The sequence below is a fragment of the Caretta caretta genome, chromosome 8, assembly GCF_965140235.1.
Source record: "Caretta caretta isolate rCarCar2 chromosome 8, rCarCar1.hap1, whole genome shotgun sequence".
In the NCBI taxonomy this organism is placed as follows: Eukaryota; Metazoa; Chordata; order Testudines; family Cheloniidae; genus Caretta; species Caretta caretta.
In genome coordinates this window covers 25,620,698-25,764,876 of record NC_134213.1, presented here as the reverse complement: position 1 = coordinate 25,764,876, position 144,179 = coordinate 25,620,698, and the positions used below count along the sequence as shown (strand labels likewise).

General features: G+C 41.0%; 1 long non-coding RNA gene across 1 annotated transcript; it reads left to right on the top strand.

Moving 5' to 3' along the window:
• Nucleotides 1-53,242: 53,242 nt before the first annotated feature.
• Nucleotides 53,243-117,070, top strand: LOC125641834 (uncharacterized). The gene is made up of 4 exons (XR_007358172.2): nt 53,243-53,344; nt 98,476-98,583; nt 114,893-114,961; nt 116,352-117,070. It is a non-coding gene; the product is annotated as an uncharacterized LOC125641834 (long non-coding RNA).
• Nucleotides 117,071-144,179: the final 27,109 nt, after the last annotated feature.

The following is a 144,179-nucleotide window of genomic DNA, read 5'->3' as shown; positions in this document are numbered from 1 at the left end:
TCTGCTGTAGATGTTTCTTAGTCTGAAGCTGTTCTAATTGCTATAAATAATTAGCCTTTGGTGCAGGGTTTTGAAGTTGGATCTCCCACATCCTGAGTGCATGCCCTAACCACCAGGCTATACAATCATTCTTGTCCCCTGTTCCAATGACTCATAATTGCCATTATAAAATGCCACTATGAATGGGTCAACTAAAACTGCAGTTTTCAGCAAATAAACTATTTGTCCAAATTTTTTTTGCCTTGCTCTACTTTTAGCAAAGATCTGAAAATGAGAATTTGCCGGTGAACAAATTTAATCTGTTTGATTTTTTTCCAGCAGGGAGAATATTCATACAGATCCTACTTTCTGATAGCTGTATCTTACATGCAGCAATTCAGTTTCACGCTTCTCTGAGCCCTTTGAGATATTTACAGTGACTGATAGATAATAGTTTTTCACCTGAAGGGTTTCATTTTTCAGAGGTTCTGGTCACTTGTAACTCCAGCTGAAATCAATGCAGATGTTCAACACCTCTGAAAATTAAGCCCCAGAGCCCAATTCAACTCCTGCTGAAATCAATGGAAAATATTCTTTAACTTCAATGGGGAGTTGGATTGGGTGCTACAAAAATAAGAGGCTTTTATGAAATTGAGATTTGGAGAATGAAAGAGAGGAAATAGCAGGAAGTGTGGGGTTAACCCACGGAGCTCCAAAATGAACTAGCACCTCATTCGATAGAGATATTGGAGACTATATGGCACATTTATCCCTCTTGGTGGATTTATTTCTTTGCTTTATAATCACCTCAGGATTTTCAAATGCGACTTTTGTGTCCCTATGACATTAAATAGTGTGCCTGGAGCAGTTACATTTGTCCCTGTGTCTTTTGATGCTATTGCATGAAAAAAATGAAATCTTTAAACAGAAGACTGCTCAGTCTGCTGGTTAAGTATGGTTCCTAGATTTCATCAGATCTCATGATGAAGGAGTAGAAGGCTCCCTGCTGCATTGTTAGTGAGTTATTTCCCTGGGCTATGATTGCTAATGATCAGCCTCTGTTTCTCATCAATGTGTGCACACAAGTTTTAGGCCCAGGGCAGTGGAGAAAATGATCTGGAACCATGGAGAGATCAGGGGTGTTTAATCATTCTCTGTCACACTTCCTCTTGCTGTTTATTCCAGGCTCCCCCATTCCTCCTTTGCAAACTCCATGTGAACTAGACCTTGTAATTACTTTTTTGAGAATTGTAACTACAGGAGGTTTGACAGGCTTCCCTTCCTTAATGCTCTTGGACAGGTTACAGAGTGTATGAACCTTCTTGAGCCTTTTTAAAAGAGGCAGAAGCTCAGTGTGTTTCTTTACACTTTCCTCCAGACTGCAGTGCTGATCCCTATCCAACCTGGGAATTCATTTAAAACAAAACCCCCCACCCTTTTTCTTTTCTGTTTAGTCAATGTAACTCCCTGGTTGTTGTTCTGTTTTGTTTTGTTAAACATTGACCAGTGCAGTGTACATTCTCCATTAAACATCCTGTATGCCAAGCTGTATCTGACATTTTTCTTACATTTCACTGTAGGTTAGTGTGATAGGGTGGAAGAACCCTGCACCATTTCTGGCAGCCTGGGGATTAAAACACTACTTCAGACACCAGGTGGCTAGCTGTTTCTCCAGCCATTGGTGAGACTGCAGCATGGAGCAGTCCAGTACATAATCTAACTGGACAACAGGGGTTCCTGGAGGGAAATGTTAATGAGCCCAATTGGCAACACATATAGGATTCTCCAATGGTTTGAGGTCTAAACTGGCACCAGAAGAGGAGCAAGAGGAAAGAGAACTGAAGGCTCAGAGAGGCCAGATGGACATGTTCTCTAGCAGATGGGCTTGCTCCCTGGTTGGCTGAGACACAGGCTTAATTTATCCTCAGAGCTGTTAGTTGAATGTCTTGGAAAAAATTCTAAATGGGGAGTGGTTCAGACTGGCTATCTGAAGGTTCCCCTTCAGTCCTGAGAACTTTGGGGTTCAGCAAAGCTGGGTGTTTTAGATTGACAGAGCTTGGATTTTACAATTTTAAATATTGATAAACCAGTGGGAGTAGCACTCAGCCTAAAGGGGGGAAACCCATTGTGGCCATTCCATTCCTAGAGCACAGGGCCTGGTCCATAATGGCTCAAGTTGTGTGTTTGCAGTTTAAGGCACAGGACCATTGTATAGCATTGCTTAACACTGCCAGAGTTGTTTAGTGTGTTAAATTTGTAAATTAGTTTTAATTCCCTCTGTTGTAGCCCTATGCTGCCCCCTGCTCCTCATTGTTCACAATATACTGATTTTTATATAGAATCTCCCCACATGAATCAGAGGTCATTGAAAAAGTAAATACTAAAGAGGAGCTAGTATCAGTGATTTAGAAGCTGGAAAGGCCACTTCCAGACATGTTTGCTTGAGTTGGGTTACACCTTATTGGAATTTTCTGCACACCAAAAAAAAAGCATGTTAAAATGATCATACTCTTCCTAGCACTTACCATAATGCTTTGGAATTGATAAATACCTGTTGCAACAAACAGAATAACAAATGGACAGCTCTTATTACAAGAAAGGCAATGGTGTCCTTCATTCTCTCAACAGTAGGAGCAATAATTGAGGTGAGGTGAGAGTCCCCCAGAACGAGATCATGTGTCTAACAGACCTTCTTAATAAACACACAGTTGCAATTCCTTGTTAAGTCACGAGGCACTGAGTAACAAGGCATGCCTCTGTTCTGTTACTTTCTGTGTTGGGCTTGTCCATAGTAGGTGACTTTTGAGTTCTTCAACAAAAAAACTTCAAAAACAGACTCTTCTGCAGTTTCTCATTACTGGAATTAATTGTCAAACTGGACACCATCAAATTAGGCATGAATAAAGACTGGGAGTGGATGGGTCACTACAAAAACTAATTTCCCCCTGCTGATACTCACATCTTCTTGTCAACTGTTTGAAATGGGCCACCTTGATTATATTGGCCTCATTTGCACTAGTAAAGTGATTTTTTCCCCCTCCCTTGGTATTCACCCCTTCTTGTCAACTGTTAAGAGTAGCACACTTCCACCTTAATTGAATTGGCTCGCTAGCATTGACCCCCACACTTGGTAAGGTAACTCCCATCTTTTCATGCACTGTGTATTTATACCTGTCTCTGTATTTTCTACTCCATGCATCTGATGAAGTGGGTTTTAGCCCATGAAAGCTTATGCCCAAATAAACTTGTTAGTTTCTAAGGTGCCACAAGGACTCCCCATTGTTTTTGCTGTATGTTAGACTCATTAAGTTCTCTCACAAACATTGTTTCTTGTGAACTGACACCTAAGAGGGACACCTAAAGACACCTTTAATTCTCCAAATCTCAGGAGGTTTTTGATTTCTCTCTCTTCTCCTCCTCCCCCCCCAGTCCAAAACCGCAAAGCTGGTGGTTCTAATTTACTTGCTTCTTGGGAGTTTCCTCAGTTCCTTTCACAGATCATGCACTCTGTGTTTAGAATCCTCTAATCCTAGATTGCTCCCTCTGCTCCAACCCAGCTACACATGTATAACTTCTGGCTGCAAAATCAGATGATTCAGATTGGCTGTTAAGTAGTCCCCCTCAGCTTGATCCACTCATCTTGCTGAATTTCCAGTTTTCCATCTGCTAATTGCACAGAAAAGAAATGCTGCCTAACTACCATATTTTACATCATATAAGCAGGAACTGTCACATGAGTTTTCACCCTGTAATAATATTGCCATACCACGATGAAGAGCTCTGTTAATGTTAAATATCTCTTTAATTGCCTAAGACAGTCCTGCTCCATTTAAAGAAAGTTTGTTTGTTATAGTAGTGATTTTGAATTTAAGAAACCAAGTGCAATTGTTGCCAATACCTCTCTATCTCTCCTTTACCAGCTTGGAGTTATTGTATCGGAGCATTGGGAATTCTAGGGTAAACCTAAAGATCAGTGATCATGGCCCAAGCTTCTGTCTGAGACAGGCTACTGGACTAGGAGATCTGCTCAGTTCCAGTAGGGCAGTTATAGGAAAAAAATACTATAAAAAAAGTCATTCACTTCTTTATAAGTGAGAATGTTTTAAGCATCCCTGTGATTCCAGATGGACTTATCTTCTCATTTTCTTTTCCCCCCTAAATGCAACTGTTTTTTAATTTCATAAAGAGTTTGCTTTCAGTTGTAGGTGAAAATTCAGCTGGTTCAAAATTCTGAACTGGTTCACCTATCCCGGGCAGGGTGTTTTAAAAAAAACAAAACAAACCAACAAAACAAACCAACCCACTGTCCGCCAGAGTAAGGTGCACACATATATCCATATAACAAAAAATAAGCTGCTCTTGAAGTGAGAATTCTACTGCATGAAATTTATACATCCACTATTTCTGTTAATGCATCTACATACTCACTTTTCAAAAATAAAATCAGTGGTTATCTGAAACATAATATAAATGCATTTACCCTGTAATAGTTATGGACAAATTTAACTTAACTTCTTAAACTTTGGGTAAGATTAACTGAGTTCTAGCAGGTATCAGGGTTTACTCTGCCTCTATTTCACCAGTGTTTGGTTTGCTCTAGTTATTAGAGCAATCTAGTTTGCTCTAGTTCCACGTTCTGTTCAGTGCTTTCCCACTAATGTGTTCTCATGTATTCAGTTTGTGCACCATCCAGTAACTTGAATGCTGTCATTGCATTTGTAAGTAGTTTCTCCTGTGCCGAATATTCTGCACTATATTACCTGTCTTTGGGGACCTGGAAACTGGTAGAGGGCTGTGTGTGTATATACTCCACAAGCAATCGAATTCATTGGGCACTGTATGGGGGTAATGATCTATTCCTGAGGAACTCTTGGAAGGATCAGGTTTCTGGCTTATATTTCTCCTTTTTTATTATTTATTATTCTTGTTTCAGATGAGCATGAATGAGGTATATTTCTTATGTGTTTCATGGTAGTTTTGCTTCAGTAGCCATCTGACTTTTGTACTGTACACAAACAAGGTCACCTATACTTAATTTGGAAAACTTGAGTAGTACTTTCCATAATGCCCCTTTTTTCTCAATTTGTATTTGACTTTTTTCATACTATCAGAAGTTTCACTGGATCCAGAGTCACGTGTTCTTAGTTTTAAAACATATTTCCACAGTATGGTGCATAACTTTGCCATTGACTTCAGAGGGAGCAGAATCTGTCCTTGCTTTGTTCTTGTCTGCATAGCACATTCCCTGGATTTTCATTAGTATCTAGATTCTTATTACTTATGACTCTCTTAATTTCTATCCTGAATTAATCCATCAACAATACCAAGTGCTTTTTTTGGAGACAAGCCTAAGATCTTAGGTCTCGATCCTGCCAAGATTTGTGTACTGTAAGTAGTCCCATTGATTTCAATGGCTACTCTCGTAGGTAAAATAAGTGCCTATTTAAGTCTTTGTAGGATCAGGGTCTTATATACTAATGGGCATGATAAAGAACCCTCAGCTAGATGTGTTACAAACTGATCAAAGGTTTCACTTGCTTTGTTTTGCAGTTAAATTCCTGGCACTCAGATGTGCTATTTTCCTCAGGAATGCAATACTCTGTATGTAATTTGATCAAAATATTGATTTTTATCCACTTCATGGTCTTTGGTTATGAATGTGTAGGAAATATGGTAAGAAACAAATACAGTTTTGAAGCATTAATTCTCACTGGGCTCCTCCATAGCTGCTGCGGTGTCCTCAGTTCAGAACAAGGGAGCCCAGAGGGTAGTCTCTCCTTGAGAATGCTTCTGCATCAAAGATCAAAAGAAAGAGGAGTTGTTAGTAGTAGTGTTCAAGCAGGGGGTTGGGATTTAGACCTCCCAGATTCTATTCCTGTGTGACCTTGGGCATGCCACTTAGGGACACCATGACACGAAGTTATCTATAAAATAAATGCTCTTTTTTTTTTTTCTCACTGGGGTGTGTTGGGGCTTCATTGCTGAGTACTTTACAAACATTAATCTCCTATGAAATCTGCCTACCATAGCCAGTGACTTCCTATGTCAAGGGGGTTAAAAAAAAATCTCAATAGCTGTGTGTAAAGTCTTAGGGATGCAGATAATTTAAGACTGAAGGTGCAAACGCTTTTTGTTCTGCCGTATTTTAAATACTGGTACCTAGCTTATGGAATAAATATCTATTTAATACTGATGTGAACTAGAGAGTAAGGCACTTTGAAATACTGGCTTGATTTCTCCAAGAAGCAATGTCATTAATAAATAAGAACTCTGTTTTACAAACCATGGGACACAAGAAAAAATTCTGAGCCTTCCAGCAGCTTCTGCTTAAAGACGGCGTGTGATACCAAGTGGCATTCTGTGTTATATGCTGCCAGATATCCTTTTTTGCCTCATAGAATTTGGATCCACTCAAGTGGTGTAAAAGAAAAATTAAAAAATCAGCCTACCGCTGTTACTTACAAGCTTTCAAGTGTACTCAGAAGGTGGAGATCAACAGGAAACCTTTATGGAAATAACAAATTAAAAATGAGGATTATCTCCCTAATTTAAAAACTGAAGTGAGAAGCTGTCTGGAGTGTGAGTCTGTGTTCCCAAACAGACTTGAAAAGGTCGCTTCAGACTGTTTGGTCAGTGTCATTTTAAAAAAAAAAAATCTGCACTTATAGCCTACTCCCGGCTGATTTTGGGAAAGTCATGCAAGTTCTTTTAAATAATGGTGAAATTGCTTTCATAAGACCCATGTCTTTCCGGTCCTTTATACTATAGTCTCTCTATAGTTTTCTTTGGGATCCTAGCAGTGGTATTTCTATTTATTTTATTTCATTTACAGACTAATGCTGGATTTGGAGTGAGCTAGTACCTGTCAGTAGGGTGGATTAACACTATTCCACTCTACATTCAGGGAAAGAAGCAAAGTGAAATTGATACTCTCTAGTGGATAGTACTTTGGAGGTATTATGAAATTCACTATGCTACTCTGTTTGCTTTTGGAGTAAACTAGTGGGAGTGAAGTGCTGAGGCTTTGGGTTTGGTGAGTGGGGAATTCTACGATTATGCACTTTGTAACTGAGGTCTGAAAGAGTACAGACATCTTTACCCAGATAACCCTTGGAGTTATGTCCCAATGAAACCATTTTGATGGAGATGAATGCAGTTGACTTACATTACTTTTAACATATTCCATTATTTGTGAAAACTAATATAATGCAGAATCATCTTTTTTAACTGAAAAAAGGCCCTTAAATATTAATGCTACAAGTTATAAACCAACAAACTGCATTGGGCTCATGGTCCTCTAGATGATTTTTAAACTTTTAGTATCTGATACCAGGTAAGTAGACTCTAAGTTTGTTCTTCCAGAATACCATGAACATACAAAGATTCAACTATAGAAAATCAGCTTGACTTTCTAAAAGTATAGGATGGATTATTCCTAATCTAAATGTTTGGAATAACTATAATTTTTAACCAGCACCAATCTCATTACAAATCAATTTGGTTAAAACAGAGCCCCATCTTGAAGTCCTTACTCAGGCAAAATGACCACTGAACCTTAGTGTGATGTTTCTGTAGAATCACAGAATATTAGACTAGATGACCTCCCAAGGTCTCTTCCAAGTCCAATCCCCTGCTCAAAGCAGGACCAACACCAACTAAATCATCCCAGCCAGGGATTTGTCAAGCCAGGCCTTAAACCTCTAAGGATGGAGACTCTCTACCACCTCCCTAAGTAACCCATTCCAGCGCTTCAACACCCTCCTAGTGAAATAGTATTTCCTAATATTCAACCTAGACCTCCCACACTGCAACTTGAGATTGCTTCTTGTTCTGTCATCTGCCCCCACTGAGAACAGCCTAGCTCCATCCTCTTTGGAAACCCCCCTTCAGGTAGTTGAAGGCTGCTATCAAATCCCCTCTCACTCTTTTCTCTTCTGCAGACTAAATAAACCCAGTTCCCCTAGCCTCTCCTCATAAGTCATGTGCCCCAGCTCCCTAATCATTTTTGTTTCCCTCCGCTGGACTCTTTCCAATTTGTCCACATCCCTTCTGTAGTGGGGGGAACCAAAACTGGATGCAGTATTCCAGGTGTGGCCTCACCAGTGCAAAACAGAGGGGAATAATTTCCCTCGATCTGCTGCCAATGCTCCTACTAATACAGCCCAATATGCCGTTGGCCTTCTTGGCAACCAGGGTACACTGCTGAGTCATCCAGCTTCTCATCCACTGTAATCCGCAGGTCCTTTTCTGCAGAACTGCTGCTTAGCCAGTCAGTCCCCAGCCTGTAGCAGTGCATGGGATTCTTCTGTCCTAAGTGCAGGACCTTGCACTTGTCCTTGTTGAACCTCATCAGATTTCTTTTGGCCCAATCCTCCAGTTTGTCTAGGTCACCCTGGACCCTATTCCTACCCTCCAGGGTATCTACCTGTTAGTGTCATCAAGCGACCGACCCCTGGGGGGTCTAGACTGCCAACTAGACATTGGGCTGTTGATCACTACCCACTGAGCCTGACAATCTAGCCAGAATTCTATCCACCTTATAGTCCATTCATCCAATCCATACTTCAACTTGCTGGCAAGAATACTGTAGGAGACCGTATCAAAAGCTTTGCTAAAGTCAAGATATATCACATCCACCGCTTTCCCCATATCCACAGAGCCAGTTTCTCTTCATAGAAGGCAGTCAGGTTGGTTAGGCATGACTTGCCGTTGGTGAATCCATGTTGACTGTTCCTGATCACCTTTCTCTCCTCCAAGTGCTTCAAAATGGATTCCTTGAGGACCTGCTCCATGATTTTGCTGGGGACTGAAGTGAGGCTGACTTGTCTGTAGTTCCCCGGGTTCTTTTTCTTCCATTTTTAAAAGTATGGGCACTATATTTGCCTTTTTCCAATCGTCCAGGACCTCCCCTGATCGCCACGAATTTTCAAAGATAATGGACAATGGCTGATGTGATTGCAAAGCCAACTCCCTCATCACCCTTGTATGCATTAGATTTGGACCCATGGACTTGTGCATGTCCAGCTTTTCTAAATAGTCCTTAACCTGTTCTTTCATGACTGAGGGCTGCTCACCTCCTCCCCATACTGTGTTGCCCAGTGCAGTAGTCTGGGAGCTGACCTTGTCTGCCAAGACGGAGGCAAAAAAGCATTGAGTATTTCAGCTTTTTCCACATCATCTGTCCCTAAGTTGCCTCCCCCATTCAGTAAGGGTCCCACACTTTCTCCGACCTCCTTGTTGCTAACATACCTGTAGAAACCCTTCTTGTTACCCTTCACATCCCTTGCTAGCTGCAACTCCAATTGTGCCTTGGCCTTCCTGATTACACCCCTGCATGCCTAGCAATATTTTTATACTCCTCCCTAGTCATCTATGCAAATTTCCACTTCCTGTAAGCTTCCCTTTTGAGTTTAAGATCACCAAAGATTTCATTGTTAAGCCAAGCTGGTCACCTGCCATATTTGCTATTCTTTCTGCACATCAGGATGGTTTGTTCCTGTGCCCTCAATATGGCTTCATTAAAAGCCAGCTCTCCTGGACTCCTTTCCCTTTATATGTATAGCTCAGATTGTTTGTTTCCCAATGTGCATTACTTCACATTATCAACATTTGAATTTCATCTGCCATTTTGTTGCCCAGTCACCCAGTTTTGAGATCCTTTTGTAGCTCTTCGCCATCTGCCTGGGACTTAAATATCTTGAGTAGTTTTGTATTATCGGCAAATTTTGCCACCTCATTGTTTACCCCTTTTTATGAATATGTTGAAAAGCACTGGTCCCAGTACAGACCTCTGGGGGACACCATTATTTACCTCTCTCCATTCTGAAAACTGACCACTTATTCCTACCCTTTGTTTCCTATCTTTTTACCAGTTACCAATCCATGAGAGGACCTTCCCTCTTATCCCATGATGGCTTTCCTCATCTCATCTTCCCTACTTAGCTTAAGAGCTTTTGGTGAGGGATCTTGTCAAAGGCTTTCTGAAAATCTAAATACATTATATTCACTGGATCCCCTTTATCCACATGCTTTTTGACCCCCTCAAAGAATTCTAGCAGATTGGTAAGGCATGATTTCCCTTTACAAAAGCCGACTCTTCCCGAACAAATTATGTTCATCTGTGTTTCTGATAATTCTGCTCTTTACTACAGTGTATAAATACCTACACAGATGAAATATTGAATAATGGGCTCTTCAGCCTAGCATAGACAGGTTTAACAAGATACAATGGCTGGAAGTTAAAGATCAAGAAATTCGGACTGGAAATAAAGCATAGCTTTTTAACAGTGAGAATAATTAACTGTTGGAACAATTTACAAAGGGTTGGGGTGGATTCTCCATCACTCACAACTTTTAAATCAAGCTTGGATATTTTTCTAAAAGAGAAGCTCTAGAAATTATTTTGGGGAGGTTCACTGGCCTATGTTTATGCAGATGACCAGATTAGATGATCACAGTGGTCCCTTCTGGCCTGGGAATCTATGAACTTGTGGAGTAAGGTGCTACACTGGGAGTAAAGGTGTCAGACTTTGGCATGTATACACCACCTACTTCCTTTCATAACAAACTACATGATAATGTGTACCTCTGCCTACGTATCAATTAAAGGAAGAGTGCATATTTTCAAGGAAAAAGATTGAAGCATTACTGGTAAGTGTAATTGCTATTATCTGCATATAAAAAGAAGGATAAACTTTGGGGATAGATTTCTTTTTTCTGGCAAAGAAGTAGGAATACAGTTTTCTTTGTTTCCAGAAAAGGCAAATAGAGTATTTTCAGCAGATTTTTTTTTGAGTGCATTGAAGTTGTGCTGCAGATATTTTGAGTTGACATTGAATAAACAAAATTCACGACACATCACATTTTGCTGCAACTAAGAACTTATTTCAAAGTTTTGGACAGATAAAGTATATATAAAACGGCCTCATATGCATATTAGTAGCCACTGAATGCTTATTAATGCACATTCCTAAAATGGATCTTCTTTATTAATGGCTTTCCCCACCTCATTCTGAAAAGTATAATGGCAAACTAAGCTTTTGTTTTTTTGTTTTTGTCCTCGAGAGGGGATTCTTAAAATTACAATGTACAACTGAGGGAAGGTATAGAAAAGATTCTGAGTTATGAACTTCTAAGATCACTGAAAATCTACTAATGTCTCTGAAGAATGAAATGCTCGTTGGATTCTAATTACATGACTTTCTCTTGACTCATGTGACGTACCATTAAAAAAAACACCCTAGTTTAAACACATACAGAAGAGTTTGCCCCAAAATGATGGTTCAGTAAATAAGTTGACATCTGCTAGAGAGTGTGGAGGCTTCCAGCCACTGGAATTCCATGGGTGTGGAACTATTGAATTCCACTCTGACCCTGAAAGCTTCTTTTTTATGCAATCCTTTTTGGAGTTAGCATAGTACCCCACTCCTTAAAGCACACTGCTTAGGCTTCTGGATATCTATGCTGATATCATTTGTGATTTGGAAGGCTGTGTGGGCTTTTCACCAGTGTGAATTTCAACCACACTGCATAGGAATCAGAGTAGCAGCTGTGTTAGTCTGTATTTGCAAAAAGAACAGGAGTACTTGTGGCACCTTAGAGACTAACAAATTTATTTGAGCATAAGCTTTTGTGAGCTACAGCTTACGGTAGCTCACGAAAGCTTATGCTCAAATTTGTTAGTCTCTAAGGTGCCACAAGTACTCCTGTTCTTACTGCATAGGAAGACATCTATTGACTGCAGAACCTAAATGAGTTTTACAAGGAGAATGTCTCACAATGGGTTGAAGTACTGTGTGATATTAAAATTATGAATTGTACAGCTTTTTAGTGACAGCAATTAACACGCATACTGATAACATCCCATGATATAGCACATCAGTGCAGGAGCATGATCAAAGACTGAAACATATACCAAGTAAACCTGAAACTTAATAAGAGCAAGTGAAAAATAGAAAACATGCCTCTTTGAACTATGGTATGGTCATTCTTCTAGGGCCTGAACCAAAGCTCTTTGACTTCAGTGAGGCACATAATGCCCAAGGATATTTGTCATATTGACCAGCTGATTTCTAGACACACACATTTCCAGGTATACTGTGACCTGCTCTTATGTTTACAAGCTTTGCCTGACTTCTACACTACTCAGAATTATTGTCTTTTTTTGTCTTTTTCTTACTAAAGACAGATTTACATAATTAGGAATGTCAATTGTTTTTTAAAGTTGCCATTAATACCCCTTTTATTAGTGGACTCCCTATCACCTTGTTTTCCCCAATAACCTCACCAAATACAAACACCCACTTGTCCTCCAGTCTATACAGAATGGGAAAGGAGAGAACAAGATCTTCTTGTGCCCACTTTCATTGCACAGATACCATGATGATGGACCTAGTATAGGAACCTAGATAGACAGTTGGCTTGTATTTAATTTCAGATCTTTGAACAGTCATTTGTGAAACTTTATCTCCATCTGGGTATTGTATAATTGAAGGTTTTGTCTGTTTTGTATTCTTTGGAATACAAAATTCTTCTTTCTTGAAGCTCTCCATATGGTCGGCGTTTTCCTTCCTTTTTTTTTTTTGGCAGTGACTTGGTAAATTTTGATCTTCGGGTCCTGAAAGAAAGATACTCATTCTGGTGAATAGCTGAAATTGCCAAAAATATTCAAGGTGTGTTAGTATAATTACATATTGTATGTCTCTGGATTTGCGAGTGCATTTGAATGTTTGCTTTTAAGGACTAAAGTTTACTCCACTTAATACTTAAGTAAACATTGAAACATGGGATTTCCCATACCGGATAAGACAACCGGTATCAAGTCTGGTATCCTGCATCCCATCAGTAATGCATCAAACCAGTTGCATGATGTGTATCTGTATATTATGTGTCTATTTCCTTTCTGACCTATAAATACAGAATATTGCTTCTACTATCACACAGCATTTAACTTTACCCCAAAGGTCCTAGTTTGTGAAATGCTAAGCAGCTTCTGTAAAGGATGAGTGTCTACCATTCCCCCTGAAATTGAGGCCACTCAGCTATTGGGAGATACTCAGTACCACACTGGGTCAGGCCCAACCGTGAAGCTCAACGGTTCAAGCTCTGTCCCTAATTTTGGACCTATGACATTCAAATTTCCATATCTATGGAAATGGCTGCTGTAAATTCTTTCATAATAAAGTCAGTGGCTGAAGTAAGGACTACAAGCCAGATTTTTAAAGGTATCTAGGTGCCTGAAGATGTAGATAAGAGAGTATAGGATAGGGATTTTCAAAAGTACCTAAGGAAGTTTGGTGTCAACTCCAATTGATTTCGGGAGTAAGGCACCTAGGTGCTTTTGAAAATCCCACTAGGTATCTAGCTGCCTCTTTAGGCATCGAAATACTATAAACATCCAGCCCTACATCACCAACTGTATTGTTTTTGATATTGCTGCTCTTTCTAAGTTCTGTAGCGTTGTAAAAAAAATATTAAGAGAACCACACTCTACTCCCAGTACAGCATCTGAATAACAATTGGCATTGCTTGGAGTCAATAGTCCTTTTTCTACCTCATTTCCATAGAACTAGCTACAATCTGCCACTGAGAAATCTCACCCAGGCACCTTTTTGAATAGTTCCCCCTCAAATGCTAGGACAATTGATTATGGTTTGTTTATAGGGAGACTTGCTGGTGGTTGAAGACTGCAGATAAAGATATTCCCCTTCATTTATTTTGGATCGTGTAGCTGCTCTCCTCATTTTGTAATATGTGTCTGATCGGTGCTGTGGTCGTTTTTCTTTTTTTAAATGTAACCCCCCACCCCCATGTGACACACTAACTTTGGATTGCATTGTAAACCAAAATTGTGAGATAACATTAGGTGAAATGGTATATGGGAAATAAGGATGTATGAAAGATCATGCAGTAACTTTAACTGCAGTAACATGCAGATACTTTAAACAAATGGGGTAGCTGCTCTGGGCAGACCTCTGAAGTTTTATGGATTATTACCCAAGTGCCTATTAAATCTGCTCTTCCAGTAACTTGATATTCACACATCTCAGCTTCTCCCCCACTTTCTAATAACACTCCTCACATGATACAGGACCTGATAAATAAAGTGCAGTGATTTTATTTATGTGGATGTAGGGAATGTTTTTTAACTGAGGAGAATATACAATCTTTTGCAATGCACTACTACTGTATAGACAGGAGGAGCTCCATTATTCACCCAGAGACATAAATCACAAAGGGCAATACTTTGATGGAAGGGATCCAGCCTCAAACACAGATGGCATTTATTTATTATAAAACAAAACATAGCAAAGCTTTGAGCTGCTCTGGTCATTGTTCTCCTAGCTTAGGATGTGGAACACAGGTGTAAGAGAGTAAATACAGAATATTGGAGCAAAGTGCCATCATTAATGAATAAACTCCGAATATTGGCATCTCATTTGCATTTTTCAGAGAAGGCAGCAACATTTTGAAAGGAAAAGGATACTTCATTCAAACACTTGCTAGGATGGAAGATCCCATGCTTATCATTCAGCTATGAGCTCTTTTCCTATCAGCTGTATAAAAAGTGCAAATGTGCCCCAATGTGACACAATTTTTATTCAAAGGAGAGCTTAGTAACACACAGAGCTAGTCAGAAATTTTTTGATGAAATGTTTTGTCATTGAAAAATGACAGCTTGTTGCAACCTAAGGGTATGGAATGGCTGCCCTTGGGGTATGGAATGGCTGCCATATGAGGAGAAATTAATAAAACTGGAATTTTTCAGCTTGGAAAAGAGACTACTAAGGGGAGATATGATTGAGGTCTATAAAATCATGACTGGTGTGGAGAAAGTAAATAAGGAAGTGTTAGTTACTCCTCATAACACAAGAATGAGGGGTCACCAAATGAAATTAATAGGCAGCAGATTTAAAACAAACAAAAGGAAGTATTTTTTCACACAGTGCACAGTCAACCTGTGGAACTTCTTGCCAGAGGACGTTGTGAAGGCCAAGACTATAACGGGTCAAAAAAGAACTAGATACATTCATGGAGGATAGGTGCATCAATGGCTATTAGCCAGGATAGACAGGGATGGTGTCCCTACCCTCTGTTTGCCAGAAGTTGGGAATGGGAGACAGGAGATGGATCACTTGAGGATTACCTGTTCCATTCATTCCCTCTGGGGCACCTGGTATTGGCCACTGACAGAAGACTGGATATTGGGCTAAATGGACCTTTAGTCTGACCCAATATGCCCATTCTTAGTTCTAACCTAAGCTGTCACAAAACGGAAGTGATTCAGATTTGATCTGATGAATCTCCTGATTTGAAAACCTTGAACAAAATAGTTTTCAAACAGTAGAAATATTTAGTTTTTGCAAATTTTAAATGAAGAATTCCAGTTTGAACTATATGGACTCTATACTTGGATTTGTCCAGGGTTTTTTCCCCCCCCATCTCAACCAAGATTTAAGCTATAGCAGGTTTGTCCCATGTGATCAACAGGAACATACTTTGAGATTTTCATAGGAGTAGCTACATACTAAAACAAATGATAAAATGGAAATGGGATGATACATAATAAAAAGCAATGAATGATATCCAATGATCACTGAACAGAGAACTCAAAGTTTGTGGTATAAGTCAAACAGATGTGGGATCAGTAGATGCCTCACAAACAGGACTGGAAGCAATTCTTTTGAAGAAAAAATGCGCAGAAAAAAAACATGCTTGCTTTTTGTATTGAACTATCCATTTTCTCAATTCACAGATAACAAATATACCCTTGGAAAACCAACCAGAAGCCCCCAGAACTCAGATTCATAGAACCTCAAGAGATCTTTTAGTCCAGTCCCCTGCACCCTAGGCAGGACTAAATATTATCTAGGCCATCTCTGACAGGTGTTTGTCTAACCTGCTCTTAAAAATCTCCAATGACAGAGGTTCCACAACCTCCATAGGCAATTTGAGTGCTTAACCACCCTGACAATTAGGAAGTTTTTCCTAATGCCTGGTCTAAACTACCCTTGCTGCAACTTAAATCCATTGGTTTTTGTCCTATCCTCAAAGTTAGAGAACTATTTTCTTCCTCCTTCTTGTAACAACATTTTATGTACTTGAAAACTGTAATGTTCTCACTGAGTCTTCTCTTCTCCAGACTAACCAAATTCACTTTTTCAATCTTCCCTTCTAGGTCATGTTTTCTAGACCTTCTAATCATTTTTGTTGCTCTTCCCTGGACTTTCTCTAATTTGTCCACATCTTTCCTGACATGTGGCACTCAGAACTGGACACAATATTCCAGTTGAGGCCTAATCAGAAAGGAACAATTACTTCTCATATCTTGCTTACAACATTTCTGCTAATACATCCCAGAATGATTTTTGCTTTTTTTGCAACAGTATAATGCTAACTCATATTTAGCTTGTGATCCACTCTGACCCCCAGATCCCTTTTCTGCAATACTCCTTCCTAGGCAGTCATTTCCCATTTTGTTTGTATGCAACTGATTGTTCCTTCCTAAATGGAGTACTTTGCATTTGTTCTTATTGAATTTCATCCTATTTACTTAAGACCATTTCTCCACTTTGTCCAGATCATTTTGAATTTTAATCCTATTCTCGAAAGCGCTTGCAACTCCTCCCAGCTTGATATCATCTGCAAACTTTATAAATGTACTCTCTATGCCAATCTAAATAATTTAGATATTCAACAGAACTGATCCCTGCGGGACACCGCTCATTATGCCCTTCCAGCATGACTGTGAACCAGCGATAACTACTCTCTTGGCACAGTTTTTCAGCCAGTTATGCACCCACCTTATACTAGCTCCATCTAGGTTGTATTTCCTTAGTTTGTCTGAGAAGGTCAAGTAAGACAGTATCAGAAGTCCTTACTAAGGTCAAGATATACCACATCTACTGCCCCCCCACCCATCCCTTAGGCTTGTTACCCTGCCAAAGAAAGCTATTCTGTTGGTTTGACATGATTTTCTTCTTGACAAATCCATGCTGATGGTTACTTATCACTTTATTCTCATCTAGGCCCTGGTCTACACTATGGGGTTAGGTCAAATTTAGCCACGTTAGGTCACTTTAAAAATGACTGTGTCTACCTAACCAACCCTGTTCCGTCAACCTAAATGGCTCCTAAAATCTACTTCTGTACTCCTCCCCACTGAGGGGAGTAGCGCTAAAATTGACCTTGCTGGGTCAAATTAGGGTTAGTGTGGAAGCAAATTGATGATATTGGCCTCTGGGAGCTATCCCAGAGTGCTCCATTGTGACCGCTCTGGACAGCACTTTGAATCCGATGCACGAGCCAGGTACCCAGGAAAAGCCCCAGGAACTTTTGAATTTCATTTCCTGTTTGGTCAGTGTGGCGAGCTCAGCAGCACTCAGCAACACAGGTGCCCATGCAGTCCCTGCAGAATGGTAGAGCATTGAATGTTTCTATGCTCCCTGTATCATCTCCGTCCCTGACGTTATCGCAGATTAGAAGGTGAAAAAACCCACACTCGCGATGACATGTTTGCTGAGCTCATGCAGTCTTCCCTCACTGATAGGACACAGCTTAATGCACAGAGGCAGTCCATGGTAGAGGCCAGGAAAGAATTAAGTGAGCGCAAAGAGCAGAGGCAGGATGTGATGCTGAGGCTAAGGGGGGAGCAAACGGACATGATGAAGTAGCTGTTAGAGCTGCAGGAACACCAACAAGAGCACAGATCCCCGCTGCATCCCCTGTATAACCGCCTACCCTCCTCCCTATGTTCCATAGCCGCCTCACCCAGATGCCCAAGAACGTGGGGGGTGGTGGGGCGGGAGGCTCCGGGCATCCAGTCACTCCACGCCAGAGGATGGCCTAAGCAACAGAAGGCTGTCTTTCAAACAGTTTGATTTTTACGGTGGCTACAATAAGCAATGTGGCCATGTCCTTCCCTCCTCCCCCACCTCACCTGGGCTACCTTGTCCATTATCTTTTTTTTTTTTTTAATTAATAAAGAGAATGCATGGTTTCAAAATAATAGTTACTTTATTTTGAAGTGGGGAGGGTGGTTGGCTTAAAGGGAATTGAAATCAACAAAGGGGGTGGGTTTGCATCAAGAAGAAATGCACACAACTGTCACACCAAAGCCTGGTCAGTCATGAAAATGGGTTTCAAAGCCTCTCTGATGCACAGTGTGCCTTGCTGTGCTCTTCTAATAGCCCTGGCATCCGGCTGCTCAAAATCGGTTTGCCCCAACCTCCCACCCCTCCATAAACGTCTCCCCCTTACTCTCACAGATATTATGGAGCACACAGCAAGCAGCAATAACAATGGGAATGTTGGTTGCGCTGAGGTCTGACCTCGTCAGCAAACAGCGCCAGTGAGCTTTTAAACGTCCAAAGGCAATTCTACCACCATTCTTAACCTGTTCAGCCTATAGTTGAACTGCTCCTTACTACTGTCCAGGTTTCATGAGCCATGGGAGCAAGGGATAGGTTGGGGTATGTGTGACCGTGCGGTGCTGCTCGCTGGGATAGCAACCTGAGGCAGAAGCCTCCAGCTTGCATGCTATTCCAGGCAGGACTGAATCTCCATGAGATGAAACTTAAAGAAGAGAATGATCTTGGGTCACTCCTGTTTGGCTCTCTAAGAGGAGGATAGCCATGTCTGTCCAGGCACCCCTGATCGACCTCACTGAGGACTGCCAGGAGCACCCAGGAGAAGTACGACGGCTATCAGTCCTACTGCATGGTCTGCTGTGAAGACAAGGAGCTGCTGCTGTGTAGCAATGCTGTACCGCGTCTGCCAGTAGCACCTAGGAAACGTACGGTGACAGTGAGCTGAGCGGGCTCCATGCTTGCCTTGGTATGTCATCTGCACAGGTAACCCAGGATAAAAGACACGAAACGATTGTCTGCCGTTGCTTTCATGGAGGGAGGGGGGCCTGATGACATGTACCCAAAACCACCCGTGACAATGTTTTTGCCCATCCGGCACTGGGAGCTTAACTCACAATTCCAATGGGCAGCAGAGACTGCGGGAACTGTGGGATAGCTATCCACAGTGCACCACTCTGTAAGTTGATGCTAGCCACGGTAGTGAGGACGCACTCTGCCAACCTACTGCGCTTAGTGGGGACACACACAATTGACTGTATAAAATTAATTTCTAAAAATTGACTTCTATAAAACGACCTAATTTTGTAGCGTAGACATACCCTAGGTGTTTGCAAGTTGATTGCTTAATTATTTGCTCCATTATCTTTCTGGGTACTGAAATTAAGCTGACTGGTCTGTAATTACCCAGATTTTCCTTATTCCCCTGTTTATAGTCTCACTATATTTGCCCTTTTCCAGTCCTCTGGAATCTCACCTGTCTTCCCTGACTTTTTCAAAGATAATTTCTAATGGCTCAGATAGCTCCTCAGTCAGCTCCTTGAGTATTATAGGATGTATTTCATCAGGCCCTGAGGACTTGAAGACATCTAACTTGTCCAAGTAATTTTTAAAGTGTTCTTTCCCTATTTTAGCCTCTGATCCTTCCTCATTTTCACTGGCATTGATTGTTAGATGTCCAATTGCTACTAACCTTTTTGGTGAAAATTGAAACAAAAATGTCATTTAGCACTTCTGTCATTTCCACATTTTCTGTTATTGTTTTCCCCCCTCATTGAGTCATGGGCCTACCCTGTTCTTCATCTTCATCTTGCTTCTAATGTAATTGTAGAATGATTTCTTGTTACTCTTTATGTCTCTAGCTAGTTTAATCTCGTTTTATACCTGGGCCTTTCTAATCGTGTCCCTACATACTTCTGTTATTTTTTTATATTCATCCTGACCTAGTTTCTACTTTTGTAGTGTTCTTTTTTGAGTTTCAGATCACTGAAGATCTCCTGGTTAAGTCAGGGTGGTCTCTTGCCATACGTCCTATCTTTCCTACGCAGTGGGATAGTTTGCTCTTGTTCTCTTAATAATGTCTCTTTCAAAAACTGCCAAGTCTCTTGAATTGTTTTTCCCGTTAGACTTGCTTCCCAAGGAATCTTACCTACCAACTCCCTGAGTTTGTTAAAGTCTGTCTTCTTAAAATCCATTTCTTTATTGTGCTGTTTTCCCTCCTACCATCCCTTAGAATCAAGAACTCATCATTTCATGATCACTTTCACCCAAGCTGCCTTCCACTTTCAAATACTGCCCCAGTTGTTTCCTATTTGTCAAAATCAAATCTAGAACAGCCTTTCCCCTAGTGACTTTCTCCATCTTCTGAAATAAAAAATTGTCTCCAGTACATTCAGTAAACTCCTAGCTTATACCATACTGAAGATTCAATGGTCTCTTCTTAAACTACAGCCAGCTGGCTTTTAAATCATAAGAGAGATGTATGTTGTATAAACTCTCCACATACAGGAAGTGGAATGAAGAAGTGTGGAGGAAGATAGTAGGATATAATCTGCAAAGTCAGAGGAAATCAAAGTAGTGGAACTTGCAAACTATGAAGAATCTGATTTGAGGAGTGTGGCAGAGATAACCACTAAGATTTTTGGAGCAACAGAGATGAATTTAATGAGGTGGATGGCCCTGATATCAAAAAAGGAAAGGGAATGGTGATGCCAAAACTATTCGGGCCTTCCATGAGAGCTCACTTTCACGTAAGAGATGTGGGCCAGGACATGGGCATACTACAACTTCAGCCATTGGAGTTGGTAGATGTTTGACACTTACCATGTGATGAGTAGAACACTCTGTAATCCTGACTCCATGCCATCTGACAGGAACTTGGAAATAAAGTGCAGCTTCTTATCAGCAATCCTATATGTCGCACTCTTATTACTTGCAGGGCAAAGGAGGTCGTTCTTTAACTAGAAATTGCATGCAACAGAAGAGCTGATAAGGAGATGTGACATTTGCCAGAGGCACAGGAACTCCCTGGAGAAAGAGATGTTGCTATTTTAGATATTAGAGAGACTAATTATGCCATGGAATCTTTGAGGAGACCACCTGTTTCAATGGGAAGAGCAGAAATATTTGCTAGAGATGTACAGATTCTCACAATACTTGGAAACTTCACAACTAAAGACCCAAAAATCAGAGTGGCCAAGGGGGGAGGTGCTTGATGGGTGCCATGACATCTAGCATCGCATAAAAAATAAATGCAGACAATGGCTTACCGTTTGCTTATGAGAAGTTCTGTAGATTCTGCTGTTTGTGGGGATAAAGCCCAATAGTGTCTTCATGATTCCTTCTAGCAGGTGGGCAGCAGAAAAAGGACACAGGTAAAGGTTGATTCAAAAAAATGATTGAGGAAGCAGGGAAGACCATAGCTTTTTTGCACTACCAGAACAAACACACACAGGAATGTCAGAGTCCCCCGATGAAATGTTACTGATTATGAGACAGAGCAATGCCATTGTGCAGAGACTTCAACTTCTTTTTCATAATTAATCCCCAGGAGAAACCATTCAGAGTGTTGCAAAGGATTTGGTCCAAATTAGATGCCAAAACTATTTTTTTTTCTTGTTTTCTTGTCTATGACCCTTAGATACCAAGGTTATGGGAACATTCAAAATCAGAGTGAATCCCCCAGTTGCCTCTAAATTATCATCTCCTCCACCTTCTCCAAAGTTATGGAGAAGAGTATCAAGGTAGGGAAATAAGGGACAGACGCACCTGCCTTTTTTGAGCCAGTATTAGAAAACAGAATCCACATGATAAAGAATGGAGGAGCGTACTGAACGGTGCTCAGTGTAGAAATATATCTAGATTTGATGTAAATCTCACTAGAAATAAACATTTAAGCTACATGTTATGGTGTAAAATGTAAAGTTATTTTGAAGAGGCATATACTTATGTCTGTTTACTCTGAAATTATTTATTCTGCTCTCCTGAACATTCAGATACATAGGAATATTACATATTCAAATAGTTATTCATTAAAAGCTTTCAGTTATAACATTTGCAGTGCATGGTTTATTGGGCATGCACCTGTTTTCATACTGATTCTTCAGTTGCTTCCATAACATTTTTAAATGTGTTTTTCTTCTGGACTAATATGCCGATTTCATGTATGTCTGTCACATCTATTCCCAAAAGAAACCTATTGTATGATGAGTGATGCATCAAGAATACTTAGATTAAATGTCAATAGAAACCAAGCACTTTTCCAGAAGAATCCTAATGATTAAATTTTCAGCAGAGTCCCAGTTGCTACTAAAATCCCACATACTGCAGTGTAAAGTGTTTTCATATTCTATTACTTTGTTTTTATGGACTGTGGGGTTTTTTGTAGTTTTGAGTTGCTTTTGGAAAATATTTTACTTTTAATAAGAATAACCCATCAAGCAAGAAAGCCACAAGACTTCTTATCATTCCCTCTATACAGGAGTGTATCTTTTTGCCGCCACCACTGAATTCCACACCATTTGACTCTGGAACTTGGATTGTTTTTAATGTGCGACTTTGAGTGACAAAGGCAGAGAGGGGACCAGCGGTCTGTCACAAAAATTATAGTATTAGAGCCAACTGAATGAAGACGCATAATGGCTTAAAGAGCTTTTGGGAACTGTGCACTGAGCATTGACACCTCTGATCTGCATTAACATTCTCTGCCTGCTGCAGAGACTCTTTAAAATGCAATTTGCATTGATGATTGTATAATTGACATTTCTCCTGAAGGAACCCTGACTATTGTGGGAAGCTGAAATCTCAGGAAAAGTCATGTGTTCTTGGGGTTCTCTTATAGTCTCAGGTCTTGTTGGGACCTGGACTTGCATTATTGTATGCTACTATTCAAATAAATAAGGAAGAGGCAGCAAGTCTGACTGACTTTGTACAATTTCCCAGCAGCATTTAGTTTAAATCTATTTGGACATTAACTGGCATTAGCATTTAATGCTTCATTTTACTGAGTGATTGACTGCATAGTTTTATGTTTTGAATGGCTCTTCCTAAAGATGGGGTCAATTTTTACAATGAAATTATTAAATAAATGTTTCAGTTTTATTTCAGCACTAAAATCATAGTGATATGCAGTATCGTATCCATCTTTGCATTATAGAGCCCTGAAGACTAGATGTTGAAGGATGCCTACAAATCAATGCTTGTTAATTATAGTATTGAAATAATTTTAAAATGTAACAAGGGATTCAGGGAATAATTGTGGATATCTGAGGCACATAATATAAAGAAGGTAGTTAAACACATAACGTGTAGGTCACATTGCTTTTACATTACAGTCCGGTAACTCCATGCTATGGATTTTCCTTACTTGGTTAGAACTGTATGTGTTCTCGTTGGTTGTTTCAGTTTTTTCCCCCCTCTGTCACATGTACACATGCAGAAAAAGATCAATTATCCTTTCGTGGTCCAGTATAACCTAAATCCATTGACCTTCAGGGCACATTCCAGGGCACATCTTTCTAGCAGGACTGATAAAAAAGGAAATATTGTTAGAAATGATGTATAGGAAATTACACTTATTTTTGTGCTGCATGGGCTCATCATATATAGTAGTACATTTAGTAATATGCTTATATTTTAAAGTGTTTTGTCAGAGACTCCTACAGTTTTCAGATAGGACCCTCTTGACATTTTATACATTTAAATAAATGTATATTATGCTTTTCAGATTACATTAGCATAAATTAAATTGCATGCCAGGACTTATGAAACAATGTAGTTTTTGTTGGTTAACTAGCCCACATAAGAGCTGGTCAAATTTTGTTTATTAAGTGTTTTTCTGTTTTAAAAAAAAATGCAGGTTTTTTTTTTGTCAAAATCTAAATGTTTCACAAGAGCATGTCTAGTTTGACAAATTTTGATGGGGGAGTGTCAAACAAATCATTTAGACTTTCTTGCTTCATTTTGATAGTGACAAAATGTTCTGTTTTTACCTAGAAGAATACAATTTATTATACTATATTAATATTGTATTTTATGTTGTGTTGTGTTTTTTGACATTAAATAATCAAAATGTTTATCATGATTCAGAATAGAACTACATTTTGAAATGTAAGAATTTCCCATGGCACAGAAATTCCATTTTCTGACCAGCCCTCGGCCCCAGGATATACAGTTAGTCCAAACAGCAAAACATTACTTTCTTGTCACATGTAGAAACACCAGTCATAAAGTACATTTCATTATGGTTCATCTGTGTTTTATACCAGATTAAATTGCTTGTTACTTTAGAGAATTCAAATTTCCAAACCTGCACATTTGAAAACAATAACCAGTGGCATGAGCTATTTTTATTAATTTTCATGACACTAACCTCAGAGGCATGCACGTTTTGCCTGTGTTTAATAACCCCAAAACAGTCTTCTATTTTTGATCCCTAAACTCAGCTTTTACAGCTGAGCCCCAATATTTCCCTTGAGACCATGCACTCTAATGTAAAAGCTCTTTTTTATTTTTAAATGGTATATATAAGGTCTATTTTAAAGCCATAGACCTAGTTGTTTCAGTTCACTGTTCATTGCCATCTTCTCCAGCACTGAAAATTAATATGAAAATGTGTAATATACAGAAGATTCTTCCATTTTTGGAAGATCTTTAAATGCATTAATCTTTGCTTACAATGGTGGAAAATAGATGCTTTTAAACCAATAAAAAATCAAGTTGTATTTCAAAGCTTGTATTCATTGTGCCACGTCAAAAGGAATTTTTCTCTTGTAAAATCACAGTTAAAATGGCTGATGAAGTACGAATATGAAGAAGCCATTAAAGGAATTATTTTAACATTTTTCTTAGATGTGAAACAGTGGATTTACTGTACAGTGAGGAGCTGGCCTGATATTAAAACAACTTTCACAAAGCACAACCTGCTGTACTTAATGACTTGCTCAATTGTATATTCCCCTCAGGTTTTGATCTATATAGGTTCTTATATCATATTCATTGCTGTAGTATCTCAACACTCTCCATTAGTGTATTAAGCAATGTGACCTACACATCTGTCATGTCGTGTTTTTAACTTGAGTGGTGTTTTTATTTGTTACCTAGTATCTGAAGAATTACAAATCTTACTTTGAAAATAAAGGTGAAATGAACATTAACTTGAGTCAGATCCTGTATAGATCTGTGAAACTCAGCCCTTCAGTTTAGAGCGAGAGTTAGCTTGTCTTAAACCAGGCTTTGTTGGAATCTAAGAACTGGTAGAAAACAAGAATTGTACCCATTTCTTTTCAGTAAATAACTTTGTTAAAGAGGAATCCCAGATGTGCTCTCTTCTCACTGAAACCAACTGATCTCTGCTCCAAAAAACTCAGAATGTATAAGTTTATCCACTTATTTCCTATTGCAATGTAAGCAGAGATGGAGCTTCTGCTCTGCTAAAACAGGACATACATACTCCATAGTCCAAACTCACCTCTTTCCCCAGGTTTGATTTAATTTGTAACTAAAACACCATGAATAAAAACAATTCTCAGCCTAAGCTTTCTCCCCAAACCTGCCTGAGCCTATTCATGGATTTCCAAGTAGAACTTATGTCTTGGCCTCTAGTTACTTTTCATCCAAATGCTCTTATATAGTGGTTAGTGTGTTTGCTGGCAGTAATTACTGTACATCTTTTATGCAGGGCTCTCACACTTTAAAAGGGAGGGGCATAGGAGTTCTGTATTCCTTCTGTTTATAGGGGCCTAGAAACTGCCTTGCTTTTATTCACAGGCAAAGGATAGGGAGAGGAATGAAAACTCTCAAGTCTTTGGAAATGATCCTAGGCTTGGCAAGGCCCATTTGAATGCATAATGTCTTGTTTCACACAGCTGTAATCAGGATCTATCTCTCCTGGATGAGTCTGGGGGTTACCAAATTTATGGTCATGACTAGAATATGTCATATGACCAAACTAAGTCATACACTGTAAGTGCTTCTGTATTTTAAAAGAGCAGAGCAATGGGGGCCCAACAAAGAGATGACTAAATCCCACTGTTCTAGACTGGAGTAAAGGCCCTCTTTAGCCTTTATACAGGGTAGCAATGTCCTCGTTCCATCCTTTCCACATTCCATCCCTCCCTCTTCCCTGAGTGGTTGTAGGGTGATAGGATTATGGCAATGGGTGGGGAGGGAGCAGGTTGTAAGGTGTCTCCTCCAGGGGCTGAGTAGTTGAGGTAAGAGTATGAACTTTCCAATGCTTATCCATTCTGAAATCAGACTTGGAACCAAACTCTAAGCGCACATATAGCAGCCTCTGGGAGAAGACATGAGGCAGAGGAGAGATGTGGGGGGAGCAGAGTTTCTCTTGGTTGACGCAATATGCATAGGTGTCCCTTTACTTCAACTCGCAGGGCTCCTTACTTTGACTTTGTTCAAATGGCAGAACTTTACTCAAACTCTGCCAATGATCCTGGAGTAACTGGTTGTTTCTGCTAACATGATAAGCTGTGAAACCATTTACAAAGTGGACTTTGGTCATTGTTAGGCTTCAAACTCAAAATACCATTCAGGTAATTGGGCCCACTGCACAGTCAAGTTTCAATAATCTAGCTATGAAGGGGCTGGGTTAAAGGAATCCCTCCTTTATGCCTAACCCCATTGCCTTGATCTCTTCACTGCCCTTACAGTAGAGCATGGAGTTTAGTAATAGCAGTGGCTATGTGCACCCCGATGCAAGAAGTTAGCCTGTACTGGTAATCTACTCCTTTGTACTACCCCCACTGGTAACAGGGTAATAATCTCCACTGTATGACCTGCTTCCTTTGCAGTGATATACCATTATGATTGTGCAGTGATTAGGATCTCCTTTTCCCCTGGAATGAAGCTCAGAATTTTGCCCTCAGAGCTATTGTTTAATTTATCTGTGTGCAGACTCAATGCTCCATTAGGTCATAGTTGGGAAAAAATCTTCACAATCATAAGGGTTAGAAGTTTAATTTAAAAAGCAAAGTTAAAATTCAGCAGAAACTGATGGAGGACCAAAGAATTGCTGATCCAGCAAGTGCTGTGAACTGGCAGAGTCCAACTACATCTCTGAATAAGATATTCTTGTCCTGCAATGCTATTGAGGGGTTTGCTCAAATAAAAGTTATTAATGTCACCCAGTATGTTTTAAAAAATTACAGCTCTTGACTGTTACATGACTTTTAATCAAAAACACCTAATCATGGCCCAGGCAGGGAAGTAGTTTTGTTGGTTACCTAGGAGCTGACTAGGAGTGATTATTAAATTTCTCAATTAAAAGATGATTGTCATAATGAATATTATATGTGGCAGCATGGGAGGAAAATCTGCCTTAGAAAAATTCTTGCAATAACTTAGGAATGACTATATATATATATTTGAAAACTAGCTTTCATTTAACTAAAAGATAGTGTACCAAATTTTGATCTTTTATATAGGTGCTAATTGGAAATAACTTCACGCCAGAACTAACTGAATTTACACCTGTATAACAGAGATCAAACTCTAACTTAATAGAGCCAATATTGCATTAATGTTTGTATTGAATACTTCTCTAAAATCAGTGGGTCCAATTTGTTGTTTTTGCTTAAATCCAGATGAACTCCACTGTTCTGAAAGGAATTACTGTTCAATCATGTGTATCTTAGAGCAAAAGTTGATCTCACTGAAAGCTTTGGGTCTATAAGGAAAACAACGTCCCAAGCTTTATATTCTCTGCAGAGATTTCCACTAACTCTTGAGCTATGAAATAGTTTTAAGGCCTTTGTAGAGAAAATAAACAGGATTCATTAAGTACAGTTGCCAATGATGTTTAAATGGCTTAAGTGCATTTAAAATAATAAAATGGTGATAGACAGATTTGGATTTGAAAGTAAAAAAATAAGGCAGTTTTCAAATGAGTTTCTTTGACATAAGCTACTGCTTGTGTTTTAGATTCTTTCATTCCAAGAATTTTGTGCTAACACTAACAGAAGTTAGTGGACTTTGTAAAATAGGTAGCAAGAACAAACGTTTGACAGTAAGAGATGCCATGTTCTGAAAGCATAGATGTGAGAGCTAGGGAGAAAGTCCTGGAAAAAAGGGAAAACAGCTCAGATAAAATTAGACAGATTGATATTAAGTGGGACATTTTCAAAGGTACAAAGGACAATTAGTTATCTAAGTCCTGTTGACTTGGGCTTCCAACTTCCCTTTGTGTCTTTGATAATTTCCCCGCTACATAAACAAACATATAAAGTGCCCATCAAAGTAATTGAAGTGCCATAGAAAATTCACAGCAGAAAACGTTGAAGCAAACATAAGCAAAGTTAAGGAGTACTTGTGGCACCTTAGAGACTAACCAATTTATTTGAGCATAAGCTGCTCAAATAAATTGGTTAGTCTCTAAGGTGCCATAAGTACTCCTTTTCTTTTTGCGAATACAGACTAACACGGCTGTTACTCTGAAACCTGTCATAAACAAAGTTAACACTCCATATATGCAATCAAGAGGACAATAAAGCATCAGGCAATCCATCTATTAATAAAAAGGATAAATTTCCTTCTAATACAATGAATGGGGGGCGGGAAGGACTGGCAGAAACAAAAAGCAAGACATTATGCAAAAAAAAAAAAAAAGTCAAGAACAAAGCAACCATAATTAAATGACTTTGCTGCATGTCTACATGCATGCAGGGCTCTGGCAGGGAAATGAGTTCCACAGCTGAGGGCCCTCAAATATAAAAAGTCTTACCTCAAGCCAGGTGCTAAACAAATTTAGAGACTGTAATTGTCAGGTGGTGGCAAAGGGGGAAGAAGTAATCCTTAAGATCAGTACATGACCTTTTCTTTGTCATTTTAGATTTGTGAAGGGAAACCTGCTGCTGGAGTCTTTGGAATGTGGCACAGAAGAAAAGGGCTGTTGTTGCAAAGATTGTGTAGTATCAACCCATGGTAAGTGGAAACTGGAAACCATTGATTTTGTTGATAACACCTACATTTATTTTAGAGGTTAGAGACAAAGGTTTCTTGTAAACAATTAGCATTTTATTTACAGCAGTGATATTAAATCTAACCACATTCCCAGATACAGTAGATTTCTTGTGTTAATTTACTGCTTTGTGAAGAACTTCGAAAAGATCTCACAAAACTAAGTGATTGGGCAACAAAATGGCAAATAAAATTTAATGTGGATAAATGTAAAGTAATGCATTGGAAAAAATAACCCCAATTAAACATACAATACGATGGGGGCTAATTTGGCTACAACTAATCAGGAGAAAGATCTTGAAGTCATCATGGATAATTCTCTGAAGAAGTCCACGCAGTGTGCAGTGGCAGTCCAAAAAGCAAACAGGATTTTAGGAATCATTAAAAAAGGGATAGAGAATAAGATGGAGAATATCTTATTGCCCTTATATAAATCCATGGTACGTCCACATCTTGAATACTGCGTACAGATGTGGTCCCTTCATTTCAAAAAAGATATACTGGCATTAGAAAAGGTTCAGAAAAGGGCAACTAAAATGATTAGGGGTTTGGAATGGGTCCCATATGAGGAGAGATTACAGAGGCTAGGACTTTTCAGCTCGGAAAAGAGGAGACTAAGGGGGGATATGATAGAGGGATATAAAATCATGAGTAGCGTGGAGAAAGTGATTAAGGAAAAGTTATTTACTTGTTTCCATAATATAAGAACTAGGGGCCACCAAATGAAATTAATGGGTAGCAGGTTGAAAACAAATAAAAGGAAATTCTTCTTCACTCAGCACACAGTCAACCTGTGGAACTCCTTGCCTGAGGAGGTTGTGAAGGCTAGGACTATAACAGAGTTTAAAAGAGAACTGGATAAATCCATGGAGGTTAAGTACATTAATGGCTATTAGTCAGGATGGGTAAGGAATGGTGTCCCTAGCCTCTTTTTTTCAGAGGGTGGAGATGGAAGGCAGGAGAGAGATCACTTGATCATTACCCGTCAGGTTCACTCCCTCTGGGGCAGCTGGCATTGGCCACTGTTTGTCAGGGGGTGGAGATGGATAGCAGGAGAGAGATCACTTGATCATTACGTGTTAGATTCACTCCCTCTGGGGCACCTGGCATTGGTAGACAGGATACTGGGCTGGATGGACCTTTGGTCTGACCCAGTATGGCCATTCTTATGTTCTTATGTTTGTGTTCAGCACTTGAGTGGAAAATCTTCCAGGAAAACCTAGAAGACTGCAGGAAACAATGTTTCCTCTAAGCAGTTATTGAACCAATATGCTCGTGTAGTTTAGAAGGTGTTGCTCAGAAGAGGTGTGCAGTCTAGGTCCTGAGTGCTTGTTGTCATTTAGATTTATAAAGGAGTAAAAAAGGATATCTCTTTCTGTACTCTAGGCACCCTTGACACTTAAAAAAGATATCTAAAGAGCAGTAATTTAAGATAATCCACCACAAATTCCCTCTCCAACTCAAACATTTCTCAACCATTACAATTACAGTTTCCCTCCTTTCCTTCACTGTGTACTTTCAGATTCCTGGAGGAAGATGACCATTGCAACATTATTAACCACCTCATGGAACATTTACTGTAAAGATCGATATGCCTTAATTGTATTCCAATCCTGGTAATTACATTCTCCCTACCTGACGTCCCCCTGCAATTTCATTAGAGTGATATTGTTCACGTCCTGTTCTTCGGCCATTAGTGGTTGAACAGCTGCTAAGTTCCATGCCTGGTAGAGAATGCATTTCAGTGGTAGGTTAATTAGTTCATGATTTTTTTTTTTTTGCGCTTCCATGGTAATATGAAAACTTGGAACAAGTTGGAACAAGGACTTTTCAGGAAAATGGATAAATGTTAAATAAATTTTAATTACTATAAATAATTATTGTCCTAATCCAGCTAATATGTATCTTAGCTTTAGCCATAGTAGATGGAAATTCCCTACCTTGTTGTCAATACATATGCAACCAAAAAATGTCTATTGCTTTATATCCCAGAAAAGTTTCCCACATTATTTAACATCATCTTCAACATTCCTTTCTGATAAAATGGAAGGGACAATACATTCTTTCCTTAAATGTAGCTACTTTGGTGAGCCAGGTCCTAGAGTTGCCTTTTAGGGCCTGTTGCTTGTAAGTGGTCCTTAATCCCTGACAGTGCTGCTGAGTGGGCACTTGTCTAAATAATAATTAATGTCTATTAAATTCTTATTTGTTAAAAACAGGGTTCTGTTCAGCTCCAGGTATTCTCTGTGGATGTTGGGCTAGACAATAAGCTACACAGGGTTAATTGGCTACATAGGTATGATAATAATACATGGCTCTTTTTATCAATCGATCTCAAAGTGCTTTACAATGGACTTCGGTATCTTTATCCCCATTTTAACAGTGAGGAAACTAAGGCCCAGAGAGGTGAACCACAGAGGCAGTACTCTATTTGGTGTGAGTGCCTTTCCTTTGTTTGTGTGATGCCAACATTTTGTGGTTATTAAATCTTCCATGTTTCCCAAAGGTGGAGGCTTACACCCTCTCCAGCTCAACACATGGGTGGGGGCTCATGGGCCTTCATGAGTCTGTCTGAATTGCAGTTGGGAGTGTTTCTCCCAGCCTGGATAGACAGATTTGTGCTAGCTCCACTCAAACTAGCCTGATAAACATAGCGGTGTGGACACTGTAGCACAGGTGGAGGTTTGGGCAAGTCCCCCAAATCCAAGTCCTCCTGAGCCCATAGGCCCAATCTTGGGTGGCTAGCCAGAGCTGCCGCCTGTGTCAGACTGTCCAGACCTCCATTTTTTGCATGCTAGCTTGAGCAGAACTAGCGTGAGTCTGTCAGTCTGGGAGAGGAGGAACACTCCCTGCTGTGGTGTAGACACACCCCATGACACCGAATTGGAAAGCTGTCTCTATTTGCCAGGGAATAATTTAAAAGGTTTTGTGTGCCCTGAAAAAGAAATATCCCAAGAAACAAGCTAAAATTCCCCTCGAAGTAAATCCTTATCGAGTGTGGGGAGAATGTTTGAGGAAACTCCCCAGAGTTGATTGAAAAGCTTTTATGTGATGACGCTTCCACCTTCAGTATTTGGGGGGAAGAAGCCCATCGAAGCCAACTGGTGTATTGAAAGGCCACAGATTACTTGAGCCTTTTACCATTACCAAAGGAAATTTTGTATATTATAGAACAATGTCTTACTGAAATTTTCAGTCAAACTAACCTTTCATAGATAAAGCTAGAACATTAATCTGTGAATATTCACTCTTGCTGCCATAAGGAAATGAAAAGTGTAAACCTGTTTAAAAAGAGGATTTAAAACATTCAGATGAAGAGGCATAGAATATTTTAAAAATAGAAACAATACAAGTATCTATAATTGTATTGTTTCTATTTTTAAAATATCCTAATAGGAGAGAATGTAAACTTTCCAAAAATCTTAAATTTTCATTTATTATTTATTATAGATGAAAGAAATTTTGTCTCATTGTACTTGAAACAGTAAGAAAAATCTCCAGTTCATCCTAGTAAAGTTCAGACAATCTTGGTCTTATATGAGCTGTTTATGGATGCATTGTAGCGGGGGTAACTTAAAAACTGTGAGAAACAGCAAGAGAAAATAGATATTTTATTTCTGTCCTGTTTCTGCTGTCACTCAGCTACCAGGAGCCAAGTAGAAAAGAAAAGAAACAAAAATAAGACCCCCACCCCCAAATAAACAAACACCCTAAAAGCAAAGAGTCATTTTCTGGTTTAATTCTTAGAGAAGCTGCCTCTGCTTCTATTTGCAAATCAAATTTTTTATTGATGCTATTACCTTTTTGTTAACTCTACCTGTATCAGACTAGTAGTAAAAACTAATTTGGATCCAGAATTAACAAAATGCGTTTGAATCTGATCTCATTTATACCAGTAAAAATTCAGAGTAACTTACCCCTTGTCCCTGCTTGCTGGTAGCTGACAAAAAAAGAAGAAGCAACAAGCTGCAACGAGCTACAAGCCCAACAACCTACAAGCCAAAACTAGCCAACAAGCAACTGAAGCCAATTAAGCCAAAAATAAGCCCAATTTCTGTGGTTTTTTTCACGTTTTGGCATGTCTGATATTTGGTATTTTTGGTGCCTACCTTGAGACACCCTGAGTCTGGTTTCAGAGGTGACTTCAATGAAAGCTCTGGGCTCTTCAAAATCTCAGAGAATCAGGGCCTATGTACATCAGTCTGGACATCCCAAAACCGTAGTACACAAAACCAATGGCTGCTTCAGAAAAGAATTGCTCTTTAACCTTTCCGTATGTGGGTTTTACCATTTGTAAAATGGGGCTAATACCTACCTGCCTACTGCATAAAAGTGCAGAGCGGATGAATTACCTCAAGATAATTGACTTTTTATAGTAATGCATTTGTACATCAAAGGTACATTGCTGCCACTACTATGTACCATGAAATGGAACATATGGTGGACTAAAATATTGCACAAAAATACTGCCAATAACTGTCATTCAAGCTTACCAAATATATGCATTAAGCACTTACATTTATGTATGTATTTGCATGGGCTTGGTGATGAGTAAGAAAATCAGTTATTTTTCAGGGAACAACAAAGGCTAGATTCACATTGGGATTTAAACACCCAAATCCAAAATTTAGGTCCTCAAAACCTCCACTCAGCTGTCACCTCGTCCTGTAAGCACCTACATTTCTACTGGAAAAGTCCCCTAGGCACCTACATTTGTGCCTGTGGGCATGTATAAAGCAGTCAAAGCTGTCTCCTGCCTAGCTTGCCAGAGGTGGCAACCTACTAGATTGTGCCTGGCACAATATGCAGTGGCAGCCGTGGTGAGCCCCTTTTACCCAGTAGCTCAGTGGTTAGAGCACTCACCCAGGCTGTTGAGACATGCATTCACATCACCACTCTGCCTGATGTGGAGCAGGAACTTGAATCTAGATGTCCTGCCCCCCGGAAGAGTGCCCTAGCCACTGGATATTCTGGGACATGTGTCTCTCCATCTCTCCTGTTGCAGCTGTTCCATTTTGTATAAAATACCTGAACTAGTCACTGAAGCAGAGATTGGAGCCAGCGTCTCCCAGGTGAGTATGCTAACTATAGAGTTACTCTCTCTCTCTTGCTCTCTGTTTTAAATGATTCCAATGATTATTTAAGTATTTTATACAAAATAAATTTGTTCTAAACCATTGACAGATGCATCATTGAAACAATATTGAGCTCAGATGATCCCACCAAACGTCCCTTCTTCCCTTTAGGCCGCAAGAGTAGAAATTAGCTGAGTAGAAATATTCCATGCACAAATGTGCAGATGTCTCAACATTGGAGTACATGTCAATCCAGGGAGAGAATGTCCTTTATTGCTGAATTGCTAATTATTCACAAAAAGACTAAAGCTGAGTGTCTGCTTCCCAGATGATGCCTTATTATGCTCAGAATTAAAAATACATTAAATGGAAAGCTGCTGATGTGGCAAGAGGGAGTCTCTGTGCCAATGTAAGGCTGCAAAATTCAGCCACATGATATAGTAGTGAGAGAGAGAGAAAAGCTAGGAAAACAAAGTAAAAGGATGGCAAACAAAAGACCTACTGCAGCAGCTCAGACAGTCTCACCCTTATCACCCCCTTTGCTTCCTTCAGTACTAGATTATCTATAACCAGCCTATTTATTCTTTCCTTAAAGGCAATTGCAGTCTGATTTCAGATATACTACAGTAACACATTCAGAGAGAGTGAGTTATTCTGGAATTTCAGCAGTGTAACTGAGATTGCTTTGGCTGAAGTTTAGCTAATGTAATTTGGATTTCATAGGCTTTAAGGCCAGAAAGGGACCATCATTATCTACCCTGACCTCTTGTGTAACACAGGAAATAGAATTTCACTTAGAATTTCACTTTCACTTCATCAAGCCCAAAATTTTGGTTGAACATTAGAAAGACCTCCAATCTGGATTTTAGGACTTAAAGTGAGAGTGTAGATTCTCTATCATCTGCTAAGCAGTTCTGATGATTGATTATCTTTTCTGTTTTTAAAGTGCTTTATTTCCTCTTAAAATTTTCTAACTTTCAGCTATTTGATTTTGTTATGGCTTATTATGCAGATCATCTGGAAAGAGCTGGTATAAAAGACTCTGCCGTGGATCAGTTTCTTTTGAAACTGTCAAATAACTCAGTACAAACTATCTATATCTATATCTATATCTATATCTATATATATTAAGAAATGTTAGTGTAATTTCACGTATTTCCAGGTAAATGTTTGCTGTCAAACAAAGAAGGAAAACAGCATTGTCTTCATGTTGCTGAAGAACAAATGCTATATGGATACTCTTTAATAACAACACTTTGCCCTTCCATTGCATGTGACATGGTTTCAAGGCAAAATACACTTTGGGGCCCTGTCCCTTTTAAGAGTCGGGAGGCCTGGGGACAGCCAGTTATGTTCAGTTAGTCCCACCGCCTATACATGTTTGGACAAAGGAGGAGAAAAGCCCAGCAGTTGGGGGCTAGTGGTGGAGGAAAGCAAATAGGTTGCTTGTATGTGCTCAAGCTAGGCAAGTCACAGCTTGCCAAAACCCTTGGTAGGAGGGTAGAGCTGGCCTGGATTGTTGGGTTGATTGGAGTCCGGGCGCTGGCAATGAGACAGACAGGCCATTGTAGCTGCGGCCTGAGGAAGGGGGCTGAAGGCTGAGTCCAACAGGGTTCAAGTTTCTCTTGCTTTGGCGCTGTTTTCAGACTTGGGCTAAGGGACTCCATTATCCTGGAAGGGGTAAGAACACAAATGTAACCTGGCAAGAGAGCCTTTCACTAGTCCAGACAACAGAGGTCCCAAGGAAGAAAGAGAGGTGGATAGACTTGCAATGCCAGGTTTCTCCATGGAGCTACACCAGAATGACGAGTCTTATACAGGTCCCCTTCAGTCCCTCTTCAGTGCACTCCCTAGGTAGTGGGCCTGGCTTCTTGCCCCTCACTGCAGGTGGAATCACCCAGTACAACCACTCTTAGACAGGATCTCTGGGCTGCAGGGTCTGACTGTTTACACAACAGGCCCAACTCAGTTTGGCACCTGTAAGCCCTTTCGCTCTTAGGATGTGTGAGCAGTGAGATGGTTAAAACAAAGGTCTACTTGCATATTTCCCTGTACCTAATCCAGTGATACTCAGACCTCAGTGATTCAGGAGCCAAATTAGCAATCAACATTACCCGAAAAGGCCACAGTAGTGTGAATTCATTTTTTCATTTACTATAGTACAATATATTTATACAGTATAATAGGGGAAATATTTAGTTTATGTATAAATTAAAATAAAGTATATATTCTCACAGCAAAATGAGTGACCAAGTATTCTTATTTTATCAATTACAATTGGGTAATAACAGTAAAAGCATTCTGATTGGTCAATAGCTTAGATTAGTTTGAATATGTGCTGCAAAAAGCCACAGAAAACATCTTAAAAGTTCCACTTGCAGCTTGCGAGCCTCTGTCTGAGTATCACTGACCTAATCCTTATTTTTTCCTTGCAAGCTTTGCTATGTTTCAGCGAGCAGTTACCCCCATCTGTGGGTTGTGAGAAGCAGATGCCTCTGCCTCACTCTCACACTCCATCTTCTTGCCAGCCTTTCAGCTCTCACTGACTGGTCTTGGAATCCTCTAATGTTTAATATCCTCCTTTTGATCCTGGGCTTTAGCACTGGGAAGAGTAAACAGTTGTTAGCCTGACTTGAGTGTGGTAAGGGGTATTCCCCAGTAAACAGCTTCCCCATTCTTTCCTCAAGGACACTTTCTGTGTCATCGTTTTACCTTTCCTGCTTGAGTCCTCCTCTTGATCTGACTCCATAGCAAGTCATTGACTTCTGTTTTCAAGCCTTATCCTATCAACTGGGGTCAGGTTGTTGTGCAAGCATCTGCCATCTTTGTCTGTCAGAGGCAGCACTAAGGTCTACCTGCTTACCATCTTCTCTTGACACAATCCATCCTTTACTTCCTTGGCTTTCCTCAAGGTCTTTTCTTCCTGCCAACCTCTTCTGCCATGCTGTCTTTGTTAGGGGGCTTATTCCTTCACCCACTTACTTCCCTGGTCCTTCTCGCATGAACAGAGAGCAACAATACCTGAAGTCCAAAGATGCAAACAATTCAATGTTTATTGGGGTGAACTTCCAGCAAGCATGATTCCAGTTTCCTTCCTTAGTGGCCCCCTTCCCAGCTCTGACACCACAGAGCCATACCTGCGTCCCTGTTCCCATTTCCCCCCCTTAGCAAAACATGATTCCAATTTCCCCACTCCCATTCCCCCCCTTAGCAATACATGATTCCAATTCCCCACCCCCATTCTCTGTTCCCATTTCCCCCCCTTACTTCCTGATTGACTGCAGACTATATAGTAAAACTTGAGTTCTGCTTAGCTATACCTTAACCAATCATTTTCCTGAAATTTAACTAACCAATCCTAACATATTATAACATGATTATTTAACCAATTATATCCCACCACCTTAATTAGTTTACACCCAGCAAAATTAATTATACAGCAGACGGGAACAATCACAGAACCAGACAGAGATTATACAGACAAACAATAGGGAAATGGGGACTACAGTGATAGAACAAACACAGAAATGAGGATTTCACATCCCAGCTATTGATAAGTGAGTTCTTGCCAGACAGGATGCTATCAAACTAAGTTTCCTTTTAAATTTTCTTGGCACTTCCCTTTCTCTGGAGGTGATAGGAATACAATCCTGTCCTGATAGTGCCTAACAGCCCAATAGCACCTTATTTCAATGTGACTAGTTTGGAACGTAAGGATGTGACCATTCACTTCCCAGCTTATGGCTGTCTCTGCTGCTTAGCCAGAGGCCTTAGCCTAAGCACAGGGCCTCAGACTGTCACAGTGAGAAAAGGCCTTATACAGTCAGACAGTGATTTTGATTCTCTCTTTTATACCTCTAGAACTAGCTAAGTGATAAGAATACACCTAAATTCTTAGAGTTTGGCCTTTACAGACAGGCCTGAATATCTCTATCCTAACAGTCTTCACCAGGTCCTCTTCATTCATCCTCTGAATTGTTCAAACCAGCAAAGTCACACTACCTGGATTTTGTCAGCCATATCATAGAATTTGACTTCCATCCTAATACTTTTCATTTAGAAATCTGTCTCTTTGTGTAACTTCTGTTATGGCAGGTGACCCCTCTCATCTCAAACACCTGTAGGTGTTGAACCTGCTGTCTCTTTATTGCCCATGCTTCTGCACCGTACACCATTGTTCTATATTACATTTGGGCTTTTCATTTCAATGGCGTATGCTTGTCATACACAACTCCTGAGATATTATTCCACACTCTTCCAGCACTCCCCAGTTTAGACTGTATCTCCTATTCAAGGTTGCTGTCTTCTGTGACCCAGCCTCCAAAGTACTTGAACTGATCAGTCTGGATTAGTCTCACGCTCCATTATCTTCTACATTCAATTTCCCTGTAGCAATTTCCTTCTCCTGACCCATGTGAACTCTGACTTAGTCAGGTTCATTTTCATCCCATGTCAGCTTAGCTGGTCATACCATTGGTTTATTAATTCCACCAGGTCTTCTTTTGAGGATAACCTTATTGCTATGTTGTCTGCATATAGAAGCTTCTCACCTTTTCCCATTGGGACCTTCCTGCAGAGATAGTTCATCAATATTGTAAACAACAGCAAACTTAGAGCTGATCCCGGTGCAGTCTGTCTTTCTGCAAAAGGACTTGTCATTCAAAAACTTGTTCTGATCACTGTTTTAGATGATCTGTATAGAGACTAACTCCATAGCTAGTAACCATGATAAACACAGAGACACACAGTAAAGTAAAAATAAGTAAAGTTCACTTATTCATGACTGAATACTAGTGACATAATAGTAGAATTTTCTGAAGCCTTTTCGATAGATCGCTAACTTTACACACTCAGTAGCTGACCTCTCAATGACTGCTGCACACTGCCTATCATCCTCTACTATGATGATCTACCACCGTTCATTCTGTGATAGCTTTCTTGAGGTTTTCTTCATCTCCACACTTGATGTGACCAAAGTACATAAATTTGCACCTGTTGATTTCTGAGAGTAGAGTCTGCTTCTTTCCAATAATATTTCCAACATAAATATTCATTGTCTTTTCCATATGGGAGATACACAAGAGTCTTTTCCAGTACCAATTTTCAAAGCCTCCAATTTTCCTCTTGTCAGTAGCACTAGTTTCCCAGGATTCATAGTCATAAATTGCTATGGAAAAAATTAAGCTTTTCACTAGTCAAGCATTCGTGCGTTTTAAGATACCACAGTTTTTCCATACTTCTGTAAGGGAGGCAATGGTAGAATAAGCCATCTGTAGTTTATCTAATTTCTTTGGAGCAGCCTTCTTGATTGAATATGTATGATCCTAGAAAATTAATTTAATCTATTGCCTCTACATCTTGACCGTTGATCATGCTATCTACTTGCATCCTGTTACTGTTGATTGTGTCAATGTACATGCATTTTGTTTTTGTTATGTTCAAGGATAGTTCATATTCCTCCCTGCCTGTTTTTACAGACAACAACTTTCATTGCATTGTGTTGCTGGTTGCAGCAAAGAGCATCGTATCATCAGTGTATCCACCAATGGTAATCCCAGCTCCTTCCACTTTATCAAAACTTTCCAGGCCTAGTCTCCTAATAAATTCTGTGTATATGTTGAAAATATTGGGGACAGAATGCACCGTTTTCTCAAATCCTGCCTAGTGGAAAATCATTTGCTGTTGCCTGCTGCTATTTGCACCAGGATCTGTTGTTGATAGTAAAGACTTGCTATGAGTTTAATGAGATGCTTTGGGATTCCCATATCTGTGGCTACCCTCCAAAGATGGTCATGCTGGATGGTTTTCAAATGCTTCAGAATAGTCAATGAAACACATAATCTATGGGTGATTATACTCCCTGCATTTTTCAGTGCTCAGATGGATATTCACAATTTGATCACGTGTGCCTCATCCCTCTCTGAAACCAGCATGTTGTGCTGGTAGTCCTGCTTCTATCCTTTGCTTCGTGTGATCCTGAATTCTGCAGTGCAGCACTTAACTCATATGCAATATCATGGAGATGGTACAATAATTGCTGCAATCTGTTATATCCCCTTTCTTTGCTAAGGGCAGAAAGACTTCCATCGTCTAGCCAATTTCTAGTCATCCATACATTGTTGCAAATTTTCCATGAGATCAACACCAATCACTTTTAGGAATTCCGCTGTTTTGTTATATACCCATGGTGCTCTCCCATGCTTCATAATAGAATACAGCACTTCCTTTCACAGGATTGATGGTTCCAGCTCTGTATTCTTTTCTGTTCTATATTGTAAGTGGCTCTGACAAAGTATACAGATTGGTACAGAGTAGTCTATCCACTTGTGTTTTGAAATCACTACCTCCAGTGAGGACTGGAGGTGATCTTTTATTATGCTCAGTCTTGGGGAAACCTTGATAAGTCTGACCACTGTGAATATACCTTCTGTATTATTACTTTTCTTTGTAATTCTCAAATTCCTTATGTTTCCCCCAGATGTACTTTCTCTTGTTTCATCTAGTCTGCCTTTTTCTTTAAATCTGTCCATTCAATTCCTTATATTATCTCCGATATTCTTTAGTCTCCAAGTCACTCTTTCACTCTGCGTTATTTTTTACTAGCGCACACGCTTTCTCTGTTAACCGTGATGCAGCCCGACACTGACTTTTCAGAATGTGCACTTTGGCAGCTTTGAGCATGATAGTTTACATTTTATTCCAAAGTTAGTTCAGGTGGTTCTGCTGTTTCACCTTGGCAATGCCTCAGACCAATTCTGGACAGAAGTCATGCAGTTTTTGTTGATTCTGGATCAGTCCAGATGCAGTGGACTTGCCAAATGTCATGTCCCATAGTCATAAAAAATAATACAGGTATATGTCATTTATCACAGTGTCTTTCACACAGCTCTAACTAGGAGTCACATGTGAGATTCTTAGGTTAAACATTTACATGAACATCCAACCTGTTCAAACAAATGGGGTCTGAAGCTTCAATATAGCCACAGAACAAATGTGGAGAATGGAACCCTAATATGCTAAGGGCCTGCTCACCCACCTGGAAGAAGCAGAGAGTGGCTGAGACAGAGAGAGAAAGGGTCACTGGGGCATGATCCAAACCCCACTGCAGTGGGAGAGAACAGGGTTCCTCATAAAGAGGGAGGTGAGGACTCCCCTTGGAGGTTGAAGGTCATAATTTGTGAACCAAACTCCAGGATTCAATTTATGAAATCTCTTGTCAGTGGAACCCAGTAGGGCTTCCACTTCTCTGAAAAAGAAGAAAAAGACACTTCTCTGAAAAAGACCCATTAACTGGAGCACACTGATAATTCCGTATGTTTTATTTGGTAACTATCATAGAACTGTCTACTGTAGCAATTCTATCCCTGCAGATTACTTGCAATTTCAATTCTTGGGTAGGTAGAGATTTAGAAAGAAAAGGGAAAATAGAAACAAGCAGAGATGTTTATTTTTTAAAAAAACCTGACTTGGAGTAATTGGGTTGTGCACATTATTGGACTATTTAGCTGCAAAATTTTATTACCGTTGCACTCATCCTCCTTTCCAGCTTCCCTTCTCTGGTTTGTAACACTAATGTATTGCATCTTGTAAACTTCTTAAGGTGGGAAGCATGTCTTCCTACATGTTTGATCTACAGCCTAGCAAAATGGAGCCCTAAACCTAACAACGTGCTTCAGTAATGTTAACAATAAGCAATATGCAAGCCACACTCCTTCATGAACTATATAGCATTCACAAAGTAAATACAACGAGGAGTCCTTGTGGCACCTTAGAGCCTAACAAATTTATTTGGGCATAAGCTTTCGTGGGCTAAAACCCACTTCATCAGATACATGGAGGGGAAAACACAGTAGCAGGTATATATACACAGTACATGAAAAGATGGAAGTTGTGTACCTGCTACTGTATTTTCCACTCTATGCATCTAATGAAGTGGGTTTTAGCCCATGAAAGCTTATGCCCAAATAAACAGGACTCCTCATTGTTTTTGTTGATACAGACTAACACAGCTTCCACTCTGAAACAAAGTAAATATTCCTCCAGTTTATGGTGTCTGCTATGTCAGGGGAAAACTCAAGTCACTGTGTTGGTAAAGAGCATTTGTTCACTGTACTCTTCCAGTTACAATATAACTACATTATTAATGTTAACTAGAGACAGCGGTTGAAGAGCCTTGTTATGTACAATCCATCAATAAAGAGACCAGAAAAAAACATGCAATCCTGCTCCTTTGCAGAGAAAGCTTTTACCTTTTTAATGTGAGTAATCACATACAGTTCTGCTAGAGACAATAGCCTGATTCCTGAAGCCTTTGCCATGTATTGATCAAATCAGTTCATCTATCACAGAAGTTACAATTGTCCCTTTTTCCTGAACATTCTTCATTATCGCCTCCCCAGGCAGAAACAATCTCAGAAATAACCTGCATTTTAGGCGAAGATGCACTGTACTAAAAGGTGTTGCAAAGTATGTAGCCCAAGGCATGTGTGTGGGAAATTACCGAGAAGTGAACAAAGATTTAATTAGAAAGCCAGTAGTTTTGTGATGGAGTAACATCATCAAGGCTGTCCTTTCAGCTCACACTCCTTGAAATATGCCCTTCCTTCCCCCTTTGTTTATCCTTGGACAGGCACTCAGATACCATGGTGATGGATGCACAGTGTAAGAACCTGAATACAATAGAATCCTTCCCAATTTTGTTTTAAGTTGTTCTTCAATATTTTGGAGCTCTTATTGTTTCTGGCAATGCCAGTGTTCTAGGTGCAGAGAGAGGGACAGTCCCTGTCCCATGGAACTCACAACCCAAAGACGGAAGCGAACAGAAGCATAGCTTGTTCCGATCCTAGGAAAGGGGCATGTCACTTTTAGCTAAAATCATGGATAGGTATTTTATGGTTGCTGAATGCTGTTGTTATAATTATTATGCTAGAGTCTAGCTAGTTGAAATACTGTAACAACTAAGGAAGTATTCTACCATTACCTACTGTATTTTCTCTTTTATGTTAATTTTAAGCACCAATTCTTGCTCAGACTCATGCAATTAGTTACTATTTCTGGGGCAAAACTCTCCTTCCTGGTCTGCGTTGAGAACTTGACTTCAATCTTTTCCTGCGATGGAAGTCCATCTGTAAATGAGAAGAATGTTGCCATTAAGGTTGTCGTATAACCAGAGAGTTGTGTTCTCATTGTAGAAGTGCTAGTCACAAATCATATTTGGCCAATGTCCTCCAGTTACAGATGGAGTCAGAATCTCAATCTATATAATTTTTCATTAGTTCACACATCTGAAACTACTCTGCCTCTCCCCACCCCAAGTTATTGGTGCAGATAACTTTTTCATTGTAGAGGACTTGTTTTTTTTACCACTAGCAAACCTTATTGAAAACTTCTATCTGTCCATTTTACTTTGTCCGGGAGGATGGATACTTTTTTGATTGATGCATAGGAATTGGAGTTGGCATATCTTGGTTGTGTTCCCAGCTCTGCCAAAGGCTGCCTAAATTTGACCTTTGACAAGTCACTTAATCCCACTGTGCCTCAGTTTCCCTGCCTGTAAAATGGGGGTGATAATTCCCTACTTTAGCAGAATGTTGTGAGGCTTTGTTTGATCTCCCTTGTATTTTGCTTACTCGGAAAGACTCCATGCTATCACTGGTTTGTTCCATCTGCTGTCACATCTGTGGGATGAATATTTTGCCGACCACTTCTTCATTCTGATTCCTTATGTGTCTCCAAGTTTTCACTGGCTCCTCTCCCAGTCATCTATTTTGTGATCTCTGTTTGTAATTACTAGCATCAGTCACTCTATACTTTTCCTCCCCACCTTGCCTTCTGCTGGTACATTTGATTAGTACCCATGTTTTCTGCTCCATGCTGCGTGTCATAGCTGGGGGAAGAACAACAAATAGGTTAGAATCCGCCTTAATCCAGAAAAATGGCTAAAAATAATTCTGAGCTCACCTAGGGTACTTTTATTGCAATCAGTTTTGGCTTTGATGCTAATCTCTCTCTATTGCTATTGCTCAGTTCATGATTATTCCCTACATGGGCTTTATAAAGGCAGCCATTCACTCAATGAGACTCCTGTCATTTCCTTAGGGATAGATCATGTCTGAATTGTTGTCTGGATGTTTTGGACTGTGATACTGTGGGAAGCTCAGTATTTGCATCTCCCGTTCACTTAAAAAGGGATTACAGGTGTCTTCAGCACCTCATAGGATCAGACCCATTTCTGCTATCATTTACTCTAGCACTTTTATGGGTTTTAATGAGACCATTTTAATATTTTGCTATTTGTACTTCACACAGGGTGAAATTCACTCCATCTCCATTCAGCACCATCTTCTTGTAATGGCCACAGGCAGGTCTGTGGACCTAGTTGTTGTCCATACTAGCAAAATGTACCAGTTTAATTAAATAAATGTAGAAGTCTATCTAGGTACACCGGTGCAATTCCAAATACAGGGAGATGCACTTGAACAGATTTCACCCTTGCTGAAAGCAGTTTAGTGTAAGTCTGTAGCTTATTGAAGTAAGCTCACCTGCTTTAAACAAAAGCAAAACTGGTTTAAGTGCACCTGTATTGGGGATTTGGGTCAGTTTAATTAAATCACTTTCTAAAGTCTAGTATGGACAAGACACTAGATTGACCACTGGTCTGATCCAGCATGGAATTTTTGGTGTTCTGATTGAGCCAAGCAGGTCCCTATTGGGCTGTTTAATTTGCAAGAATCAGTCAATGAAGAAATGGAGACCAAATTTGAAAACTTTTTTGTCATTTCCTCGGATCTTCATGTGGAACGCCAATTAGTATCAGTGGAAGTTTCATGCAAATCAGATGAAAATAAGTCCCTTGGTGACTAAAAGTGAAATTTTCTAGGTGACTGGTCCATGAAGTGGATTAAGCTTTGTTGCTTTCTGGAAGCTGAGAATTAAATCTTTTTCATAGGGTGGTTTATATGCCTATAAAGCCCAGATAGCACAAGCTGTGGATCAATACACTATGAAATATTCATTTGACCAACAGAGTTGAATAACTACTTCAATGCCATTTTTGTCTATAAGGAACACGAGCTTTTTTAAAACCAAAATAAACTCTCCATCCTTCCTCCTGCTAAATATACACTTAACCCAATAAGTGGAAAAGCTGCAAAGGAAGAAATGTCCCCCAAGACTCTTACAATAAGAGGAACCTATTTCTCTACTACCTTTCATCTTACGCAATTGGAATAAAAAATCACTGAAAATCCTCCTCCTGTAAGTGAATCAAGAATTCAGATTTGATGTGATGTTCCATTGGCACAAGTCTAAATGTTGACACTAGGCAGTGGAGAATCAGGTTCTGCATTTTTAACTTTAAAGGAACTATGTTCAAATAGTGCTAAAATTGTGACCAGTGGCAGACAAGAAATGTTAAATTAAAGGCTGATAATTAATCTGTAATGCACACTTTTCTGTCCTTTTTTGGAGAGTCCTCTGAATCCCACAATATTTTTTTTTATTCCCCTGTAAATGCCTTGGGAGAAATATTGTTTCCTCTAGATTCGATCAGTGCTACATCAGTGTCAATCTGGGGGGGAGGAAAAGTAAAGTGGAGGTACTTTCCCAAGGTCTTCCTAATCTGTTTAAATTAGATGACATGCACAATAGATTGCACAGACCTTTCTCATGTGAGCATTCCTTTTCTTTCCTGTGTGATTTGATCATCAGTGAAATAGATAACAATGTTGGTTCAAGCTGACTGAAAAATGGTGAAAATTTGTTGCAAAAAATTGATATTTTTTTGGTGAGAAAAATGTCAAAAATAAAAAATAAAAAACCCCTCATCAAACTTATTAACAAGCTGAAAAAGTTCAACTTTAATATTTAAATTATCACAATTAGACTACATGTTTACCATCCCATTGAAAGAAGTGAGAACAATTAGTACTTCAGGTTTAGAAATGAATGAAACCTTAGATTAGGGTGGGCAATATTTTTGGCCTGAGGACCACATCTGGGAATAGAAATTGTATGGCGGGCCATGAATGCTCACAAAATTGGGGTTGGGGTGCGGGAGGGGATGAGGGCTCTGGTTGGGGGTGTGGGCTCTGGGGTGGGGCTGGGAATGAGGAGTTTGGGGTATAGGTGGGTGCTCTGGGCTGGGACCAAAGGGTTCGGAGGACAGGAGGGGGATCAGGGCTGGGGCAGGGGTGCGGGAAGGGTGCAGATTCTGGCTGGGGGTGTGGGCTCTGGGTTGGGGTTGGGGCTGGGGCTGAGTGGTTTGGGTGTAGGAAGGTGCTCCAGGCTGGGATCGAGGGGTTTGGAGAACAGGAGGGGGATCAGGGTTGGGGCAGGGTGTTGGGGCATGGAGAGAGGCTCTGGGGTGCAGGTTTTGAGGGGTGCTTACGTCAAGCGGCTCCTGGAAGCAGTGGCATGTCCCGTCTCCGGCTCCTATGCAGATGCGCGGCCAGGCGGCTCTGCACGCTGCCCCGTCTGCAGGCACCGCCCCTGCAGCTCCCATTGGAGGATGGGAGGGAGCCATTGGAGTGCATAGGAGCTGGAGTGGGTCCATGCCATTCCAGGAGCTGCGTGGAGTGGCCCCCGACCCTATGCCCCAGCTGGAGCACCGGAGCAGGGCTGAGTCGTGTGGTGCGGCCCCAAACCCAGCGTCCTGGATGGAGTGGGGCAAACCTCAAACCCTGCTGCCCTGTGGGAGCTCGTGGGCTGGCTTAAAACGGCTTGCAGGCCATAGTTTGACCACCTCCCTCCCCTGTCTTAGATTCTGGAGCACAAATTACAGCTACTAGGAAAAAATATCAGTTCACAGGGCCAGCATGCCACTACTTGACCTTTCTTAAGCATGAAACAGGGTTTCCTCCTTTTCTATAGAATTCTATAGAATGCTTCTGAGACAGATCTGGCAATTTCATGCAATATATCCTAGACATACTTGACTGAATTACTTTTAAGTATCTTAGAAGTTCCTTGTATTAAAAATGTAAATCTTTATAAATTATTATGGGAGTGTATTTAACATCTCTGGCGGGGACCTGACTAATGTAAACCCTGAGAAGTGTTATGAACTTCAAAGGACGCTTTTAAACAATGGGTCAGACAAAAAGGAACATCTGGGATAAACAAAATTGAGTGGGTTTCCTAGGAAATAGTCAGGGGAGATGCAAATTTCAAGCTCTGGATTTACACTTTTGAAGCTACACTCTGAGGAGAAATCCATTGTCTATGAATTAACTATTCCCAGATCAAAGACACAAGCTCTGTAAAGAAATGGCTCACAGATTCATGGGTATTATGAACTTGGAATCACAGAAAAATCCTTGTGTGAGGTGTGAAGGACTGTTCACCTACCAGCGCCCTTGTTGGAGTTGGGATTGTGACAGGTTCCCCTGGGATGCCATCTGGAACTGGGGTACTACTGAGCCCCTCCGATCCACCAGCCTGGGCTTCCACTCACCCTGTAATGCTGTGACAAGCTGCAGACATGCTCCAGGTCTCACTCTTTCACCAACACACAGGTAGGGATATGCCCAGCTGTGGTAACATGTAGACAGGCTTTCTAACCAGCCCCTGCATGGGAAGGCTATACTGCTAGGGCACTTACTAGCTTCTGAGGTGCATATTCCCTCTGGAGGGTAAACCCAAAATTATACCATCTTGCAGTGCACAGAGAACTGTACAGCGTAAGCTCATAAAATTCGCCCTCTCCCTCAATGTGGAGAGAGAGATGCAACAGTTTTCTGCCCCAAGTTATGATTTCCACACACTGGTTTTAGACAAGACAAAAAAAATTATTAACTATGAAAGACTGATTTTAAGTGATTATAAGGGATAGCAAACAGATCAAGCAGATTACCTAGCAACTTTAAAACCCCAGATATTCCTCTCGGAAGCTAGGAACCCCTCTTGACTGGGTCTAACACTTTTCCCCTCTTCAGTCTTTATTCCTCAGGTCTTTCCAAGAGTCTCATTTGGGTGGGGAGTCAGTGAAGAACCACAATGATGCCACTCCTCTGCCTTAAACAGCTTTTGCATAGGGCGGGAACCCTTTGTCTCCAAGCTTGGTTTCCATGCCTTTCAGTAGAAAAACATTGGTATTCCAAGATGGAGTCCAGTACCAGGTGACTTGGTCACATGTCCCAGTAGTGTCACAGCAGCCATGACTCGGAGGTTGTTTGCAGTGTCCTCAGGAAGGCTCCCTGGTGGGAGATTAGCTTCTTCTAGGACCTATTGTTCTCCCTAATAGCCCTTCCCAGACAGCCATCTAGACCAGTGGTTTTCAAACTAGGGCCGCTGTTTGTTCAGGGAAAGCCCCTGGAGGGCCGGGCTGGTTTGTTTACCTGCAGTGTCTGCAGGTTTGGCCGATCGCGACTCCCACTGGCCAATGGGGGTTGCTGGAAGCGGCGTGGGCCAAGGGATGTGCTGGCCACCCTTCCTGCAACCCCCATTGGCCAATATTCCTAACTTCTGATACCAAAATGCTACATGCATACAAATAGGATAATCCTATTCAGTGAATCATAACCTTTTCAGTGATCTCTTACATGACCTATCTTGCATAAAACACATCATAGTTATGCCATAATTATATCCTAATATTATTATGAAGAATATGGGGCATAATGCCATAGGGATGACCACTGATAAGCTTATTATAGTTTGTATGGGTTTTTATTATTTTAATATGTTTTCTCTGTAATGCTTTTAACTTAAGAATAAATTGCTTGTTTACAAAGACCTGTAACTTAACTGTGGGCAATTATGCTATTATAGCTTCTGAGGAGAAGGGAAAGCAGTCCGACTTGCTGGGGAATTCATAGTGTAGTCAGAGAACTATGCAGCCTGGATATGCACCAATCAGGAGGGAGAGAGAGACATGTCTCCTCCTAAGAAAAGTGATGGCTGGGGAGCCAGAATCCTAAGAGTGATGCCCTTGCCCTTGGTGAACCATGGAATTGTCCTGAACTGTGACATCATCTACAATTCAAGAGTTGAACTCAGATCCTTTACAAAGCAATGATTGCCACTTAATCACCAGCTGCATCTTTATGCATTCCTACTGTGGTCGAAGAGAAGGCTGAAGCCGTAAACAGTTTGGAATTGCTTGGCTTTTATAAGCTTGTTTATATGTAATTAATGGGCCTAGTGCAGTTAAACCAAGGATGAATTTGGTCTGTTTGTAGTATGAATCTAAGGAATTTTTCCCGCTTTACCATCATGGACTGATTTTCTTCACTATGTGCATTATTTTTTCTTAAAGTAATCATTGCATTTGCTAAATGAGGGTTTTAATTGCCTCAGCAACAAACTGTACACACATTAAGAAATCGAGAGAGATGTACAGTAATTGAATTCCACTATTGACTATTGCATTAAGCTTTCTCAGCTATTTTGAAGTCTACCTGTTAGATATCCCAGGGAAAAATAAAATCAACAGGAGCAGTAACTAAAATCTTTTAGCTGGTTCTGGGAGAACATAGGGGATAATCCATTTTATGAGCAAGCACTTTTAAAACACAAATAGCTTGCCCAGTTTCAGGTTCTGAAAGTTTGAAGTCGATGGAGAATTGTAAAGTGAGAAAAATTTAAGGAGAAACACACACACTACATTGCAATAAGAAATATCAGCAGTATCTTCCATTTATACCGTGTAGTACTTTTTCATCTGATAGTGTTACAAGTCATGTGTCTTGTATGCAGGAATGTCATTTATTTGAAGGCTTTGCTGTGCTGTACATCACTAGTATCTGAGCATTCCCCAGCCATTAATGAATTTATCTTCTCTGCACCCCTGAGGGGAGGGTAAGCGTTCAGTCCTCATTTTACAGAAGAGAAACTGAGGCACAGAGAGGTTGAGGTCAAGACTCTCAAAAATTTGTGTGTGTGCAAATAGTCAATTTGGGTGCCCATTGACAGGCCCAAGTGGGAGCTGGATTCTCAGGTGATTTTGCATAGCTGGTATATGGCTGCTGCTATGTGCTGTTATGGTCTATTCTGCAGTCTGTGCACCTTGAAAATGAACAGCATAGTGCAGGGTAAAGCCCCTGCTGGCAAATACACACATCTGAGATGGTGACAGGATTGTAGTGTTCGTATAGAGGAGCAGAGGCACAGGGATTAAGCTTTGGGCTAGATGAGGTGAGGGAGAGCGGAGTGAACGAGGGGATACAGACTGGGGCTGGGATGAAAAGGGAATTTAACAATGCCAGGATGGAGAGCTGCTGTTCACAATCTGACCATATTGGGTCTGTACGTCATGAAGTGACTCAAGGAAATGAAGCAGTGGGCAAGGGATGATAGATGCTCTTGTTCACAGAAGGAGGCACCCTTGCCCTCTTAATCAATCTTTAAACACTGGAGGAATTTCTTCAATCATCACCTCTTGCTGAAATGCATCTACTTCTGGGAGAGAATGCACACACATTGTGCAACAACTCTGCACAGTGATGTAGAACTCGAGCAAAGAGTACCATATCTATATCCTATTGCAGGGGACATTTTAGTGATTGAGGAATGTCATTCCTCAATGTGTAATATACCCAAGACACCTGGTGCTGATGAATTTTTCTTGCTAAAATTGTCAGGGAGGTGAAGATCTTTAAATGACCACAAGTTGTCTGTCACTGGCTCAGAAGAAGAAAAGCATCACTATAATGCCCCCAGATATATGAGAAACCTAGGCAGGGTGCTTTATAACCTTAATTACAAAACAATTTCAAAGTATAGGGTTAAAGCAATTTTTTACTTGGTTTAAATATTTGCAGGGTAAGTTTGGGTGGCCAAATTGTGGTTAAACCAAGTTAACAGGTTTGATTAACTCTGTTCCTGGCTCACTATTTACTGGATCTAAATATTTTATTGTTGAATGATCCCAGCTACTTTTTAGAAAGACAGACATTCAATGGAGGTTGTCATTACTGCAGAGCTACCAAGCAGTGGTAAGTCACTCCGTATGCTATATATCTGTTACCGGAGGATTTTGAGAGTTGGTGGACTACCTCCCACTGTAGACTTCACGTCGTCTGTGCCAACCTCTGCACATGGGGAGCCTCCAGGGAAGTACAGAAGGCTGAAAGAAGCAGTGTAGGCAATAGGAGTCAGGGGTTTTGGATTAGGTATTTAGCTAGAGTTTTGTGGCTTTATCACCTCCACTTGCTAGTGGGGAAATATATTGGAAAAAAAAATCTGCCCTTAAAAATCTGTTTAATCTGAACCTGCAAACACTAAAATAGCTGACCATCATTGTATGATTATTATCAGGGGTCACTAAAAGTTTCAGTGAAGGTTGTTTGGGTTCCTTGGCTGAGCATATCCACACCTTAACATGACTGTATTTATTTTAAGTTTAACATCACAAATCCAGGAATTTCAGTGAATGGTTGGTTTGGGGATAATTACAACATCTCTGCAATGTTTTTTACCTTGAAATTATGGCTATGTACTCCCACCTTTTGACTCTTAGTGTAGTTTGTCTTGGAGTTAGAAGGAAATTATTGTTGTCAAGGCTTTCCCTTCACCTCATGTGGTCCCTGTAGTAGAAACCTTTTAGACCTTTTAATGGTTATGTAAGATAAATGGAGAAATGATTACGTTCACGCCTACCTTCAAAAAGTTGTACGTAAGCAATCACCTGGCCAATTTCCTCTCTCTAGTGGTTTAGCAAGAGTATAATGGTAGAAAGATTTTTCCAATATATTTCAATTTGGGGTGAGCATACTGCCCCTGAAGCATATATTTAGTGCTTGGGATACATGGGTAGATTTGTCTCTAAAGAGAAATATTTTTGCAAAACTCATTTCAGTGTGTGCCTATCAAGATAAAAAAAACTCTTTACCCCTGAAAACTAGTGTGGATCCAGTCAATTCTATGATAATCTCATCTGCTATTTATGAAAAAAACCCTGTTGGATATGCTCTGAACCTCTGCTTTATTACCAAAATATGAAGTAAAACTGTAAGAAATTTAGAATGCAGGACAATATCCTAATCTCCTAGAGCTATGAAGAAAATAAGAACTAGAGCGTGACTATGTAGAGGAATTCACTGAAAATGTAATCATTTTTATCATGTCTATTTAATCTCAATGTATCACATCACATAGCCCTTAACTTTACTTTACCTGCAGACAGTAGATTAATGTTCTGAGTCATAGTATTTAAAAATTAAAGGAGGATATGGGTTGAATGTTTATGGGAAATACAATATATTTCATGCCTGTTTTTCTTAGATTTCAGACAGCCGTGTCTGAGTAAAATCTTTCTGGCATCGGAGGCCTGTAGATGGCACACATGTGCTGCAGTTAAGAGCAGTTCCTAATGAGCTCCTCAGTTGGGATTGGGGGATGGGAGAGAGAAACAGGGGGTTAGAGAAAGAAAAAGAGACTGAGAGGGAATTAAAAGAAAAGCCTTTCTTTTGGATTTTAAAGCTTGCTTCCCACAGAAGATTCCTTCACAACCTTTTAACCGCTGGACTTCAGTGCAACAGTTGTCTCAGCGGGGGAAGAGAGGTAGCGGTGAAAGCAATGTTTCACTAAAGGAGCTTGGAAAGCAAAGCTTGAAGCAGTGAATCAGTGTTACCAGCAGAGTGCAGGGTTCCCCACCACACTGGGTTTCGAGATGCTTAATGGGAGCTGGGGAGGAAAGGCTGTTCTTTGGTCTCAGTGTGCCCCAAAGTGCACAAAGCTTGGAAATCGAACAAAATACGGCATGTTACACGTAGCTGAGTCTAGAAGTGGGTGACAGGACTGTAGGAAGAGAGTGTCTGAGAGTAGATTGGAAGTGTAGTGGGGCTACCATTGTTCACAGCATTGGGGTTCCCCTGCAGTGTTCCATCCTCAGCACTCATCGAAGGTAGTTTGAATAGCAAAGATCTGCAGTTTAGAGCAGTTTTTGGAGAGCTTTGTAAGTTTTCAGGATGATATTTAAAAATAATATAAAATTTGCAGTGGCCACTTTGAGGTTAATGGAGGCTGGGGAGGAGGGAGAGAGCAGAGACCCATTGGATGTATTACATGTACAAATTATTTCCTGTTTACACTACACAATGGTAAAAAGTTACCAGCTTTTCTGATGGTATGATCAGAAAGGATGTGCAAGTAATTTCCCTTTTAAATGTTAAGGAGTTGCGTGAGTAATAGAATTCCAGCCTCTGTATCTGACTCTAAAAGACTTAAAACCTATCATCCATGGATAATTAGTCTCCCCCAATTGCTTTTCAAAAAATGCTATTTATTTAAATCAGTGCTCAAACCACAGTGCCTGCCTCATGCTCCGGTGGGTCTCAGCAGCACACAAGAATACACCTAAGGCAAAGAGACAAAGAGCCAGAATCTGTGGTACAGTAATTCAATTGAATTCAGTGGAGTTACTCCCCGTTTTCACCAGTGTAGGGGAAGTCAGAGACTGCTCTGATGTGTTTCAGATTATGCCTTGCCTTTATAAGAAAAATGATTTCACAGCTCAAGGTAAGAAAATATTCCTCTCTCCACCCAAATTATGTGCTAAAATATCCATATTTTGATTATCCATATTACCTTTTTAAGAATGTAAGAAACTAGATGTTATGAGCATGATTCTAATCTCAAATGGAGAAAAGCAGGTCTAACTCCATTGCAACCAATGGCATGAGACCAGTATTGAATCTATCAGTGGCTGGAAAATGAAGCCCTGTATATCTTCAATTAGACTGTGTTCAGCAAGAGGAATCTGTTTTGCTCACACATTTTCAGTGTGGTAAAGGACAACACAAATGATAAGAAAAAGTTACTTTGTATCAAGTGAAAAAAATTAGAGATGCATTTTTGTCCTAAATTTAGTTGAAAAGATAAGTTTAAAATTATCTAGTTCTATGGGGATGTTCAAGAACCAGTGTAATTATGAACAAGCTCTGCAGTGCTCTGCAATGTGCTGGGTGCACCAGTTCAGAGAGAGAACTCCACCAGAGACTCAGGGAAGGCTAGCAGTATGATGCAGAATGGTTTTCAATTTAGTATTTCCCTCAGGATGGCATCATTCATCCCTGGTTCCTCTTGACTAGCTACTGCCACAGGATCAACTCTGGCCCTAATCTTCATTTTAGTGAAAGTTAGAGAGTTTCTCTCTGCGTTAGGAGAAATCTGACCCAATTTTAAAGCTCCATGGGAGATAGAGGTAGGAGGCTTTTCTTACCCTGAGGCAGGTAGAAGGGCCGCTGACTGAAAGCTTTTTCAGATGCCAAGCAAAAAAATTATCCCAATCCACAGCTCAGTTGAGGGGAAAAAGATCTAACAACTGTAACTGGGTGATGTTTCATTAAAGTGCTAGTAAAGTCTGACATTCTTAATCCCACGGTTACTTCCACCACAGAACCACTGCTCTTGGCATAAACTCTCATACGTGGGAAGGCTCAGAGGACAGGCCCAAATCAATTATTAGAACATTTGCTTTTCTAGAGGCCAAAATTCATGGCTGACTTTGAATGAAGGAGGCTTTTCCTCTCTTTGGGAATATGTGATAGAAAATATTTATTGAGACCCATGCAGCATTGTGCTCTGCCTCATGTTTGTGGGGAAGAAGATCCCACATTAATTCTGTGAGAAATTTGCAGTAGGATAAGAAAAAATATAATTTAAAACTTTTTCCCCCCAACACATTTTTCTTGGGTGGATTACTAAATACTGCATGTTTTCTCACAAAAAGTTAAAATGAATGCTAAACTAGTGCAACATGTCTTAATCAGGCCACACTGTTGTTTTTTAACTCTTTTTCCTGTCTTTTCAACACATGGAATTTCCAGGATAGACAAAACTGTCTAAACATACAAGGAAAAGAGGTTTATCTCTATCTAGGCACTTCTAGAACCCCCACCATTCTAGTGTCTGAACTTCAAACTAGGGGCAAAATGCAGCTTCCCATATTTATGCTTGTAAATCCCATTGCGATTATGTTGGACTGTGACATACTCTTTACACCAAAATGGTTTGGGATCTTCCAGGATCTAGTCTGATTTCCTGTATAACATAGGACATTCCTGAATTAATTCCTGTTTGAACTAGAGCACATCTTTTAGAAACAATCCAATCTTGATTTTAAAATGTCCAGTGATGGAGAATCCACCACAGCCCCTCAGAAAATTGTTTGGATGGTTAATGACCCTTGCTGTTAAAAATGTGCATCCTATTTCAGCTTCCAGTAACTGGATCTTGTTATACCTTTGTTGATAGATTGGCAAGCCTTTAGATAGGGAACAAAATTTTGTGATATACTGATAACCTATGACAAAGTCACCCCTTAGCCTTCTTTTGGTTAAATTGAATAGATTGAGCTCCTGGAGTCTATCCCTTTAAGGCAGGTTTTCCAGTCATTCTTGTGGCTCTTCTCTGAACCCTGTCCAATTTATCATCTCTTTCTTGTATTGTGGACACCAGAGCTGGGCACAGTGTTCTGGTAGCAGTCACACTAGTGCCAAATACAGAGGTAATAGACTCTCCCTACTCTTACTTAAGATTTCCCTGTTAATACATTCAAAGTTCACATTAGCTGTTTTGGCCACAGCATGGCACTGGGAGCTCATGTTCAGTTGATTATCCACTGTTACCACCAAGTCCTTTTCAGGGTCACTGCTTCCCATGAAGGAGTCCCCCATTCTGAAAGCATGGCCTGCATTTTTTGTTCCTATATGTTTACCTTCACATTTGGCTGTATCAAAACACATGTTTGCTTGCACCCAGTTTACCCAATGAACCGGGTTGCTCTGTATCAGTGACCTGTCCTTTTTATTATTTACCACTCCTCCAATCTTTGTCATCTGCAAACTTAATAAGCAATACGTTCATTTTTTCCAAGTCATTAATAAAAATATTAGATAATATAGGACCAAGAACCAATCCCTGTGGGATTCTACTAGCAACACTCCCACTTGGTGGTGATTCTCTGTTTACAATTGCATTTTGAGTTTTGTCAGCCAGCTTTTAATCCATTTAATGTGTGCCATGTTAATCTTGTATTTTTCTAGTTCATTAATCCAAATGTCGTGCAGTACCAAGTCAAATGCCTTACAGAATTCTAAGTATATTACATCAACACAATTAACTTTATCAATCAAACTTGTAATCTTATTTTTTAAAAGATACCAAGTTGGTTTGACAAGAACTGTTTTCCACATATAAACGTTGAATGGCATTAATTAGTACCTTTCTTTAATTCCTTATTAATGGAGTGCTATATCAGCCATTCAGTTATTTTGTCTGGGATCCATGTCAGGCTGACAAGCCTATAATTACCTAGGTCATCGCATTTACTCTTTTAAAATATAGGCATAATATTAGCTTACTTCCAGTTCTTTGGAACTTCCCCAGTTTTTCAAGACATATTAAAAATTGACATTAATGGCCCAGGGTTCCTTGACCAGCTTTTTAAAAACTCTTGGATGCGAGTTATCCAGACCTGCTGATTTTAAAATGTCTAACATTAGTATTTGCTGTTTAACATCCTCCTGAGTGACTGTTGGAATGGAAAATATCATCATTAGATGACATGACTGATAGAGATCAGCAAAATTTTTCGTGAAAGCTTATGCTCAAATAAATTGGTTAGTCTCTAAGGTGCCACAAGTACTCCTTTTCTTTTTGCGAATACAGACTAACACAGCTGTTACTCTGAAACCTGTCAAAATTTTTCAGACAAAGAATTTATTTGCCAAAAAATGCAGTTTTGGATGGACCCGCACAGTAGGAAATTTGGTAAATGGCAAAAAAAAAAAAAAAAAAAAAGTTTCCAAGCTAGAGTCACAAGGAGATTTACATGTCATTCACAAAACCACCAGAGGAAAAGCTGCTGCGGCTGCCCTTATATACAATAGTCCAGTAGTTAGTGCAGTTACCTGGTATGTAGGAAACCCAGGTTCAGATCCCAGATCTGAAACAAGGGCTTGTATTCAGGTCTCCCCACTCAGAGGAGGGCTCTAACTACAAGGCTATATAGGGTAGTTGGTGGTGTTTTTTTTTCAATTTCTCCTGTTAAAGCTATTGCACTTTGAGTAAATAATTAGTCATTGGCACAGAGACTAGATCCTAGGTGTCCCTGCCAACATCCCAGGTCAATGCCCTAACCATCAGGCTATAAAGTAATTTTCTCACTTGGTTGCTCTCCCTCACCCATTGAATAATCTAGTATTTTATACAAAATAGGACAGCTGCAAAAGGAAAGAGTGAGACCAACCCATCCTGGAATAGCTAAAATTCCAGTGGTTAGGGCACTATCCTGGGTGGGGTGAAACCTGCATTCAAATCCCCTCTGTGACAGGTTCCTCCCAGGGTGCCACCTGGAACTGGGGTACCACTGAGCCCACCTGACCCACCAGCCTGGGCTCCCTTTACACTGAGCTGCTGTAACAGGCCCTCAAGCCCCCTCCAGCACAAATACAGGTAGGGACACACCCAGCTACAGCGACATATAGATGCTGAGATCAGCTCTGCATGGGAAGGCTTCAGCAAAGGAACTGCCTGGCGCCCGCTTCCCCCCACCCCCCCTGGAGGGTAAACCCAAAATTATACCGTCTTGCGCTGAACAGGGAACTGTACAGTGTAAGCTCCTGAAATTTGCCCTCCTCCCTCAATGTGGAGAGGAATATACACAGTTTTCTGCCCCAAGTTATGACTCCCACACACTGGTTTTAGATGAAGCAAAATAAATGTATTAACTACAAAAGATAGATTTTAAGTAATTATAAGGGATAGCAAACAGATCAAAGCAGGTTACCTAGAAAATAAAAAAAATGCAATCTAAGCTTAATATACTAGAGAGATTGGATATGAGTAGCAAATTCTCACCCTAAATGATGATTTAAGACGGCGGCAGGCTCTTAAGGGGCAAGCTGCACCTGCTTGCAGCTTAAAAACCCCAGGTCTTCCTTTTACAGCCTAGAAATCCCTCTAGCCTGGGTCCAGCACTGTCTTCCCCCCCGCAGTCCAGTCCTTGTTCCTCAGGTGTTTCCAAGAGTCTCCTTTGGTGCAATTCCAGATATTGGTGACCATCATTCAAGCTCTGAATAGTTTGGTACCAGGGTATCTGAGAAAAAACACTTCTGATCAATATTTCATTGTGACAGTTAACATTGTTTAAGTTACTCTTGTAAATTCCTGAGACAACTTGATTAAATTATAGAAAATATAGAGTTCAGGTCCCCATAGATATCAGGTCCTCTTATCATTAGCATTACAATGGTGCACAAAACTCAAATGTAGAAAACCAGGAAATGCTGAGTTAAGGGGATACTTCTTACCCAACAGAACCACACAATTTTAACTTTTCCCCCTTTGATACCTGCCTGTGGAATCTGTTGTAATAATTATGATGTTATAAATGGGACCAAAGAGTTAAATATGTTATCATGACCTGTCACTGTTCAGAATGTGTCTCCTCTCTCCCCAAATGTTTTGAATCAGACATTTCAATGATTTCTATCTATAGTGTTTGGTGAAGTCTAAACACCTCCCACTCATCAAAAATGGAGTCTTAACTATGAAAAGTAAAACATTCCAAGTGAAAAAACATCATGAAACTTGAGTTAAAGTTCAAAATGTGTATCTGTAATTAATGGGCAGAATACCTTCAAAGAAGATAGCAGTGTTGAAGGATGGTCTTGCGACTCAGGAATATGACTGGGGATCTGGGTTCAGTTCTCATTGCTACCTCAGGCTTCCTGTGTAACCTTGGACAAGTGAGCGGGGACAACATTTGCAAACATAAGTGCCTAAAGTTTCTCATGTAAATCAATATTTAGATCCTGATTAGAAGCCTTTGCCCTGAATTTTAGTGGTTCTGAGCAACCTGAGCTCTCACTGAGTCCATTCAGAAGCCAAACTTTAGACACCTATATTTGAAAATTTTGGCCTTAATCTCTCTTTGCCTCAGTCCATCACTTGTAAAATTAACTCAATGTTTCTGAAGTGCTCAGATGCTATGGTGATGAGAAATGGAGATTTATCTCTTCTCCCCTTCCCCCCCCCCCCAAAAAAGAAAAAGTTTCTACAAAGCCAGGAAATTCAAAGTGGAGGGACAGATTTAATAGTATAGAGGTCTAGGGTCTGCTGTTAGTTCTATCACTTACAATATTGTATCTTAAACAGTGGATCAACAGAGAAGGCCCATTACTGCTAAAGCTTTTCATTCAAAATGAAGGAGAAAAACATATTGCTCCTCTTACTTTAAATGAGTCGGAATATTTTTATCTTGTACACATTGTCCTTCTCTTTTCTTTTTGTTTATTTAGCTGAAATTCATAATAGATATGCAAAAAGAGTATCAGTAATTGGTAATTCTCAGGAAATATAATGCTGAAGTCTTGCATCTTTTTGGAAAGCACAATAATTTTTTGTATTGAAAATAACGCTTTAATAAATTCTTTCCATTATTTAATAACTACACCAATTGCTGTAAAATCATCACTATATTTTAAATTCCAAACCATGTAGGTAACTCTTGTTATCAAATTAATAGTTTCTAAATTTAAAACATCGAATCAACAACCAGAAGGAAGATAAAGAGATCGCCTTTGCTTTGTTTTTTTTCCGAATTAGGCTTTTCCCTTCAAAAATACACACAGAAAACAGTGTTTTTCTAATACAGTTTTTTATAAACTAAGGTGATGACCTGAATTACACTGAGATTTGATACTGGGCAACACTCAAGTTCCCATAGACTGCTGACCAAGTCATAAATGTACCACATTCTTTTTTGGCACAATTCAGCAAATTGTGTCAGTCTCTGCCCTGGAGGTTGAAGACAGAGGGATGCTGCAGGTCCAGATTAAAGAGCTTTGGCATAACTCTATGGGAAGCCCAGAGAATGCAATGCTGACATGAGGAGTAATCTCTCAGAAAAGCTTTTTCCCTCCCCAAAGCCCCCATGTAATAGTGTGAAGCAAAACACCTCTGGTTTCAGTTACTCCAATTTTACAATGGTATAACTTCACTGAAGTCAATGAAGTTACTCCAGATCTATGTCAGTATTACTGAGAGCTGACTATGCCCGTTTTGCCTTTGTCTAAAAGTATTTTAATGAGAAATTGGTCACACCTTGATGAGACAAAATTTACTCAGAGTACTAGAGAAGAGGAAAAGTGGAGTTTCAGTTCCACTGTTATATTTTTATCTGTATTTATTTCTGTAGAGGCAAAAAAAGAGAGATGCCTAGAATACGTTGAATGTGACCAGCAGTGGTCAATACAATATGGTTATTTATATTGTATTTGTTATTGTGCATGCAAATTTAAGGGCAGAATTGTTGTTTGTAATTTGTTATGATCTGTGAACACTTTCAAGAATCTCCCAAACTCTAGTGAAGACCAAACAAGTAATTTACTAGCTATGTCAACTTCACAATTTTTTATGGCCATTAGAGAAATGTTAAAAATACATTTATGATACTTTAATTTTACCCTGTCAATCTGCTGCTAACAGAGAGTGTCAAAATAACAGCACTGAAAACTTACGATAGAATTTCCAAAAGGGCCAAAGGGAGTTAAGTGTCCAATGCCCATTAACATTACTCTTGAAAATCCCAGCCTTCACTCTAGGAACAGGCATAGCACAGACAATGGGAGCACAAAAGTTCCTGACATTATATTTATCCTATTCTGGAAGAGGTGAGAGGGCAATAAAAATGTTCCTTTTAGTTTTACCTTTTGTAAAGGTAAATGGGTAAATGCATGTTATTTATTATTTGTATTGTGACTGGAAGCCACAGTCACAAACCAGGACCCCCTTGTGCTAGGAGATTGGAATTTTAAACACTGATTTGAGGAAATGTTAATGTTAACATTCTCATAATCATGTTAACTCCACCTGCATTACGACACCTTTTTGAAGTCACTTTGAATTGTGTGTGCAAATTCAAGGGCAGAATTGGGATCACTGTAACTGCCCATTTACCTGGTTAATGCAATGAACTAACTAATTTCTAAGGTTCCAGGAAGAAAGCCACTACAGGGCATTGTGTTAGGGAAAAGAGCAAGTTGGTGACATCAGAGAGGAGGGACTCTGATCTGTTGTTTCCTCTTCTGCTATTGGGAAACCAGTCCTTGCCCCGTCCTGCCTCCTCAATGAAAGCCGCCACCTCCTGCTCCCATGTCATATGCCAGCAGCAGAGGTTGAGGTAATTATATTTTACTGAGCCCAGAGCAGTTCTGCAGAATAGTGAGCTGGCTGATGAGAAACAGTGGTTGCAGAAGGTAAGTCTGGCTGCCAATTCCCATGGGAAGGGTGAGGAATCACATGACTCTTCTCATGGCCATAGAATGGTGGATTAGCGCTTTTTTGAAAAGGCAGAGAAAGAGAGGAAATGCTTGGTGTGAGGGTATGTCTACATGGCAAGCAGAAACACATACTAACGAGTCTCAGAACCTAGCTATACACACTTGGGCTCATGATATGGTGCTACAAATAGCTGTGTAGACATTTAGGCTCGTGCTAGAGCTCAGGCTCTGAATCTAGGGAGGAGGTGAGTGTCTTGGGGAGGGCTCAACTTGCCCAGGTTGAGTCTCCATTCTCAACATAATTAATTGAGGATGAGTGAACTGATCTTCAGGCTCCTAAAAGTTAGTTGTAACAGCAAAAATAATGGTACAGCATAAGAGTGGACGCCAACGGAGACAATGAAAATATTTCTTGATACAAGACACAATAGTCACCACAGTATTTTCTATAATTATTTTAAAATTACCTTTAATCTCAGAATGAGATGACAAATGAGGTAATAATTTAAATTATTTAAAAGATTTCTTTAAACATGTAATCAATCACAACAAATGCACTGTTAATGATTGAACAACAACAAAAATTGCACAAATTATCAGTTTAAGAATCTGTCCTTTTGTCTGAAGGTTTATGAGAACTCTCTAAAGACTTCCTCGCACCTGTAGTTGACCTCTGGATGTGTCTCAGGGTAGCGAAGCATGATCAACCATATTTTCTTTAAATTTAGCTCTCACAATTTTAAAGACATATGCCCTTGGAAGAAAGGATGCTATGACAGAAGATTTGAAAGTATCAGTTGCAAGGTTGCTGAACTGACTATAAACCCTGAACAAAGGAGACATTTAGGTTAGGTGACGCCCTCTTGCTGAGACTGGTCTAAAGGGGAGGTACTAACATTCCCCCACTTCTCATTCTTTAAAAGAGCATGGGTCTCCCATAAAGGTCTCTTTCCAAAAGGGAACTCTAAGCATCTAATATGCATTTCCACAATAAATCAAACATGTTATTTTGTTAAATTTTAAATACATATATACCAGTGGAAAGTCATCCTTGCTTACAAATATGTTAACACAATTTTTCTTTGGATGCACAAAATTTCTTTAGAGGTGTGAATACAGGGCTGGGAATGCCTGATTATATCTTCTTGACTTCCTCTGTGACTGTGGACAAGTCATGTATTGTGGAGAGGTGTCTTCTCTCTGCAACCAAACTCTTTTAAACCTGCTCATGCTGGCACTGCATCAAATTATTCCGTCGAGTTTGAGGTAAATCTGAAAAGTGGATTTTGAGATATTGAGTTTGACATTTTAAAATTCTGTCATTTTAAAAAATCTTTCTAACTTTTTTTGCTTGCTGTAACTTATTGATCCTTTGACCTATAAGCTCCTGAAAGGTTTTTCTTTTTTGCTTTTAATGAGAGGTGTCGTTCGTTGTTTTACTCAATGTTGACTCTCTGAGAGTGGAATTATGTATATCTTTTTGTCAAGTACTTACAGTAAAACACATACTGATAATTTTCATAAATACTGCTGTCAGACACAGAGCAGTGAATTTGCTTGGCCAAAACTATATATACCAAAGAGTATCAGAACTGGGTTCATAGTTCAGCAGTTACTTGCTTAAGCTTAGCTCCAGGCTCATTCCTTAAGACCAGACTGCGTCTTGATGATCAATTTTATTATTTCAAGTAAGTTCTTTATGAAATTAAAAAATAGGAAATGTCCCCTTTTTAGGAAGTCTCATTGAGCTCCTTGGTCACAGGCAGCATTTGGGTTTGCATGAGTAAGAATAAGAAAATTCAGGATTTAGCCACCAAAATGATGATAAAATGCAGGCTTTTGGAAGATAATGAATTCAAAGTTCCTCACAAGTCCTAGGGACGTACTTTCCTCTCACGTATTGTGCAAGATTTCCCTGTGGTATCAGTGGAAAGGGCATTTGTGGACTGAATGCAGAATATGGTGGTTTGTTTCTCTGTGGTGTTTGTTACTAAGAAATAGGATACATATATGTGAGAGAAAGCATGTGTATGCAGCTGGAGTCGTTTGCTGAGTATGTAATGTAGGATTGGCACAGGAAAAAGGCTAGGGAAAAGCTCTATATAGCTTTCCTATTGCTGTATGTATTCTGCATTTTATAATTTTCCAGCACTGATACGTTGTGATTGTGAAAGAGAGAAAATTTCTCAAAACAACACAGTAGAACTAGTGCTTCTGTTGACTTCAAGCTTGGAAAAAATATAGCTAGCTAATTTGGTTGGGAAAGACATTTTGTTCTGTATATATTCTGTTGTAATGGCACCATAATTAAGATTTGTTAGAAGTTCAACCATTGATTTGTTAAATAGTGGCAAAATGTGTAAATCAGTTCAGTTTGCTAAGTGATGAAAGCGCTTTGCTGTCCAATTTCTGCTCACATCTGCTTATGGCTGCAAGAATCTCCTTTACTGTGTTGCTCTTCTTGAGTATTATATCTATTAAATATTGGTTTTAATCTAAGTAAAGCCTTTGGGTTACCATAGGTGTGTGTTCATTTGAGTTAGCCTAAAATAGCCCATATCTGATGACCTTCAGGGTATATCGCACATCTTTCCCCCCCAGGCATTTTAAAATGAGGGGCTTGGGGGAAATGCAAAAGTGGGATGCTGAGCTGTTAAGGGTGTAAATTGTGGGGAGCATATGAGGAGGGAAAATTTGAGTTTTTTAAGACGCCTGGCTAACTGGTGGTGGATCACCTTAAATTGTACTACTGCACAGTAATTTTAAGTTGTCATTTTAAGTGCCTACAGCTTACAGCTAAGTGCCCTCATTAGTATTTCTATAAATCTGATAACTATATTAGGCTCATGCACCAAATAATATCTTTAATAACTTTTTGATTACAGGCTAATGGTGGGGATGGGAGGTTTGGTGAATTGCAAACTAGTTGCAAAGAGTAGCTAGAGTTTGCTACAAAGTTAATGGCAACTGTACAAACATCACTGATTCCACTCTGCTAATGCACCACAGGCCTAGTGGAAATCCCACAGTTTAGAAATTAGTTTTATGTTCTTGTAGTGTTATGTGACAGGGTGCTGGGGAAGAACTGCTGACTCAGCCCTCTAGCACGCCACCTCCCATTAAGGGAAGGAAATTGGAACTGGCTAGAGAAAACCTGTGCCTAATTGGGGAATGCGAGACAGCTGCCCACCAATTAGCCTGGGGCTATAAAAAAAGAGGAGGAGGGAGGGAGTGGAAGCAGAGCAATAGCTCTTCCATCCTGGCTGTAGACACTAGAGCCCAAGCTGTGTATGGTGAAAAGGTGGTGGGAACACAACCTGTAAATAAATGGCACCAGTGGTTACTGAACCCCAGAGTCTCCAAGTGACTTTGTCAGCACAGCAGGGGCAGGAGCTAAGGGGGCCCTGCAGCAACCCTGCTACACATGGGGGCTTGTCTGGGATCTTGTGCCAGGGCAAGAGTTTGGCAGCCTGGAGATGGAGGAGACCCTGTGATGGCGGGTAAAACAGCAGGAAGAGGTACAAAAGGCTATGCAAACCTTTCAGCAGTTTCAGCAGCAGGCCTTGCTTAACTGGCAAGCCGAGCAGCAGAAGAGCATGCGAGACTTTATATGAGAGCAGGCTAGCATACTACAGCAGCTCCTCCAAAAGATGGTGAATCTTATGGTGGGGGATAGCATTCAGGTGCCGGGCTTGGAAGTTTGTAAGATGGTCCCCACAGATGACTCCGATAACTTCCTAGGCACTTTTGAGCAGGTAGCCATGGGGGCAGGATGAGATAGGACAACCTGGGCCCTGTGGCTGGCTTCCTACCTGGCTGGCAAAACCCAAGCGGCCTATATTGCCTTGAGTAAGGACCCAGCCAGGAGTGAGGAACTGACCAGGAGGTGCTAAAGACAGTCATCCTAGATTGGGTGGGGCTGTCCACTGAAAAGTACTGCCAGAGGTTCTGGGCAGCAAGGCGGACGGGGGGTTTGCGGCCCTGGGCGTTTGCCCAGAAGTTAATGGACAGGCCACCCGATGGCTGAGACCTGATGCCCAGACAGGGGGGGAGATCATGGCTGTGCTTATCCGAGGACAGCTTTTACATGGCTTCCCCAAGAACATAAGGGTACGGGTGAGACGGCACTAACCGAGCACGGCAGAGACAGCGGTAGAACTGATGGAGGAGTATGCAGAGGCGGACTTTCCCAGGAAGGGCAGATGCCCATATAAGGAAGAAGAAACTGGGAAAAAAAGCCAGGGAACTCCTGACCAGGAAGGGTCCAGAGAAAAGATAGAACAACCATGGAGCTCCCACTGGAACCAGGCCACTCATCTTCTGGCAGTGCAGGCAACCGGAACATAGAAAGAGGGACTGGATGGACAGGGAGTGTGGCTTCGCAGAGTTTTGCGGGTGGACCAACTCTGGAGGGCAGAGAAAGGGGCAGAAACTATCCACCATTCCCGTGATGGTGGAGAGGAGAACCCAGTGGGGTCTAGTGGACGTGGCCTTGGCCTGTTCTCTTGTAAGGAGCGGGCAGGAGAAGCCACAATGGATGATTCACAGGGCCAAAGTGAATTTGGAGTGCATCCATGGGGGTGAGAGGCACTGCCCAATGGCCCAGGCACCCCTTGAGGTCCGGGGCAGGTTCTGTTGGAAATGGGTCAGGGTAGTAGGGAGTCTGCTATACCCAGTGGTGGTGGGGACCAACTGGGACCTCTACCCAAGAGGAAAAGGAAGTTGGGGAAGGAAGCCCATGGTAGGAAAAGGGGAAGACCTTCCCGCCCCCAAGGAAGGGATCTCTGAAATAGAAAACCCTAGACAACAGAGCCCGAGTCAGAAAGGACAGGAGAAGTAAAGGATAGAAGAGGTATCCGCCTTCGGACCGAAGGGCCCAAAGGAACTTCCTGGAAGGGGACCCCCAGAAGATGAGACCCAGTCCCCGCTTGATGGGTTTGTGGAACTTGAAGCAATGGGTGACCCGAGGAGAGATGGGATCAACCCTGAACCATTGTTGGAGGCAAAGGGGGAAAGGGAAGAGGGACATACTCAGGGGTGTGAATGGTGTGAGGACCTGTGGGTGGCAGGAGAGCTATTGGGGCATCCACCCCTCATGCAATGTGGTTTCTGTGGATCGAGGATGGCTGAACCCCACAAGAAAGGCCCAGTAGGTCACCGGAAGGATGAGGGAGGGCTCCTCCATAGGGCCCTGCCTGGTAGGGGGGAAAAGAGGATGCGGATGGGCGAACCTGGCCATTGGACAAGGGGGAGAGGTGTGTGACAGGGTGCTGGGCAAGAACTGTGGACTCAGCCCTCTGTGATGCCATTTTCCATTAAGGGAAGTAAATTGGACCTAGCTAAAGAAAACCTGTGCCAAACTGGGGAATGGGAGACAGCTGCCCACCCAATTAGCCTGGGGCTATATAAAAGAGGCGTGAAGGCGTGGAACCAGAGCAATATCTCTGCCCTCCTGGCTGTAGACACTAGAACCCAAGCTGTGTATGGTGAAAAGGTGGTGGGAGCACAACCTGTAAATAAATAGCACCAGGGGTTACTGAATCCCAGACTTTGAGTGACTTTGTCAGTGGGGCAGGGGCAGGAGCCAAAAGGGCCCTGCAGGGACCCTGCTACATGTTGCCAAAGATTAATATTTTTACTCTAAGAGAAGGTGTTAGCACTGAGGTCTACCACATACATTTTCATTAAATATGATGATAAAAAGTTTTATATATTTTTATTTTGTTATAGTTTTGTTTATAACCAAAGGACCACCACTATTTTCTGTCTTGATCAGGCTTGCTTTTTAATCTAGTTCTCTCTTTCACAAATATGCATTGTCCACAGAGCCCAAACTGGTAAGCTGTTTTCTGTTCTTTCACTCTTCATTTGATCGAAGTCCCAGGTAAAGTCAGGCTGTAGAGCCCATAATTTTATAATAGTCATCAGAACATTTATGCTTAAACAAAAAATACCAGCTAAGTTTGGATGCTGTCTTTTTTTTTTTTTTTTAATATAGCTTGGGTTACAATAATTCAAAGTGATTGAGGTGAACTTTGAGTAGTGGTAATTCAATGGACATGCATGTCACACTCCTTTTCTAAAATTAAAAACAATAATCATTCCTACTTAAAAGTCTAAAGGCGACTCTGTGGAGGTTTCAGCTTTAATTTTAAAGCCTGGACACAAATGCAATGTGGCTTTTGCTAGGCTCAGGGAAAAGTCAATATTTAATATCCAATGCACTCCAGTTATAGAACATTTTTCTTTTTAATCAAATGATAATGAATTAGAACAAATTAGCCGCTGTTGTACTGTGTTACATTTAGAAATGGTGGCATTCACCCTGGGATTGCAGGACAAACAAGGATTGACTCTCACCTGGAATACGTAACCATCAACCAGCTACAAAAGGGTCCAATGAAAAGATACAAATTGAGAATTTAAGTGGGCTATGAAGAAAGCATTTCCCTGACAGGTCAGGCTGTAGGTAAATGAGGTGATTTACAGGAAGAAAAGTTAATGTAAAAGCCAGCACTTGCAGATGATTTGCCTTAAGTTCTGTAACTAACTGGGGATATACATAGTAGTGGTATCCTGTGCCTCTTTCCAGTAAACCTTCATCCATTTGAATCTGCATTCAGCCACAGGTTCTTATGCTGCTTTTGTTAGAGAAAGATGTAGCACACTATTTTGAGAGGTGCCTATGAGGCTAAAAACCTTCATAATATCTACTAAATGGCCTATAGTCTATTATGGTTTCTTCCTGGTCTAAGAGATCGATGACTATTTCAAAGTATGACCAAGCAAAGAAATTAATGCTATAGAGCCCTGTGAATCAAGAAATCCCAGCTTCCCCATGATGAAAAGTAGATTTTTCCTAGTTTTGAATGTTCACAAAATATCACACTTTAAAATAATATTTTTGTTATGCTTCCCTCACCACCCCACAACACACTTCATTCATGATGTACTTTCTTATGAACTGTTAGCTAGGAGCCACCTGAAAGTGTCTGCGTGATCTTAGCTTTCAAGCAGTTTGAAGCAGTAATATTTAACATGCAAAAGTTTGTGAGAATATTGGCTGCTAACATCATGCTGGAATTGAAAGTGTCAATCAAAATAACCTGGTTTTTAAGAGGCTGTGTGGTATCTAGTTTGTTAAATCACTTTCTCCCACTATTTTTGTTGTTGAATTACCATTTTAAAGGTCTCAGCAGATTCACAACACTTAAGTGTTTAATATTTATTCCTCTATCGTAAACCCCCTTTCTAGCAAAGTCTGAAAGATTTTCTGAGTCCATACTATTGCTACTGACAAATTTATTTTCCCATAGTCAAGAGAAATTACAACTGTCCAGCGGAATTAAGTGGAGAAAGCATCAAACAATAAATGGGTGAGATTGTATTTATACAATCTGCCCTGTTTAAGGGGTAACACACAGCTACATTACTCTAAGACTAAGGTTCTCATTCTGTAAAGAATATACATGCTTAATTTTAAGCATGCAAATAATCTGACATCACAATGGGCACTCATGGGCTTAAGGTTAAGCAGAGGCATAAACCTTTGCAGGATTAGAGCCTTAGGTTTTTACATTCTTTGGGACTGGGCCTTTACTGGCTTGTGAACTGCCAGGCACCCCATAGTGCTATGTAAATTAGCATATTAACAATAATACAAAGTCATGTAGTCAGAAGTGACCATTGGATCATTACTCTGGGCCAAGGATTGGGAACTAAGTAAAATAAGAGTGAAAAGGAAAGGGTAATAAAAGTGCTGATTTTCTCCTGTAGAGCATCCACATAAAAGGGGAAGTTAATCAAAGCTTTATTACTTTAATGAAATTCTCATATTAAACACAGGACACTTGATATAATTTATCTAAATTAATTAGTCTGCTGCTAAGAGGGATGTGTATGACAAATTATTTGTTCTGCCTATTCATCCATTCTTTATCAGCCCTTTTCCTACCCTAATACAGCATACGGAGTAGAAGCAACCCTTTCATGGTACTGAGTGGCTTAATTTGCATTGATCCCAGGCTACACAGAGTCTAATGCATGAGTTATTCACCCAAGACAGCATCAATATTTTTAATAATGCATTCTTTTTCTGTGACTAAATTAACAACCATTTTACAAGTTAGGTAAACACAACGAACAAATGGGCTTTGGAAACTGCAGATTCTAGGATTATTTTCAATTACAAAAAGGATTTTATTAGAGTGCATAATAAATACACAAATCTGGAATGGTAATGTATGTTCATATATTATGCACAAGAAAATTCTAAACAAATTTCAAGATTATAAATTTTATTTAATTCACCATAAATTATTTATACTGAAATAAGATGTAACAGATGAACAACTTCTGTATTCAGTTAGCATAAATGAAAAAATGTAAACTATCTATAATGTTTAGAGGAAAAAAAAGTGTGATCATGGAGGACTTCAATTTGAGTGACTCATCCTAGAGGTCTAATGCCTCTAGTACTAAAACATTCTTAAAATTTCTAAACATCTTAGATGACAATTTTCTAACTCAGTGCTGCAGCCAACACAGAGAAATTCTTTATTAAACCAGGCCTTAACAGAAAAAGAAGAACTGATTACAGAATTGAAATTAATGGTGGCTTAGATACAAATGATCATGACTTTATCACATTTATAATGTGCAAGCAGAATAAAGTCCAGACGAGTAATTGGGCCAATTTCACAAAGTTGAAAACAATTATAAGCCAACTCAGATGGGAGAAGAATTTAATCAGAAAAAATGATGATTTGGAATTGTTTAAAAGCACTGTACTAGATGCCCCAAAAGCCACAATTGAGGAAGAAGTCCCTATTGGTTAAAAAACCAACAACCTGCTTTATAGGGGAAGTGAGAGCAGCTATAAATTTTAATTAAAATTTATAACAAATGGAAGAAAGGGTGACACTGATAGTAGTGAATATAAATCAGAAGTTAGGGATTGTAAAAATTGATAAGTGAAGCAAAGGGATACAAGGAAAAATTAATTGCCAGCAGAGTGAAGGATAATATGGAGTTTTTAAAATACATTAGGAACAACAGTGTTCCCACTAGAAACACGCCCTCTTGATGACAATTCCCCATTTTACAGTTAAGTCTCAATGTATCAATTAGCTAATTTTTAACATATTTAATGTGTTCCATGTTAATTTTATTTCATGATAAGCTTTTTTATTCAAAATGCCATCTGGTACCAAATCAAATGCCTTACACAAGTCTAAGTATATTAGGTCAACACTAATACCTTTATCAACCAAACTTGTAAACTTTTAAAAAATAGCAAATTAGTTTGAGATGATCTATTTTCCAAACCTATGTTGAATAGCATTAATATTACCCTCCTATAATTCTTTATTAATGAAGTCCCATATCAGCCACTCCATTATCCTGCTTGGGATCAATGTCAGACTGACAGGTCTATGATTTAAATATTGATTCAATATTAGCTTTCTTCCAGTCTTCTGGAACTTCCCCAGTGTTCTAAAACTTATTGAAAATCAATATTAACAGTCCAGTGAGATCCTTAGCCAGCTCCTTTAAAAGTCTTGGTGGCAAGATTTTTGGACCTCCGATTAACATCTTCCTGAGATACAAGTGGAATGGAAAGACTGCTATCATATAATATGCATCATAGAATTGTAGGACTGGAAGGGACTTAGAGGTCATCTAGTCCAGTCCCCTCATGGCAGGACAACAACCTCTTTTTTTCCTCTCAAATACAGAGCATATATAAAACCCCTTCAGTGTTTGACATGTGTATGTAAAAATTAGCCTTAATCTTTAAGTGACTTATTTATCTTTAAATATGGAAAGACTATGAATCTATACATATTGAAGTTTTTAGAGGTGGATTGTGAGTGGAGAGAAGCCAAATATATGTAGTTCAGGTCCGGATCTGAAACTCTTTAAAGCCTGGGATTCTTGGTTCAACAGAGGATGGGGGCAGGGGGAAATCTACTACAAAGTTCAGTTCAGGATCCATATCCAAATGTACCCAAAGTCATTCAGTGTTCAGATCCTGGGTTTTAATTTGGACCAATGTCTAATGAGGAGATTCCTTACAGTTCTAAGTTTCCCACCTAAAAGGGTACCTAAACCAGATATGAGTATAGGTGATACTTCGTGATCTAATATTGCAAAAGTCCCTACTTATTCAAATGATTTCTGAATAATTTAAAAAATCTGGGGTGAACATTTATGACTCTGTAACAGAGAACCTCCCCTCTCATGGGCACTCCTTTTATCTGGAGGATATACCTGCAAACACAGTTCTTTTTATGTCGGGGGGCAACCTACCTCTCATAGGCAACCCCCTTTGGTTTGTTGGGTGTGAGCCTGCTTTTAGTTTTAGTTCTTATATCACAGTGGCACGATTGTTCTCTCAGCTGGTCTTCAGCAGCTCAGCTCTCCAGCCAAGCACACTTTCCCCCCTTCCGGGGTATACAGTGCAAGTTCTTTCTCGGCCCTGGTATGGGGCCATATCTCTAAGACTTCTTCCCTGAGGCACTGCCTTCTTCAACCACCCGGCTGGGGCCCATCTCTGTGCCCTTTTCATCAGCCCTTCCTGGGCTCAATCTGGAACCAGACCAGCAGGGCCCATTTTGGTACCTGAGCCTGGTCTGGCCAGATCCTGGGCTTAGTCCCCTGGGCTCAGCCTGCCCGCACTGACCTTTTCATGGTCCTGCCACTACTCTGTCTATCCATCCAGCCAGGCACCTGTCTTTGGCAGCCTTCCCTGGGCTCAGTTCTGCCTGGTGAGTTCTCTGCAGTGAGCTGCTCATCTAGCCAGCCAGGCACCCAGTCCTCCCTCATCAAGCTCCACACAGCAACTGCACTTCTTTAGTCTGCTGCTTGTCTTATATAGGGCCCTTCTGGCCCCAGATTGGCTGCTCCATCAGCCCTTCTGATTGGCCACTCCTTTGCAGCCACTCTAGGCTGTCTGGAGGACTGCTCTCCACTCTATTCTGGGGCAGGATGATGCAGGGCCATGAAGCCTCCAGCAGGGAGCCTCTAGACCAAGTCCATCCTGCCACAGGCTTGCACAGACCACAAAAGAAAAGATAATTGTTCATTTTCTTTCATATTAATTCTGTGGAAATTGTATTGGTTTTTCAGCAGGTGGCACTTTTCACTCCAGGTCTGTACTGACCTATTGATCCCTCATGATGTTAGGGGACACTACTCTGTGCAATCTTTCAGATGATGTTTGCCTCCGGATCTGAAGTTAGTGTCTGCTACCTATGGCCATGTCAAAACAGCAATTAAACACCCACGGCTTGCTTGGGTCAGCTGACTTGGGGCTCTGGGGCTGTAAAATTGTTGTGTAGATATTTAAAATCAGGCAGAAGTCCGGGCTCTGGGACTCTCTCCCATCACAGGGTCCCAGAGCTTGGACTCCAGCCATAGCTCAAACATCTATACAGAAATTTTTAGCCCTACAGCCCAAGCCCGAGCCAGCTGACCTGGGTCAGCTATGGCTGTGCTGCAGGTCTTTTATTCCAGTGTAGATATACCTTATGTCTATCAAAGGCTGAACCAAACCTCTTGACTTGAACTGCTCCTCAATTATTCCTGTGCACCTCCATTCAAGATCCTTGGGTTGTACTAGTGCAATTGACCATGGAGTCTAGCTTTAATTTCCCTGTTTAGAGCTGTGAGATCTTGTTCTCATAGGCAGATGGATTATCATTAGCCTGTGCCACCAAATGGCATAAAGGGAAGAACCTCACTAACAAGGAAAAAGTGCAAGATTATTTTTTAAAATAACCCCATTGAAAATTATCCATATCATTTCTGTTTAAACTGAACTTCACTTTTATAACAGCCTCTCTTCTTCTACCAAGCATCTAATGACAGGTTTCAGAGTAGCAGCTGTGTTAGTCTGTATTCACAAAAAGGAAAGGAGTACTAGTGGCACCTTAGAGACTAACCAATTTATTTGAGCGTAAGCTTTCGTGAGCTACAGCTCACTTCATCGGATTTCCATTCTCCACAGCATCCTCCTTGTAACTTGAGGTCTTTAGCTTGACCCTGATGTACCCAGGTGACAGATGTAAAACATTCCTCTCAAACACTGAATGCTCTTTAAATCAGGCTTTTTTTTTCAGCCTTTGATGGTCTGTAACAATCGGGGTATCTGAATGTATGCAGGTAAGGTCATTTGCCCCAGTACACCTTGATCACACAAGATGTGAGTGAATATATATCTCTAGTAGAAAGTATAGTAATGGCTATTTAGGGTAAAGTTTGGAAGGTCACATATTATGAAAAACATTTTTCAAGTGTTTCTCTTGTACAGTATTTTCTGTTCTCATTGTCATAATGATTACTGCAGGTATATCAACCTCATGCAGTAAGGCCCCAAAGTAAAGTGTGGAGAGAACAAGAACACTTTGTTAGGTTTAATTTAATTCAGAAATATAGTATTTTCAAGGCAGATTAATGCATTCATCGAGGGAAAATGCTTTGGTTACATGTCCTGTAAAGCAGGACATTGGAATGTATATCACCTAAGCTACCAATAAAATACCCAGCACCCAGTGTAATGCATTCATCGAGGGAAAATGCTTTGGTTACATGTCCTGCAAAGCAGGGCATTGGAATGTGCATCACCTAAGCTACCAATAAAATACCCAGCACCCAGTGTAAAGCACCCAGTGTAGAGGGAAATAGGTTATATATTTATTAAAGATTCCAGTTATCAACCTGTAAAGCATCACAATATATCCTCAAGAAAACTTGGTAGTACTAAGGCTAAACCCTACAGTGTGCTGAGTTTCTTCATCTTCCATTGACTTTGGTGGGAATTGGAGGGCACTCAGTATCTCTCAGGAGGTGGTTAGCACCTTGCAATATTAGGCCTACAGTTATAACTAGATGGAGCCATTAGGTTCAACTCTGAGTAGGGGGCAGCACAAAGCGATTTCAGCCAAGGGACAGCTGAGAGAAGAAACTGTGACTTGCAGTTCCTTGACTCAGCCATAATTCCTCCCCTGTTCCCCTCTTGCTCCTGAGTGGGAAAGTAAGTCACTGGAGAGGGTGCAGCCTAGTTTTCACCTCATGCCTGGCCTGCGAGTTACAGGGTAGAAGCGGAGCCAAGGTTACAGCCATACCTTACCCCTCTCTGCCCTCTCCTTGCCTACTTGCTCACAGGAGTGAATATCTGGAGAGCAGAGGCTGTGCTCTGCACCAGATCCACACACAAGATTTGAGTCAGTCAAGCAAGGGGATGAAAGGGGAGGTTAGAGCAAGGGCACATTTTCAGTCCCATTTTGAATAATACAATTCAGGAACAAGGAGCTCTTCTCTCCTTTGTGCTTTGTCACATGAGCCAGGAAGGTCTCTCCAGGATTATGATTTTCCCCTTTCAAGTGACTGCTCAAACCATTAAAATGGAAAACCAGCTCAGACCATAGGCACCTCAATGCATAATTAATGATAGCTGTGCAGAGAGTTGTCTTTTAATTTTCATAATCTAAAGCTGTCGCACAAAAGGGAACTTTCACGTTGTCACTTCTCACCTCAAGAAGAGATCTGTGTGGACTATTAAACCAATATATATTTTACACGCAGAAGTGCTACCAAGGAAACAAATCATTAGTGACATTTCCTGTGTCTGGGGCAATATGGACCATGTTGGTATATCAGGGAGCTGGCCCCCTGTGAACTAATTCTCACTATGGTCATTCTCTGAATCAGTCAACAGGAAGTGGGGAAAAGTGAATAAGATCAGATAAACTAAAAACCAACCCAATTTCCAGTTCAGTTTTACCACCAAGAATATTTGGAAATGTCAGGATAAGCATCTGAACTTGTCAGTGTTTATTTGAACTGTTTGAAGTTATCTTCAAGTTGTCACTAGTTGGAAGTCTCTAATCTCTCTTTCTTTTCTCTCCCTCTCCCCAATATCTCTGTTAGACCTATTTCCCCCACCCCCAAAGCAATTGACTTTAGTGGCCACTTAATTTTGGCATTAGCAGTTAGCATGCTGATTGCACTACGCATACAGCAAGATATGGCTGGTTATCTTAGGCGTCTAAGTAGAAGGCAAGGACACACTGACATTACAGTCCTTGCCAAGGGAATATGACTTGGAGAAATTATGATCAACCCCTACAATCTGGCTTCCAGGCAGTCATTCATGGCAGCTGCCAATCACCTGAGATTATATTAAATTATTTTGGACAAACACAAATTAAAATTGACAGTGCAGCACCCTAAAGTCACACTGGCTTACTTTTGAGACTTCCAAGACTAGAGTGGTGCCAGAGATATGCAGGTGGCTCTGACAGCTGCCCTGTTCGAGAGATTCTAGTCATGCACCCTTAGAACCTCGGTTACTGTACTGCTTACAGGAAAACTGGCTGCAAGAAAACATGAAAATGCAACTGTTCACTGAAATGCTTTATTTCATTTTTTCATTTTAAATTCTTTGCTTTGTAGCTTTTCTTCTTCTTTCTTTCTTGTCTGCCTGCCTGTGTGTCTCTCCATTTCTCTCTCTTGCTTTTTTTTACATTGCTATTCTTTTCAAAGCCCACCGTTCTTTGAGTGAAATCAATTTGTTTGTGTAAGTGCTTTGCTAGGAGCTGCAGTTACTGTCCATTTGTACGTATCTGTAACTTTTAGTTTTATGTAGTATCTTTAACCATCTATATTTTATTTAAAAAAAAAATCAATAAAAGCAGCCTTTTTTTCTTCCTCCCGCAATTGTTAAAGGATTTCCTTTCCTTTCTTAGCATTAGTAGATATCTGGCACAGTTACTTACCAGGTAGCTCTGCTTTCTTTTGTAAGTGGAATTCTTTATCACATTAAAGAGTGTTTTGGGTTGTTGAGCACATCAAGCTATGTACAAATAAGTAGTTAGCTTAAAATAGAATAATCTTTTCATCCTGATGTTTTAATGATCATTACCCTGTCGATCACTTCATATGCACATACAGCAGCAGCCAGTTGTTTTAAGAAGTGCGGTGAAAACCATTAAAAAACTGATCTGTGAATGCCTCGTCCAACTCAATGGCAGCTAGGGCCACTGATATAAAAGGACCTTGAGACCAGCTGTACATGACAATTTGAAAACTGCAGACCCATTATTAAATGGACCATAAAACGAAATGAAAACTAGGTAATGAATAGGAGTACTTGTGGCACCTTAGAGACTAACCAATTTATTTGAGCATAAGCATAAGGTAATGAATAACTCAGTTCTAGAACTGATTAAGAACTCAGTACATAAAAAAAAAATCACAGGATTTAAAAAAAAAATTCTGCCTTTAGTGTCAAAATTTTGATAACATTTTCAGTTGTCAAAGAACTGATTATAGCTAGTCAAAAATGTCAATTACATTTTTTTTTTCAATTTTTTCCCCATCAAAGTTGAATTTTCTGTAAAAAATGTTATTTGAAAACTCGAAGTTTTGGAACATTTAGACCATTTTTATGTAATTTCCCTGATGTAATACACATTAAATTTTGAAAAGTATCTAACTTCTGTTGAAAGTCAATGAGACTTAGGCTTCTAAGTGCCTAAGTGCCAAATTCTCAAAGGTATTTAGGTACCTGAAGATAATGTTTAGTTGGATCTTTAAAAGTGTCTAAGCAGATTAAGTGCTTAACTCCCATTGATTTGAAAGTTCCTAAATCACGTAGGTGCTTTTGAAAATGTTATCTTGCATGTAGTACTCTCTGGAATGACTGTAAGGTACATGGGATTGTTCCCTCAGGCAGTTTGGAGCTGGTTTCAAAATATGGACTCTAATTGCAGGTTAATGGACACCCCTTATATTCCTGGGGGTAGGAAATGGAGATGACTTGGATCATGGAGTTGCAGTGAAAGCACATTGTTTGTGACTAACTAATAAGTGAAGTAAATTGAGATGGCTGGAGGCGGATAATTTAGGAACACAATGGGCCACAATTTCAGATGCAACCTCCAAATCAGCAGCCCTACAATTGCTCTGGTGGGTTTTGGGATATCAAGATTTTGCACATGGAAAGATGTGGGTGGGAGCTATCTGGTTTGTTTTAGCCAGTACAGACAAATCTTGATGTTCTTACTCAGACAAACTGTTAGTCAAAGTCAGGATTTGTCCCACAGGATGCACACCCCATCTCTGATTATTCATGTGCAAGAAAAGGGGTGTGCAGGTTTAGGCTTGCAGATTTGGACACTTTGTGGAGGTCCCTTTGGAAAGTTAGTCTAATGTTTCAATCAACAGCTGAAAGAACTGATTGGTACAGTGATTTCATATGCTTAAATTTCACTGCCAGAATCCTGGGTTTAGTTTTGTCTTAGAAAATATGTTTTATGTAGTGTCAGGCTATATTTTAGTGGACACCACATCACTAAGATAAATAAGCATGAACCATAGATTTAAGATCTACATTTTTAACTCCTCAAGGGTGTTTTGAGCCAGGGGTTTTGTTTGATCCATTGCAGAGGAAGATACCAGAAATGAAATCTGAATTTGGATTTGGGACAGAATTCTACACAATTTTGAGGGATGGGTGCAATTTGGATCCAGGAGTCTTACGTTAACCTTTAAACCGCCAGTCAAACGAGACAGAGTCCAGCAGAAGTCATGCTGATCCTTACTAGGGACTTAATCCTGAAAAGTGACAAGTATCTTAGATGACATACTCATTGCCTGAATAACTGCCATTCCCTGTCTTGGCAACTGAAAGGGTGCTCAGGACCTCATATGAAGGTAGCCCAAAATATGTTTTGACAGGTCTTCATTGTGGATAACATTATTGCTTCTGTAAGGACTATACTGCAATAGTCTTTGAGAGTTTCTAGCATTCTCTTCTGTGACTCTGTTGCTCCTTGTAAAATAGAAAACAGTCCACCTACGAAAACAGTAAAGGTTACTACCCTAGTGCTACAAAGGGAGTGGCAAACTTCTTGCTCTGAAGGTAAAGGGCAATTCACCCCACAACCCTTGAATTTCTAAAATAAAATTAAACCTGAAATGTGACTATGGCTTGACATGTCTGCAGGCCTCTTCTTTTATGCTCTAACTTTATTGTAAGAACCCAGTTAAGTCCCTTGGGCTTCTAGGAAGTAGGATTTTTTGTTATTCATTTGTTTGCCGGCAATGACATTTTTGACGTCTGCTGGCACAAAAGGTTGCATTTAAAAATCTATTTATATTACTTTCTTGTGGGACTGATGAGTCAGAGCAACTGTTAGTGGGATTGCCATAGAAGGAAGATGTTTTTTAAATACCTACAGACCGTGACCTGCTTCTCTTCTTACATTGGTATGAATCTGATGTAGTTCCATTATCTTCCAAGCAGTCACTCTTGATTTACACTGGTGTGAGAGGAGAATCAGGTCCAATAAAGAAATGACTGTACTTACTCTTCAGAATGTGGAAGGCATTAGACTCTCTTCCTTTTCCATGTCCATTTTTAAAAACTCCCTTCTGTGGTTCTTAGAATCATAGAATATCAGGGATGGAAGGGACCTCAGGAGATCATCTAGTCCAACCCGCTGCTCAAAGCAGGACCAACACCAACTAAATCATCCCAGTGAGACCTTTGTCAAGCCGGGCCTTAAGAACCTCTAAGGATGGAGATTCCACCACCTCACTAGGTAACCCATTGCAGTGCTTCACCACCCTCCTAGTGAAATAGTGTTTCCTAATATCCAACCTAGACCTCCCACACTGCAACTTGAGACCATTGCTTCTTGTTCTGTCATGTGCCACCACTGAGAACAGCCTAGCTCCATCCTTGTTGGAACCCCCTTTCGGGTAGTTGAAGGCTGCTATCAAATCCCCCCTCACTCTTCTCTTCTGAAGACTAAATAAGCCCAGTTCCCTCAGCCTCTCCTCATAAGTCATGTGCCCCAGCCCCCTAATTATTTTCATTGCCCTCCGCTGGTCTCTCTCCAATTTGTCCACATCCCTTCTGCAGTGGGGGGATCAAAACTGGATGCAGTATTCCAGGTGTGGCCTCACCAGTGCTGAATAGAGGGGATGTCATAAATATAAAGGGAAGGGTAAACCCCTTTGAAATCCCTCCTGGCCAGGGGAAAGCTCCTCTCACCTGTAAAGGGTTAAGAAGCTAAAGGTAACCTCGCTGGCACCTGACCAAAATGACCAATGAGGAGACAAGATACTTTCAAAAGCTGGGAGGAGGGAGAGAAACAAAGGGTCTGTGTGTCTGTCTATATGCTGGTTTCTGCTGGGGATAGACCAGGAATGGAGTCTTAGAACTTTTAGTAAGTAATCTAGCTAGGTATGTGTTAGATTATGATTTCTTTAAATGGCTGAGAAAAGAATTGTGCTGAATAGAATAACTATTTCTGTCTGTGTATCTTTTTTGTAACTTAAGGTTTTGCCTAGAGGGGTTCTCTATGTTTTTGAATCTAATTACCCTGTAAGATATCTACCATCCTGATTTTACAGGGGGGATTTCTTTATTTCTATTTACTTCTATTTTTATTAAAAGTCTTCTTGTAAGAAAACTGAATGCTTTTTCATTGTTCTCAGATCCAAGGGTTTGGGTCTGTGGTCACCTATGCAAATTGCTGAGGCTTTTTATCAAACATTTCCCAGGAAAGGGGGGGTGCAAATGTTGGGAGGATTGTTCTTAAGATCCAAGGGTCTGGGTCTGTAGTCACCTAGGCAAATTGGTGAGGCTTTTTACCAAACCTTGTCCAGGAAGTGGGGTGCAAGGTTTTGGGAAGTATTTTGGGGGGAAAGACACATCCAAACAGCTCTTCCCCAGTAACCAGTATTAGTTTGGTGGTGGTAGCGGCCAATCCAAGGACAACGGGTGGAATATTTTGTACCTTGGGGAAGTTTTGACCTAAGCTGGTAAAGATAAGCTTAGGAGGTTTTTCATGCAGGTCCCCACATCTGTACCCTAGAGTTCAGAATGGGGGAGGAACCTTGACAGGGGAATAATGACTTCCCTCAATCTGCTGGTAATGCTATCACTATAGCCCGATATACCATTGGCCTTCTTGGCTACAAGGGCACACTGCTACTTATATCCAGCTTCTCGTCCACTGTAATCCGCAGGTTCTTTTCTGCAGAACTGCTGCTTAGCCAGTCGGTTTCCAGCCTGTAGCGGTGCATGGGATTCTTCCTTCCTCAGGGTATGTCTACACTACGGAATAAGGTCGAATTTATAGAAGTCGGTTTTTTAGAAATCGGTTTTATATATTCAAGTGTGTGTGTCCCCACAGAAAATGCTCTAAGTGCATTAAGTGCATTAACTCGGCAGAGCGCTTCCACAGTACCGAGGCTAGAGTCGACTTCCGGAGCGTTGCACTGTGGGTAGCTATCCCACAGTTCCCGCAGTCTCCGCTGCCCATTGGAATTCTGGGTTGAGATCCCAATGCCTGATGGGGCTAAAACATTGTCGCGGGTGGTTCTAGGTACATATCGTCAGGCCCCCATTCCCTCCCTCCCTCCATGAAAGCAAGGGCAGACAATCGTTTCGCGCCTTTTTTCCTGAGTTACCTGTGCAGACGCCATACCACGGCAAGCATGGAGCCCGCTCAGGTAACCGTCACCCTATGACTCCTGGGTGCTGGCAGACGCGGTACGGCATTGCTACACAGTAGCAGCAACCCCTTGCCTTGTGGCAGCAGACGGTACAGTACGACTGGTAGCCGTCATCGTCATGTCCGAGGTGCTCCTGGCCACGTCGGCTGGGAGCGCCTGGACAGACATGGGCACAGGGACTAAATTTGGAGTGACTTGACCAGGTCATTCTCTTTAGTCCTGCAGTCAGTCCTATTGAACCGTCTTATGGTGAGCGGACAGGCGATACGGACTGCTAGCAGTCGTACTGTACCATCTTCTGCCAGGCAGGCAGGAGATGAGGATTGCTAGCAGTCGTATTGTACCATCTTCTGCCAGGCAGGCAAGAGATGAGGATGGCTAGCAGTCGTACTGTACCATCTTCTGCCGAGCAGCCATGAGATGTGGATGGCATGCAGTCCTTCTGCACCGTCTGCTGCCAGCCAAAGATGTAAAAGATAGATGGAGTGGATCAAAACAAGAAATAGATGAGATTTGTTCTGTATTCATTTGCTTCCCCCCGTCCCCCGTCTAGGGGACTCATTCTTCTAGGTCACACTGCAGTCACTCACAGAGAAGGTGCAGCGAGATAAATCTAGCCATGTATCAATCAGAGGCCAGGCTAACCTTCCTGTTCCAATAAGAACGATAACTTAGGTGCACCATTTCCTATTGGAACCCTCTGTGAAGTCCTGCCTGAAATACTCCTTGATGTAAAGACACCCCCTTTGTTGATTTTAGCTCCCTGAAGCCAACCCTGTAACCCGTCAGTTGCCCCTCCCTCCGTCAGAGCAACGGCAGACAATCGTTCCGCGCCTTTTTTCTGTGCGGACGCCATACCAAGGCAAGCATGGAGGCCGTTCAGCTCACTTTGGCAATTAGGAGCACATTAAACACCACACGCATTATCCAGCAGTATATGCAGCACCGGAACCTGGCAAAGCGATACCGGGCGAGGAGGCGACGTCAGCGCGGTCACGTGAGTGATCAGGACATGGACACAGATTTCTCTGAAAGCATGGGCCCTGCCAATGCATGCATCATGGTGCTAATGGGGCAGGTTCATGCTGTGGAACGCCGATTCTGGGCTCGGGAAACAAGCACAGACTGGTGGGACCGCATAGTGTTGCGGGTCTGGGACGATTCCCAGTGGCTGCGAAACTTTCGCATGCGTAAGGGCACTTTCATGGAACTTTGTGACTTGCTTTCCCCTGCCCTGAGGCGCATGAATACTAAGATGAGAGCAGCCCTCACAGTTGAGAAGCGAGTGGCGATAGCCCTGTGGAAGCTTGCAACGCCAGACAGCTACCGGTCAGTTGGGAATTAATTTGGAGTGGGCAAATCTACTGTGGGGGCTGCTGTGATGCAAGTAGCCCACGCAATCAAAGATCTGCTGATATCAAGGGTAGTGACCCTGGGAAATATGCAGGTCATACTGGATGGCTTTGCTGCAATGGGATTCCCTAACTGTGGTGGGGCCATAGACGGAACCCATATCCCTATCTTGGCACCGGAGCACCAAGCCGCCGAGTACATAAACTGCAAGGGGTACTTTTCGATAGTGCTGCAAGCTCTGGTGGATCACAAGGGACGTTTCACCAACATCAACGTGGGATGGCCGGGAAAGGTGCATGATGCTCACATCTTCAGGAACTCTGGTCTGTTTCAAAAGCTGCAGGAAGGGACTTTATTCCCAGACCAGAAAATAACTGTTGGGGATGTTGAAATGCCTATAGGTATCCTTGGGGACCCAGCCTACCCCTTAATGCCATGGCTCGTGAAGCCGTACACAGGCAGCCTGGACAGTAGTCAGGAGCTGTTCAACTACAGGCTGAGCAAGTGCAGAATGGTGGTAGAATGTGCATTTGGACGTTTAAAGGCGCGCTGGCGCAGTTTACTGACTCGCTTAGACCTCAGCGAAACCAATATTCCCACTGTTATTACTGCTTGCTGTGTGCTCCACAATCTCTGTGAGAGTAAGGGGGAGATGTTTATGGCGGGGTGGGAGGTTGAGGCAAATCGCCTGGCTGCTGGTTACGCGCAGCCAGACACCAGGGCGGTTAGAAGAGCACAGGAGGGCGCGGTACGCATCAGAGAAGCTTTGAAAACCAGTTTCATGACAGGCCAGGCTACGGTGTGAAAGTTCTGTTTGTTTCTCCTTGATGAAACCCCCCGCCCCTTGGTTCACTCTACTTCCCTGTAAGCTAACCACCCGCCCCTCCTCCCTTCAATCACCGCTTGCAGAGGCAATAAAGTCATTGTTGCTTCACATTCATGCATTCTTTATTCATTCATCACACAAATAGGGGGATGACTACCAAGGTAGCCCAGGAGGGGTGGTGGAGGAGGGAAGGAAAATGCCACACAGCATTTTAAAGTTTACAACTTTAAAATTTATTGAATGACAGCTTTCTTTTTTTTTGGGCAATCCTCTGTGGTGGAGTGGCTGGTTGGCCGGAGGCCCCCCCACCGCATTCTTGGGCGTCTGGGTGTGGAGTCTATGGAACTTGGGGAGGAGGGCGGTTGGTTACAGAGGGGCTGCAGTGGCAGTCTGTGCTCCAGCTGCCTTTGTTGCAGCTCAACCATACACTGGAGCATACTGGTTTGGTCCTGCAGCAGCCTCAGCATTGAATCCTGCCTCCTCTCATCACGCTGCCGCCACATTTGAGCTTCAGCCCTCTCTTCAGCCCGCCACTTACTCTCTTCAGCCCGCCACTTACTCTCTTCAGCCTGCCACCTCTCCTCCCGGTCATTTTGTGCTTTCCTGCACTCTGACATTATTTGCCTCCACGCATTCGTCTGTGCTCTGTCAGCGTGGGAGGACAGCATGAGCTCGGAGAACATTTCATTGCGAGTGCGTTTTTTTTTCTTTCTAAGCTTCACTAGCCTCTGGGAAGGAGAAGATCCTGTGATCATTGAAACACATGCAGCTGGTGTAGAAAAAAAAAGGGACAGCGGTATTTAAAAAGACACATTTTATAAAACAGTGGCTACACTCTTTCAGGGTAAACCTTGCTGTTAACATTACATACATAGCACATGTGCTTTCGTTACAAGGTCGCATTTTGCCTCCCCCCACCGCGTGACTACCCCCTCAACCTTCCCCCCTCCCTGTGGCTAACAGCGGGGAACATTTCTGTTTAGCCACAGGCAAACAGCCCAGCAGGAATGGGCTCCTCTGAGTGTCCCCTGAAGAAAAGCACTCTTCAGGTGACCATGAATTATATCTCACTCTCCTGAGGATAACACAGAGAGATAAAGAACGGATGTTGTTTGAATGCCAGCAAACATACACTGCAATGCTTTGTTCTACAATGATTCCGGAGTACGTGTTACTGGCCTGGAGTGGTAAAGTGTCCTACCATGAAGAACGCAATAAGGCTGCCCTCCCCAGAAACCTTTTGCAAAGGCCTTAGGGCTACATCTAGGAGAACCGCGAATGCCAGGGCAAAGTATCCTTTCACATGCTTGCTTTTAAACCATGTATAGTATTTTAAAAGGTACACTCACCAGAGGTCCCTTCTCCGCCTGCTGGGTCCAGGAGGCAGCCTTGGGTGGGTTCGGGGGGTACTGGCTCCAGGTCCAGGGTGAGAAACTGTTCCTGGCTGTCGGGAAAACTGGTTTCTCCGCTTGCTTGCTGTGAGCTATCTACAACCTCCTCCTCCTCATCATCATCTTCTTCTTCGTCCCCAAAACCTGCTTCCGTATTGCCTCCATCTCCATTGAAAGAGTCAAACAACACGGCTGGGGTAGTGGTGGCTGAACCCCCTAAAATGGCATGCAGCTCATCATAGAAGCGGCATGTTTGGGGCTCTGACCCGGAGCGGCCGTTCGCCTCTCTGGTTTTCTGGTAGGCTTGCCTCAGCTCCTTCAGTTTCACACGGCACTGCTTCGGGTCCCTGTTATGGCCTCTGTCCTTCATGCCCTGGGAGATTTTGACAAAGGTTTTGGCATTTCGAAAACTGGAACGGAGTTCTGATAGCACGGATTCCTCTCCCCAAACAGCGATCAGATCCTGTACCTCCCGTTTGGTCCATGCTGGAGCTCTTTTGCGATTCTGGGACTCCATCATGGTCACCTCTGCTGATGAGCTCTGCATGGTCACCTGCAGCTTGCCACACTGGCCAAACAGGAAATGAGATTCATAAGTTCGCGGTTCTTTTCCTGTCTATCTGGCCAGTGCATCTGAGTTGAGAGTGCTGTCCAGAGCGGTCACAATGGAGCACTCTGGGATAGCTCCCGGAGGCCAATACCATCGAATTGTGTCCACAGTACCCCAAATTCGAGCCGGCAACGTCGATTTAAGCGCTAATCCACTTGTCGGGGTGGAGTAAGGAAATCGATTTTAAGAGCCCTTTAAGTCGAAATAAAGGGCTTCATTGTGTGGACGGGTGCAGGTTTACATCGATTTAACGCTGCTAAATTCGACCTAAAGTCCTAGTGTAGACCAGGGCTCAGTGAAGAACTCTGCACTTGTCCTTGATGAATCTCATCAGATTTCTTTTGGCCCAATCCTCCAATTTGTGTAGGTCACTCTGGACCCTATCCCTACCCTCCAGTGTATCTACCTCTCCCCACAACTTGGTGTCATCTGCAAATTTGCTGAGGGTGCAGTTCATCCCATCATCCAGATCATTAATAAAGATGTTGAACAAAACCGGCCCCAGGACCGACCCCTGGGGCACTCCGCGTGATACCGGCTGCCAACTAGACATTGAGCCATTGACCACTACCCACTGAGCCCGACAATCTAGCCAGCTTTCTATCGACCTTGTAGTCCATTCATCCAATCCATACTTCTTTAACTTGCTGGAAAGAATACTGTGGGAGAGCGTATAAAAAGCTTTGCTAAAGTCAAGATATATCACATCCCCCACTTTCCCTATATCCAATTATCTCATCATAGAAGGCAATCAGGTTGGTCAGGCATGACTTGCCCTTGGTGAATCCATGTTGACTGTTCCTGATCACTTTCCTCTCCTCCAAGTGCTTCAAAATGGATTCCTTGAGGACCTGCTCCATGATTTTGCCAGGGACTGAAGTGAGGCTGACTAGTCTGTAGTTCCCCGGGTTCTCTTTCTTCCCTTTTAAAATATGGGCACTATATTTGCCTTTCCCCAATCATCCGGGACATCCCCAGATTGCCACGAATTTTCAAAGATAATGTTCTTCACAACTTAAGTCAATTAGCAGCTGTCTTCCTTTTGCATCAATACTAAGCCATATCCCAGAATGGAGGGCCAGACCCTGAGTTCTCCGTGGCTCCATCCCTTCCCTGCCCTCTTTGGGCTGGCTAGTGATGCTAGCTCCACACAATCCTTGTGCTCAACTGATCCCCACTCTTGAGCAGGGGGCACATGTGTGTCAGAGGCTTCTTGTGCTCTTTCATCTCTGTTGTGTACATATTAATGGCAGGCACAATCTGGTCCTCAGGTTGTTCATGTAACTAATGAGAATTTTCCTTCTCTTCAAAACATCAAGAATTGGTCTTTGCCAGAGCCAGGCAGAGCTGTCCCCTGGATAGGGCAAACTGGGGTGACCTCTCCAAGCCCTGCAGTTTGTGGGGCCCCACAGGCCTGCATGATTGGCAGGCATGGTTGGTCCTGGAAGAGCGGAATCCATCACTTCCACCCTGCCCCCGCCCCCAACTCCAGGCCCTGCACTTTGGGGGCCTCACAGGCCAGTGTGATTGGCCAGCGCAGTCGGACCTGGAAGAGGCGAATCTGTCACTTCCACCCTGGGTCCCATACCCTCTAGGGACGGGCCTGGAGCCAGGATACCAGGCTAGATAGACCATTGGTATGTTCTGGTGGGTCATGTAATGTTTTCTACAGTTTTGATTGGGGTCCTTCTTTATTACTGGCTATTAAACTGGTTTAATATCAATAAGTAACTTCTTAATAAATAATTGGTATCTACCTTTTAAAATCTATAGTGCCACTCTTAATCCCTTTGGTTGTACTGTTAGTTAAAAACCAATTAATTATTAATATTAAATTGTGGTGAAAATTTGTTTTCTGACACATAGGAGCAGTTTCCATTGGTTTCAGTGTCTTTACCTGAAAGACAGAATTTGCCCAACTGAAGTTCAATGGGACTGAATGGTGTACAACAAACCAGCACATAATGCTGGCTACTTAAAACATGGCTATCTTTCAAGGAAACTCATGGGTGGGTGCTTTGCTTTTATTTGCAAACATCCACCTGACCCTTCCCAGAAAAGTCCGTTAGTAAATGGCATCTAGAGGATTCCAAAAGAGTAATTTCAGATCACCCTGAGAAAGTGATAAACCGTGTTTTATGGTGGCGATCCATCATTGCATGATAGGTATCTCAAAGTAAAATACAATGCAGCTAAAATTCTGTTTAGAAAGTCTACTGATGTAAAATATGCACAATGGCTATTTCAAGGACTCCCATTTTAAATTCAAACTCTCTAGGTTTGTGGGTCCATTGGTCAACTGTCTGCTTACCACCCATTACTGTGCATCTTGACAGAATTAATCCAAATTAAATGCCCCAAATTGGGGAAATATATTTCAGATAGAAGTTAGTCAGGTTTCTATTCTCAGATATGATGAGGTAGGTGAGTTTCTTTGCAGTCAGTGAAAGCTTCATTCTAAATCAGAATGCACAAATAACAAAAAGGCAAAAATAACACACACATTAACAGACACTGATTAAACTCAGTAAGAAATACATGCATTATTCCTAACTTATTAACTTTCTGACACAGTTTAAATGGCCATAAATTAAATCTGCATGAATGGTTTAGACCCCCTATAGTGCAGAATGTTAAGGACGATAATGGGGTTAGAAGTAAATTTAAGCCAAGGGTGAAATCTTAACTGATGAGAGTTGATGGAATTCCTTATCTGTGTTGACAATGAAAATACCAAGAGGACCTTAGGTCCTCCTGATGAGACCAGTCAACACCACAGTAATTAAATCACTGCCCAGCATTTCTCCTGTTGCTTTGGTTCTTGAGTCCAGCAACCCAAAATCACCCAAAGTCCCAAAAGTCCAACAACCCAAAAGTCTCTGTCCCTGGTCAGGGCAGTCCCTGAGTTCAAAAGTTTATCTGCAGAGTTTTACCTCTCAACCTGGGTAGAGATGAGCGGGGGTTAAGGGGCACCTTATGTGATCCAAAGCTGATTGCCCCACCTCTCCATGGGGCTCCGCTTCACCAGCCATCCCATGAATCGCTCCGCTCTGCCAGCCGCCCCCATGAGCTGCTCCAGGCATCCGAAAAACTGCTGTGCTCCACCAGCCGCTCTGCTCTGCCAGCCATCCTGCAAACTGCTCTGCAATATATCTTCAGGCTCCCCCACTACTTAACACAACACTCAGTGATTTCAGCTCTTAGTAAGTTTAGCTCTTTTGTGATTTCAGCCTGTAGTAGGGGAGCCTCAGTGCTGGTGCACCATTGACCCAGCAGCCTGTAACTAGACTCCCAATGGAATCAAAATTAACTCTGATATGCCACAGTGGAGAGAGGAGGAAGTGTAATTAGCATGTAAGGCCCTCACCAGGAGGCCCATAACGCCAAGTATTAATGCCTGTCCCCAGCCTCTCTCTATTCACTGGGTTTTGGAACCCATGATCCTCGCTAGAAGTGCTGCTTAGTTGATGGTGAGTCCCTCCATCATAACAAAAGGCCAAGAACAGTTCCACTGTCCTTGATTCACATAATCAGGATAATAACAGTTTATTCCTGCCCCAATAACAGAGAAATTGGGGATCCTTCAGCAGCCAAAGTGACCAGCTAGGCAAGGTGGGTGTGCCTAAGCAAATGAGATCAGCCCCTGAAGTTCTTTTCCACAACCCATCATGACTCACCACCGGATGTCAGAGTAGAGCTCATCCTGACTCTGCTTACATAAATTACAGTTACACATCTACCCCTTATTTCCAGTATATGTAGATACTATTCTAAAGTAGGAAATTTAACAATTCAGGAAAAGCAGCAGCACTTTGAGTATTAAAGAAGTAATTAAATATACCATCTTGCCAGAAAATCAGACATTTTTAAAGTTTCAATCTTCAAATCAAATAGCTTCAGATGTATTTATTCATGATTCCCTTGTAATACCTCTGCTTTTAGCAACTCAGGCAACAGATGAAACAGTAACAAGTGAAACAATTTCCTCAGATCAACCTTCTGAGCAATTCACATAGACAGAGGCACTTGTTGTAATAATCTGTTTTAATGACATACTTACTATGATTAATGGATTTATTTCTGTTCAGATTATATTCCAGCTGCCCTAAACAGCTTTCTTATATCTTGAATTATATTATAGCTTGGTCTGGAAAGCATAAGTATATCCCATATCTCTGTTCTACTATGTAAATTATCGTTATAATTGTTAAAAAGGGATTAATATATATTTGCAAAAGTTAATATTTTTGTCTCATACCAAGCACGTTTCAGGTGTATGGTCCCTGTCTGAGTGAATGTTCTCCTGCTGTTCCTCATATTTATCTGTTGTCTCTGCATGATGTCTCTTGTATAACTAAGCCCTGGTTCTGAAACATGTAGTGCATGGCTAGACTGCTGTGTCCATGCAGAGCCCTATTGCAGAATATGGTTCTCACTTGTATGCTGCTGGGGGTCAGGAATGTCTTTTTACCATATGTGTATACAGGGTCTTGCACATTAAGGTGCTGATTGAGACCTCTAGATGCAATTTCACAATAAATATTAATAGTCACATTAAATTTCTGTGAGGTAATATGGCATGGCATACCACTTCCTCCATCCCTAGTGATTTCTCTGGTTATTACAAGGTTGTCCTACTATTACTTAGCTTTATGCAGACTTTTATCAGCTGAGTTCATTTTCATGCTGTCTCTCTGAAATGTCAGTCTTCCCCCACCCCCGTACTTTATAATTCCTCCTTGACTTTCATTAACTTTGCCCCTTTAAAAACCTGATCAATGGACACAATCCTGAATGGTTCTCAGTGTCTTCAACTCCCACTGAAGTTAGTGGGAGTCAAGGATGCTCATTGGCTTTCAGGGTCAAGCCCCTTCCTTGCTTGAGAAATTGCATGCCAGGAGTGTTTCCCAAAGTTCCCTTGCCCCAGCTTTATTTCCCTGGTTCAGCAGTTCACATAGTTGCTGCAAGGATCAAAACAAAACCCCCATCCACTTCCCAAATACAGCTCTGTATAACTGAGAAAGATGCATTATGGGGGTTTACCTTCACTGAAGCTTCAGCTATTGTCTGCTGGTAAAGATAGTATATTGTATTTGACAAACCAACGGACTGATCCAGGGGGCAAATGCTTCATTCCTAACATCTCACTAGATTGTAAACCACTGGAACAAACTACTAAGGGAAGTGATGTATTCTCCACTGTTTAATATCACCAGAACATGACTGGATGCCTTTCTAGAAGATATGTCTCTCCTTTCTTCTTTCCTCCATCTTCCTCCTCCTCCTCCTCTCTCCCTCACTGAACAATTTATTGAAATCAGTACAACTGTAATATGAGCATCACTGGATCTGATCCAGTGGATATTCCAGTATTCCACTGCCATTGTAAGGATGATATGGCTCAAAATATCTATTACCCAGATTAGCAATTGTTTAGTGACATTAACAGGCTCTTAGATATTAGTTCATTAGAAAAAGTTTCATGAGGCTGTTTTTTCTTTTTCTTCTCTTTTTTCAAGCTAAAGATAATTTACACTGCAAAACTGAGATAGGTTAGTATTAGTGACACAGACAGGTCAACAGTAGCTTTCAGAATCTCAGGTTGAACCAGTGGATTGTAACTATGGCACATTAACTGAATTTTACCTGGAGAAAATGTGCACTAATTATATTAGAGTGCTTCTATATTTGGTGTGCGACAATGCTTTTAATGCCTTCAGTTTATAGTGCCCATGTCATTTTCTTGTGACGTTAACCTGCTTTCTCACTCTTGTTTTAACAATGTCAAATGTATGGAAGCTTTGGGATCAGTGTGTTAAGTCTTTGATGATGAACCAAAAAGACCAAACAAAAAGAAAAGGAGTACTTGTGGCACCTTAGAGACTAACCAATTTATTTGAGCATAAGCTTTTGTGAGCTACAGCTCACTTCATCGGATGCATACTGTGGAAAGTGTAGAAGATCTTATTATATACACACAAAGCATGAAAAAATACCTCCTCCCACCCCACTCTCCTGCTGGTAATAGCTTATCTAAAGTGATCATTCTACTTACAATGTGTATGATAATCAAGTTGGGCCATTTCCAGCACAAATCCAGGGTTTAACAAGGACGTCGGGGGGGGGGGGGGGAGGAAAAAACAAGGGGAAATAGGCTACCTTGCATAATGACTAAGCCACTCCCAGTCTCTATTCAAGCCTAAGTTAATTGTATCCAATTTGCAAATGAATTCCAATTCAGCAGTTTCTCGCTGGAGTCTGGATTTGAACTTTTTTTGTTGTAAAATAGTGACTTTCATGTCTGTAATCGCGTGACCAGAGAGATTGAAGTGTTCTCCGACTGGTTTATGAATGTTATAATTCTTGACATCTGATTTGTGTCCATTTACTCTTTTACGTAGAGACTGTCCAGTGTGACCAATGTACATGGCAGAGGGGCATTGCTGGAGCATGATGGCATATATCACATTGGTGGATGTGCAGGTGAACGAGCCTCTGATAGTGTGGCTGATGTTATTAGGCCCTGTGATATCAAATCCGCACAGACACACCCCTGGAACCCCGACCTGGGATATTCTATCTACTACCCAAGATCCATAAACCTGGAAATCCTGGGTGCCCCATCATCTCAGGCATTGGCACCCTGACAGCAGGATTGTCTGGCTATGTAGACTCCCTCCTCAGGCCCTACGCTACCAGCACTCCCAGCTACCTTCGAGACACCACTGACTTCCTGAGGAAACTACAATCCATCAGTGATCTTCCTGATAACACCATCCTGGCCACTATGGATGTAGAAGCCCTCTACACCAACATTCCACACAAAGATGGACTAAAAGCCGTCAAGAACACTATCCCCGATAATGTCACGGCTAACCTGGTGGCTGAACTTTGTGACTTTGTCCTTATCCATAACTATTTTACATGCGGGGACAATGTATACCTTCAGATCAGCGGCACTGCTATGGGTACCCGCACGGCCCCACAGTATGCCAACATTTTTATGGCTGATTTAGAACAACGCTTCCTCAGCTCTCGTCCCCTAACACCCCTACTCTACTTGCGCTATATTGATGACATCTTCATCATCTGGACCAACGGAAAAGAAGCCCTTGAGGAATTCCACCATGATTTCAACAATTTCCATCCCACCATCAACCTCAGCCTGGTCCAGTCCACACAAGAGATCCACTTCCTGGACACTACGGTGCTGATAAGCGATGGTCACATAAACACCACCCTATACCAGAAACCTACTGACCGCTATTCCTACCTACATGCCTCCAGCTTTCACCCTGACCACACCACACGATCCATCGTCTACAGCCAAGCTCTGCGATACAACTGCATTTGCTCCAACCCCTCAGACAGAGACAGACACCTACAAGATCTCTATCAAGCATTCTTACAACTACAATACCCATCTGCGAAAGTGAAGAAACAGATTGATAGAAGAGTTCCCAGAAGTCACCTACTACAGGACAGGCCTAACAAAGAAAATAACAGAACGCCACTAGCCCTCACCTTCAGCCCCCAACTAAAACCCCTCCAACACATTATTAAGGATCTACAACCTATCCTGAAGGATGACCCAACACTCTCACAAATCTTGGGAAACAGGCCAGTCCTTGCCTACTGACAGCCCCATAACCTGAAGCAAATACTCACCAGCAACGATATACCACACAACAGAACCACTAACCCAGGAACCTATCCTTGCAACAAAGCCCGTTGCCAACTGTGCCCACATATCTATTCGGGGGACACCATCACAGGGCCTAAAAACATCAGCCACACTATCAGAGGCTCATTCACCTGCACATCCACCAATGTGATATATGCCATCATGCTCCAGCAATGCCCCTCTGCCATGTACATTGGTCACACTGGACAGTCTCTACGTAAAAGAGTAAATGGACACAAATCAGATGTCAAGAATTATAACATTCATAAACCAGTCGGAGAACACTTCAATCTCTCTGGTCACGCGATTACAGACATGAAAGTCACTATATTACAACAAAAAAAGTTCAAATCCAGACTCCAGCGAGAAACTGCTGAATTGGAATTCATTTGCAAATTGGATACAATTAACTTAGGCTTGAATAGAGACTGGGATTGGCTTAGTCGTTATGCAAGTTTCAGAGTAACAGCCGTGTTAGTCTGTATTCGCAAAAAGAAAAGGAGTACTTGTGGCACCTTAGAGACTAACCAATTTATTTGAGCATAAGCTTTCGTGAGCTACAGCTCACTTCGTCGGATGTCCGATGAACACATCCGATGAAGTGAGCTGTAGCTCACAAAAGCTTATGCTCAAATAAATTGGTTAGTCTCTAAGGTGCCACAAGTACTCCTTTTCTTTTTTCATTATGGAAGGTAGCCTATTTCCCCTTGTTTTTTCCTACCCCCACTCCACCCCAGACGTTCTTGTTAAACCCTGGATTTGTGCTGGAAATGGCCCACCTTGATTATCATACACAACGTAAGGAGAGTGATCACTTTAGATAAGCTATTACCAGCAGGAGAGTGGGGTGGGAGGAGGTATTTTTTCATGCTTTGTGTGTATATAATAAGATCTTCTACACTTTCCATAGTATGCATCCGATGAAGTGACTGTAGCTCACGAAAGTTTATGCTCAAATAAATTGGTTAGTCTCTAAGGTGCCACAAGTACTCCTTTTCTTTTTGCGAATACAGACTAACACGGCTGTTACTCTAAAGACCAAACAAGTTTCTCAAGCCCCATTTCTCTGATACAGTATCTGGAATGCCTGAAGGAAAGTTATGAGGGGTTAGTCTGTGGGAGTAGGGTAAGAGTGAAATCTATTGTACAAGGTTTTAGAGAAGATTATGTATTTTGATATAATAACAGCTATAGTGAACAGTCAATGAGTTAAGCTTCTGTGAAGTGATATGTTTGCATCATTTCAAAAGTGAATTTTGATCCCAGGATAACTTCCCTGTTTAAGGTCTACTATGCAACCGTCATTTTTGTACAATTTCTGATATTTTATTCATCATCTTGTGAGTTCAAAGAGAGAAAGAGGTAGTCAACTTCCTCAAGAATGACTTGAATATGTGTAGAACATATACTATTTTATTCTTAGCAAACCACATTGTATACAGTCTCTCAAATATCAAAATGTTATAGAATGAAAACAGTTGGGTTATGTTCTAGTGTGTTACTCCTGTTTAGATCTAGGTGAATAACTGATTTTTCAGTTTACTGGAAGCTCTGAAAATTTGAAAAAGAAATGTAATTCATCTGGAGGAGGAGAAGGAAGTGATTGTGGTGATGCTTCCTTTGTAATCTTTACCCCAGTGTTTAGGGCACTCGCTTGAGATGCGAGAGACTTGGGTTCAATTCCTTCCTCTGCCTGATGTAGAGTGGAGATTTGAATTTGGGTTTCCCATCTTTCATATGAGTGTTCTAGCCTCTAGGCTAGGCAATATTCTGGACCAGGTTTCTCTCAATCTCGCCTATGGACACTGTTCCACTGTGTATAATTAAATAGTAATTGCAGCAGGGACATTAATTTGGGTCTCCTACCTTCCAGATGACTGCCCTAACACCCAAAATGGAACACCTTTAATAAGAGACACGGAGGGAGACCATCCCAGACTATGCTACAGCCCAGGGATTAGGGCATTCTTTTGCAATGTGAAAAACACAAGTTTAAATACCTGCATCACATCATGCAGAAGGAATAATTAAACCCAATATTCCCACATTCCAGTGGAGTGCCTGTACCACTGGTTATATGGGAGGCAATGCCACTTGAAAAATTTCACCTAGCTCTACTTGTCATTGATATTGATAAAACTGATAGATTGGTATAATGCATGAAGGGTCAGAAGAAGACCAGCACAACATTTGAGTCTTCAAGGCTGGATTTAAATCGGACACAACAGCACATAGGCCTTACCTTGGTCTTTTGCATGGGGGTGAATTTCACGCAACAACATCAGAATATACCTTAATGTTGATTCAATGACATTTTTTACTGTAGATAATCCGCAGAAAGAGTTATTACCAGTATAAAATCACTAATACTACAAGACTCGTTTCAGAGTTAAGGCAAAAGTTGCAGTCTTAACTTACTTGGTTTTAGCTATTACTGTATGTACAGTGCACTAATTAACTGAGGAATGATTTTTTTGAGTTTAATTTTACAGGATGAGCTAATCTGTGTCATGACATTGTGACTACGTTATGCTGTGATACAACACACATCACTGAAAAAGATCACTACATTATGATGTAGAGTGATGAAGTTTCATAAAAGTCTCATACAATGTTATGGCATGGTGATATGTTGCTGGCCCAGTTTCAATTTAATGAAGTTAAAGTTGTTCTTCAAACTATTAAAATATTATTGTTGACACTGAGGTATGGCAGAAAATGAGATGTTGGATATTATTTTTCCCTGGAAAGGCAAAAAGCATATTATAGAAAGTTTAATTTGAGAGGCAGGCAGAATCACACCCACCATCCCTTTGGTGCTGATAACCTTCTGCTCTCTACTATTGAATATAAAGTTAACATTTAATGATACCAGAAGCAGCTGTTTCTGTTACTTCAGCTGCATGTCAACTCCTTTTCACTTTACTAAAAAGTTGTAAATTCTTTAAAAGGATAACACTGTCAGCTGCTATATTTGTATCACATAGTCAGTATTCATTGGCAAGGGAACCCTGATGTAACCTTTAAGTTGGTTGTATGCATCTTGGTACATCTTGTTACAAATAAAATGGAGATGTTTTTTTCATGAGTTATAGAAACTAAGGCAAGATCACAGGTCATGAAAAACTGATGCGAACGAAAAAGAGAATTTTGAGGGACTGTTCTGGAGAGTATTGTCAGCTGTCACCAGAATTATAACTCCCATTCGACCCTAGCTCAACTCACGCAATATTGAACTGTCTCTAAATGGTTTTAAACCTCAAACAAATTAATTACATATCACCACTGATTTCTAAGGGTCTAATATTAAGAACTTGCAAATATACAGATGAAGGATTTCCAACTCATTAAATTATGTTCTTGTTTGTGGCTAAAGATGACTCAAGGTTCTCTAGAAACATTTTGTTTCCTGATGGCGCACCAGTTTTAAGGAGGCTTAAATGTAAACAGTATTTTCAACCTAAATCCAAATTTGCTGTTGTATTAACTTGAAAATGAAGATATCTCATGGAAAAAGGGTCTCTTTGGTCTGCCTGCTGACCCTTCACTGAAGGATAGTTAGACTTTTATTTAAAAGTAGCGTATTCTGTCTAAGGACTGATCCTACAATGAAAGGCACACAGGGAGAATCCTTTGCCCAGTTACAGCCCCACTGAAATATATGGTCAAATAATCATTTCCTGACCGTAGGTATACAGTTTATTGAAATTATCCTGCACACAGAAATTTGCCTGCAGACATGTCATTGCATGATCGGGGCCTTATTGTCTGATACCCAGTAAGGAAACTGAAGTTGAGAAGAATGACAAAAATAATAGTAATGAAGAATTGCATTTTTTCCCTTCCTGGAATATTACAGAACAGTGCTTAAACTAACGCAGTCCAAAAAGTTCTCCTTTGCTTCAAGATACTTTAACTGGATTTGTTTCAGTCTGCTTTCCAAGCTCATCAAAAGAAAGAATACAGTCCTGGAATGCTTGCTTCCGTTGATGGCCATATATTTATATGTGATTGCAGTATTTTCTTATTCATGTACAACAAATGAATGCAAGGAGAACTGAAATATTTTCATTTAGTTTCATCTTCTGAGCAATGTAACTGTGAAGCAGGGAGGCTATCTGTTGTACAATTTATTGATCTTTTTTGTTGTCCCTCTTTTTTGTTGATTCAAAATGCTTTAAGTACATGAGACTTGCTAGCAGAAATTCAGTTTAAATTGTACACTAAAGGAAATTATTACTTGCCCATTGTTTCATCTAAGCAGAAATCTGAAAACAGCTACTTATGACCTGGCCTCTGAGTTCAGAAAGACATAAGCAAGCTTGCGAAATATTATATATATTTTAAAAAGTAATTTATCCACATTTTGCATATTCTCTGATTTGTGTATAGAGGATGAATATCTCTCGATGTACTCTTAGCTAAATTTAAGTGTTTAACCTTTACTTAACTGAAGTTATTGGCCCCTTGTATGTTTGTGGTTGACATCTTGCATGTGTACAATCCCCTTTAGAGTTAATGGGAGTGTGAGATATACACTCCCATTAACTCTAAAGGGGATTGTGCACACATACACATGAAGGGGGTGGGTATAGAATGCAATCTTGTCATCTCTATTTCTTTCAGTGTTTTACTTCTTGCCAAAAGGTAAGTTAATAAATAAAAAGAACAATGATACTTAATAAAGTGTTTTATTCCTGGGGGAATTCTGCACCAAAATATTAAAAATTCTGCGCACAATATTTTAAAATTCTGTGAATTCTATTTGTCACAATAACACTATATAATCATGCCAGTTTCAATTATTTTGGTAATTTATTTCAAAGTACCTGTCAACAAGTATGTCTGTAATCATAAAGACACACAAAAAAATTCCCCCAGGAGTAGAGGGTAAAGGAAACCCCTAAAACAACCCAGATCCTGTTTCTCTGCCCCCCCGGCCCAGACACTCACATCCTGCCCCTCCCAGAGTCCAGCTGCTGCCCCCTCCTCAGCCCAGACACTCACATCCCCTACCCTCCAGAGCCGAGGGAACCAGAGGGAGAAACAGCCTGATGCTGGCTTTAAAAATATGGTCTGAACCATATGTTGCAAACAAATAGATGTAGTTTAATTTATTAGTTATTTATATTAAACCATTTCACCATGGGCCACAGTAAATATATGCTCGACCCAACACTTGTATTCCTTGTATTTCTATCCCTACAAACAAGCAAGCTAAAAAGAAAATATATATTTCCTTCCACAGTCAAGAATGTTGCTTACTAAAGTTAATATTTTTGAGGGAGAATGCTACTGACTGGTTGCATAATAGGCATGGAACATGCTTTCATAACAACTACTGGACTGATTGCTTTTGGATACATAATATCAGAGGTCCAAAATACTCACCATGCTGCTATGAACTTTGAAAGAGTCCAAAAGCCTAAGGAATGTGTTACTTCTGGCTGAAATTCCCCCAGTGCAGAAGGGTCCATATGCCTTTTAAATTCCGTTAAGTCTGAGGAACAGATTTTGGTGTTACATACAGGCAATAATTATTTTCAGTAGGGAATAAGCAGCCCAGGTGAATTTTTAAGAAATAAAGATGCAAACCCTGTTTTCTTTTTCAGTGTCTTGTGTAGTCATTTACACCAGTGCAAAATGGGTGTAAAAATGTTAGCAAATCATAGTACTCCATCGGATCAGTAGTAGCATTTGATATATACTTTTCACTCACTTTGCAGTGTTATGAATGATTATAGGCCATTTTATACCATGAGCTGTTAAACAGAATTTCTCAAGGATTTCAGTGGAAACATCTGCTCAAGAACTAATGGTGCAATATTGAGTTAGGCACCAGTTGTGCCTAAAAATACCACCTCTGCCTTAGATTTTACATTCTCTCTACAATCTGTAATTACTTTTCAAACTAAAATCACAAATGCTTTATGGTCACAAGTCATCCTGCTTTATTAATTCTTAGATCTGAGCCTGTGCTGCACAAGGAGAGACACATCACTTCAAAGAACTCCAGCTGATACAAAGCCTGAAAATTTCGAAGGCATTACTCCTTTGAAGTCCTGCAAGACATGTATGTAACTGTGGTCATCTTCTTGTCTCTCTTTTAGGATATGATATTTGTAGCTCTCAGAAGGTCTGCTTACACATATAAGTAAAACTCTTGTGCTTTACAAAGCACATATCCTTAGACCTATGAAAAACTAATAGTTTAAAAATGGTATAAAAATCATCCAACAATAGTATGATTTTTCTAAATTTCCTATACCTATTTTCTTTCTTTAAATAAAACATGAGAAGTAGATCAGATGTCCTTTAACTTCTCAGTGCAGTGGGGTAAAAATATGAATAGCATTCTTTGCAGATGACACTAAATTGGGAGGAGAGGTAGATACGCTGGAGGGTAGGGATAGGATACAGAGGGACCTAGACAAATTAGAGGATTAGGCCAAAAAAAATCTGATGAGGTTCAACAAGGACAAGTACAGAGTCCTGCACTTAGGACTGTAAGTGTCTCACGCACCGCTACAGACTAGGGACTGAATGGCTAGGCAGCAGTTCTGCAGAGAAGGACCTAGGGGTTACAGTGGACGAGAAGCTGGATGTGAGTCAACAGTGTGCCGTTGTTGCCAAGAAGATCAATGGCATATTGGGCTGCATTAGTAGAAACATTGCCAGCAGATCGAGGGATGTGATTGTTCCCCTCTATTCGACATTGGTGTGGCCTCATCTGGAGTACTGCGTCCAGTTTTGGGCCCCACACTACAAGAAGGATGTTGACAAATTGGAGAGAGAGTCCAGTGGAGGGCAACAAAAATGATTAGGGGAGAGGGAACTGGGATTGTTTAGTCTGCGGAAGAGAAGAATGAGGAGGGATTTGATAGCTGCTTTCAACTACCTGAAAGGGGGTTCCAAAGAGGATGGCTCTAGACTGTTCTCAGTGGTACCAGATGACAGAATGAGGAGTAATGGTCTCAAATTGCAGTGGGGGAGGTTTAGGTTGGATATTAGGAAAAACTTTTTCACTAGGAGGATGGTGAAACACTGGAATGCATTACCTAGGGAGATGGTGGAATCTCCTTCCTTAGAAGTTTTTAAGGTCAGGCTTGACAAAGCCCTGGCTGGGATGATTTAGTTGGGGATTGGTCCTGCTTTGAGCAGGAGGTTGGACTAGATGACCTCCTAAGGTCCCTTCCAACCCTGATATTCTATGATTTTATTATAACTTTCACTTGTCTTCTCAAAAGCTGGGTGGAATCCTTTATCGGTGTCAGCACTTGGAGGTTTGTAACCACTGAAGATTTTTCCCCCTGTTGTCCCTTCACCCCCCAAATCTCCTCTCACACATGCACACACAGGAAAAAATACTTCTTCTCAAGGCAGAGTCTGGTAATGAATGACCGCTGTGGGGAGTCAACAGTATGGAGGGAAAATATGGTTTAAATTCAGGAGGACACTATGACTCAGTAAATCTAAGATTCAAAGTAATTATCCACTTTCACTAAGTGTTCTCATTTTTAATATCTATTTGGCAACAGTCATTAAATTAGGCAAAGAACTTTGAAGTAGGAATCTTATGAAATAGAACAGGGAGGGAAGGACAGGAATAGGATGCTGGATTTTGGGAATTAAGTGGGCTTTGGAGTTAGCTGCTTGCTCTTCTTTTTGCCTAGGATACAGGCTTCCAATTAATGACTGATGTCTTTGTCCTCATCCATGTTCTTAACTGCTCTGCTCCATTTTTTTTGTTTGACTCAGCCAGCTCAATGCAGGCAGGAATACAGAGGACTTGATCTGTGAAATTCCAGAAGACATCCAAAGGATCAAATGGGCTTTTGAAGTCTTCTGTTGTTTTGTTTCTTGAGAGAAATCATGGTGACCTTCCTGATGCAAATGAGGTATGAGTCATACCTCAATTTCATCTAAATTGCACTTCTCCTAAAAGAAAAAAAAACTCTCTCATGTGGGTCACAGCTTTCACAAATGTTTGGATACTACAGGCAGAGAAATGTAGTTATCCTGGAAACATTCATAAAGTAGTCATTCAGGAAATACGTCCTAAATGTAAGAACACTTGGACAATGGAACAGACTGCCTAGGGAGGTTGTGGAAGCTTTTTCACTGAAGGTTTTAAAAAGGAGGTTGGATTGCTATCCATCTTGGATGGATTAGACACAACAAATCCTGCATCTTGGCAGAGGATTTGACTAGAATGACCCTTGTTGTCCCTTCTAACCTCATGATTCTATAAAAGCATTAGGGCAAAGCTTCCAGCATACTTCTGGTGCAGAAAATAAAGAAGCTGATTTAATTTCTAAATTTGAATTCTCTAAATATGTATGTTTTAAAAGAGAAAAACAACCACTGTCCATGCAAGCCCTTCATGCATTTTCACTCCTCAACCAGTCTGATAGGATTACAAACTCTGCTAATACTCTACATCGTGGTGATGCTAAAGATATATATAAGCATGAAGGTGGGCATTTCTACATGTCATACATGCACTGTGAAAAAGCTGTAACCTTGAGCAATCAAATGGAAAGGAAAAAAAAGCCGGGGGTGGGGGAGAGAGAATGGAGGGAATAAAGAGTGAATTTTTGGACTCGGGCAGTGTAAACATTCATTATTCATCAGAAAAGAACACTAGTTGAAATCCAAGTGGAATTTATTGTTCACATTAAGTGTCAGAGCTACTTGAAGTTAATGTACGCTGATGAAAACCAGTCACATTTCCTCTCTTGGTTTTTAAAAGAACATTCCTTATGCTGCAGTTTTCTGTCTAGTTCTGATCCACCTTCAATGTTGATTCCCTGGGAGAAGCATAGTTTCCCTTCTTATACTCTGGATAAATTACAGATATATTGTAGACCTGCTCAAAGAGGCACAACTATGAGGTTCTTAAGGATAGCTTTCTTTCTTCATTATTCCCCTTTTGTATTTTTTACAGTCAAACATCTCATCATATTTAATAAAAACTGATAATTTGGGTAGTTCGCTAATAAAAGTGTTCTTCAGCTTGAAGGCATTATATTTCTCTCTGTTGGGCTCTTATGTAGACATTTTGGCTCAGATCTTCAAAGATATTTAGATTCCTAATTTACACTGAAATCAAGTTAGGGAGTTACGAGCCTACATATTTTTGATAATCTGGGCCTTTGAGCCTCATTTCTGCACTACATAAAGTCAGGTGTTCTAGTGTGCTCGTCTATACATTTGGATGCTAGCATAGCATTATACTCTGTTGTTCATGCAACAATATGCCAAACATTGTTCTTGGAGAGGTGTTTTATATCAGTATGACCCACTGTAATGTAAATACAATATACTGTGCTAGCCATATTGAAATGGACCACACAGTTTCCTTGTCATCCTCTTATGCTTCCATAGCTGAAATGGATGATGATGGCTAGAAAATTTCTTTCTCTCTGCCCAGCTCCCCCTTTTCAGAGATTGAAATGTCACCTTTTTTGTCCATTATCTCAGAGAAGAGAGATCCCAAGTTCTTTATTTAACCCAAAGCACACCCACCATGCCAGGCAGAAAAGATGAAATAATAAAAAATGAGTATTCCTTAATTAAATTACAAGGTGTCTACTTGACTTTCTGCTCCTCTGCTATAGGCCATGTGTGCCCTTGTCACAGCAAGTTCAACTGGATATCCATGAGGAGGAATAATTAGCAGATGTGCATCAAACACAAACATGAATAAAGATTTAGAAATTCAAAAATAGATTAAGTTAACAAAACTCATAAAGTTCTCTAACCATATGCCAGTAAGTTGTTACCTAAAATTTATTACAGATTTTTATCTTACATTTTGGATTCATATAACTGAGCTAATATTTAGGACAAGAAAGCCCTGGTGTCTTGCTTTCACATTTTAATTCAGACTTCTGGGGCCAGATCCTCAACTGGTGTAAACTGGTAACTATTGACTTCAGTAAAGCTATGCTGTCTTGCATCAGCTGAAGATCTTGCCCTGATTTATAAATCAGAACTATGTTTCCTTTAGTTTTATGTAGTTGTAATGCAAGAACTACTTAGTCAGGCTAGTGGAAACAATGGATATGACACTGGAGCTTGCATTAAAGCTGTTACACCTTAACTGTCCAGTTAACTCATGTCACTGCTCTATGGAAAGTTTGGCCTTTAGCTGGTGTTTAATGTCTCAGTTGCCAACATAAAAGTGTAGGCTATGTAACATAATGTGATATGAAATGTGTGTGAGAAAGAGATACAAGTTGACTACGTATTGTATGTAGCCCTCTGGAAGAACTATTTATATTATTACTATTTATATTAGCTATCCTGGAAACATTCATATTAACATAATATTAAAATATTAACTCAGGTAGCTTTCAACTCTCCCCAGCAAACTGCCAGTTGGTTTTATGTCTGAAGCAATTATAGCTATCCTTCCCCTTTCACTTCAGTCAGTTATCAGTTGTTTAGAACTGCCATTCCATCCATTTTTTCTGGCAGTTTCATTATTCTTCCCTTTACTCTTCTTGGTTCATTGTAATGCAGGGTGGTTTGGATACAGTTAGTACTTCTTCACAGGAATTATTTTGCCAAGTCCTTCCCAAGATTGGCGAATGGTCAAGAAACAAACAAGACAGTAGCAAACTTAATAATGTGGTTACTCTAAATATGTATCATTTGATCACCTTTTATGGGTATTGGAAGAACTATGTGGACATCAATGCTCCAGGAGAAAAGTCAGATAAACTATACTACTAGATATGTAGTGCTGTTATTCCTTCCTTTGAAATTTCATGATAGCTGCTCCCAGTTTATAGAAGATGTCCTGTTCTTGCATGTCATGTTCTTGCATGTTGAAGAAAAACTCTTTCCAAGGGACTATATTAAAAAAGGATTTTATCTATGTCCTTATGGTTAATGTTATCTCTTGTAATAGTCCTTGTTGCAAGTGACAGTCAAGGGCCATACCGAAAGCTTGACTTATTTTTAAATTGTTTTAACAGAGCAAGGAATGTCTTCTTCATCTTTCAAACTTCACCTCCTATAGGGAGCATAAGTTCACTCTCTTGGATACCTACTCTAGTGATCAGCAGTGCAGATGGCATGACACTTGCTCACAGGTTGGTCAGGTCTTTGCCTTGTCAAAGGTAATGGCCTGCACAGGGGTTTTGCAGCACTGCACAACCTCTTTCAGAGTTCCAAGAGAGATTGTGCTTCAGGGAAGGCACAATCCTTCAACAGGTTTAACAGCTTGCAGGAGGAATGCACCTGCTGCCTTGATGTTTGGGAGTGTGCAGCATATAAACTTCCAGCTCTGTAGGCTGGGGGCAGAAAGCAGGAGAACAGCTATGTGACAAGAGGTAAAGGCACTCTGGTATGTAAAGGGTTATTGGGTTCCTGCCTATTGCATAGCTGATATAGGTGGGGTTGTGAAAGGAGAGGGGAAGCTGGTACAATGGAGGCTTCCATAGGATAAGGCTGCCATCCTCTCAATTGACCAAAGCTGGAAAGGCCTCAGATGGTTATTGTCCAGTTGCTTGAGTTGATTTAGGATATGAAAGAAAGAAATGGGAAGTTACCTCTAACTAGAACTTCTATTTCTCTTTCCCAAGCTGGTGAGTCTACAGGGTGCATTTGGGATGATTTGTATCCCGAGGAGCATTGGAAGTGAGCAGTCCCTGCAGATCATTGACTGAAGGGAGAACACAAGGGAGAAAAACTCCTTGTACCCTCTTCCCTTCCCAGTCCAATTTACCCACACAGGGGCCAGAGCCAATAAGACAAAATTATTGCAGGGAAAGTTTTGCCTGAGTACACTGAGGTTTAAGTTCAGTGGGAATGGTGGGTGCTCAGACCCTCAGGATCAGGCCCTAATACTTGAAATTTCACTAACAAAAATAGAATATTTAATTTCCAGTTAGCTTAGACAAACAACAGGAACACAGAGGGGGGAAGTGTGCCAGATACATGTTACAGATATATGTCCCATAGCTGCCTATACTCAACTATAATACTTTTTCTACCTTGGAAAGGTTCCTGATTTGAATAATATCTCAGAAATTAAATGACTGGATTCATTATATTTAAAGGAAAACTATTTTAACCAAATATGAAGGGGAATGAGAAATCTGTTATGATTTGACTCTCTTGCATCAAAGCCCAAATTACAGCTTGTGTCAAAAGTGCAGGTTATGCAATTATATGTACAGTACAGGAAACAGAAGAGTAGGAGAGATAATAAGAATGAATCTTAGGACTTGACTTGAATCTGACAAGGGAATTAATTTGCTGGAAATCTGTAAGAAAGAATAGAGCTTGCCAAACATTTAATTTAAATAAAATGAAGAAAGACTGAATTGAAAGCTCTAAAGCAGCAATTACTACAGGACTTGCTGATTTAATTGTGTATGTAACCAGAATTAATGCTAACAAGTCATACTGGCCCTTTGGTACAGGCAAAGTGGGCGATGTAGCTATGGGAGAGACACAGATGTGAGCAGACCCTCAAGATGGTCTTGTATCAGGGGTGGTAGAGTTGCATAGACATATATGTTTTCACAAGAATCTCTTTTCCTATTAAGAAAATTAAAGAACTTGCTCCTCTATTGTCCTTAATTCTACTACCCCCTCATTGAGCTTTTATTTGTAATAGGATAGCACCTTGAGGTCTCAACAAAACTCTGTTTCTCTGTGTGCTAGGCCCAGTAGAGAGAGATAGCAAGAGGTTCCCTGCCTGAAGGAATGTACAGTGTAAATAAGACAGAAAACAAAGGAAGAAAAGAAATATTATTTTCATTTTACAGAAGGGAACTGAGGCAAAGGTCACAGGATGTCTGTGGGAGAACTAGAACTTGAACCCTCTTTCTCCTCAGTTATCTCCCTGTCTTTTCCTTTTTCCTTGAACCCTCTATTCTCTGTTATCCCTTCAGGACTTAATTTCTTCTGCCCTTCTATTTTTGCTGATGAATACTAGGTGTGCTTTCCTGTAATATTGATACTGCTTTCACCTTCCTCTTTTTCTGTGATGTGCTGGTACATGCCTCAACTGAAGACAGGGGTGCTGATATGTCAAACACAGCTTTCAATAACAATAGGCTAACAATAAATAACTGAAAAAAACAATGAGGAGTCCTTGTGGCACCTTAGAGACTAACAAATTTATTTGGGCATAAGCTTTCGTGGGCTAGAACCCACTTCATTGGATTCATGGAGTGAAAATACAGGAGCAGGTATAAATAAACGAAAGGGGGTTTGCTTTACCAAGTGCGAGGTCAGTCTAACAAGACAAATCAATTAACAAGGGAGGAAAAATAACTTTTGAAGTGGTGAGAGAGTGGCCTATTACAGCATAAGCTTTCGTGAGCTACAGCTCACTTCATCGGATACATCCGATGAAGTGAGCTGTAGCTCACGAAAGCTTATGCTCAAATAAATTGGTTAGTCTCTAAGATGCCACAAGTACTCCTTTTCTTTTTGTGAATACAGACTAACACGGCTGCTACTCTGAAACCTGGCCTATTACAGACAGTTGACAAGAAGGTGTGAGTAACAGTAGGGAGAAATTAATATTGGGGAAGTTAAATTTAAGTTTTGTAATGACCCAACCACTCTCAGTCTCTATTCAGACTGTCCAGTTTGGCCAATGTACATGGCAGAGGGGCATTGCTGGCACATGATGTCATATATCACATTGGTAGATGAGCAGGGGAATGAGCCCTTGATGGTGTGGCTGATGTGGTTAGGTCCTATGATGGTGTCTCTTGAATAGATATGTGGACAGAGTTGACACCGGGGTTTGTAGCAGGGTTTGGTTCCTCAGTTGGTGTTTTTGTTGTGTGGTGTGTAGTTGCTGCTGAGTTGGGGGGCTTCAGTTTGGGGGGCTGTTTGTAAGCAAGGACTGATCCCTCAGTCTCATAGACCTTCGTAGACAAGCCAGTCTCTACGGAAAAGAATAAATGGACACACATCTGACATCAGGAATCATAACATTCAAAAACCAGTAGGTGAACATTTCAATCTCTCTGGTCACTCAATAACAGACCTAAAAGTGGCAATTCTTCAACAAAAAAACTTCAAAAACAGACTCCAACGTGAAGCTGCAGAACTGGAATTAATTTGCAAACTGGATAGCATCAGATTAGGCCTGAATAGAGACTGGGAGTGGTTGGGTCATAAACTTAACTTGTCCAATACTAATTTCTCCCTACTGTTACTCACACCCAATGGCCTGTGGTGGGATATTAGATGGGGTGGGATCTGAGTTACCCAGGAAAGAATTTTCTGTAGTATCTGGCTGATGAATCTTGCCCATATGCTCAGGGTTTAGCTGATCGCCATATTTGGGGTCGGGAAGGAATTTTCTCTCAAGGTAGATTGGAAGAGGCCCTGGAGGTTTTTCGCCTTCCTCTGTAGCATGGGGCACGGGTCACATGCTGGAGGATTCTCTGCTCCTTGAAGTCTTTAAACTACGATTTGAGGACTTCAATAGCACAGATATAGGTGTGAGGTTTTTTGCAGGAGTGGTGGGTGAAATTCTGTGGCCTGCGTTGTGCAGGAGGTCGGACTGGATGATCATGGTGGTCCCTTCTGACCTAAATATCTATGAATCTATGGACCAGCTATTACAAACCATCCCAGTACAGTAACTGCTTTATTCTTTTAGTGTTTTGTTCAACATGTGAATTTACCAAAGGCTAAATTCCAACTCAACAAAAAGTGATTAGTATTAGGCATTAACATTCTATGATTTGAAATACGTGGGTGTAATTCTTATTTCACACAACTGATTTTAATGATGTTACACCTGAGTTACCCTAATGTTGATAAGATCAAAACGGAACCCGTTGTTTTTTAGTGTGCAAGGACACAAGAAGGACAAAAAACATCCTTTTGAAAAATAATTGTCAAGGATAAGTGCCTGATAGGTTGACTTGTACCAGAGTGTATTATAAGATGCATCACTTTTCACCTTGCCTTTTCTAATTGTCTCTCCTGTCTTTTTAGAAAATGTAAGTTAGAACTGAAACAGCTTGCAGGTTCAGAATTTTAAAATTCCCAACAGGAAGCCTTTCGACAAATAAATACAAATGCTTAATTACACTGGGAAGGGAACAGATATGATGTATTGCATGATATGTTTCATTGAGGTCGTGACTTACAAAATTCTTGTCATGATTACCACTTTGCGTAGGGGAATCTGTTGACACCTACTGCTAATGACTTGCATTTAATAACCTACAGCTTTGCTTCTTTATTGAAATAACTGTCAATATGTGAATAACTGTGGGTTACAGGTAGATGAATATTTGCTCTTTTGAGCCAGCGGAGCTGTGTTTCTTCTCCCCAGAAGATGTATGTTCCAGGCTTACTCATGTGGTTTCCTCATGGGTGCACTCCACTGCTGTTTCAGAGACATGCACTATGTTGCCTTATGTACCTTGAAACACTCAAACATACAATTTAGTCAGCTAGGCCCCATTTAAGCCCCCACAGCTCCAAACAAAGTCAATGGGAGCTTCAGGTGTTCAGCACCTCTGAAAATTAGTCCAAAGATATCTCTGATTTGATTCCCCAAAAACTGAGACCTCCTAAAATGAGAGACCACTTTTCCAAATGTTGACCTTAAGTTAATGTCTAGCTTTTAAGCAGATAGTATCAAAAAGGACAAGAACACTCTCTAAGTTCCAAATACTTTAATCCTTATTCAGCAGAGCTATTTTAGGTATATCCATCTTACTGTGCCAAGCAGAAGATTTATGCATTAAAATAGCTAAGTACAGTATTAAAACCTTAGGCATTGTCCGTCATCTATGATTCTTTTCTCTCTCTCTCTGCCTTCCACTCCCTTCTCAGGTGCTTGATAAATCCTGGTGCTGCTAATACTGTAAAATCTCCCAAATCCATCCCTTCCTCTCGTACTGCTGATAAAATTCTCCTCCATGCTTTGATTTTCTCTTGCCATGAGCACTGTAAATTCCTCTTTTATAGCTGATCCTGTCTGCTGTGTCTTCTCTTCAATCTATCCAAAATGACACAGCTAAAGCCTTCTACTGGTGCCAATGTGCTGATGGCGTTGCCCTTTCCTCCTGGAATCCCATCAGATCCTTTCACTGGCTTCCAGTTTCTTACTGCATCAAATAATTTATTGTCACAGCCCAACATAATCTTGACCTCACCTGTATTTAATCTCCCCATTCAGTTCTTCCTATTCTTCTCTACTTATTCTAATGCTTTTTTCTTTGTGTCCTTTTACTACTCCAAGCTAGACTTTGGGCCTGCAAAGCACACAACCTATGATCTACTTGATCTGGGATAGTAAACAGGGGTCTGTCTCTGAAGCAAGAGACTAGGGGGCACTAAAGCTCCACACCCAGCATCCAAAAATGCTAAGACTGGCTTTGGCTTCATTGCCATTTTCTACTTTGTGCTTGTTTTCTTTCACACTGCCTCTGACGCTTAGAACAGCCTCCTGCTTCGAGTAGTGTTTGTCTATTCTCTTTTAAGTTCCTCCTTAACACCACTCATTTCTGTGCTGTTTTTCTCCAGATTGCCTCTGTGGCATAAATATTCAAAAGGCTGCCCCACGTTTAAGATGCATAACTCTGTATAACTGCAGAAGGTTATTTAGCTTGTGAAAATAAGAAAATACCATTTGGCCTTTCCAGTCTGAAAGAACAGATGACAGATGGAGAGAGACAGTAATTGGTGGGGCTGTTTAATACTAAATGATGTAGCATGAAATAAATATCCCCTGCTCTGGATCAGAAGCTTTTTAAACAGAGGGTGTGTGCCATATTATGTGGCTGTTTCTTAACAAAATCCTAAATCAGGAGAAACTCATCTGGATTTGGGTTCAGTTGTAAACATAAAACACAGACCAGGTTCGCTGAAAGGTTCAAAAGTTTGCAGCTAACCTGGGCTGATTTTTCAGGTGAAACTCAAGCCATTTATTGTTTTCGGTAGAAAACATGATGAGAGAAGTAATGTAAATGGGAATACAGACCTTATATACATTTTAATTATTTTTCTTTTTAAAATAGGTTTCATCTTGGTAAGTTTTAAATGAGCTTTTCTCTGTCAACATGAAGAACCCAGAAGAGAGAAACTTTCTGAGTTTTAACCAAGTTCCCAGATAGAAATATGGCTGTAAATTGTTGTGTTTGTGAGCAGACCAACAACATTGGTCATAAGATGTCCATGTTTATTTTTAATTTGGGTGGTGGATGAATGTTGAGTTGCTGGTTGTTGCATCTCCAAGACTAATCACTTTGGGGAAAAGAGGTCAACACACCAGCAACCAGACCACTCCAGCCTTTGTCCTGTCTTCATGCACCCGAAGAAGATCTGCTAGCAAGAGTTTCTGTGCCAGCAACATCATCTGCTTCCTTGATTGCAGTTCCAGCTCCTATTCCATAAGAGTCTAGAAAATTGAGAGCTGAAGAAGTTTGAAGCCGCCCTCTAACCTCAAAGATCTATTTTTTCCCTTTTTACTGGTTTTGTTTTTATTAGCTGAGGGACAGCCTTTTTATATTCTTTGAGATATGAGAGTATGGTTGTGTGTAGGCATGTCTGTCTATAAAGTCCACACTGGGAACATGCCACACACAGAAAATGATCTAGGTTTTACCTGGCTTAAGTGTTGTCTCATTAAAAAAATCATTACTGTGTGTTCTGTATTTAAACCCTTATTTATATTAATATTGGTACATAGGAGTTGTCAAACTTCCGCTTGAGAAAAAAAGGTTCTATTAGTCTGTCCCTTATCTGCTGGGTAGGGAAGCAAGGGTTTAGACCTCATGCAACAATTGAAATCAAAGGAACAAGCTTTATAATTGGCACTAAGGTTATGGTTCAGACACTGGATCATTTGGTTTCAGTATTAAGATATTTTACCAGCTCCCAGTTATAGCTTTGACTGACTTTGGTAAACTTCTTTAGTTGGGATTTATAATCAGATGGACAGCAACCTCCTTAGATCTCTTCTTCAGAATTATAAGAGTTGATTATCTGTTGTATTAACCTAGTGATTTAACCAATCTGATAATTTAATCTAATATTGAGACTATCTTGTTGATTTGACCTTGATTTGATAGTTGTATTGCTGAATTCTTAGTTTAGTAGCATTAATAATAGCTTAGCTTTGGAGAAATATTTTCTCAAATTTATTTTTGTTGAGTAGTTTTAATAAAATGTATAAAGCTGATATTGAGTCACATTTCTTCCAATAAGCAACATGGGTCCAGAACCTTTGGGAACATGGGTGGATATCAGACATTAACCTAAAAGCCTGACCAACTCCCCGGTAATTAACTTTTGGTTCTCATTGCATCTTAAGGCCCGTATGAACTGGGGATAATTGTGCTAATGTAGCTAATGTTGCAGCAGTGTAAAAAGGGGCTTGTACGGATGCAACTAACCTCTGTTTGAAACCAGTGCAAGGGCGATGTTGTACATTTGTACAAGTATATCTGCAGAATACAGTCAGGCATTTAAGTCTACAGTCAATTTCTAACTGGAATCAGGCAACTCTTGGTGACTCTGGCAATGTTTTGCTTTTAGTATTTCAGTTCATGTGAACCTGAAACTCCAAGTGAAGGCAAAGGAGTGCAGACACAAAACTGAGAACAGATTGTCAGGAAGAACTGGAAGCCAAAACTATTGTGTTGAGCACAGCTATGCCTACACCTACAACACATCAAATTTGATTTAGAGAGTTGTCTCTCCAATTGATATTAATCGCAATTACATGCACAAAATTTGAATGCAGAATAATAAACCCCTAGGAAGGAAAGAAAGCAAGCATGTGGAGTATTCTTAAGGCAACACATCTATTCTAACGGGATTAAAAAGCTACACAGATTCATTGAAAAATATTTTTAAGAACTGCACCAGGTTTAACTTTAAAAATTTAGGAGCAAAAATCCCTGGATTAGGGGATAACATCCTCTCAAGAAAGAAGGCTGTCACAGCCTATCCACAGCATTTTTATCCTCCTCAGAATACTCTCCCTGCATGCTCTCCCTTTTCTTTTTCTTGTTAGTAAGTTAGTGGATCTCGGGAACAAGAGAAGATTGAAAGAAGCTGTCAGGAAAGGCAAAACAGATCAGTAATTTAGACTTCTTACTTTCATGTCTTTTCAAACCTTCTGCAGTAAATAGTTGAGCTGGCTGGAAAACAGAAATTGCCTCTGAGGAAAATTTTGATTTTTGAGTTAATTTTTGTTCTGAACCAGGGCAAAGCATCAAATCCATGATTTTTTTTTGTAGGAAGGGATTTCAAGAAAATTCCATTTCAGGAGAGCCCAAATGGATTTTTTTTTTTTTTTTGCCTTCCCAGATGCTCCCCTCAAAGGCCCTTGTCAATTTTACTTTTCACCTGCAGATAAAATTGACAAGAGCCTTCCAGACCAGCCACTAGAGAGGCAGAGACCTGGGGTGTTCAGCATCTCTGGCCCCAGAGCTTGGAGGGAAGATGGGGAAGCTTAGTGCTATGTCTCTCTGTCTCTGGCTAAGCAGTCCAGCTCTCTGATTCCAGCCCTGTAGCTAGGAGCGAAGTGGAGTGGCTGAGGGCAGTCAGCCTTGCCTGCCTACATGGAAGGCTCAAGTCAATTTCACTTTCTGCCATAGCAAGAGTCTCCCAGGCAGGCAGACAGGTACCTGTCATTTTAATTTTCTTGACGGAAAAACATTTTTCCCCCCCAAAACTGAAATTTTCCTGTGGAAAATTTTGAATTTGCAAACAGGGGTGAGAAAATCATTGACAGGAAGTTTCCAAGCAGTTCTAGTAAATAAGCGTATTTGCCTTCTATGTTTCTTTGACATAGATACCACACTGAACTAGCTTTTGAGCCAGAGGCTTGTAAAGATTTATTTTAAAAAAAGGCCATGGGGATTGGTGGGTTTAAATGATAATTTCTTGCCCAAAGACCAGGTATGTGAGGGAACGGAAGTAGCTAGCTTTAGATTGAATCAAAAAGCTACAGTCCGTGACTGACCCTTTAGACTAGTGGTGGGCAACCTGCAGCCCGCAGGCCTCATGCGGCCCGTCAGGATAATCCACTGGCGGGCGCCAGACAGTTTGTTTACATTTGCGGTTTGCCGTTCCCAGCCAATGGGAGCTGCGGGAAGTGGCGTGGGATCAGGATCAGATGTATATTAACAACATAACAATGCACCCACTCTTCCTCCTCAGAACACCTGTTCCAAACAATAGCACATTTCACTTATGCGATCTTGTGTGATGAGACAGCATTTCCTTACAGATCTATCTATATTGGCAAAATGTCTTTACCTTTGAAATAGCAAACTGCAAAGCACAAAAGTGTGATACACATAGGTGACTTCTTCCCATCACCCCGTGTTAATCATTTTACGCATTGTTTGCACTCTTTGAGCTTGGGTTACTGAGTAAATGATGAGACCTGCAGACTTGCCAACCTCAGGAGATCAAAAATTATGAGTCAGACCCTCCAAAATAATGGCTGGCTAAAAATTCATGAGATTAAAAAAAATGAAACAATATCATATTTCTTAGTCTGTCTCTTGACTTTTTAACTCTTCTCTACTCCTCTGCCCATGTGTGTGATAATTTCACACTAAATTACAACTTTAAAGGACCATTTTTAATGCACACAAAAATGCAAGCCTCTCCTTGGCTGCTCAGATGGAGATTCCACTTACCCTCTCTTCACACCTGGGATAGGGGAACAGCCATCCTTTTCCTAGTACTCTCCTGACCCAGAAGCTACAGTTTTCTGAGTCCTGCTACCCCAGGACTTTTCTGCCTTGGAACCAACAGTTCTCTAATCCTCCACTCCCTGCCTCCTGCTGCCTCAGGACACTCTGTCTTCTCTAGGGTCATAGATGAGGCAGGGCTCAATGGAAGGACAGGTCCATGTCTTTAGCCCTGGTTTATTTTCAAAAAGTGTTTTCTGCCTACTTCTAGCTCTCGAGAGTAATGCACTGATGAAAGAGGACTATCAATCATAATATCTACCAATGTGTCTAGTACCTTGTGGAATCTAGCACCTTGTGGAATCTAGCCAGCTGTTGGTAGTAATGCACTGGTAAGATTTAGAAAATTTCTGCTGATGTACTAGATAAGTCAGATCAACTGTATGTGTGGTAATAAAAAGGGTGATGAACTAAGGAACTCAAGGAAAATTTCAGCTATATTTTCAGGGTGTCAACTCAGCAAATCTGCTTAGGCAGTGACATGCTATAACAAACTTTAAATGTCAAAATGATCTACTAATGCATCTAGTGCATTAACTTATTAGTGGAATCAACCAGAAATTCTGAAGTCCTACCTTTATCATTTATTCCCTTGGAAAGAAAGCAATAGGATTATCCTTGATTACTATTCGTATTGTTTATCTGAGTTGTAGGAGAACTCAAAAGCCTGAACAGGATCAGGGCCGCATAGGAATGTGGTTTAGTGGTATGGGCTCTGGCCAGGGACTCAGAAGATATGAGATCCGCTGACCAGCTTTGTGACCTTGGGCAAGTCTTTGCATCTCTGGTTCACCTTCCATCCTTTGCATGTCTTATTTATTAAGATAGTAAGTCCTTGCCCCCAAAAGCTTATAATGTGCCTGTACAGCACAACGGGGCGCTGATGTTGTTGGGGCCTCTAAGTGCTGCTGCATACAGAAAATAATTGTGATAGATACTGTCCAAACATGAACCCTTCCATGAAAAGCTTACCATCTAGGAAGGCAAGCAACATATGAATGGTGGAGAAAGGGGATACTGTAATCCATGGTACAGGTGGAGGCCCTGGAACCAGTACAATCAAAGTATGTGCAGATACAATCAAGCTGTGTATCTATGTGTATATTTATATACATTTAAAAACATGCATATCAACGATATTTGGCTGCCACTCAACCAGTCCTATCTTGAACTGGCATCCTATCAGTGTCTTGGAAAAAGTGACTGAAAATAATGGAGAGTTCTTCAGAACTTATGGTATAATACAAATCAGAATATTTACCCAGGGAAACTTTATGTAATTACCATGTAATTAAAGAGGGACATAGTATAACTCATGTCATGCCATCAGTTTTGGAGGACTCTTCATATGTAATGAGTGAAATCCAGGACTGTTTGAAGTCAATGTGAGCTTTGCCATTGTGTCGTGAAGTTTGAAGGAGAATTCCCCATTGTTTTCAATCACTCTTCTGAAAACACAGTGTTTCATGCCAGGCATCATGATAGGAGTGGTTGGGAGGCATCAGGATATAGCTGATGTTTTTGGTTTTTTTAAGGTACATGTAGAATAAAAAGTAACCAAACATTTTAGAAGGGTTGAGTTCAAGAAAAAGGCAGCTTTGGAGTGTTTAGTTTTCTGAATCAAGCAAATCACTGCCTATATCATTATTGTTTGTTTTTCTATTACAGGAACCAGAAAGCAATGAACTGTGAACAACTGAGAATAATGGAGAGTTCCGCTTCAAAACTGAGAGCAGGGTATGGCCCTCTAATTACAGTTATTTCTGTTTTTTTAAAGAGATTAGTAATAATACATTGCATTTCTGAGGCATTTTTCATTTAAGTATCTCAAGGAACATCATAAGCCTTAATTAATTAAATTCCCCAATTCTCCCATGCTCCCAGAAAATAAGCATTATGATCTTTCATACAGGCATATGTGAACCTGAGACCTTGCCAAAGGCATACACTGATTCCGCATCACTGTCTCAGTGGCAGAGGTTGGAGTAGATTTCAGGAGTTCTGTCTACTAGTCCCCTGCTCCAACCATCAGACAGCAGCTCCTCAATCTATCTGTGTTCTCATATGGCAGCTGTTAACACAGGAATTTATCCTCAGAATGCTGCGTAGAGTATCCTCTGCACATTAAAGATGGGGAGTTGAGGCAGAGAGAGGATAAAGCGCCTGGCGTAGAACAGGGCTGGAATCTGAATCCAGAGTTCCTGAGTCCAAGTCCAGTGCTTTAACCCAGTGCTTAATTTGTAATGAAAGAGGTGCTGGGGCTCAAGCAATATTTTATTTTTATAGCTGACATGGCAAGCCCAGAGGTGCCAGGGCTATGTACTGCCAAGTCTAGAGGTGCCCTGGCTCAGCCCTGGCACAAAGTAAGTACTGCTTTAACCACAGGGCCATATTTATTTCCATTGACAACGCTTAACTGGAAATAATATTTAGACCCCAAACTAGAAGTACTTTGTAGGACACTGTCAATACAACGATATTGTTTTACTAGCTTTAATTATATTTTTGCTCTTTGACACTTGAGTATGTTTTTCCTTTCTACTAATTTTGTCCTTTCCCTGCTTGGTAGCTTTGTTTTCCCCCATGTTTTCAATGGATTTGGAGCAAGCATGATGGGTTTTCTTAACCCCCAAAATCTGCAACTTAGGAAAAAAAATAGAAATAGGGAAATAGGGAAAAAAGTCCTATTATACTTGATTTCTTGTCACATCTTAGTTTTTCATAGCTGTCTAGTCAGTGCTGTTAGCTGAACTCTGAACAGTGCCCATTAGTTAACTATGTTAGTAGAAGTAATGATTATTGGGCCCTATGTTACAAGGAGGGGAGCCAAGTTACATTAAGAGCCAGATCTTCTGGTTTTACTTGGCTTTTCCACATGGGAAACTTCTATTGAGTTCAGAGAGGATGCCAGTGACAATGTATTTCAGATGTTGATGGATAGTATACCAGTCACCTTGATCCTCTTGAGCACACCAGTCCTGCTCCCATGTAATAGAGCTAAATCCTGACTCCCACTGAAGTCAGACACCAGAGACTCGATAAGAATAAGAAACTGTTAGTGAGAATGCTAGTACCCCAGAAACAGACTGGATGGGTATTAAACTTCTGTCTTTATGCTTCTACCCAGTAAACTCAAACTGATACACACAGATGGACCTTTGATTCTCTGCAGTGCCCCTTGGTACTCCACGGACTAGGCCCAAGCATAAGGATCTACTGATGTGGCTGAGGTTGCAGAATCAGGGCCTGAATATTTTTTGCATGTGGCTGCCCAGCTGAAGAAAGTACAAGCTATCGTAGCGAATCTGTATAATGTATATTTATTAAAACATTGAACACAACAAACACTGGCAATGAAAATTACATGCTCTTTATAAACATTTTTATTTTAAACTAGATTTTGTGTGGTGCTGCTGCAGGAGCAGCAGCTACAACATAATCAGCCTGGTAATAAGAGAAGAAAGTCATTTCTTACAATGATCCGAGAGCCCTTTGTTAATGTCAAGGATAATTTGGGCTGACTGATTTGATTGCTGCTCTTTTACTGCAAGAGATCTCAATAAATGAAACTGCTTGCATGGATAATTTAGGCTTATATGGTTGCCAGCAAGCTAATGATGCAAACACAGCTGAAATAAAATTTTCATTTTGTACTGATGGTTTAAAAACACACACACACACACACACACACAGACACACACCCACACACATATCAAAAACAGGAAAAAAAAAAGCACTTAAACACCTGCCATATGGACTACGTCAGAACAATGAATGGTAATCTGCTGCTCTCTGAGTGGAAAGTGGTTTATGTGACACAGTTCGGCCAATGGTTTATGTGACACAGTTCGGCCACAGTGGTTATGAGACACAGTTCAGCCAATCACCTTGTTTGAATAGTAGAACATTACTTTCTATTGTTGTATTTAACAGGTATATTTAGAGCAGAACACTACCCTTCAATAGTACTTCCAGTTTACACACTGCTAAAGGGGCAGCACCTTCAATGTTTTTAAAGTTAGGTATTTTTTTTAGGTAGAATAATTATATATATACACAATATATATAAAATCTCCATGGATACTTTAACATAAACACTCATCAGTGTCTCCCTGCAGATTTGAGTAGATTCATTGAGGAGAACTACTCACATATAGATTGCAGTTCTTTTGATCTCACACAAATTGTTGATGGGATGATAGTGTGATTTGAAGAATCACATTGCACATATTAATATATAGCACATGTACTTCTACAAGGGGTTCTGCAACAAAACCAGAGATATAATCTGTTTCTCAACTACTGTACCTGATTATTTCACAGGCCTTGGAAAAAGAAGTCTTCTTATACTTGGCTCCTAAAATGCTGTAGAGACAATTCATCATTTGATTCTAGGTCAGCCTGTTCCTTACTTCTTGTCATTTCTTCCTGATTCCTTGTCATTATTTTTACAATTTTTTCATGTAAATCCATTAGCGCTTGCCAACTGTAAGCAATTTTTCAGATTACTTGGGCTCAAAGCAAAATCTTTTACAATAAATTGTCTTTTGCACGATTATTTCAAAAGTTCTGTCGGTGATCAATTTTCTTCAGTTCTTCAGGTGTTTTTGGCTGAAGACCTGCGGCTACTTCAGGCAGAGAAATGTACTTCATTGTGAACAGATACCTTACATCATTAGAGATTGGGGGAAGCAGAGGTATATCAATTGGTTGTCTGCATTTAGCTGTGAATGATATAATGCTACCTTTAGCTAATTACAGTATTCAGCAAAGAAAATGCTAAACTTCTGAGCGGATCCACAATGTTATCCTCACTCTTCTTTACTGTGCTTCATCTTATTTTAATCTTATTATAGTGCTACCAATTATTGTACTATCCTACAGTGCTGCCTCTCATAATGGACTAAACTCTTCTCTGGCATAACTCCACTGAAATCTTTAGTGGAGTTACATCAGGGACTAATTTAACCCAGTTCTTCACATGATAGAGTGGTACATATTTAAAGGAAAGAGAATGAGATCTCTGTGTGTGTGTGTGTGTGTTTGTATAATATACACATACAGATTGTGCAAACACATAATACTTCTTTATTATATCAAAAGTGGGTCTCTCTATTTGGGTCTGCCCATTTATGAATGCATATCAGGGTGTAGCATAGATATCCAAAGAGAAAAATACACGTTCCATCTAAAATCTATTGCATAAATGGGGACTAGGGGGGATACTTCACTGAAGGTAAGTTTAATTATCAGTCATGACATGGGCATTTACTCAAAGTTAACACTATCTTTGAGACTTATAAATAATTGAGAAAATACTGTATATGGGTATACATATATAATTGAAGAGCTCCACAGAAATACTACAGGTGACTAGAAATGTAATCATTGCTACAGGTAAATCAAGTAAACAGAACGAATGGGGGTTAAATTAATATAACATAGGAAATTATCATGGAACAAAAATTAAATTAGGTAGTTTATCAGTGTAGGTATTAGATTCAGTATGATTAAGGAAAGAGAGCCAATGGCTCAGTGGCTTAATGTACTGTGGGAATGAAGGGAATCTTGGTTTAAGAGCCATGTGTTTGCAGTAAAATGAAGACCAAGAGGATATTAGTATTATTTTCCCTTATCCTGGGGGATAGTTCTGAAAAGTTTCCCAACGTAGTAGGTGTTCATCATGTGGGCTCAAATTATATCCAAGTACCTCCGTATGGGGAGGATGATTAAGGAACTTAGCAAGATCCATCTTAGTGAGTTTGGAAATCCACATGACTTTGTATTTTTCTGCCAGATAGAGGGGGAGCTCAGACCTATCATCAGTGGGAGAGAGAGCAAGTGGAAGGAGTGCATAAAGCAGAGATTTAAACAGGAAGGACAACAAGGGAGTGTATATAATGGTAAAAAATGATAAGAATTGAATTCTGATTAAAGATGAGCGTGGTCCTTGGTCCACATGCAGAATTCCTTCATGTGAATTCAGGAGCTCTGAGTGAGACTGGGGATAGATATGGCCATGAAAAATTTAAGAACTAAGTGTGAGATGCACACATGGGGATAGTGGGTAAAGACAGCCAACAGATCATAAGATAAAGAACAGTAGGTAATCAGCCAATAAATTATAGATATGTAATCCAAGGGAAAGATCATAGGGCAAAAGAATGAAGTGGGTAGGAGAAAGCATCCATTCCCAAGCTCTTGGTGCCCCTTACAAAGTTTTAAAATTCACAATAAACAGAAAATCACATTAAACCACTTCTATCCCCTACCAGTCACATCTGGCCCTACAAATGAGTTCCCACTCCCATGATTGGGAGGATTGAACAGGGGCTTGTAGCAGGTGATAGTTTTTATGTTACCTTATTTTGCTGGCACAACATTAACAGTATTTCTGCTCAACTTGTTTGGAATTTTGGCAAAATTTAAAATGTCAAAAATAAAAAAGAGTGGGCAGAACAAAACAAAACAAAACAAGGAAATGGCCATGAAAATTTCTCTCTGTGGATTGACCAATCCAATCACAGGTTGACTTAAAAAAAGGTTTGTTTTGTTTGGTATTTTTAAAATACCAATTTTCCCTTTCTTTTTGGCCAGCTTTAATTTGAGTTCCTGACTCTGTTGCTGGGAACTTGATGTAGCTTGTTCACCAGACAAGAAATTCTTTTTAACACTTAAACACACAAGAAATATAGACAAGCCTTCAAACCCTAAGGAGTAAAAAAAACCCTAAAAATCAAGCAAATCGTCAATTTTCCAAATTCTCTTATTGCTGCTCAGTTACCGGAAGACCACATGCATAGCACACTGTATGCAGGCACATTAGGCATGCCTGGGAGGCGAGAAAATACTTTTAGCTTGTCAAACTTGCCACAGCAAAGTGTTGCAAGGTTAGATTTGTCCTGGATGGCTAAGCCAGACTCTTATTAGACCAATAATATCTTCAATGAGATATTCCATTTCATGTTCTCCCTGTAGAGAGCAATCTGATTCCTGAAGTATGGAGTTGGGTATGAATTTAGGTCCAATTCAAACCTTGTATCATATCACATCACAGGCAGAGACCAGTAGTTTTCTAGTCATGAAACACACTGATTTAATTACTCCATTTTCCTCACTACAGAAGTACAATTATTTCAAGGTAAGGGCAGCTTCTGGGGTGGAAAAAGAAGCATCAGTGGATCCACTGTATGCTGTGAAGGAGTTGCTTGTGACAATAAGAAATGTCCTCACTTGTCAGAATCTATAGCATGCCCAGGAAAGATATAAGCAGGAACAGAGCACCAACTCAATCATCATGACCCAGACTTATGTCGTGTCTTGCATCTACACAGTGCAGATCAGGCTAGGCTTGAGGCATGCAAGAAGCTCTGGCAGATTCTCTTCTGTCTGTGAAATGGCTGTCAGCCTAATCACTAACATAATAGACAACACACTTGCTGCCTGACAGGAGAGTAGCTATTGATCTACAACTAAAGACTTTCTCTCTTAAACTTTAGCCATCAAATCCCATTACATATTTGATCGGGTGAACCTTTCATATCCTGGTAGTTCTTAACAAGACCTGGGCATATGAGCCATTTAAAAATCTTACTGTATTGTGAAAAGAAACAGAGGACTTGTGGCACCTTAGAGACTAACAAATTTATTTGAGCATAAGCTTTCGTGACCTACAGCTCACTTCATCGGATGCATTCAGTGGAAAATACAGTGGGGAGATTTATATACATAGAGAACATGAAACAATGGGTGTTACCATATACAGTGTAATGAGAGTGATCAGGTAAGGTGAGCTATTACCAGCAGGAGGCGGGGGGACCTTTTGTAGTGATAATCAAGGTGAGCCATTTCCAGCAGTTGACAAGAACGTCTGAGGAACAGCGGGGAAGGGAGGAAATAAACATGGGGAAATAGTTTTTCTTTGTGTAATGACCCATCCACTTCCAGTCTTTATTCAAGCCTAAGTTAATTGTATCCAGTTTGCAAATTAATTCCAATTCAGCAGTCTCTCGTTGGAGTCTGTTTTTGAAGTTTTTTTGTTGTAATATTGCAACTTTTAGGTCTGTAATCGAGTGACCAAAGAGATTGAAGTGTTCTCCGACTGGTTTTTGAATGTTATAATTCTTGACGTTTGATTTGTGTCCATTTATTCTTTTACGTAGAGACTGTCCAGTTTGGCCAATGTACATGGCAGAGGGGCATTGCTGGCACATGATGGCATATATCACATTGGTGTTCACCATTCTGGTACTTGGTTATACAGATTCATTTTATGCACAAATTGGATGTTGCACCAATTAAAAAGGTATCCCAGTAAGTCTCAAAGCAATGACTAAAATTAAAAAAGAGAGAGAGAGAACATTTTCCAGAATGAACACCTTTGACATATTTGCATCATAAATTGATCCAATTTAATGTAACAACTAGCAGCTGTGGAATTATGAAAGTCTTTTATCAGCAATATCAGCAAAGTAGCTGATAGCCACTTAATCAGTACTTTGAACTGATTTAAAGCCCAAAGAACTTCCTGTACCAGTTTTGCTATCGTTAATGTAATGGAGAGAAAAGGGTTTAGTCTGATCTGTAAAACATCTGAGATGAAGGAATGGTTAAAGGGGTATTTTATCTATCATCATAAGAAGCAAATTCTGAAACACATATTGAATACTTCTTCCTAAAGACCATAACTTATTGTGAAGGACAGGAATATCTTTGCTCAGACAGAAAAAAAAAATATAGGGAGGATATAGTGCTTTGTATCCTGCAATGTTGTAATCATAGATACAGGATATAGATACAGGTTTTATCACTCATTACAAACATTGCCTGTTTTAATTGGTGCATAATTTGAAGTTGAGACAAGGGAATATTTGTGAACGGAATTTAGGGGATGGAGAATAGCATAAAACATGGGAGGCATGTAATTAAAATTTAAAAATAAAATAATTACAAATATATATATATTTATTTTCAGCCTGGATACCTTACAAGTAAGTTTAAATATATAGTAAGAGTGTTTTGTGCTTGCTGATTGCACATGTAATTCATTAAGGGCAGATAGGAAAGGATGAGTTGTATGTCTTAAAATAGAGCATGTTACATCATAAAATGCTGATTGCTAGGAACCAGCTGTCAGAAAATATGCATCTTCCATGCTGACAAATACCAGCACTGACTATGCATCCAACTTTGTGTTCATGTACGAAAGTGCATAATTAAGAGTGAATGTACAAGGGACACTAAAGAATCTAAACATGATTTTGGTTTTAAAATAGCAATGTATTTAGATGAGAACTGCCACTTCTGAACTCAGAGCTGTTCTGTGAGGTTCAGAAACTCACTGTTGGATATGGGTAAGAAGACAGATTAACACGATAGATGGTTAAGTAATGGAGAGGAATTGGAATTGAGCTAGAGACAAACATATCAGGGGGGTGATTCTGATCTCTCACTGGTGTAAATCAGAAAGAACCCTGCTGAAATCAATGGAATTACACTTGTGTAAAAATGTTGTGAGAGAATCAACCCGTGCACAATCCATTGCTGATTTTGGGATCAGAGGGGTTTGAATCTAGGCAGTTAAGATTTAATCCACCCATGTGCAGAGAGCCCATAGGAGGGCTATGAAATGCATCTCTTAAGTCCCACTTAACCTATAGGACAAACTCTCTGTATGGGAGGAAGCAAGGGGAACTTCACCCTGAATGTGTGTGTGAGAACTGGAGGGAAAGCACAGTGTCATCCACATTGAATCCAGCAGGGGAAATGAAAGCAAAGTCAATACTACAAGAATCATGGGCCCAATGAGATGTGTGATTTTAAAAAATGCAAGTAACTAGGTGTAATGGTCCCTCGCTCTCCCCACTGAATTCTTACTGTTTCTTTGCTACCCCAAAGCTGGACTGTATTGCTTTACATAGTAAATGAGAATAGAATTCAATGTCTGTCGCACTTATTTTTCTTTAAGAAAAACAGTCATAGGTTTTTCTCACATCCATGATCTCTCTCCCTTGCTTGAGACTAATTCAGTTCCCTACCTACTCTTTTCTTTCTCCAGAATCAGAATGTGATAACTTGCTTTTTTCATTCTTATGACTAAACCCCAAATAAAGGCAGCTTTTCTTGGTCAGCCTTTGTGAGATTGGCATTATTAATAAAACATTATCATTTTGTTACTTGTTTTTGAGAATGGCAGAGAGTTGGCATTTGCCAGCTCCCAGCCAGGAATGTGTCACATTAATGAACAAGTGACGTGTGAAAGGTCATAAGCAAAATAAACTATTTAGTCTTTCATGATTTACCCTCCTTAATAAACATTTTGTTGAACTTTTTATTTTTTTGGGGGGGGGGTGAGGGGAAGAGGTACTTACTGTGTGATATGATGTATTATTTGTGGCATTCCACTTAATGAAGTAAAATATTGTACTCATTTGTGAGCACTGACATTATTTAACCTCCTACTTACTTCCCATTTACATACATCCACTCTTCAGCATCTTTACAAGCAGTAGTGAACTAAGCCTGAAAATTCTCCTTTTATGTTTGTTAGATAAGAATTATTTACACCTGTCTTTACAGATAGGTAGAACAGAGTAATCAAGGGTGAGATTCTTTGCTGCACCTCTTAAGGAGGCTAGGAGGGCTTTGAACCACCATCATGCTTTCCAGATTTTGGGCTGGTCTTGTATGGTAGTTCCTGATTGTGGTATATCATGAAAGATGTAGTTCAGTGAGGGAGCCCGGCCCATAGAGAAGAATGGGAGCAGGAGGCAGCCAAACTACAGCTTCCGTGAGGCACTGCGGTCACATTTCCAAATCAAAATTATTTGGTTTTTGGCTCAAAAGAGAAAAACATTTGGCTTTTGGGATTGTCACGCTAATGAATGCGGGTTCCAACCACAGGGCAGACTATTAAGAAGCAGGGCACAACCCCCAACTGGTCATGGGTTCTGTAGTTAGATGTCACCAACTAAGTATCAAGTGTGAACTCCTCAAGTATTATAACAGCCTGGACATGTAGTCACAGACAGGCCTCTTGAGCACTCCATTCTATCAAGCCTGCCTTTGTGATAGATGGACCCTTATACCAAAAATCACAACAATATTCAGGTTACTCCCAGTCCCAAAGGACCAGTCACTTACCCTAGGTCAATTGTACCTCAGATCTCAAACCAAAGACAATGCCAATGCTGTAATAAACAAACTAAAGATTTATTATCTAGGAGAAAGAAATGAGAGTTATTTACGAGGTTAAAGCAGGTAAACACACACACACACAAATGAGATACAGTCATAGGTTCCAAAAGATTTATAGTAGCTGCTATAGTATGCAAGCTCTATATGTCCTTTAGGGCTAACCCACGCTAAACAGCTGTGCACCCCTGGCTTATGCTTAGAAATCTTCACCCCTCAGAGTTCAAGCAGCATAGGAATAACAATTTCTCCTTAATAGGGATTTTTATTCCTTTCCCCCAGTGTTCAAGCTCGTGTATGTACCCTCTTCAGGGATGTGGAGGAAGCAATCTTTTCACACTTTGTAATTCTTCTGCCCTAACTGTGGGCATTTACAGTCTTAGCAAACATTTTTATAGTTACAGAGCAAACACTCAAATATTACCTTATAACATGGGATACAGACATTATAAGTAAGATTAATACATGTAGCATCCTCCAAGCATTTGATAAAGTCTAAACACTAAACACGTTCTTTTAATTCTAATATCTATTTTAATAATACTAACACACAGGTGAGCCAGACTGGTTTCCAGCTATGCATTTGTCAGTGTTCAGAGAGGCCCAGGGGACTTGGCATGAGCTGGCATGTGGTCTGCCAGAGTCACAGGGATGTACAGTTTTTCCACGAAAAGTCAAAATTTTCTGTGGAAAGCCAATGATTTTCACAAAAAATGTAATTAAATCAAACCCTCCAATTTTCTGTCAAAGCAGTTTTGAGGAAACAAATTGGACCATTCTTAGCAGCTGCCATCTATCCATTTGACCTCTTTCTATAGCAGATTTATTTACCAGGGCCTGCTTCTTCAGTGTAAATTGCAATGTTTTCCTATTGGGACTGTGTCTGCATTCAGAGTGGTGTAATGCAGCTTTATCATGTATCTTTAGGTCTGATTATGTTTTAAAGTCTACAACAGATGAGAATAGACAAACTTTAATCTGGAACCGTATTCTGACAAAATTGAAATGCTTCATTAAATTTAGGTTAATTTTCCCAAAATTTTGCTTTGGAGAAAAACTGAAAATGAAAGTTCCAGCAATGTCAGACTATCCCTTTTGACATTTTTTAGAACCAAATGGTCTGATTTTTCCTTTTGAAGCAACTTTCTGTTTTGAATTTTTTGTTGTGTATCATAGATTAGATTAGATTTATTATGTATTAAACCATTGAAGTTGAAGAGTTATTTTTAGAAAGTCTCCCATATAAACCATTCACCTCAAAGCACCATATTTCACTATTGTTATCATGACACCAGTCTTATCATATCATAGTAACAATTAAAACAAAGTTGAGATTGACTCATTCTGTTGGAACCACCTTGAGAATGAAAGCCTACCACAATGACATATCCATCTAGGTTCTTTCAGACACACCTGTCAGCCAGCCTTGACTCTGTCTGAATGGGAACAAAGCTGGGTAACTATATTAAATTGAGGGCCCCTTATGTAACACTTCAGAAACCTGTTAATAAGATCAGACTCTCATTTTATTAGAAGGCTGCAAGTTCACTTTTATTTCTGAAGAACTCATCTGATTATAGAAATGATGTGTCAAACTATTTGGAAATATTTTCAGTGGTTGTCTACCTATTATTTCTGCGGCTTTGGAAATGTTACAAGAACTGAAGAGCTTGTTCCAACACTGCTACTCGATAGTATTATTAAAAAACTATCAAATGAAAATAGACTGAACCCTGTCTCAACTGAGCATTCATGTCCCAACAAAAATTAGTTGTTTAACAGCGATGGCATTCTAATAAAGATGGAACAGAATTGCACTCAGCGTATTTGGAAATGTAATCAGCAGGAGTCAATTGCTTTTGTAGCTACCCCAAGCCAAAATCATTGTTATGTTCTTTGGAAGGGAAATTGAACACCCTTGCTATTGTCACATAGGCAAGGAAAATTTTCATATATGATGAGTGAGAATGGATATTCTCTCTCTGTCTAAAACACCATCTATTTTCCCAATTTCAAATGTGTTAGTTAACACATGTTAATTAACAAAATTTAAAGCTCCACATAGGGTCCATCTGCGCTGCAGAGGTAGGCTGTGGCTACACTACAAAGTTTGGTCAACTGAATATTTGTTGGTTCACAGCCATGGGCTTTTGTATTTCGCTTGAGCATGTGCATACTTGGTTGCTTGTGTTAGTGCTCAGTATTATCACCATGAGTGGTTATGTTGACAGAAGATGCAGTGCACCATGGGTAGTTATCCCAGAGTGCCCCTCGCTGCCATTTGGTGTAATACCTTGTGGGACATCTTTGCAGTGCTTTGTGGGATTCCAGCAATTTGCCCACAGATTTCTGGGAGCTAATGGTCAAGTTCCCACAATGCCACTCTCTCCATCCCATAACATTTATTCCATTCTATAATCCTTGCACCTTTTAAAAAAATTCCTGCAGTTCTGTGTGCCTCTTTTTGATCTCTGACATCGCTCTGGCAGAAGCCTGGGCCCTGCATAGCTCAGCACAATTCACATGAAATCATAGAAATGTAGGGCTGGAAGGGAACTCAAGAGGTCATCTAGTTCAGCCCTCTGTGCCAAGGCAGGACCAAGTAAACTTAGACAATCTTGATGTGTTTGTCTAATCTGTTCTTAAAAACTTCCAGTGATGGGGCTTCCACAACCTCCTTTAGAAGCCTATTGCAATAATTACCTATCCTTATAGTTCAAAAGTTTTTCCTAATATCTAACCTGAATCTCCCTTGCTGCAAATTAAGTGAACTACTTCTTGCCCTTGCTTTGGTGGACATGGAGAACAACAGATCACCATCCTCTTTATAATAGCCTTCAAAAATGTTAAGGTCTATCAGGTCTCCCCTCAATTTTCTTTTCTCAGGACTAAACATACCCAGTTTCCAAACCTTTTATAATTTGTGTTGCTGTCCTCTGGATTCTCTCCAATTTGTTCACATCTTTCCTAAAATGTGGCACCCAGAACTGGATACAATACTCCAGCTGAGGCCTCACCAATGCTGAGTACAGCAGGACAATTATCTCCTGTGTCTTACATACGATACCCCTGTGAATACACCTCAGAATTATAGTAGCCCTTTTTGCAACTGCATCACATTTTGGCTCATATTTAATATGTGCTCCACTGTAACCCCCAGATCCTTTTCAGCAGTACTGCTGCATAGCCAGCTATTTCCCCATTTTGTGTTTGTGCATTTGATTTTTCCTTCCTAAGTGAAGTACTTTGTACTTGTCTCTACTGAATTTCATCTTATTGATTTCATACCAATTCTCCAATTTGTCAAGGTCCTTTTGAATTCTAATCCTATCTTCCTGATGCTTGCAACCCCTCCAAGCTTGATCTGCTGCTAATTCAGGACATATGATTCTCCTGTATCTGGGGGACTTCAGTGACTCCCACTACAGACAAGGAATGATTGATCGAGACAGTGAATAAAAATATTTGGTTGTTTCAGGCATTCACAAAGAAACTCCACATGATGTGTAGGCACTTCTGGGCCTGAGAAATGAGCACCAATTGGTGGAATCGTGTTGTAATGAAGATTTGAGATAAGTGGTTGCAGAACTTTCAGATGCAAAGGGCCACATTCCTGGATCTGTGTATCAAGCTCACCCCATTCCCCCAGCCCAGGTACACCCTAACGAGAGCTACATTGATGGTGCAAAAGCAAGTGGTGATAGTACTCTGCAAGCTTGCAAGAGTACATTGCTATTGGCAGTAGACAATCAATTTGGATTTGGAAACTTCACAGTGGGAGTTGTCATCCAAATGTGCAAGGCTATTAAGGATCTCCTGCTGTACAGGACGGTCACTCTTGGCAATGTTTAGGACATAGTACATGGATTTGAAGCAGTGGGTTTCACAAACTGTGGTAGGGTGATGGGACGCATATCCCTATTCTGGCGCTACTTCACATGCCAATGAGTACATAAACCAAAAGGGATACTTTCCCATGGTTATACAAGCTCTAGTGGATCACCCAGGATCCTTCACTGATATTAAGGTGGGCTGGTCAGGGAAGGTGCATGACACACATCTTTAGGAGCACAGAACTTTTTCAAAAGCTGTAAGCAAGGGCATTCTTGGTGATATTGAAATGTCAGCAGTGATTCTGGAGGCCACATTTCTCCCCTGGCTCATGAAACCATACACTAGCCACCTCAACAAAACCAAGGTAATATTCAGCTATCCGCTGAGCAGATGCAGGACAACTGCTGAATTTGCATTTGGTAGGCTTACAGCTTGTTGGTGATACTGATTGACTAGATTGAATCTCAGTGAGGCAAACATTCCTATTGTTATTGCTACATATTGTGTATTACATAATATTTGTGAAGCTAGGGGAGGAAAGTACCAGAATGATGGAGGGGAGAGGGTGACGAGCTATCTGCTGATTTTGAACAGCCAGACACAATGGCGATTAGAACATAAGAATGGCCATACTGGGTCAGACAAAAGGTCCATCCAGCCCAGTATCCTGTCTGCCAACAGTGGCCAATGCCAGGTGCCCCAGAGGAAATGAACCTAACAGGTAATGATGAAGTGATCTCTCTCCTGCCTTCCATCTCCATCCTCTGACAAACAGAGGCTAGGGATACCATTCCTTACCCATCCTAATAGTTAATATCCATTAACTAAACTGGGAGGAGAGGTAGATACGCTGGAGGGTAGGGTAGGATACAGAAGGACCTAGACAAATTAGAGGATTGGGCCAAAAGAAATCTGATGAGGTTCAACAAGGACAAGTGCAGAGTCCTGCACTTAGGACGGAAGAATCCCATGCACCGCTACAGACTAGGGACTGAATGGCTCGGCAGCAGATCTGCAGAAAAGGACCTAGGGGTTACAGTGGACGAGAAGCTGGATATGAGCCAACAGTGTGCCCTTGTTGCCAAGAAGGCCAATGGCATTTTGGGATGTATAGGTAGGGGCATTGCCAGCAGATCAAGGGACGTGATCGTTCCCCTCTATTCGACATAGGTGAGGCCTTATCTGGAGTATCTGTGTCCAGTTTTGGGCCCCACACTACAAGAAGGATGTGGAAAAATTGGAAAGAGTCCAGCGGAGGGCAACAAAAATGATTAGGGGGCTGGAACACACGAGTTATGAAGAGAGGCTGAGGGAACTGGGATTGTTTAGTCTGCGGAAGAGAAGAATGAGGGGGGGATTTGATAGCTGCTTTCAGCTACCTGAAAGGGGGTTCCAAAGAGGATGGATCTAGACTGTTCTCAGTGGTAGCTGATGACAGAACAAGGAGTAATGGTCTCAAGTTGCAGTGGGGGAGGTTTAGGTTGGATATTAGGAAAAACTTTTTCACTCGGAGGGTGGTGAAGCACTGGAATGGGTTATCTAGGGAGGTGGTGGAATCTCCTTCCTTAGAAGTTTTTAAGGTCAGGCTTGACAAAGCCCTGGCTGGGATGATTTAGTTGGGGATTGGTCCTGCTTTGAGCAGGGGGTTGGACTAGATGACCTCCTGAGTTCCCTTCCAACCCTGATATTCTCTGATTCTATGAATGGACTTAACCTCCATGAATTTATCCAGTTCTCTTTTAAACCCTGTTATAGTCCTAGCCTTCACAACCTCCTCCAAGAAGAGGCACCTGTGGAGCTTTACAACTAAGGGAGGCCTTAAAAGACCATTTTAATAGTCAGCCATAGTAGTGACATGTAAGACTTTTGTGCACCTGTGTGATTCTGTGTGTTAACACATGGAAATATGGGTGGACTATTGACTCCCATTATTAATTGTATAGGGTATGTGAGTGAGGTACTTTAACCTGTATCATGTCTGCCTTGTGTGCAAACTAATTAATAAATATAGTCTGTTTTTTAAAAATGAAAACTTTATTGTGTGTAACTGCACAATCAACAAACTTGAAGTGCAAATAAGCAAGTTGAAAACATTTTAGCAGCACTAAAATGGATTCTTCGACCATGGGATGGTGTTCCAAGAAGGAGTGCTAGGCAGAGACGGGCTCCACTTAACGAAGAGAGGGAAGAGCATCTTCGCGAGCAGGCTGGCTAACCTAGTGAGGAGGGCTTTAAACTAGGTTCACCGGGGGAAGGAGACCAAAGCCCTGAGGTAAGTGGGAAAGCGGGATACCGGGAGGAAGCACAGGCAGGAATGTCTGTGAGGGGAGGGCTCCTGCCTCATACTGGGAATGAGGGGCGATCAACAGGTTATCTCAAGTGCTTATATACAAATGCACAAAGCCTTGGAAACAAGCAGGGAGAACTGGAGGTCCTGGTGATGTCAAAGAACTATGACGTGATCGGAATAACAGAGACTTGGTGGGATAACTCACATGACTGGAGTACTGTCATGGATGGTTATAAACTGTTCAGGAAGGACAGGCAGGGCAGAAAAGGTGGGGGAGTAGCACTGTATGTAAGGGAGCAGTATGACTGCTCAGAGCTCCGGTACGAAACTGCAGAAAAACCTGAGTGTCTCTGGATTAAGTTTAGAAGTGTGTGCAACAAGAGTGATGTAGTGGTGGGAGTCTGCTATAGACCACCGGACCAGGGGGATGAGGTAGATGAGGCTTTCTTCCGGCAGCTCACGGAAGCTACTGGATCGCATGCCCTGATTCTCATGGGTGACTTTAATTTTCCTGATATCTGCTGGGAGAGCAATAGAGCGGTGCATAGACAATCCAGGAAGTTTTTGGAAAGCGTAGGGGACAATTTCCTGGCGCAAGTGCTAGAGGAGCCAACTAGGGGGGGGCGCTTTTCTTGACCTGCTGCTCACAAACCGGGTAGAATTAGTGGGGGAAGCAAAAGTGGATGGGAATCTGGGAGGCAGTGACCATGAGTTGGTTGAGTTCAGGATCCTGACGCAGGGAAGAAAGGTAAGCAGCACGATACGGACCCTGGACTTCAGGAAAGCAGACTTCGACTCCCTCAGGGAACGGATGGCCAGGATCCCCTGGGGGACTAACTTGAAGGGGAAAGGAGTCCAGGAGAGCTGGCTGTATTTCAAGGAATCCCTTCTGAGGTTACAGGTACAAACCATCCCGATGAGTCGAAAGAATAGTAAATATGGCAGGCGACCAGCTTGGCTTAATGGTGAAATCTTAGCGGATCTTAAACATAAAAAAGAAGCTTACAAGAAGTGGAAGGTTGGACATATGACCAGGGAAGAGTATAAAAATATTGCTCGGGCATGTAGGAATGTTATCAGGAGGGCCAAATCGCACCTGGAGCTGCAGCTAGCCAGAGATGTCAAGAGTAACAAGAAGGGTTTCTTCAGGTATGTTGGCAACAAGAAGAAAGCCAAGGAATGTGTGGGCCCCTTACTGAATGAGGGAGGCAAACTAGTGACAGAGGATGTGGAAAAAGCTAATGTACTCAATGCTTTTTTTGCCTCTGTTTTCACTAACAAGGTCAGCTCCCAGACTGCTACGCTGGGCATCACAAAATGGGGAAGAGATGGCCAGCCCTCTGTGGAGATAGAGGTGGTTAGGGACTATTTAGAAAAGCTGGATGTGCACAAGTCCATGGGGCCGGACGAGTTGCATCCGAGAGTGCTGAAGGAACTGGCGGCTGTGATTGCAGAGCCATTGGCCATTATCTTTGAAAACTCGTGGCGAACCGGGGAAGTCCCGGATGACTGGAAAAAGGCTAATGTAGTGCCAATCTTTAAAAAAGGGAAGAAGGAGGATCCTGGGAACTACAGGCCAGTCAGCCTCACTTCAGTCCCTGGAAAAATCATGGAGCAGGTCCTCAAAGAATCAATCCTGAAGCACTTGCATGAGAGGAAAGTGATCAGGAACAGCCAGCATGGATTCACCAAGGGAAGGTCATGCCTGACTAATCTAATCGCCTTTTATGATGAGATTACTGGTTCTGTGGATGAAGGGAAAGCAGTGGATGTATTGTTTCTTGACTTTAGCAAAGCTTTTTACACGGTCTCCCACAGTATTCTTGTCAGCAAGTTTAGGAAGTATGGGCTGGATGAATGCACTACAAGGTGGGTAGAAAGCTGGCTAGATTGTCGGTCTCAACGGGTAGTGATCAATGGCTCCATATCTAGTTGGCAGCCGGTATCAAGTGGAGTACCCCAAGGGTCGGTCCTGGGGCCGGTTTTGTTCAATATCTTCATAAATGATCTGGAGGATGGTGTGGATTGCACTCTCAGCAAATTTGCGGATGATACTAAACTGGGAGGAGTGGTAGATACGCTGGAGGGGAGGGATAGGATACAGAAAGACCTAGACAAATTGGAGGATTGGGCCAAAAGAAATCTGATGAGGTTCAATAAGGATAAGTGCAGGGTCCTGCACTTAGGACGGAAGAACCCAATGCACAGCTACAGACTAGGGACCGAATGGCTAGGCAGCAGTTCTGCGGAAAAGGACCTAGGGGTGACAGTGGACGAGAAGCTGGATATGAGTCAGCAGTGTGCCCTTGTTGCCAAGAAGGCCAATGGCATTTTGGGATGTATAAGTAGGGGCATAGCGAGCAGATCGAGGGACGTGATCGTTCCCCTCTATTCGACATTGGTGAGGCCTCATCTGGAGTACTGTGTCCAGTTTTGGGCCCCACACTTCAAGAAGGATGTGGATAAATTGGAGAGAGTCCAGCGAAGGGCAACAAAAATGATTAGGGGACTGGAACACATGAGTTATGAGGAGAGGCTGAGGGAGCTGGGATTGTTTAGCCTGCAGAAGAGAAGAATGAGGGGGGATTTGATAGCTGCTTTCAACTACCTAAAAGGGGGTTCCAAAGAGGATGGCTCTAGACTGTTCTCAATTGTAGCAGATGACAGAACGAGGAGTAATGGTCTCAAGTTGCAGTGGGGGAGGTTTAGATTGGATATTAGGAAAAACTTTTTCACTAAGAGGGTGGTGAAACACTGGAATGCGTTACCTAGGGAGGTGGTAGAATCTCCTTCCTTAGAGGTTTTTAAGGTCAGGCTTGACAAAGCCCTGGCTGGGATGATTTAACTGGGAATTGGTCCTGCTTTGAGCAGGGGGTTGGACTAGATGACCTTCTGGGGTCCCTTCCAACCCTGATATTCTATGATTCTATGATTCACTGTTAGACAGTGTGACCCATACTTATAAAAACAAGTAAAACAATGAACATACATATTTACAAATTAATATAAATATATTGAAATGCTTCAGTAGGGCACAGTGCTTGCTAGCTGATCCCTGTATCACTCTATCACAGGTGATTGTAAATTTAGTCATGCTTCTCCTTGTTTTTCTCCTGGCATGTAGTAATAGGGTAAGGATTCATGCCATGCTGCCACTGGTTATGCTGGAGCAGTGACCATGGAGTTTTCCACGGAATGGAAAGGCTGCTCTGTATGACATCTTTGGGTATTTAGTTCTATAATGTTCTGCAATGTTTGTTGCCTGAGCAAAAGCCATAGTGTCCTGGCGCACTTCCTGCTACACTTATCTCTTTGCCTCTCCTCCAGCACCTGAGCTCTTCGTTCCTGAGCCTTCACCCTGCACTCAGTCATTCAACCCTTCCAATCTCTGTGCTCACTGTCAGCAACTATAGAGGACTGGAGGATCTCAAGGAACATATTCTCCTTTGGTTCACCTGATCCGGGACAGATGTTCAGTATACGTGGAGACGGCACCTCTCAAGGACACCCTGGCAGAGGATATTGACAAAAACAGACAGATACACTGTTAGATTTATTGTTGTAGCAGAAAGGGAAAGATATGTCTCAGAATTCCCTTACATTTTTACCATCAAGTTTTTTAGTAAAAAAAAAAAAAAAAAAATGCAGAGTGTCACTTTAGCTTTGGAGCATCTCATTATAGCACCACTGTAGCTCAAGCCATGGTGAGTATGGCTGTGGGGTGGGGAGCTGTTGCACAGGAGGATTCAATGTTGGATGCCCCCTACATGTGCAATAGGGAAAGTGCAGTGAATATTGCCAATATTTTCACAGGCAGTGGTGGTTTTGGCTGATATCTCACTCCTAAGGGTGACAAAGACCCAGAGAGCACAACTGCTACTGGAGTCCTGAAGCTGCTCTGGCTCATATGCTGCTAACTTGTTTACTGAAATGGTGGCCACCAAATTCATTGCAGAGTCTCTTATTGCAGGGAAAGAAACAAGGCCACCATCCCTAGAAATACCTGGGATAGGATTGCAGAATATCTCTACGAAAGGGTCATCAAGATTATTCGAGAGGATAAGAGGGACATTCCCTGCACAGCTAAACAAAGTATTCTGCATGGGGAGAATTAAAGCCCTCTCTTCCCCTGAGCCCAACAAGCCAAAGAAAGGAAAAGTGAATGACACCTTTACCTCTTTTTTCTACTTTGAGCCAAACAATGATCTGTTGGGGACTGTGTAATTTGGACTGCTTCACTAATCTTTTTGAATTAATTTCCCACCATGCTGTAGTTGATTGAAGTGGAAACTATATATATATATATATATATATATATATATATGTATTCCCAAACGTTCATTTTAATTGTGTTCCCGGTGCTGTTTTTAAAAGTGACGTGTCAGAAGTTGATTCCCTTGTTCTCTGAGGGGCTCCATTTTTAAATAGGGGAGAAGGGTGGTGGGAGGGCAGGTTTAAAAAACTGAAAAGGGAAACAAATATGCTGATAAGGAATCATGCATTTTAGCACTGCAGTGAGCTGAGCTTCAATAGTGAATTGTGGGAGAACTTGCTCGTCCTTTTGGAGCACATGGGGGAACTGTGGGAAGGCACAGGGGGACTAGTGGCACTCGAGTGGCACTAGCCTGTGCCCATGATACAGAGCGGTCATGTTAGCAGCTGACAGGTTGTGCTCATTTGAGTTTTAGCCAATATCCCTCTTGAGCCAGCTACCTTGAGTTAACTGCAGTGAAGACAAGCCCTTAGCACCTACTTCTGATAGGGTTTATCACCTTTAAAAACATGTACATTGATCATGGTCAACTATCTTATGTAAAAAATAGAGTTTATTGTCTGAAAAAAGGAAAATATTAAATTTTTCATTGTAATTGTCATTAAAGTATTAAATAGAGCACTGGAAAGTTGGGGATACATTGGACATTACAATATATTTCTCAGTTCTTTGCTATGTGCATTAGAACTTAATTGATCGCTGAAATGGAAGTGTGTATTAGTAGGGTAGAATGTAATAATGGTCGTGGGCTAATTCTTGGAGACTGCTATTGTGTTGGATGTGAATGTTGCCTTAATTTAATATTTCCTTGCTTTTTAGACTCTGCTGTTGTGGAAAAATACACTTAGGTGACTTTAAGGGCAGGTGTACGCTTAACATGCTGCTTTGGCACAGCTGCGTTGCTGTAGCACTTGAGTGAAGACGATCCTATGTTGACGGGAGAGCTTCTCCTGTTGACGTAGTTAATCCCAAGATGCAGTAGCTATGTTGACAAGAGAAGCCATTCTTGTTTGGTATTAACAACAAACTTCATTCCACTACTGTATGTCCCTTCTTCTAGGTCATTAATAAAATGAAGAGAATCCTGTAGCATTCTTCTAGTCACTTTTTCCACTCCAATTTTTTCAAATGTCAACACTTTAAAATATTGTCAATTTCAAAATTTTTCCGTGAGTGCTACTATTGAATTAAGATAATGTGCAAATTGCTCATCAAACAGTCGGCATGTTTCCACTGTCTTCTCTACTGCTATGTAAAATATGAACCGACATACAACTCCCCTGCTTTCACATTTTGCTACAAACCCCCCAGAGCAGATTCACTGAAGGAACTCCTGAGGATTGTGAATCTTCAGCAGCGCTCTAGGACTGAGTTATGGAGTCAGGTTGGAAAAATGCAAAATCCCAGGGCTCAAACAGATGCAAGTTGATGGTTTCAGAGGAACCTCAGATAATTTTTTTCGATTATTTCATCCCAAAACTAAACTCAAACATCAGGAGGTGCAAACTGTTTTGGATTGAAACCAAGTAAAGCCTTTCCATGGTCCCGTGAAGATAAGCAGGCATGTTTCATCCCATGGATTGAAAGTTCAGTGCTTTGCCGAATCTTGGTGTATAAGAGCCTCTGTCCAATCTGTGTACATTTTTTATGTTTTCACATTCATTTTGAATTAAAAAATGTCTGATTTAAATCTGTCTAAGCCTATCCATTTATCTTTAACTTAAACTCCCAGGCTTATCTTTTGAAGGTGTTTGTGCAGGTTTCCTTTGAGGAGGAGGACTGAGAGGTCAGTTATGTTGTGACTGTTTTGTGAAAAGTGTTCACCCATGGGTAATACGGTGTTTTTGTCTTTTATCATTTATCTGTGTGAGTTCATTCGAGAGCATAGTGAGTTGTCGTTGGGGGCATTTAGTGCACTGGATGAGACACACCTCATCGTCAGGAGCAAGCTCCCCACAGATCAGACCCACCAACTCAAAGCAGCACCAGACCCAGTCATAACAACAGATACAAAACCTGTATATCTCCATTGCTACAATAATCAATACACCCTCCCCCCAAAAAACACCTTTCAAGACTGATGGATCTTACGTATGATTATCACAACATGTACTTTGGCCAGTGCACCTAATGCCGCAATAACAACTATGTGGGTGAAACGAGACAATCACTGTGCTCTTAGTGCTCATCCTGAAAGGAAACCTACACACTCTCTAAAGGTGAGACTGGGAGCTTAAATGCATAACATTTAGACACCAAAAATCATGGACTTAATAAAGGCACTGGGTTTATGGCTTATTACAACAATCCATAACCCATTAACCCTCCTTGTTTTATAACTGCAGAGGTGTTAACTGCCCACTTCACCTTGAATGGTCTCTTACCACATGTTAATCCCTTATGCAAAACAATCTGTTCCTCCTGACATGCTGCTGAGACACTCAGCCCTGGTTGACATTAGGGGGTTAGGTCGAATTTAGCTGCATTAGGTCGATTTAAAAATGACTGCGTCCACACAACCAACCCCGTTCCATCGACCTAAAGGGCTCTCAAAATTGACTTCTGTACTCCTCCCCGACGAGGGGAGTAGAGCTAAAATCGACCTTGCTGGGTCAAATTTGGTGTAGTGCAGACACAAATCAATGGTATTGGCCTCCGGGAGCTATCCCAGAGTGCTCCATTGTGACCGCTCTGGACAGCACTTTGAACTCAGATACACTAGGCAGGTACACATGAAAAGCCCCGGGAACTTTTGAATTTCATTTCCTGTTTGGTCAGCGTGGCGAGCTCAGCAGCACAGGTGACCATGCCGTCCTCCCAGAATTGCAAATGCGCTCCAGCATGGACCGAAAGGGAGACCCTGGATCTGATTGCTGTACAGGGAGAAGAATCTGTGCAGGCCGAACTCCGATCAAAAAGAAGAAATGCTAATATATATGCCAAAATCGCACAGGGCATGGTGGAGAGAGGCTACAACAGGTACACACAGCAGTGCCGTGTGAAAGTTAAGGAGCTCAGGCAAGCCTACCAAAGGACAAGGAGGCAAATGGTCGCTCCGGGTCAGAGTCCCATGCATGGCATTCTACGGGGGGAACCCTACCACTACCCCACCACTGTCTGTGGACACCTGCAAGAGGGGAGTCTCATGCAACAGGGAGGAGGATTTTGTGGATGAGGAAGAGGAGGAGGAGGAGAAGAATGCACAGCAGGCAAGCGGTGAATCCGTTCTCCCCGGCAGCCAGGACCTTTTCATCAACCTGGAGACAATACTCTCCCAAGGCGGGATCCCCAACCCAGAAGCCAGAGAAGGTACCTCTGGTGAGTGCACATTTGTAACTACAGTACAGGGTTTAAAAGCAATAGTGTTTAATGTTTGATTTGCCCTGAAGAATTGGGATGCATTCACGGCCAGTACAGCTACTGGAAAAGTCTGTTAACATGTCTGGGGATGGAGCGGGAATCCTCCAGGGACATCTCCATGAAGCTCTCCTGGAGGTACTCTGAAAGCCTTTGCGGAAGGTTTCTGGGGAGGCCTGCCTTATTTCGTCCTCCACGCTAGGACACTTTACCACGCCAAGCCCGTAGCAAGTATTCTGGAATCATTGCAGCACAAAGCATCGCAGCGAATGGTTCTGGGTTTTGGTCGCATTCAAGCAACATTTGGTCTATATCTTTCTGTGTTAGCCTCAGTAGAGTGATATCATTCATTCATCACCTGGTTGAAATAGGGGAATTTTTGTAAGGGAACAGTAAAAAGATCCCGTTCATGCTGGGCTGTTTGCGCTTGGCTAAAAGGGATCATCCCAGAGAATAGCCACGCGGAGGGGTGGAGGGAGGTGTGTGCTGCACTTCCACCCAAAAACCGCAGCCCCTCCTTTTCAATGTGAAACCCAACCCGTTGCTTGATCTGGGAAAGGAGGGCGCTGCAATTTGAAAACATCCCCACATGTTATGAAGGCGTAAGAAGCCAACCCAGCACACCAAAAGGCTTACCATGGCTGCCTGGAAACCGAATTCTGTTGTCCAGCTGTGTGTGATGTGTCACCATACCGGCAGGTGCTCAATATAAAAGGCAAAATGCTACCTTGAACTTAAAGCACTTGTGCTGTCTGCTGTGAATTGCTTGATTCACTGTGAAAGAGTCTCCCTTTTCTCAGAAATGTATCATCTTAAATTTTACTCTCCCTTTTTATCTCCCCCCAGGTGCAAATGTTTCAATGCTCCCCCTATCATCTCCGTCCCTGAGGTTATCGCAGATTAGAAGGTGAAAAAAATGCACTCGCGATGACATGTTTACCGAGCTCATGCAGTCCTCCCGCACTGATAGGGCACTGATAGGACACAGCTTAATGCACGGAGGCATTCAGTGGCAGAGGCCAGGAAAGAATTAGGTGAGCGCGAAGAGCGGAGGCAGGACGCGATGCTGAGGCTAATAGGGGAGCAAATGGACATAATGAAGCGTTTGTTGGGGGAGCAAATGGACATGATGAAGCGTCTGTTGGAGCTACAGGAACACTAACAAGAGCACAGACCTCCGCTGCATCCACTGTATAACCGCATACCCTCCTCCCCAAGTTCCATAGCCTCCTCACCCAGATGCCCAAGAACATGGGGTAGGGGGGAGGCTCCGGGCACCCAGCCACTCCACTCCAGAGGAGGCCCAAGCAACAGAAGGCTGTCATTCAAACAGTTGATTGCTAGTGTGACAACAATAAACAATGTGGCCTTGTCCTTCCCTCTTCCCCCACCCCACCTGGGCTACCTTGTCCGTTATCTCACTTTTTGTAATTAATAAAGAAAGAATGCATGGTTTCAAAACAATAGTTACTTTATTTCGAAGGGGGGAGGGTGGTTGGCTTACAGGGAATTAAAATCAACAAAGGGGATGGGTTTGCATCAAGGAGAAACACACACAACTGTCACACTGAAGCCTGGCCAGTCATGAAACTGGTTTTCAAAGCCTCTCTGATGCGCAGCATGCCTAGCTGTGCTCTTCTAATCACCCTGGTGTCTGGCTGCTCAAAATCGGATGACCGGTGATTTGCCTCAACTTCCCACCCCGCCTAAACGTCTCCCCCTTACTCTCACAGATATTATGGAGCACACAGCAAGCAGCAATAACAATGGGAATGTTGGTTGCGCGGAGGTCTGACCTAGTTAGCAAACAGCGCTAGCAAGGTTTTAAACATCCAAAGGCACAGTCTACCACCATTCTGCACTTGCTCAGCCTATAGTTGAACAGCTCCTGAGTACTGGGTGTAGGCTGGGTCCCCAAGGATAACTATTGGCATTTTAACATCCCCAATGGTAATTTTCTGGTCGGGAAGTAAGTCCCTTCTTGCAGCTGCTCAAACAGCCCGGAGTTCCTAAATATGTGAGCATCATGCACCTTTCCCGGCCAACCCACATTGATGTTGGTGAAACAGCCCTTGTGATCCACCAGTGCTTGAAGCACCATTGTGAAGTACCTCTTGTGGTTTATGTACTCTTTGGCAAAGTGGTCTGGTGCCAAGATAGGGATATGCGTTTCATCTATTGCCCCACCACAGTTAGGAAACCCCATTGCAGGAAAGACTTCCAGTATGACCTGCATATTTCTCGGAGTCACTACCCTAAATAACAGAACATCAATGATTGCATTGGCTACTTGGATCACAGCAAAACCCGCAGTAGACTTGCCCACTCCAAACTGATTCCCGACTGACCAGTAGCAGTCAGGCATGTCAGGGTGGGGGAAAGCAACTCACAGAGTTCCAGGAAAGTGACCTTATTCATGAGAAAGTTTTGCAGCCACTGTGAATCATCCCATACCTGCAACACTATGCAGTCCCACCAGTCTGTGCTTGTTTGCCTGGCTCAGAATCGGCGTTCCACTGTATCAACCAGCCCCACTGCTGCCATGATGTCCCAATTGCCACAGCCTGTGCTTTCAGGAATGTCTGTGTCCATGTCCTCATCAAAATACTCCTCCTTCTGGCGTCTCTTAACCTGGTCCTGCATATAGTCCAGGATAATGCGTGAGGTGTTTACAATGCTCACAACAGCAGCGGTGATGGTGAGCTGAGTGGGCTCCATGCTTGCCGTGGTATGGTGTCTGCACGGGTAACCCAGGAAAAAAGGCACGAAACGATTGCCTGCCATTGCTTCCACGGCAGGAGGGGTGACTGACGACATGTACCCAGAACCACCCACGACAATGTTTTTGCCCCATCAGGTATTGGGCGCTTAACCCAGAATTCCAATGGGCACCGGAGACTACGGGAACTGTGGGATAGCCACCCACAGTGCACCACTCTGTAAGTCGATGCTAGCGACAGTAGTGAGGACGCACTCCACCGACTTAATGCGCTTAGTGGGGATATACGCAATCGACTGTATGAAATTGATTTCTAAAAATTGACTTCTATAAAATCAACCTAATTTTGTAGTGTAGACATACCCTAAGAGAATGTTTTCCAGACCTGAAGAAGAGCTCTGTGTAAGCTCAAAAGCTTGTCTCTCTCACCAACAGAGGTTGGTCCAATAAAAGATGCTATCTCACTTTGTCTCTCTAATATCCTTGGATCAATACGGCCACAACAACACTGCAGACTAGCTTGTTCTGAAATATTGTGCAGTGGTTGCCCTTTAGAAACTCAACATTTACCAGCAATGCCCACCTCAAACCACAGTTATTTCCTTTATTAAGTAATTCTGCAGTCTCCATACCACAGAATAGTAACAGTTTTTAAACACTGACTTTTAAAAGCAATCACTGTAATACCAAATTCTTCCACCTTTTTTTCATAAGGGAATTTGTCTTACCCTCTGTCCTTTCAATTTCCATGATTGCTTATCTATTTTTCTGCTGTGAAGATAATACCAGTAGGCTGTTTGCATCTTTCATCAGCTTCAGAGAGTGTTGGTTTCATGGCAATGAGAACAGAACTTTGGCCCAAGATATGTACATAAGATAATATAACCTAGTGTTAGCCTTGATTAAATGGCATAGAATTAAAAAAAAAAGACTCTGGTTTAGCTGAAGCTGCAGCTAAATGAAGAGGCTGTAACGTTGTTATATAAGAGGAATCATGCTGCTTATAAAATTTTAGGGTAAGATTTGGAAGAAAATAGTATTTTACAACTATGATGTAAAAAAAGGCTAGTTTTATTACAAATGCTTTGTGATCATTCAGGAGAAGCAGATAATTTTAATGTTAGCTCCTAGGCTTCAAAGGTGGGTATTATAGTGCCAGGGCATCTATAAATGTTGACTTAGTGTTGAGCATCACAAGCAAAAACTCTGTTGACTCAGTGATTTTACATCATTTAAATGTATCTGATAACTCACAGGAATAGTGTTGCAGGATTTAAGATGCACTTAAAATATCCATTCACTGTAAGAGTCCTGATTATAAATTTGCACTGTATATTTTGACAGTCCTTTTTACCTTACCGTTGTTTCACTCTTGTGCCCTTAGGTTACCCATCATATCTGTCTTTTGACTGTTGTCCACAAATAGGCCATCTTTCTCACTGCATATTTCCTGTCTGCTTCTGGAAGAGGTATAAAGCTTCCCTTTGTAAGTCCCATATCCTATATGTGTTATCCTATAGATAAAGTAGCAGTCGCTGGTGGTCCTAAACAAACCCAGTTTTTAATATGAGAGAAGACACTACAGGGACAACGTACAGAAAATCAGTCATGTTAAGCCATTACTCAGCCTCCTTTTATAAACTTGAGATACAAAAGAAAAATAAATATTACTTGACATTCAAAGAACTTAAGTTTGAATTAAAAGTTCTTGGCCAGAGTCACTGAGTCAATGGGCCAAATTCATCCTTGATGCAACTCCATGAAGATAGTGCAGTTGCACCAGGATGATTTTGGCCCACAGCCATGCATTTTTTTGTCATTGTCTTTTCCCTGGCATCAGGCACTTTCAAATTAAAATTATAATAGATTAGGCAACAGGGTTACACATACTGGAGACTTTATCCTGCAAGAGGGTGAATTCCAACAACTCTCATTGAAGTCACTGGGAGTAGAGAATACTCATCTCTTCCCAGGAGTCTTCAGGACCTTATGGGAGTACTCAGCATTCTGCCAGGTTGAGTCTTGGGTGTAGCTGCTGCTCTGCTCTGTGTTAGGCATATTATAAATGGTAATATTACAACACAATGGGAAGTCATCAACCACAGCCTCCTTTGTAATAGTTTGTCCCCTTTAAAAGATTGCCTTGTGCAACTGAAGAATTTAACATGGAAGGCAGGAGAAAAAAAAGATAACATAAAATATATCCAGCAGAAAAACCAACAGTGCTGGAGCCTGGATACAAACTGAGCTACGAATACTAGTTCGAGTCATGTTGGAAAACCTTTCGATGATAAAGTCAACAGTTTCCCTGGTGATGAGTCATTTTAGGTCTCTAAAATAATATTAGTTTGCCAGAATAATCTAAAAGGAAGCTTGACAGAAGTAAATGCCTCTGCTAAAAAAAGGGGGGAAAGCACTTTTTTGTCTACTAAATGTGCCCTTATTATGCAATTTGATAGCATTTTTTTCTTTACTGCTATTTTTGGACTGGGGCGGGGAGGATTTTCAAAAATGCTCAGTAATGGCTTAACTTTGTTAACCCCAAACTCAATGGTAAAACTCCTGTTGACTTTAATAGGAGCTCTCTTCGGAAAATGCTGAGAGCTTCTGAAAATCCCACCTTAACATTTTTCTGTTCTAGGTCCTTGGGGAGATTCATGGAATCCAGATTCAGCAGGAGTGAGAACTTGCAAATACCACATGGGCATTGAGTGGGAGGATAGGTATATTTTCAGGAAGAAGCTGCATTAAGAACTCAGTTGCATCTCAGTAGTTCACAGTAGTAGACTGAGCTTTACATTACAATCAGTCACATCATGTATGTAATAAGAAAGTAACGTTCAGCTGTACAGGAGGCAGCAACAAAGTTAAACCAACTGCCTTTGACACTAAGCATTAGCCCACTGTTCCTGGACTCCTACTGACCATATATGGACAGCAGTGGTTCTAAAGAATGGTTGCAGATGTGTGGATGCAGTTATATCTTGAACCAGGGCTGATTTTATGTAATTTTGTAAACTGAGCCAAGCAATCACTACAAATGTGCTGTAGAGAATCTCAAAATCACATGAACATCAGGGTCTGGAAATCCCTATGTGGAATCAAGTTTATAAGTTCTGTTTATTTTTGGCCCTTTAGACTGTTCTGGGCCTAGAGGATAAAGGAGAGAATTTTAAGTGCTAATTCATATATAATCATCCACCAATCAATTTCAAGTATATGGGCTGAGTATCAGAATAGGCACAAAGAAGTGGACATATTGGTATTCTGTGGTGTTGCTAAGATCATT